At 40.8% G+C, this 135,468-nt stretch overlaps 9 protein-coding genes and 2 pseudogenes across 13 annotated transcripts; 3 read left to right on the top strand and 8 right to left on the bottom strand.

Annotated features, from left to right (window-relative positions):
• Window positions 1-2,822: 2,822 nt before the first annotated feature.
• LOC146707432 (perforin-1-like) lies at window positions 2,823-13,320 on the bottom strand. The gene is made up of 10 exons (XM_085458775.1): window positions 13,084-13,320; window positions 10,257-10,543; window positions 10,091-10,170; window positions 9,708-9,753; window positions 9,213-9,337; window positions 8,039-8,177; window positions 7,861-7,941; window positions 4,281-4,777; window positions 4,089-4,182; window positions 2,823-3,468 (listed from the first exon to the last, which is right to left on the bottom strand). The coding sequence occupies exons 2-10, from the start codon at window positions 10,524-10,526 to the stop codon at window positions 3,256-3,258; spliced, it is 1,545 nt and encodes a 514-aa protein (XP_085314901.1). The 5' UTR covers window positions 10,527-10,543; window positions 13,084-13,320; the 3' UTR covers window positions 2,823-3,255.
• A 26,484-nt stretch (window positions 13,321-39,804) lies between these two features.
• LOC146707431 (uncharacterized) lies at window positions 39,805-42,634 on the top strand (annotated as a pseudogene).
• On the top strand, window positions 42,451-60,971 carry LOC146707429 (perforin-1-like). Its single transcript, XM_085458774.1, has 10 exons — window positions 42,451-42,510; window positions 44,634-44,908; window positions 45,003-45,082; window positions 45,277-45,322; window positions 50,676-50,812; window positions 50,897-51,035; window positions 54,170-54,250; window positions 54,348-54,844; window positions 59,826-59,919; window positions 60,230-60,971. Exons 2-10 carry the CDS (start codon window positions 44,636-44,638, stop codon window positions 60,443-60,445), a joined length of 1,563 nt encoding a protein of 520 aa, XP_085314900.1. The 5' UTR covers window positions 42,451-42,510; window positions 44,634-44,635; the 3' UTR covers window positions 60,446-60,971.
• On the bottom strand, window positions 47,688-50,719 carry LOC146707430 (uncharacterized; annotated as a pseudogene). The gene is made up of 3 exons (XR_014920833.1): window positions 49,049-50,719; window positions 48,645-48,919; window positions 47,688-48,511 (listed from the first exon to the last, which is right to left on the bottom strand). The product of XR_014920833.1 is annotated as an uncharacterized LOC146707430 (transcript).
• A 1,552-nt stretch (window positions 60,972-62,523) lies between the features above and the next one.
• On the bottom strand, window positions 62,524-67,876 carry LOC146707428 (uncharacterized). Of its 2 annotated transcripts, XM_085458773.1 has the most exons (4): window positions 66,046-67,876; window positions 65,507-65,789; window positions 64,957-65,331; window positions 62,524-64,845 (listed from the first exon to the last, which is right to left on the bottom strand). In XM_085458773.1, the coding sequence occupies exons 1-4, from the start codon at window positions 66,252-66,254 to the stop codon at window positions 64,789-64,791; spliced, it is 924 nt and encodes a 307-aa protein (XP_085314899.1). In that variant the 5' UTR covers window positions 66,255-67,876; the 3' UTR covers window positions 62,524-64,788. The 2 variants fall into 2 exon arrangements, with proteins under 2 accessions (XP_085314899.1, XP_085314898.1); XM_085458772.1 differs by having other exon boundaries at window positions 62,524-65,331.
• A 69-nt stretch (window positions 67,877-67,945) lies between these two features.
• On the bottom strand, window positions 67,946-75,644 carry LOC146707427 (perforin-1-like). The gene is made up of 9 exons (XM_085458771.1): window positions 75,586-75,644; window positions 74,054-74,332; window positions 73,885-73,964; window positions 73,576-73,588; window positions 73,091-73,248; window positions 72,874-73,012; window positions 72,703-72,783; window positions 71,535-72,028; window positions 67,946-68,119 (listed from the first exon to the last, which is right to left on the bottom strand). Exons 2-9 carry the CDS (start codon window positions 74,315-74,317, stop codon window positions 68,008-68,010), a joined length of 1,341 nt encoding a protein of 446 aa, XP_085314897.1. The 5' UTR covers window positions 74,318-74,332; window positions 75,586-75,644; the 3' UTR covers window positions 67,946-68,007.
• Window positions 75,645-81,494: 5,850 nt separating this feature from the next.
• On the bottom strand, window positions 81,495-85,415 carry LOC146707426 (peptidyl-prolyl cis-trans isomerase NIMA-interacting 1-like). Its single transcript, XM_085458769.1, has 4 exons — window positions 85,309-85,415; window positions 84,424-84,527; window positions 84,238-84,348; window positions 81,495-82,277 (listed from the first exon to the last, which is right to left on the bottom strand). Exons 1-4 carry the CDS (start codon window positions 85,359-85,361, stop codon window positions 82,168-82,170), a joined length of 378 nt encoding a protein of 125 aa, XP_085314895.1. The 5' UTR covers window positions 85,362-85,415; the 3' UTR covers window positions 81,495-82,167.
• A 4,923-nt stretch (window positions 85,416-90,338) lies between these two features.
• Window positions 90,339-93,149, bottom strand: LOC146707425 (uncharacterized). Its single transcript, XM_085460759.1, has 2 exons — window positions 92,035-93,149; window positions 90,339-90,377 (listed from the first exon to the last, which is right to left on the bottom strand). Exons 1-2 carry the CDS (start codon window positions 93,109-93,111, stop codon window positions 90,339-90,341), a joined length of 1,116 nt encoding a protein of 371 aa, XP_085316885.1. The 5' UTR covers window positions 93,112-93,149.
• Window positions 93,150-103,354: 10,205 nt separating this feature from the next.
• Window positions 103,355-111,044, bottom strand: pin1 (peptidylprolyl cis/trans isomerase, NIMA-interacting 1). The gene is made up of 5 exons (XM_085458767.1): window positions 110,904-111,044; window positions 107,172-107,254; window positions 106,283-106,391; window positions 106,097-106,207; window positions 103,355-104,139 (listed from the first exon to the last, which is right to left on the bottom strand). The coding sequence occupies exons 1-5, from the start codon at window positions 110,959-110,961 to the stop codon at window positions 104,030-104,032; spliced, it is 471 nt and encodes a 156-aa protein (XP_085314893.1). The 5' UTR covers window positions 110,962-111,044; the 3' UTR covers window positions 103,355-104,029.
• Window positions 111,045-111,187: 143 nt separating this feature from the next.
• On the top strand, window positions 111,188-113,316 carry ubl5 (ubiquitin like protein 5). The gene is made up of 5 exons (XM_085458768.1): window positions 111,188-111,273; window positions 111,573-111,636; window positions 112,581-112,664; window positions 112,749-112,786; window positions 113,040-113,316. The coding sequence occupies exons 2-5, from the start codon at window positions 111,581-111,583 to the stop codon at window positions 113,081-113,083; spliced, it is 222 nt and encodes a 73-aa protein (XP_085314894.1). The 5' UTR covers window positions 111,188-111,273; window positions 111,573-111,580; the 3' UTR covers window positions 113,084-113,316.
• Window positions 113,317-115,828: 2,512 nt separating this feature from the next.
• Window positions 115,829-135,118, bottom strand: vav1 (vav guanine nucleotide exchange factor 1). 3 transcript variants are annotated; one of them, XM_085458765.1, is made up of 29 exons: window positions 134,907-135,118; window positions 134,557-134,652; window positions 134,346-134,462; window positions 130,792-130,908; window positions 128,656-128,714; window positions 126,967-127,032; window positions 126,410-126,518; window positions 125,698-125,790; window positions 125,226-125,294; window positions 124,983-125,086; window positions 124,787-124,886; window positions 124,576-124,671; window positions 124,407-124,475; window positions 124,231-124,317; window positions 124,051-124,136; window positions 123,828-123,963; window positions 123,616-123,725; window positions 122,975-123,076; window positions 122,751-122,845; window positions 122,641-122,663; window positions 122,441-122,477; window positions 120,242-120,378; window positions 119,379-119,465; window positions 119,109-119,140; window positions 117,826-117,936; window positions 117,004-117,091; window positions 116,691-116,820; window positions 116,143-116,294; window positions 115,829-116,056 (listed from the first exon to the last, which is right to left on the bottom strand). In XM_085458765.1, exons 2-29 carry the CDS (start codon window positions 134,641-134,643, stop codon window positions 116,003-116,005), a joined length of 2,553 nt encoding a protein of 850 aa, XP_085314891.1. In that variant the 5' UTR covers window positions 134,644-134,652; window positions 134,907-135,118; the 3' UTR covers window positions 115,829-116,002. The 3 variants fall into 3 exon arrangements, with proteins under 3 accessions (XP_085314891.1, XP_085314890.1, XP_085314892.1); XM_085458764.1 differs by having other exon boundaries at window positions 125,698-125,793; window positions 134,907-135,117; XM_085458766.1 differs by having other exon boundaries at window positions 119,400-119,465; window positions 125,698-125,793; window positions 134,907-135,115.
• Between the last annotated feature and the right edge of the window lie 350 nt (window positions 135,119-135,468).

The raw sequence follows: 135,468 nt of genomic DNA, 5'->3' as shown, positions 1-135,468 counted from the left end.
GTGTCAATAATTAATTAATTAAATGTGTCAATAATTAATTAAAATGTGAAATACATAAATAATTAATTAAATGTGTCAATAATTAATTAATTACATGTGTCATAACTATTTATTTAATTAATTAATTCCAATTTTAATTAATTATTGCCACATTTAATTAATTATTTAATGGTGTATTTAATTAATTCATTATGGCAGTCCTGGCGTTCCATAGTTTGTGTGTGTTTAACAACTCCACAACATTAATAGATGATTCCTTTGCTCTAAACTGAAGATTAGTTTATTTTGGGTTTTGCACATTTTGTTTCTGAATAATTGTTTGATTTGTAAATTCTTATTTCTGTGTTATGTAGAGAAATGACACTATACATATTTGAAATCACAGACTTTGACCATCTGCATCCACTGAGGAAACACAGCACTACAAACACAAAAGTAGATTTGGTGGAAATTTCAAACAGGACTGCCTCATAGTGTGTATGGTTGCCGCCCGGCACACAATGCACCTGACCCCTATGGCGCCTCCTGTGGGTGGTGAGCCTGCGGGAGGATGGGCCCATGTCTCCTATTCGGGCTGTCCCCGGCCGGGCCCCATGGACTAAGGCCCGGCCACCACCTTTGTTTCCTGATTATTTTTATAGCCTCTACAGAGACACATTTCTCACAATCTTCTGTTCCTGTGTATTACAGTGCATGGTGTGTGCATGTTATTGCAGGTGATTGTTTCTTATTTTGAATTGTGTATTAAAGCAAGCATGGGGTTGATCTTCCTCAATAAAGTTGAGGGTGAAAACATGTATGTATGATGTTTGTAGGGCTCTACTGTAGTTGCCTGGTAATTTCGCTTCTTTTTGTTCTTTTAAATATTGTCCTTACAATGTTCAGTCATGGGATACTCTTTTAAACATGGAGCTAGAAATGGTTACAGGACTACATCAACAGTTTGCAGTGATAATAATATGATTTGCATGTTTCACTCAACATGTTTCCTACCTTCCAGTCGATGCTGTTCTGGTTGGTGTATGCTTCAACCAGTGAGCTGTAGAGAAATTATTTTGTTTAATTCCCCAAAATATTCCAATAGGAATTAAATGCATTTTCAATTTCTTGATGCATGCTCAATCATCCAGGTAAGTAAATCCCCAAAGTTCGATTCTGTTCATCTGGGCCTAGCGTTGTCAGAGGGAGAAACGTTTCGTCACTCATCCAACTTCTTCAGTCTCAGCTGACTGCAGGTTTCCCCAATTTTATAAACAGTACATTTGTATAATGACTGAAACTAGCACCACTAAAGGAACAATTGGCTGGGAGGTCAGTTCCTTGAATATGCAAATTTTCATGACCATTGATCAATGACCACTGATCAAAACTCATTGTACCGTAAACCTACACATATGGATGAGTATTTAAGGTTTGACTCTCATCATCCACTGGAGCATAAACTGGGTGTCATCAGGACGCTACAACAGAGAGCGAACGCCATTCCCACAGACACAGTGGCCAGGGAAGCAGAAGAATATCACATCAAGAAGGCCCGGAGTAAATGTGGTTATCCCAGCTGGACATTTGTCAAAGCTGGGAAGGCGCCTATAGAAAGCTCCAGCCGTTCCAGGAGAGAAGGACAACCATGGATTGTTGATCAACCACTGACAATTTGCATATTAATGATCAAGGAACTCCCCTATTTTTCAGACCATAATGTGCATCGGATTATAAGGCGCATTAAGTGAGTGAAACAAAAGAGTCAGATAAGTCAAAGTTTACTCAACTCATTCTTCCTGCTTCCTCCACTTCCGTACCGTTGATTCATTACTGTTGAATTGTCTGGCAGCTGCTCTATTCCCATGTTTTTGCAGTATATTAATGACTAACCTCGTATTGTGGATGGATTGTCTCAGTTGTTCTTCTGACGGAAGTTTGGTGCGTTTACAGCATCCTGCCATGCGATTGCATTTGTCTCTAACCATTGGGAACCCTGGCGTTAACTTTTATAAAGTGGAAATAAGTTAGCGTTCATGCTCCAGCTTATGTTATGCTAACATAGCTGTGTCACTAGTGATCACGTAGCACATCATTATATACCAGCTCGTCCAACTTCAGTAGCCCTACAAAAGTCACTGCTGTTTCGTTTTCTGTCTTCGTTTATGTTGGAAGTGATAGCAGAGCTGTACGTTTTAATTTTTTCAGAAATCTCTCAGTCAGAACATGGCATATCATGTGTAGGTGGAAACTAGCGAGCTAACTTCCTGTTAACTTCTAACTCCGTTAAATTTAATAAATTCTGTTTTCATGGATGCCTGGATGTTAAACTTAATAGTTACACCTGGTAAAGCAGCAACGCTGATCATTTTATTAAAGATGAAAGAATTTGGACAGTTTTTAACTCTCAGTGATGTAGCAGTGTTTGTTTGACTTTGGGACCTGAAGCTGATGGACTTTGACCCTTATTACTCCGCAAGGCTACTGACTATATTAGCCGTAATGCTTCGACAATCCATCGAACGGTGCCGCTTCGAAGCTTACCAAAGTTATTCTAAAACTTTTTTTGACAGATTTTTGAGAGCCGTGTAACACATAAAATTGGTAAGCACAACCACAATTCATATGTAAGGCACACCGGATGTAAGGAACAAGGAACAAGGAAAATTAAAGAATTTTACGTGTGCATTATAGTGCGGTAAATACTGTCTGTAAGTCATAAATAGTTACAATTGTTGACTTTCTGGCCCTGTCACATCCCAGTAAGACATGATGATCTGAAAAAATGAATTGCATTATTTATTTTGTATTTTTATTACATTTATTGCATATAATACACACAGTTAAACATTTGAACACACTAATCCATTTAATTAATGAATTAATTAGAGGTCTTATGTGAATTACAGTCCTTTAGAGGTTTCACATACATTTTTACATTACTGAAACTAGACTCACAAATTAGTAGGAATACAAACCAGCTGATGTAATGGGTTTGGATTTATAAGTCTATATTTATCATTTTAATCTGTTGAAACCAAAACAAAAAAGATTTTTTAATTTTTTTTAAATTAAGCAATATTAGGGTATAGTAAACCAAATTCATATGAATAAAAAAAGGGTGACTAAACTCTAACAAATATAAAAGAACAAGTGGAATATTGTTATGTCTTAGTAGTAGAAAAATAAATGCATAAACTGACAAGTATCACATTAATCTTTACAGTTCATTAGAGCAACAGAACTATTATGAAGATAACATACAAAATATATTTCTTATTTTGCAGATGGTTTGTAACGATTACACCGATCTCCAGCCAGATGAGGGTCACATGCCAGAGTGTACCGGACCTCAAAACCACCTCTTTTAGCTGGACAGGTAAATGTGTGTGTCCCCTGCTGAAGATACTTGAAACATGATCCCAGACGGTCATCATGCCATACATCCTTGTCCCAAACTTCAACCTTCAAACCCAAGTGTGTGTCCACCTTCATGAGAAAATTAATCAAACAAGATTTAATATAGTTTTATCCTACCAATGTTAATTTTAGCACTAGTGAAAAATAAACACAAACGAGAACAATGAAATAGGACAAATCCATAAACCATTTGTACATGCTTAATAAGAGCAGCATTTAAAACTGGGCCATAGGAGTCATTAACTGTGTGAAAGACACAGCGGTGGATTCGAGGGAGATTGATTATTGGAATCAATTTAAAGAATGGCTCTTTGAATATGAATATGCATATATGTTTATGTATATGTTTGCTAAACCACTACCTAGCTAACATTACTTCTTCCAAGTCAACTAACATACATGGTATTTGTCATTACAACGGTTCTAAAGCTCAACTTAAAAACAGAAGTTTAGTAGTTTAGTAGTAGAGTCTGATTATTTGGATTGATGATGAGGTAATGCTTTTGCATTTTTTTTTAGGTATTAGCTAAACTATGGCTTTGTGTGATATATTGTGTCGAAAAAACAAACAAGAACAAGAAAAAAACCCGTAGTAAACTGTTGATAGGCTTCAGGTTTGAAAAGTAAATCAACTCTGCTGACTGTGAGGCCAAACAATTTATCATGATCTATAATGAGGGTTTACTGACCTTGCCTAAATCATAATTCGCGTTCCACCAGGGATTGTTTGACCGAATCCAACGAGTCTTCCGATAGAAGGAACCAAACCACATTTTAGCATAGCTGTGATCAGAAGAAAAGAAAGAAGAGCAGCAGAAGAATTATTAAGTCTGCTTGATATACCACACCAGCCAGATCTTAATAGACAAGAGTCTATTCACCCCTCAGTTTTTCCAACTGGATCTCCTTTCAAATTCCAGGCTCGCACAATGGTAACCCTTAGCGTCCCCCTCCAGGCTTGCAGAGGACAGCAGTTGGAAGCCAGATTAGGAATGTGCCACCCACAGTTTGGCTCATTGGGTGACTTTCTCACAGCGTTATCTTCCAAGTACTCCTCTATGGCAGCTTTCATCCCTGCCTTTTGTGTGCCATTTGTCATCAGGCTATAGATTGGCCGAAGGGAGTAGGAAACAACATCTGGGTGATCTTTCAGGGTGCTCAGCCAAGTTAGAAAGCCGAGGGAGTCATTCTGGGTGAGTGCAAACTCTCCCAACCAACCATTGCCTCCTACCACCTCTGTGTAGTGTTGGTGGAGTCCAGTGCTGTACATAAACGAGAGACCCTGGTTTTGTAGGACCTTGTTGCAAGACTGTCTGTTACTGGATAATTTCAATTTTCCCAAGCCGACAGAGAAACCCAGTGATAAACAGGAGTGGACCTGCAGGACAGGAAGGGAAACAAAATGTCAGTGTCTATCAAGGGCATTTTCTCTGCATTTCTAGCTGTACTATAAATATATACAGTGGTGTGAAAAATTGTTTGTCCCTTCCTGATTTCCTTTTTTTTGTTTTTTGCATGTTTGTCACACTTAAATATTTCAGATCATGACAGAAATTTAAATATTAGATAGAGATAACAAAATAAACACAAAATACACTTTCTAAATGAAGGTTTTTATTATTAAGGGGAAAGAACTTGCATGAACCTGTATGAGAAAGTGATTTTCCCCTAAACCTAATGACTGGTTGGGCCATCCCTAGCAGCAAAAACTGCAATCAAGGGTTTGCGATAACTGCCAATGATTCTTTTACAGCGCTGTGGATTAATTTTGGCCCACTCAGAATTGTTGTATTTCAGCCACAAACTCAGCCATTCAGGGTTTTTGAAATTTTTTTAAATTCATCCCACATCATTTCAATCAGATTCAGGTCAGGACTTTGACTGGGCCACTCCAGTCTTCAGTTTGTTTTTGTTTTAAGCCATTCAGAGGTGGACTTGCTGGAGTATTTTGGATCATTGTCCTGCTGCAGAAGTCCGCTTCAGATTGAAGTCACAAACAGATGACCGGACTGTCTCCTTCAGCATGTTTTGGTAGACGGCAGAATTCATGGTTCCAAATACCACAGCAAGTCTTCCAGGGCCTAAGGCAGCAACATAGTCCCATACTATCACAAAACCACCACAATGTTTTACTGCTGGTGTGATGTTCTTTTCATGAAATGCTGTGTTAGTTTTATATCAGATGTAACAGGACTCAAGCCTTCCAAAAAGTTCAGCTTTTGCCTCATTAGTCACAGAGTATTGGGGATCATGAAGATGTTTTTTGGCAAATGTGAGACGAGCCTTTATGTTCTGTTTGTTCAGATGTGGTTTTCTCCTTGAACTTTCCCATGGATGCCATTTTTGCCCAGTCTCTTTCTTATTGTTGAATCATGAACACTGACCTTAACTGAGACATACGAAGCCTACAGTTAATGTTGTTCTGGGGTCTTTTGTGACCTCCTGGATGAATTGTCAATGTGGTCTTGGAGTATTTTTGGTCGGCCGGTCACTCCTGGGAAGCCTCACCACTGTTCCAGGTTTTCAGTTGATGTATGATTGCTCTTATTGTGGTTCACTGAAGTCCCAAAGCCTTAGAAATAGCTTTGTAACTCTTTCTTGACTGATAGATGGCAGTGACTTTTGTGTTTCTCAAGTACTTATTTAGATTGTGGCATGATGTCTGGCTTGTTGAGATGCTTTTACCTTGCTTCACTTTGTCAGACAGGTTCTATTTACGTGATTTCTTGATTCAACAGGTCTGCCAGTAATCATGCCTGAGTGTGTTTAGTTAACCTGAACTCAGCTTTTCAAATAGTGTGGTTTATCACAGTAACGCATGATTTAACAAGAGGAGACAATCACAATTTTCACACAGGACTAGATAGGTTTGGATAACTTTGCTCCCTTAATCAATAAGATCATCATTTAAAAACTGCATTTTGTATTTACACACACACACACACACACACACACACACACACACACACACACACACACACAAAAAAAAACACAAACACAGTTTGTGAAGATTTTGCGGGGCTGTCTGATCACGTCAGTTTCATAAACATGTCAAAGCTGTTGTATTAAAACCAACTTAAATCATGCATATGCTCTTCTCTTAACAAAGCACACAAGCAGTCTTGTGGAGAGAGAAGATGATGACATTATAAATGAAGATGATAGAGTGTATGAAGGACTGTCAAACCAATTTTGAAAGATGAGAGAAAATAGGTGTTTACATCCAGACTCAGATTTAAAAAAAAATCCAGTTCATCAAGATGTGTGCCACATGTATGTCAATTTTAACTCTAAAGACTGTTCTACTTACTTCTCTGTTTTCTATTGTCTTGTGTAAAGTCAACCATTTGAGCATTAATCTAAATTTTGGCAGCATTATGTAATGTTATGTCTCAAAAATTGGGTTAATTAGCCCTGCGTTAGGCTGACAACCTATGACCCTATGATAGCTGTGACTCTTATAAGGATAAGTGGAAGAGAACGGAAGGATGGATGGACAGAAAATTATGGTGACGAAATATGTAGGCTACAAATTATGTCACTAAGATATTAATCATAGCTTTATTGATCGAATACTTAATTACAGGATCAGTAAGAGTCTGGACTAAAGAAAAACTGAAGTTTCTAATAACTAAGATAATATTGGACTATAGAAGTTTATGTAAAACAAAGCAAAAACAACAACAAAAAATCATTGGCATTATTGTTCAGTATGGCACAACTTTAACAGAGTTAACTTTGGCCTTTCATGACAGAGGTACTGCCCTGTATGTATAGAAATATGTAGTCTGGTAACTGCAGGCACATGAGCCAACATACTATACAGAGCACGTGTCTCGCTATGCAAAACCCACACACACGGTTTTAGATGCAAAATTCAACTTTAAGTCTAATTTACTAAGCCCAAAATTAACCCAGGCAGTCTAGAGGCACTACAGCGGGCCAACGAACTCAGCTCGGAGTCTAACCGGCGAAAGAACTTAGCCCCACTGTCAGGCAGACTGTCAACTGTAACAGTTGACAATCTCAGCTCAGAATCGAGCCAGCAAAAGAACTTGGGCCCACTCCCATACAGGCTGTCACCTGTGGTGAATTTAACTACTCAATTTCAATCGAGATGCAACCTCTCGCACTTTCACATACACACGCACAGCCTAGAGGCGCTGCCCCCTTCGCACAGAATCTAGCCGGCGGAGAAAATTGGGCGGCCCCCTTTCATGTAAGCCTTTCAACTGTGGCAGGGATCCCACACCCTGTCTGGTTCTTTAGGATGTCCTCAGTTCCCAGGTTACCACCCCAGTCCTCCCTTCCCATGGGTCTCGCCCTCGCGTCCGCGAGCGAGTGGGGCAGCCAAGCCCAGAACAATTAGTCTTACTCTTACATTTTCAGTCGCTATTTTTGAGATAAAATTATTTGAAGTGCCTCAGTAATGCTATGCTTTTAATAAGTGTTATAAAGTACCTCATTTGAGGACAGTCCATTCAGTGAGGACAGACAGGTTCGTGCAGCTGTGACTCGCCTCAGTCGACCACCAAGGTGAATCTGCAATGTGGTGCAAAGTCGGTGTTATAAATCATTTTTTTGAAGAAATATAATAATAATAAGGAATAATAAGAAAATTCACAGCATGTGCTTTAACCTGGCGGATGTAGTGTGTGCCGTAGGTGTGTATAAGCTCACTGTACTGAGCTCTGGTGGAGCTGTTGTAGAAATGTGGTAGCTTGGTTAAATCCTTACTGAACTCAGAGCTGAGAGACGGACTGTTTGATACTCGGTAACTGGACACAAAGAGACAGATTAGTAAATGATCTCAACAGAAGCTTTTCAAACAAAGATTGATTGATTGATTGATTGAATCTTTATTTTGAACATGTTGAAAAAGTATTAAAAAAATAGAATTAAAAGAGACAAATGAACAAAGCAAACAAAAGGAAAACGAGCAACCACAACTCCAAATAACGTCCATGTTCAAAAAGGAGCAGGAAGAAGCATAAGCTTATTTAATCCCACCCCTTTTCCACTATCTAGTATCAATAGACTACAGAAATACCTCCTTGCAATTACATTATATGTTATGTGTAATTTTTTTTTAAAAATATATACACATATATGTTTCTATCTATCCATACATACGTATATACACACATATACACATTTTCAATAACCCCATTAACACCTCAAGGATACACAGCCTACAATTATATATATATATATATATATATATATATATATATATATATATATATATATATATATATATATATATATATATATATATATATATATATATATATATATATATATATATATATATATATATATATATATATATATATATATATATATATATATATATATATACACATATATACACACACACACATGAAAATATTCGACAAGAACACCCTATCAAATCTCTACCTTTTCCCTGTACCCTGTAAAAACCATATCCTTAAACCGCTTTTTAAACTGCGCCATGCTTGGACATTGCTTCATATCTTTACTTAGTCTGTTCCACAGCTTCACTCCACACACAGAGATGCAAAAACTTTTTAATGTTGTACGGATACGAGGATGTTTTAAATTTAATTCCCCCCTCAAATTGTATCCCCGTTCCCTTTTAGAAAACATTTTTAGAATATTGTCAGGAAGCAGGTTATTTATTGCTTTATATATAATTTGTGCTGTGAGAAAATGAACCAGATCTGTGAATTTTAGAATTTTTGATTTTAAGAATAGTGGATTTGTATGATCTCTGTAACCAGCAACATAACCCAAATTTATATGACTATTCTGAGTTATTCACAGCCTACCTGTAATGGTTGCAGGTGACCCTGTGTGTGCTGAAGATGTGGCGGTCCTCTGCGGCCCTTTTTGATGCAAAGTTATACACAGCAGATTGCTTTCCTCCCACAAATATCCCTAAATCTAGGCCAGTCTGTTATGAAAGATAAGAAAAAGAATAAATAAATTAGTGTGTTCAACTGATTGATTTTTTTTTTTGCCAGCCAATAATGAGACATTATTTGATCTATCTGTCCCAAATTACAGATCTCGATTTATGTTCAAACATGGCCTCAGTTTCAAAGTGCAAAACACATGTTGGTGGTGGGACCATTATTCAAAAATCTGAAAAAGTATTTAAAATATGAGGTTAAAACTTCCTAATAAGACTTAAGACCATATACTTTAAAAAAAAAAAAATCTATCTATATTGACATGTTTATCATTATTGTAACATTGACATTATTTGATAATACCAAAATATGTTAATTTTATGTAAATAACTGTTGTGAAATGTGCCCTACCTTCCAGTCAGTACTGTCCTGGGAGGTGTAGGTGTCAACCAGAGAGCTGTGAATACAATTCACAGTAAAGAATCACAGATAAATTTCAGTTTGATTTCAAAAATGATTTCCATTATTTTAAACAGTTAGTATTTACAGATGAGGACCTGTTTTTGTAATTAGATTAGCTCTGAATAATATGATGAAGAGAATAAAGATAATTTATACATCAGAAAAGGTGTCTAGCAGTAAAAATCCTTGAATTTCATCACTGCCAGAGACTGAACTAATCAGATATAGATTTTTAGATAGCGACTCAACTGTCACACAACATTTAACCTTCTCTCAGTAAGACACTAACTGTGAAGCAATCATAATAATATAACATAATAATAAGGCTATACCTAACAGAGGTGTGGATGCTGCTGTAAATATCGGCACTGCATCGGCTGAATGCACGCCAGTCCACTGCAGAGACTGGCAGCTGAAAATGAAGACAGATCATGAACATGTACACATAAAGTGTGTGCTACTGTTCAAATGGCTCTTTGTTGTTGCATCTTTATTTACTTTCTGCAGCATGTTGCCTTGAAGCGGGTTGGAGCAGAGAGTACATGTTTCACTTGGTGTGAGGTAGGTATTCACATCAATCACGTAGGCTCCCTTTCGTCGCAGAGTGACCACATCAAATCCCTCCCCCACCAGGTTGTGACCTGGTATAAAAGGAGCAGCCTTACACTGGCTGTAGTTTCCAGTCTGACAGGAAAGAACAGCGGAGTTGCAGGACAGAAAGAGAAGGAGGCTCAGGTAGAGAGGAGGTGGGGTTAAATAAGACAGCATAGCTGCAGTGAAAAAGACTGATATTTTGGAGAGAGAGAGAGAGAGAGAGAGAGAGAGAGAGAGAGAGAGAGAGAGAGAGAGAGAGAGAGAGAGAGAGAGAGAGAGAGAGAGAGAGAGAGAGAGAGAGAGAGAGAGAGAGAGAGAGAGAGAGATAAGTGATCGTCATTAAAGTTCTCAGTAAAGTAAAGAACACCAAATTTTTGCAAACATGCAGCCTCACCTGACTGCAGGGTTCCCCAACCTTATAAACAGTACAGGACACAACAGTGTGTGTATTAGTGATTTGCATAATATTATAAGCTTGAGTAAACCTGCAGTCAGCTGAGGCTCGATGGGTGAGGAAATGTTTTTCCCACTTAAAATTCTGTGACTGGATGAACAGAATCAACTCTCTGTGATTCCTTACCTGTATTTAAAAACATTCATTAAGATAGTGTGCTTTAAAAAATAAAATAAAATCTGGATACCTCTTTCGCAGTTTTTCCATGGCAGAGATTTCTGAAATTTGTTTTAATCATCACTGATCAAAAATGTAATTTTCCTTTTTATTAAAATGCTGTGCTTGTAATATGGTTTCAATATCATATACTGTAGTATCTTGTGTGAGAAGCTGTAATCAATAAAGTATTGTTAGTTGACTCAAGTCAACATTTTTCATATTGACTTGACTCACATGTAAAATGATCTTGACTTAAAAGAAGATAAGAAAAAAAATCACTAAATTGAAATGCAAGCACACATACATAAACAAATAAAAGGAGAGGCTTTCTTTAAACACTGTATCTCTGTCTGTCTTATTAAAATAAAGTTAACAATAACTTTGTGTACCATTAAAAAATGTTTCTACCTTTTCCAAATACTGTTGAAGTTGCTGTTCCTCTGTCAGTGATGCAATTCAGACAAAAGCAGGACAATGAGCCATTGACTTGTTCAAAAACAGACAGAGAAGCACAGCTTATAAAGAATAAGATGGGTACACGTGCTACAAATCAACAAAGATAAGGATCGTTAAACAAACCAACAATGGCTTTTTGGACCCTGGATTAAGGAAGTGTCCTTGGAATAACTTCCTTGTCAATGCTGAGAAGCTGTTTGAGATTATGTGCCCTCTTAACAATAGATGTAACTGTATATGTGTAAGAGAAAGCGGGCTGTCAGCCCCCAAACCACAAAATTCCAACAACAGAGATGCCACACATGCACATTTGGTTCAAATATCAAAAATGATTTGGACCATGTATATTTTTATCTTCATTGCCAAATCTATTTATTAAAATGTTTTTTTAAATAACTAACACAATTAACAATATAATTAAATAATAAACAGACTGGCGACCTGTGCCCCAACTGTACCCATATGGCACCTTGGATACGCTCCATCCCTCAGCCCTGCAACCGTGATAAAGATAAGCAGAAGAGAATGGATGAATGGATGCCAAATTTAATAATAAATGTTTAGGTAACAGAGGCGTTATCAGTGTTGTACTGCTGGCTCTGTAGTCACTAGATATAAAGTCTGTCTTCATTCTGGGTAAATGTGTCACGTTTATTATTGCGGCTCTGATTGTTTTCCCTGTTTCACTCCTTTCTTCAGTTGTTTTTCTTACACCCACAGGTGCCCTTGGACTTTAATTGCTCCTAGTGTCACTCACGTGTTTGGCATTACCTGAAGCAGCTTTGTGTGTAAACATACCTGAAATCTTTTACTAGTTGTTTTCAGCAGTGAAATGAATACATTACCTATAAATCAACTTCCTTTTGCACATTTGTATTTTTCATTTGTAAACTTGTTATGTTATTCACTATAAAACATGTTCCATCACTACCTAGGCTTACAATTTCAATTAATATCCAGACCTTTAAGTAGTCGGGCTATTCATTTTCAAACTGTAAAAACATTGCACACAGACAAAGTCTCACAAAGAGACTCTCAAAAGAGACTTAGTGTTGTGTTTGAAGTAGTATACCTTGCCTGTAGAGGTAAACACAAAAATCATTAAGCATGCATGTTATTAAAGTATCTTCCCCCCTTTCAGCTGCTCAATGGATTCATACCATGGATAATCCTCTATTTTAAGGTACAGTATGGCCAAGATTTTTTTTAACAGTTTTTACAGAATTAAATTTCATCTCTGTAATATTCTGAATATTTATAATTGAGCTATTTGTATATAGTAGAGCTATTTCCCAATTTTGTGAACTTTGTAATATATTGTATTATTTAATTTAATTCAGTCTGTTACTGTTCTTATTGTCTTGGAGCAACTGTAACCACATAATTTCCTCAGAGTTTAATAAAGCATTCTGAATCTGCTGAATCTGCTGATGAGACAGCTTTGAGCTGATAGGAAGGTGACAATAACTCGCATAACCACTCATTAAAACCAGGATGCTGTCAGGGTTCCTGGGCCGTTGACCCGGTATTTTCAGTTTGTGTTCATTGTTCATTCTCTGCATGTTCTACTTCCTGTTTTATTGTGTTAGCCTTACTCTGTGCATTATGTTCTAGTTCTCTTCCCATTTATCATTAGTTCATTATGTTCAGCTGTTCACTCACCTGTCTCTAATCACTCATCATTCCGCCTGTGTATTTATGTTCCCCAGTTCCACCAGTCCAGTGCCGTGTCATTGATGTTGATGTTGCCATTATTGTCGTTCCCGTCTGTATTCAGTTATCCAGCCAGCCATTCAGTCAGTCAGTTAGTCTTGCCGTTCCTGCTTTGTTCATTCACCCGCTCCAATAAATCCTCGTCATTCTGCACCGTGAGTCCAGCGTTTGGGTCATCTCTTCCTCGCCTCCACACACCACAACCCCTGACAGGTACACAGAAGAGCATCTCTGAGCAAACAACATGCTGAACTTGCGGATGAGCACACCAGTCATGCACTACTGCAAGCTAACCCGCTATGCCAAATGAGTACTACTGAATACCTGAGTATCGTTGCCGCCCATGTCTATCTGTTTTTGATCCCAGTGTACCCATCTTATGAAGGCTGCCTCCACAATAATGTGTTGTCTCACAAAATTCAATTCATCTCAAGCTGGTTTCTTGCACATGATAATGATTTAGCTTTACTCAAATGGTCTCCACAGTCACCAGATCTCAATCCACTAGAGCCTGATGGGATGTGGTGGAACAGGAGATTCACATCATTGATGTGCTGCAACTTTGTGATGCTGTCATGTCAGTATGAACCAAAAACCTCTGAGGAACATTTCCAGCACCCTGTTTAACCAATAAGAGCCAAGACCCATTTTTACTGTCAGGAAAACTGGGAGAGTCAATTTTGAAACTTCAACAGAACCTTTCCTCAATGTGTACAGGGGCATGGGTTCTTATGGGCAAATCTATGCCATGAATGATTAAGGTAGTTCTGGGATCCAGGCTATTATTAGCAAAGTGTACCTAATAAAGTGAGTATAAACAATGGAAATGAGTGTCTTCGTTAAATCCAATCCAGCTGTGTGTGCTAAAAGTACATTTTAGCATGATAATCTAATCTGATACCTGCTAAATATTAACTTATTACTAATGCCTTTACTATGCTAACTCACTTTACCTTTCTTTACTTTGCATGATTTATTCCAGACATGTCTCACAAATCTATTCTGGGCTTCAGACCAGATTTTATAACAATATCACCACTAATTGGTTGGGTTATTGGAGCAGCTCATGGTCTCCTTTTCTTCATTTTGGATTAATTTAGACTTGTTATGTTTTTACTTGAACTGTGATTGTCAGTAAGTGACTTTAATTGAGAGCAGCTACAAAGCTTGCTACCATAGAGAGTATAAAAGCTTGACTATTGTGATGTCACATCCACAAATGTGCCTTTGTGACATTAATTAGTGCCCTCACTGACACACAAATCAAAACGACTACACAACAGAACAACTACACAAGACAACACAACACACTAAGTATACACTCCACACTAAACGTCACAAATCTCCCACATCTAAAAACTCTCTCTCTCTCTCTCTCACTCGCTTGCTCTGTCTGTCTGCCATTACCGTCACTCCCAAAACTTTTCCCTCTTCCTAAACAATCAAATCCCACGTGTTGACTTTTTTTTAAAAATTGGTCGACATGGTACATTTTTCCACCAACAGGAAAGCGGTGGCTTTTTCCCTTTCTTTACTGTTTTCACGCTGTCCTTAGAAAATGCTTAAAACACACACACACAAAAACGTGACGACAGTGTTTAGAAAGAAGTATGACTTATATCTATTATCATAACTCTGGATTTACTGGCCTGTAATTAAAATTTAAAAACATTGAAGTCTGAACTTTCAATGTGGGCTGAAATAGAGACTCAGTGTGGTTGCAGCTTGTTGCTATGTCAGCTTACATCAGTCATGTGATTTGGAGGTGGAGCGTGTCCGTGGACCACGGAGGGTTAACATCCAACCACCTGTGTAAAATCCGAAATTCCCATGGTGTTGTTCAAAATGTGCTTTGGCACAATCATAAGCATCGCTTGTTACTGAAAACAAGAAAAAAGCCGGTCCTGCTATGGGCTGAACCATTTGTTACTGGTGCAGGGGGGAACACTATGCAATATATTCAGTTTTAGCATTTATATTCACTGTTGACTGTAACTACGCTCAAACTGTTAATGCTACCTTATTTTAATAAATAACACTGTCATATGCAAAACTGGGGTGGCACTTGGGGTGGCAAGGGAGCATTTTAGGGTGGCACTTGCCACCCCATGCCACCCTTCTAGATCCGCCCCTGGATCTAAGGGGAAAGGAGTCCAGGTCGGCATCAGCTTTCAAGCTCTGCAAAGCAGCCTGTACAGGAGCACAAGGGGATGCACAAACTGTGCGTGAACAGGGAAATGATTTGTTCTCCGTGTTATACGGAAGAGGCGCTGAGGTGGACACCGCGTCAGCCTCCCTTCCTTTCTCTCTTTCATTAACATGCACTTCTCTAGGCAATTCTTTCAAAGCTGCTTTCGTTTCCCTCCTTTCTGCTTCTATCATCCACATTTTCAAACATTCTTTCTCCTTGCTTACCCTACACAAATCTACCGTCTTAACTTTCCCTTTCTTTAACAGCTTTTCTTCCTCTTCCCGCAACTGTTCCTCTACTTTCTTTAACTGGTTAAAACTCAGCGTGTCACGGTTCTGGGTCCGTTGGACCCAGTATTTTGAGTTCATTATGTTTTGGTACTTTTGCATCATGGATTTTCCTTTATGTTTCTCTGGTACTTGGTGTTTCAGTTATCTTGGTGTTTTTCTATATTATGATTTATGATCTGATACTGTTGTGATTATGATTATCATTTAGTAGCCTTTGGTCAGTGTCAAGTCTGTCTCTGTCTAGTCTGTGTCTTAGTAAAGTGTGTTTTGTTTCCTGTTTTACTTTGAGGGTTCTTGTTCCTGTCTGATGTTAGTGTGTGCAGCTTTGTTCCCCCTGTCTCGTTAGCCCTGATCTCTCCCAGCTGTGTCTCCCTCCTGTTGCCGATTCCCCCGTTACTACCCTGTGTATATAAGCCCTGTGTTTTCCCATGCTCGGTGTCGCGTCGTACCATCAGATTATGCCTGTGTGTCCTTGGTCTCAGTGTTCCGTCATCACTTCATGTTTGTTTTCCTGCCAGCAATAAAGCTGAGGTTTTTGAGTTTCAATTCTGTGTTCGAGTCCTGCATTTGGATCCTCATCTCTGCCTGCCCGCACACAGAGCCCTGACACAGCGATTCTTTTTCAGGAAACCCGTTTTCTTTTTGCCACTTAACAACATATTTCATACACCCAAACCCACATTTCTAAACCATACTGTCAAGTATTAAGTTTTGTCCCTGGCCGCCCGGTGGAATGTCTGCCGCCTTACTGGATCTAGATCCCATATTTACATTCAGAGCGTCCCCTCCAATGGGCTTCTTCCCTTCCCAGCAGAAAAGTAATAAAAAACCATCACTTCACGCACTGTAGTATGCAGAAATAATTATCAACAGTGGACTCAAACCACTGTCCCCTGTGATGGACCAGAACCAAACACAGGCCTGGGGACTTGAACCCCAGGATTTTCCCTTCGGAGACTCGAACTCTGGAGTCAGCAGCTGCTTCCCCCTCGGCCAGGCACAAAACTCTCGTGACTTGTATATAGGGTAGATACAGCTCACTGTTCTGCAGGAGTTTCCCCTCAATTTGTCAAGATGATCTTGGTGGTCTCTGAAACACGGCCCTGCAACTCCGCCTTTTTCTTTGCTTTAACCAGCCGGCAGGACCGAAGCGTTTAGCTATCTTGGGGTGATCAGCCGTCCCAGAGCCGTCCTTCAGTGAGAACACTGGACCATCCTGTTCGTGATGTCACTGAACTGTTGTGGAAGTTCACTAACAAAGCCTCCAGACATGATGAGCCATTAAAAAAAACAACACCTTTATTTCCCATGCATGAGGAGAGACTTCAGTCAGGGGGCACTGAGAGTCGTCTCAGTCAATGAACAGTTCAAGTACTCTTTTAAAACCGTTGCAGTACAAAAGCTTTCACAGTTCTCTTTCACACCTTGAGTCTAACATTTATTTTGTTTCTCACAATAAATCAGTTTATAAAGTAAAACATACAGAGAAAAGAATGCAGTGTTTACTGTAATAACCACACGGGTTAATAGCTTTTTGGGGGGCACAGTCTGATTTGTTTTTTGCTTACAGCCCTGACACTTTGTGTGTGTTTGGTTGACTTTTAAGATTTCTGGCAGTTTTTGTCAGGAGGTTTGTTCCACACACTATCTAGCAAAGTTAGAAACTATAACAGTTCATTTCATCTTTGAATGATCCTCTGCTGAGCAGCCTCTGAACCATGAAAAAACTTTCCCTGAACTTTATCTTGTAGCACTGAAATTTTGTTTTACTCTGACTGTACAGATTGGTGTTTGTCAATTCAATGCTGGGCTGTGCTAAAATAGTTATCCTCGGTCAGAAGGAGAGGCTGACATCCAGGGAGAAGATTGTAAGAGGTGTGGTTTATTTACATTCAGATTGATGGTACAAGGAGGTATGGCATAGTGTAGAAGGATGTGATGGGGTGGTGTGGTTTCTGTGATCAAGAACAGGAAACACTTAGATTGTGAATAAAGATTTAAGGCTATATCGCTAGCATGGAATTCCTTCACTACAAACCTGCTAAGGAATTGCATCAATCTACAGTTTTTCTGAAATGATAAAACACTAAATCCCATTGTAAAAACTAAACTGTAAACTACCAAAACTCGTTCATCAAATCAATCCCACAGTTGTTAAAATTTTAAACACTATTCATCTGGTTAGGACACAATTTGCAAATCTGAATCTCCCATTTACCAAAACTCTAAACACATTCTCAAACACAAAACACATTTAGCAGTGTGGTGCACTTGTACCCAGAATGGTGCACACAGGCTACAGAAGTTTAACACAACTAACACACTGTTTTCATCATTTACACACTACCACTCAAAATTGAAAACACGTGTCCAATCAGTGAACTCAATTAGTAAACAGTATATAAGCCTAGTAAAATGCAAATTCAACTGTCAGAGATCATGTTCTGGTGCATGGTATGACTATAAGGGAGGCAGGGCAACGTATGCAACCAAACCTAAGCAGGTTCTCCGTGGCTACTATAATCTGGACCTTCAGAGAAGAAAACAGGTAAAAAGTATACTTGTCTCAGTAAGGGGACAATGAAAAATAATTTCTCCATGGTACTGCTGGAAAACATTTACTGAAAACATAGGTGTGTGTGTGTGTACTTATAACTAAATAATGCAATTCGACTGCGTGAATTTCAAGCTTAACCGGCCTCTGTGCTGCTGTAGCTGAAAGAGCAACCAGCCATATGATGTTGATTAACCTTCTGTCCACAAGGTGTCACTGTTAGGCTTCCCAACATGGATGGTAATGGACAGATTCAAGGTTTTCGATGGTTACAGCCTCGTGCAATAAGAAGGATGCTCTGGATTGAATATGAATTCTGACTGTATGGAAATTTATCAGAAAATGACCACTTGAAATAGTGACAACAGTAAGTAAGGAAACTTACTGTTGTTGATGTGTTTATGGTCTCAAATACTAGTTTCAAGTGTCCATCAGTAGAATATAATGCTTTTTTTTAAATGTTGTCTCTAATGTTAGGTGTCATAGTATTTTCGTGTGTGTGTGTGTGTGTGTGTGTGTGTGTGTGTGTGTGTGTGTGTGTGTGTGTGTGTGTGTGTGTGTGTGGTACATGTACTGATGGTTCTGCAGTAAATATTGAATATAAATTCAAATTAAACAGGCTTGACCTCTTTCACAAGCTGTTTTCTCCCTTGAAAATAACAAATTATAACTGTTCCCTTTACATATTTAAGCATGCATTACAACATGTAATCTTCTTTACTACTTTTAACTAGCATAGGCCTAAAATTTAAAATGAGGTCCAAAGATAGTATTTTTTTTTCTAACTGATCAGGCCATTGAAAACCATTACATACAGAGGCTTAGAGGCTGAAATGGTTTGTTGTATCAGACTGTATATAAAAGATATAAAAGATAGAATTAAAGCACACATTTCAGATCTGAAACACGAAACCACTGAAAATGTCTTAAATCTGCATTTTGCTTCCTACAAGGGCGTCCTCTGGATGTAGGTGGAGGATTTACATTATTCCTACACATTTCCTTGCGGTTAGAACTCAGCAGCCCCAAGCACAAAGAAGCTATCGCATGCATTGCTGCTGTTTCATGTTCTCACAGGTAGCTCTCTGCACTCGGAGAGAAATCCTGCTTGCAGAATCAACTCACTTTTGACTGTCTGGAGCAGTCATTGGTCTGGAGGCGGAGCCCAATAAAGGACGGAGTCCTAATGTGATTGGTCAGTTTGATGGCAACTTCAGGTTAATGCGTACTGAGAGTTACACTGTGGCAGTGACAGCTGCTTTAAACCATATTTGTTCACAATTTGAAAAATAAAGTTTGTCGAATTAATTATAAACAGTTATTGTTTGCTGTACAGCAATGGAAGTACTAACAGTTTAGGTTGCTGCTATCATGCAGTGTAAATCTAAAAGAGTCTTATAACTATATTGCCCACCATGCTTGTAGCTGCAGTGTGCTGAGTGTGCTAAGTTTTTATGCTTTGTGGTTCCTCTGTGCAGCTAACTAGTGGATTAACTTTTGTTATGTCTGTTGTTGATCCATCACTCAGCTCTCCAGCCCCGAACCTGCAGACCACAGGGAAAAAACACACATCTACTGTATCTGCTGTCTGTTGTCAATGTTTTCTTGAAATTCTTTTACTTTTTTGTTTGATAAGTTTATTATTCATTTATTTACAAATCTTAATAGTGCTCATAAAGTAGGGTGACCATATTTTGATTTCCAAAAAAGAGGACACTTGGTCCAGTCATGAAGAACTTTAATAATACTGTTTACTTAAAGAAAACTTTACCATATTTAAACAATGCCTTCTCTGTGCACTTCATGAATTCATTCATTCATTCATGAATGGTGAAATAAAAAATGTCATATAGGCTTTTACAAGTCAACAAGTGCAAAAAAAGAGGACGGTTGGTCACCCTATCATAAACAGACTAGTTGATTTATATTGTATATTAATCTACAGAGGATTAGAGTTCATAAGAGTTCATAATAAAATGTTTTCATTTGGAAATAATGAAATATTTCCATTTGTATAGTTATTTTTTATGAAGAAATTTTAAAAAGTCAGTATGAAAGAGTTGATCTATGCTACACATCAATCTTGAGGATGTGTTGACTTTTTGAAAATGCAGTTTACCAGTTTACCTACAGCTTTTATTTCTTCTCTGCACTGGTGGGTGTACTGATTTATGACTGGCTTGACTTTAAATTAAAATAACTACAGAGCATTTTCAGTTGACCATTTCAAACTCAAAAACTTTTAGAACAGAAATTGTAAAAATTTTTACACAATTACAACAACTGCAAAACTCCATAAGCGGTGAATTGGAGGCCTAAATACAGGTTCAAAGCTGGAAACAAAACATAGTGGTGTCAATAGGTGTATTGACCACCCTAAAAAAATTCTGTTTAAAATAGTGCATAAAAATGGCTGTAATTCATCAACACTTATTAAAATATACAGCCTGTCAAATTACAGCTGCACCTCAGCTACTCTACGAGCTAAAATTATGAAAACTGAGTCATTGTCCAAACTTTTCTCAGCTGTATGAGTAGTAAAGTAGTAGTAACATACCCTGCACAGTATGTACCACCGGCAGATAGAGGAAGTGGCTGACATCCAGAAATCCTACCAGTGGCTGGACAAAGCTGGACTGAAAGACAGCACAGACGCACTAATCATGGCAGCACAGGAACAAGCTCTGAGCACAAGATCACATTCATAACCTCGCACCTCCTTACCTTTCTGACCTGTTAAGCACTACCTTTTCTGCCCACCCACTTTGATCTTCTTCTTCTATCCAGCTTTCTGGGAATTTATTATTATCATTATTATTATTATCCATAGAAGCTGGGGTCCTTCCCACTAGGCAAGACCCGAGGTGCAGGCTGTGTAAAGATGCCCCTGAGACAATCTAGCTCATAACAGTCGGGTGCAAGATGCTAGCAGGCAGGGCATACATGGAACGCCATAACCAAGTGGCCGACATAGTATTCAGAAACATCTGTGCCGAGTATGGCCTGGAAGTCCCGAGGTACAAACAGGAGACGCCCCCAAGGGTTGTCGAGAATGACCGAGCTAAGATCCTGTGCGACTTCCAGATACAGATGGACAAAATGGTGGTGGCTAACCAACCGGACATAGCAGTGGTAGACAAGAAGAGGACGATAACCGTAGTGATAGACGTAGCGATGCCGAATGACAGCAACATCAGGAAGAAGGAACACAAGAAGCTGGAGAAGTACCAAAGGCTCAGAGAAGATCCTGAGAAGATGTGGAGGGTGAAGGTAACAGTGGTCCCAGTGGTAATGCGAGCACTCGGTGCAGTGACTCCCAAGATAGCCGAGTGGCTCCAGCAGATCCCAGGAACAATATCCGAGATTTCTGTCCAGAAGAGCAAGACCGCACTCCTAGGAACAGCTAAGATACTGCGCAGGACCCTCAAGCGCCCAGGCCTCTGCTGGAGGACCCAAGCTTGAAGGATAGACAGCCTGCAGTTCCTGGTCAAAATTGACCGGTCTGTTTTAACAGCTCTTAAATTAGCATAACAAACATTTTTCACAACCAAATTCAGTTCAGTGGGTCGTTCAGTGGTCTTTCAGTGGGCCATTCAGTGTGTCGTTCAGTAGGTGGTAAAGTGGGTCTTTCATTTGGTCATTCAAATTACCAAATGAAAGATGTCATTTTGGCGACATTTGGGCAATCATGGCTCAAGAGTTGGGTGCTCGTCTTGTAATCGGAAGGTTGCCGGTTCGAGCCTCGGCTCGGACAGTCTCAGTTGTTGTGTCCTTGGGCAAGACACTTCACCTACCGCCTACTGATGTTGGCCAGAGGGGCCGATGGCGCGATATGGCAGCCTCGCCTCTGTCAGTCTGCCCCAGGGCAGCTGTGGCTACAACTGTAGCTGCCTCCACCAGTGTATGAATGTGAGAGTGAATGAATAGTGGTATTGTAAAGTGCTTTGAGGGGTCCCGAAAAGCGCTATATAAATGCAATCCATTATTATTATTATTATTATTATTCAGGGGGTCAGAGGCCAAAGGGTGGTATGGGGGGGTGGATTCCCATTCATTTCCTATGGTGGTCACTTTTGACCGAGAACACCACAGGGTACACACAACACAAGGTTGACTAAAACACTCAAAATTGAATGAAAACAAGTGCTCATCACTTTTGTATGTTCAAGTGCATAGTGTGGAGGATGTCCTAAGGCCTTGGGGCAATCGGATGTAAAACACAATATTTATGAGTGTTTTAAGTTGTAAATCGGACAGATTTGCCCTGGGCAGGGATCACACCAGCAACCCTCAGATTAGTAGATTACCTGTTCTACCTCCTGAACTACAGCCATCCCATCTGCAATTGTCTTGTACAAATGCAATAACTTCTGGAAGGAATAACTCAGTGCATTATTAATCTGAAAATTCAGGGATTCAAACAAGAACTTGTTATGTATGTATGTAGTGTACTGTAAACTGTACTGTGCGTAAAACATTTTCACTTTCTTTTTTTCATGCAGACACACCTGTCTCAATGGTTAGATAAGGTTTAACTTGCCAGTCAAGAATCTTAGTAACTCCTTTGTTATTTAATTCAAAAGAGAATTAACAATAGAATACAAGGGCGTAGATTTGGTTTTGACATTGGTGGGGACGGATGATTCAACCAACGAACCCTGCCCTGCTTCTTATTTTTTTTCCCCTTTTGTCTTTGCTGCTTGATTAAAAAAAGGAGAAATATACTTGCCTACATATGCTATTAAATTACTATTAAACAAATGACTGACTAAGTATTTTAGACCAGCGGTCCCCAACCCCCGGGCCTCGGACCAGTACCAGTCCCTGAGTTGTTTGATACCGGGCTGCGAGACTTGAGGCTCAGGTGTGTTATGAATAAATCTTCTTTTTTTCGGTACCGGTACTAGTTTTATTTTGTTGTATTTATCCGCGACACATTAAAGGCCGGTCTGTGAAAATATTGTCGGGCATAAACCGGTCCGTGGCGCAAAAAAGGTTGGAGACCGCTGTTTTAGACTTTAGTTTACTTCAGCCATATTCCATATAAAAAGTGAGACATGTCAATTCAGATTCTTTGTCAAATTACATCAGAAGCCCAACAGTTGTCATGATAATAAATACTAGTTAATCAATAGTACCAAATCATGAGTCAGTCACCTGTGACCTTGCCTCTTCACCTCTGTCCGAGCTACAACATGGCAGAGCTTACTTGGCTTTAAGTGACTTGCAGGTTTCTTTGAAAAATACTTTCTTATATCCCGGTTCTTCCTTTGTGCTGCCATCCTCCAGCGCAGGCTTGCCGCTGCTAAAACTAAACAGAACTCCCTGAAAGGCTCAGCCAATCACATTGGCCATATTTGTCACATGAGGTAGGACTCCAGTAGAGAACTTATTTATCTCTTTCTGCACCGCTGGGTGAATGAGACGTTGAAAGATAGTTTTTTTTTCTCTCTATCGGGTTTGTTTTTCTTTACTCGAAGAGACCAAATTATTGGTGGGGACAATTCAATAATCGCTGGATATTGGTGGGGACATGTCCCTTCTGTCCATGCTAAATCTATGCCTTTGATAGAATACATAGAAATCATTTCTTTAACCAGGCTACTACAACCCTAAAACTAATTTAGCTTTGCTAAAGTAACATTAAGACAACTAATGTCTGTAAGCATGGAACAGAAGCTCATTAACCACAGGTCCTAACAGACTGACTGGATGGGTCACTTTATAACAGGTACATTCATTTGTAGAATTCCTCATTCAACAGTCATTTTGAGGAGACCAGCTCCTACAAATATTACACACATTATAACAACATGAGTGTGCTCAGTCATACGTTACATCTTTGCTTAAATGGGACCTAGGCTCTTTTCACTGTTAACCTGACAATCCGTTAAATTCTGTTAATTCTATGTACTGTCTTACTCAACTCGTAAACACAACTTTTTGTCAAAGGAGGCTTGCAGCCTGCAGTGCACATATAGGATATTCCTCTTAGCCTACAGTAATATCACCAACCTGAGATAAACACTCTAACGCAAAAGTTAGCACAGGCTTTTACAGTGTTTCTCTAAAAAATATGATTGGAACAGCAAAATATTTGCCATTCTTGCAATGGACAACATTTCACGCATCATATACAAAAACTAAGAGCACACTGAAGAAGTATTTGTCAAATAGATATAGTTGATTTTGAAATGTCATGTAAACAAAAAACAATTCTATTTTTTCACTGAAAGTATCACAGGGCGGTCATCATGTGAGCCCTTTTCATGGAATGACATTTATGTCATAACAAACATCCTCTGTGATACAAATGTACCCTAGGATTCCACAGCTTTTAAGATGGTTTTCAGTATCTCCATTTTGGATTTTCACAGGATGTCAAAGCATTTTAGTTGCCAGCCACTGAGCAGTCCCACATTATATTTATTATATATTTCTGAAAAGTGAAAGTCATGAGGCCACCCAAACTAGCTGAAAGCTAATAAATGTCAAACAAAGATCTAACTAAGATTTTATATTATATAAAAGTTTTCAAAAAATGGCTATAGATACATGTGTGTTTATGTTTTAGGTCAGATGTAGAAGCCTTTTGAAGACGCCCTTCTTTGCTCTCAAAGTGGGAGAGATGAGTGGTCCTGTCTTTACTGACTCTGGAGTCCACATCATCTTGACAGGAAGACTTCACATGCTGTAATTTTCTATTTCATCATCAAGCGCACACAAAGAAAGTCCTTTATTCCATTTACATTATTGGTGTCCACCACCCTAATAAACAAAGCTTCAAGCCTGCATTGCATTATTATTTTATAAATTGACACTTAAATTGAAAAAGTATTCCATATTATTCTTTAAGACCATAAGCTCTTATTAACCGTTGAAGCAATCGTGCCAATGAAACAGTTTCATATGACTGAGGTTTAATTTAAAAAAAAAATCTTGTTGGTATGTGCATCTCTTCAAAAGGACTACTATCTTTAAGTTTTCCTATAAGATTTTCTGTTTATATTATTTGTGTGCCAAAGCATAATGTTATTGTATTGGAGAACAGATTAAATGATTCTTCTTAAGATAGCAGCGCTCAACAGATAGAGAAAGCTCAGTGGTGCCAAATTTTTTAAAACATGTTTTATTTCATAATTGTAACAACTTAATTGTTTTTTTTCCATAATTTAGTAAGTTTTAAAAGATGAGTCAGAGTTATCACACCTTCACAGTCTTACAGCTTGAAGGTTAATCATTAGAAGCTCTTAAGCAATTACAAGCAGTAACTGTCTTATCTATTTAAACCCCTGACTTCTGCAATCACTTCTATGGTTAAAAACATAGCTTCACAAATTAAGTCAAGAACCCTGTCAAGGAAATGGGACTATCATTGTTAAGGTCTACAATCAAAATAATTATTCATAAATTTGACTGGAAAGTGCAAACCACTGGTTCCACTGAAGAACAAGAAGGCCAAATTAGAATTTGCCAGAAACATCTGAAAGAGTCTGCGCTGTTCTGGAAATCTTTTTTGGACAGATTAAGCTAAAATTAGAATGATGGGAAGAGGCAATTATGGAAAAAGTGACAAACAGCTCATGATCTGAAGCATACCACATCAACTGTTAGATGTGGTGGAGGCAATGATATAGCATGAGCATGTATGGCTGCCAGTAAACCTGTGTCTGGTTGCTTGTTGATGGTGTGGCGGCAGGGTGTACAGGGCTATACTCTCTGCTCAGATTCAGCCAAATGCTGCAAAACTGATTGGACTGGGCTTCACAGTGCAAATGGATAATGCCATAAAGCAAACTGCAAAAGCAACCCAAGAGTATCTCAAGGGAAAGATGTGGCCAACAGAAGAGAGGAGCGTCATAACAGTTAAACAAACCTGAAGAATATATCATAGCTAGCATGAAGATTACAAACAGAATACTGAACTGTACAACTGCAAGCCCACGGTGTAGTGACTTGTATGTTGAGTAGCACTGGTTCACTGATTCTACGACAACATGAAGCATCTTGTTGAACAGGTTAAAGATTTAATGACATTCTAATTGACCTGCAGGCTTATGCACAAAAGAGAGAAAAAGAAAGTGAAACTGTGTGACTCAATTTGTCTTATATAATTACTCTTTGAGACAAAACAATGTACGCTTTGTCAGGATGACAGTTTCCAGTGTATCTTTTTAGTTTTAGCAGGAACAGTTTTGTTAGTTGAACAGTTTCAATTGGGAAGAAGACTAATCTAGGTGTGCTGGATAACCTCACTTCTCACACTGTGTTAAAACTCACCCTGCAGTGTGCTTAATTTAACTATCACTGCTTTACTAATTTTAATCATAGTAGCTGATGTGTCATCTACTGCCCCTTTTAAGCTGGAACAAAGCTTTCATCCAAGTAAAATTACCTGCAAATATCCACTTCTTGCTTTTTCAACTACAGTTTAAACACATATCCAAGCAATATATTTGGTGGTATTACTGTTGTTAATAGCTACAATGTCAAATAAAGATCTGCACACCAAGCTTTATGCTTTTAATTCTTTTGCCAATAAATTGTGAAAGTCGGATGTGAGACATTTACAAAATGAAAGAAATATATATATTACTGTGAAAAACTCACATTTGGGACCATTGCTGTTTTGACATATGTCAGGTTTAAGTGTTTTAGCATAATTGTCAATACATTTAAAATTAATTTAAACTTTAATAAGTCAGACATGCTGACAAGCACTGCCTGATTTGTGCAAAAATAAAACCACACTGTCATAGTCCCAGATTTGTTGTGATTATTTTGAGTTTTGATTGTGTTTTCTTGTCTTCCCTGTGACTCCCTGCCGTTGCCTTTCTTTGTCATCAGTGTGTTTGTTGAGTCCTCTTCCTGGTTTTTATTTGTAGTTGCTTTCCCTGGCCATTTCTGCCTGTTTCTCAACTTCTCATTTTATTTTCCCTACTTTGTTATCGCCTTTGTGCCACTGTCACTTGTATGTGTGTCAGTTATTGTCAATTTAACAAATGCAATAATAATAATAAACTGACATAACATTGGCATGTATGGCTGCCAGTGAACCTGGGACTGGTGGAATTTCAAAAGCAACCCAAAAGTTTCTCAAGGGAAAGTCGTGGCCAACAGAGCAGCATCATAACAGTTAAACAAACATGAAGAAAATATCATAGCCAGCATGAAGATTACTAACAGAATACTCAACAGTGCAACTGCAAGCCCACAGTGTATTAACCTGTATATTGAGTGGGACAGTTTCACTGATTCTACAACAACGTGAAGCATCTTGTTGGACAGGTTGAAGATTTAATGAGTTGAACAGACCTACAGGCACACAAGAGTGAAAAAGAAAGTGAAACTGTGTGACCCAAATTCCTTATATAATTACTCTGTGTGACAAAACAGCTTACACCTTTTCAGCATGACAGTTTCAGTGTATCTTCATAGAAGCAGTTTTAGTAGGAACATTTTTGTTAGTTCAGTTTTATTAGTTCAATAATAAAAAATAAAAACAAAATTAGGGGAAAAATACATTCAATAGAAATTTAACAAAGTTTCAGGTACCTACTTACATTAGCGTTCTTATAAAGTTCTTTTGAAGTGATACAGGTCACATCTGCATGTAAAGGATAAAGGTCTCTCTTTCGAGGATGCCAATGTTCACATTTTGGACAGAGAAGACATATGTTTTGAAAGAGGAGTGAAAGAAGCCATTTATGTCCACACTGAACAACCATCCTTGAAACGAGGGGGTAGCATACAACACCAACTGTCCACCACCTAGAATCCAGTTTTGAGATCCCTTCCCAGATGCCTCAACGCCCACTCAGACCATGTGTCAGCTCATCTCAATAAGTCACATGACAGAGTGAGGCAAGGTCTTGTAGGCTTCAGCTGAAGCTGTTGCGGTACTGGGTCTGTGACCCAGTGTTTTGCTTGTTGATTAATTTATATTCTTTGATTTAATGTTATTCATGGTTTTGGCTCTCCTTATTGTTATCCATGTGTTATATTCTTAGTGCCTAGTCTTTAGGTTTCTGTTACTATGTTTAGTCACGCTTGTCTCCATATTCCCTCTTTCTCTTGGTCTCTTGGTTCCTGTTTTACTTTGAAAGTCTCGTGTCCCATGCACAGTGTTTTCAGTTTTGCTTCCTCCCTGTGTCGTTTTGTCTTATTAGTCCCAGCTGTGGTTCCCTCCTTTTTCCCCATCCCCTCGTTGCTCCCTTTTGTATTTAAGCCCTGTGTTTTCCTCTGTCCGTTGTCGCTTTGTATTATCCCATGTTGCTGTGTGTTCAGGTGTTAGTGTTACTGTTATCAAATCAAATCAAATCAAATCACTTTTATTGTCACATCACATGTGCAGGTACATTGGTACAGCACATGTGAGTGAAATTCTTGTGTGCGAGCTTCACAAGCAACAGAGTTGTGCAAAATACAATAATGTAAACAAGCAAAATACAAGAATATATGTACAATATATAATAGTATATGCATTTCTGGATGTGTATACTAAATATTTTTCTACGTGTGTGTGTGTGTGTGTGTGTGTACACATATTTTACAAATTAAATAGAGTAAACAATAAGTAGAATATTTAAAATAAATAAAATAAAATATACAGAGTGAGACATGTGCAAAACAGTGGCATTACTGTACAGTATGGAGTGCATAATGTTGAAGTTCCAGTAGTGGAGGTGAGGTGTCTATGAAGTGTTCAGCAGTCTGATGGCCTGATGGAAAAAGCTGTCTCTCAGTCTGCTGGTACGGGACCGGATGCTGCAGAACCTCCTTCCTGATGGAAGCAGTCTGAACAGTTTATGGCTGGGGTGACTGGAGTCCTTGATGATCCTCCCCGCTTTCCTCAGGCAGCGCTTCCTGTAGATGTCTTGGAGGGAGGGAAGCTCACCTCCAATTATCCGTTCAGAGCACCGCACTACTCGCTGGAGAGCTTTGCAGTTGTAGGCGGTGCTGTTGCCGTACCAGGTGGTGATGCATCCAGTGAGGATGCTCTCAATGGCACAGTGATAGAAGGTCCTGAGGATGCGGGGGCTCATGCCGAATCTTTTCAGTCTCCTGAGAAAGAAGAGGCGCTGCTGCGCCTTCTTCACTGTTTTGTTTGTGTGTACTGACCACGTAAGATCCTCAGCCAGATGTACTCCAAGGAACCGGAAGCTGCTCACTCTCTCCACAGCAGCGCCGCTGATGGTGATGGGGGTGTGTACTTCTCTGCACCTCCGGAAGTCCACTATCAACTCCTTTGTCTTTGCGACGTTGAGGGTGAGATGGTTGTCTTGACACCAGTGGGTCAGGGCGCTGACCTCCTCCCTGTAAGCTGTCTCATCACCATTGGTGATAAGACCCACCACTGTAGTGTCGTCCGCAAACTTCACAATGATGTTGGAGTTGTTAGTGGCTGTGCAGTCGTAGGTGTAGAGTGAGTATAGGAGAGGGCTCAGTACACACCCCTGTGGAGCACCAGTGTTCAGTGTGATGGGGGATGAGGTGATGCTGCCCAGTCTGACCACTTGGCGTCTGTCAGACAGGAAGCTAAGGATCCAGCTGCAGAGGGAGTTGTTCAGTCCTAGATCCTGCAGTTTCCTATCCAGCTTCGAGGGAACGATGGTATTGAATGCTGAGCTGTAATCTACAAACAGCATTCTCACATACGTGTCTCTCTTCTCCAGGTGTGACAGGGCAGTGTGTAGTGTCAGGGCTATGGCATCATCAGTGGACCTGTTGTGGCGGTATGCGAACTGTAGAGGGTCCAGTGAGTCGGGTAGTGCAGAGCAGATGAAGTCCCTGACCAGCTTCTCGAAGCATTTGCTTACGATGGGGGTCAGGGCTACAGGTCGCCAGTCGTTCAATGAGGAGATGGTGGAGGATTTGGGTACAGGGACGATGGTGGCCATTTTGAAGCAGGCTGGGACTACAGACAGAGAGAGGGAAAGGTTGAAGATGTGCGTGAACACTCCAGCCAGCTGAGCCGCGCATGACTTGAGGACGCGGCCGGGAATCCCGTCCGGACCAGTAGCTTTGCGTGCGTTCACCTTCCTGAAGCACCTCCGCACTAGGGCTGGGTATCGTCACTGATTTCTAGAATCGATTCGATCCACGATTCGATTTAATTCGATTTAATTTGATTTAATTCGATTCGATTCGATTTAAATCTGGGAAATTTTGACAGTCAGAAATATTATAATTCAGATCAGTACATTTACATATTTTTGTATCAATAAAAAGGAAGCTGACACTCGCAAGACTTTATCAAAGGTGTGAGCATCACAGCAGATGCTTTTGTGTCAAAGTAGCTGAAGATAAAACACAGAAAAACATGAAGGTGATTTTCCTGGCCTGGGATTTTATAAAAATATTCTGCAGTACATCAAAAACGAAAGAAAACCATTAATCAACATATGAACATTACCTCTGAAGTTACAGCGGTTTTATTAGAGACATGGTTAAGCGTTTTGCATTTTGAATAATTTTAAAAAGTTTAAATTTATTCAGTATTGAACGGCAGAAATGAGGTTTTCTTTTCGGAAGAATGTAAAAGGGAAAAAAACAGCGGCTGACAGCGCTGTAAACAACAGTAGACTTGTGTAACAAGCAAGCGAATAATGAAGAAAGGGAAACTGTTCTTGAAGTACAGAGAGAGAGAGAGAGAGAGAGAGGGAGAGAGAGAGAGCTGTGCATCGCGGTGGAAGCAAAACAGTAAAAGTCAGAGTGAATTCATGACGATGTTTATGTGAAGCGTTTGGATCTTCTTCTGCTGCTGGTTCGGTCAATATTGTTTGGAGAGAGATCAAACTAACAGCTTTAGAATCGGCTCATAAAGGGCGTGAACACAAAGCACGGACCCGCCGAAACATCAGAATCAGCGAGCTGTTGGCTTTCAGCCCCGACCGTGAGAAAGGCGACATCTCACTGATTCTGATCCGCGGGTCGCGCTGTGTGTTTAAGTCTATGTGCAGAATCCGTGTACCTGCTCTCATTTACTGTCTTAACTGTTTGGTGGTTCTTGAAATTTTGTGAGATGTCACCAGAGATTCTGGCATTTCGGGCAAAATAAATTTATATTAAAAAAATCGATTCAGGATTTTAATGAATCGATTTTACGTTATCCAAGCCAGAATCGATTTTAATCGATGAATCGATTATAAAAACCCACCCCTACTCCGCACATCCTCCTCAGACACAGTGTGCACACTGACGTCATCCGCGGTGCGCACACTGTCCGGTCTCATGGTGTTCGCTGTGTCGAATCTAGTGTAGAATACGTTTAGATCCTCACACAGAGAGGCCGTGGTCTGCGGTGTGCTGGTTTCCCCTCTAAAGTCTGTGATCGTGTTTAGTCCCTGCCACATACTCCGAGGGTTGTCAAACTGTTGCTCCACCCTGTCCCTGTACTCACGTTTGGCTGCTTTGATCGTCTTCCGGAGTTGGTAATGTGCGTGTTTGTAGTCCGATGTGTTCGCGGAGGCAAAGGCGGTGCTCCGTGCCGCCAGTGCCGCGCGAACATCTCCGTTAATCCAGGGTTTTTGATTTGGGAAGGATTTAACTGTTCTGGATGGGACGACATCTTCCACGCATTTCCTGATAAATCCGCAGACTGAGTCTGTGTATTCATCAATGTCCCTAGCAGCCACGTGAAACATTTCCCAGTCCGCGTGATCAAAACAGTCCCGCAGCGCAGACTCCGATTGGTCCGTCCAACAGTGCACCGCCCTCCGGGTTGGAGCTGAGCTTCCTGTTTCAGCTTCTGCCTGGAGCAGGATGGAGCGGTGATCTGATTGGCCGAATGGGGCGCGGGGGAGGGCTTTGTACGCATCCCGGAAAGAGGTGTAGCAGTGGTCGAGTAGCCGATCTCCACGAGTGTTAAAGTGGATGTGTTGGTGGAGTTTGGGTGAGACTTTCTTCAGGTTTCCCTTATTAAAGTCTGTGATAAACGCCGCCTCTGGGTGTGCGGTTTCCTCGCTGCTGATCGCGCTGTACAGTTCCCTGAGTGCTCGGTCAGTGTCGGCTTGTGGGGGAATGTAAACAGCCGTAATAATCACTGCTGTAAATTCCCTCAGTAGCCAGAATGGCCGGCACTTAATCATCAGGTACTCCAGGTCCGGTGAGCAGAAGGATTTGACCGGGTGCACGTTCGCATAATCACACCAGCTGTTGTTGATCATGAAACACACACCACCGCCTCTGCTTTTCCCAGTAAGATCCTGTGACCTGTCCGCGCGATGCACGGAGAACCCCGGTAGTTGTATTGCGGAGTCCGGTACCTTGTCCGATAGCCAGGTTTCTGTGAGGCAGATCACGCAGCAGTCCCGCATCTCTCGCTGGAATGAGATCCGTGCCCAAAGCTCGCACAGCTTGTTCTCCAGAGACTGCACATTAGCCAGTAATAAACTGGGTAACGGTGGTCTGTTAGTGCGCTGTCTCAGTCGAACCAGAACGCCAGATCTTCTCCCTCTGCGTCTGCGTCGGCGTTTGCGGCCTCCAGGGCCAGAGAACAAAGGCGTCTCAGGTGAGATGAATGGGGGGTCTGCAAACGGAGCGTCCGTGTTGCAAAACTTGAACTCTGGAAAGTTATAAGAAAGACCGTCTTTTATGTCCAGTAAGGTTTGTCGGTCGTACACAAGGAGACATGTGCTACTCGCGAAAAAATGAAGGAAAAGTAAAATTAAACACAGAAAAAAGCTGTTGCTTGGGGGAGCTCGCGACAAGGCTGCCATACTCGGCGCCATCTTGAATCTCTGAGCTATCTCTGAGCTTCTCGTTTCCCTCTCACTATTCCTACCTCCTAGTGTCTTGTTTTGGTCCCAGTCTCTAGTTTTCAGTATGTAGTGTTTAGTGGTTGGTTCTTGCATGTACAGCAATAAAGCTGCCTCCTTGAGTTTACTTTTCCATTTACGAGTCATGCAATTTAGGTCCTTCATTCTGCCTGCTGTATCACTGACCTTGACAGAAACCTCTGCTGATAATAACCCACACCCATTTTCACACCTTGGCTCGTGTGATTAGGCACCCAATCAACAGTGGGTCAACGACCCTCTTAAGGGACCGCTCCCAACAGGGCTTAAAATCTGTGACTCTTCTCCCACTTGGTCATAAGATACAAAAAGTTTCTCGGATGCACTGCAAAAAAAAAAAGGATTTTCAAGAAAAAAACAACAACAACAACAAAACAAAACAACCACACACAAACAAACAAAACCCTTGTTTCTTGTCTGAAAAGAAAACACAGGCAGAGGCATGGCAAATCAATTTCATAAAAAAAAGTTTATTAAAATAACTACAAATAATATAGAGCTGAAGAAAAGAAAATTAGGGGGCAGGACTTGCAGTACATAACCTTTAATTAAAACACTTTAGTAACAAACATTGCTTAAAAGAATGAGATTCACTGCCACTATGTTGCTCTAGTTAAAAAGAAAAAAGAGAAAAAAAGCACTTCAATAAAATAGTTAAGCAATATGGCTACGGAAGGAATGAGTGCCAAATGCCAGGAGTCACTGAGTAGGCCACAGCTGCTCCTTAGAACCAGCTTCTGATTAGACAGCTAAGGGAAGAGTAAATGTTCATGCTGCGTTCACAGACACCATGCATGAACAGAACATCTCCTACAAAATCTAATCCACTATACAAGTTGTGACATCATGACCAGAGCCTGAAACGATGCAGGGGCGTTAGTGAGTCCAAATGGCATGACCAGGTACTCAAAATATCTGAGGTGAGTGTTAAAGTCCATTTTCCATTCCCCTTCCTTATCCTGACTAGATGTTATGAGTTCTGTAAATCAAGTTTGAGTTACTACAAGGACCCACGGTGTTCACCAAAGGCTGAAGACAACAGCAGCAGGGGCTACTTGTTTTTAACAGTGATCTTGTTTAGCCCTTGAAAGTCAATACAGAGATTGAGAGGCTTGTCTTTCTTCTCTATATGGAAGCCAACACTGAGTGGGAAGTGGAAATTATCCAAGCAGCCAGGGAGTCTGTAATGCAACATTTCATAATCTCCCTCTCTGGCTCTTTTTCATCTGCTGGCTCGCTTCCTCCTGGACTCCGTTCCCTTGAAGTGGCTCGAACGCTCGATGAGAATCCCCCACTAGGCTGCTGTTAGCCGTAGTTTGGTTTGCCATATTCATGCATGTGGTCATCCATTCTAATGCACATGGACATTAGAGAACTAGGTAAATTCTTGACAGTTAACTCACGACTTAAGACGTGAGTTAGGCTATGAAGTAAAAGCCCCCCAAAGGGCTTTCTCCTCCTTCCCTGTCTCCCAATCTAATCCAAAAACCAATGGAGAAGTCAGATATGCGCCTCTTACCTTGCTTGAGAGTAAACATCTTGTGTGCTGCTGCGTGGGGTTACAAGCTTTATCAAGAACAGTGGAATTTTGTTAGAAAATCATCATATGACTAGTCAGGGTGAGCTTTTAATACCGCTTGTGCTCATTTTATTGGCATCCAGTCAGTAGCTCCACCATGAAGGAAATCTTTTCACTGTCGGATGAATAGTGCTTGCTGTGCTGGTGAAAAACAAGTGGAAATTGGGTAAGAAATCCTCCACTTGTATCTAACTCAGCGGTCCCCAACCTTTTTTGCGCCACGGACCGGTTTATGCCCGACATTATTTTTACGGTGTCGCGGATAAATACAACAAAATAAAACTAGTACCGGTACCAAAAAAAAGAAGATTTATTCACATGAAAAGACCCAGGAAAACCGAGTTAACAATAAAAACGATAACAAAATAACGCCGAAAACCGATAAAAACCCTGAAAACCATACATTTCACACCTGAGCCTCAACTCTCGCGGCCCGGTACCAAACGACTCACGGACCGGTACCAGTCCGAGGCCCGGGGGTTGGGGACCGCTGATCTAACTCACCTGCAAACTTCTCTGGGGTAGGTGGCAATGGAGGAAGACGGCTGGCGGCAACGACGGCACTAAGAGACAGAGGAGCTGGATAGTGTAGTGGTAAGACTATACACCTTTGGAACCGGATTCGCAAGTTTGATTCCCACTCGGTGTCCAGTAAGGGTCCTGCCCATATGGAAAAGAAATAGTAAAAACTTATATGTGATTACTCATGAAAGTGGCCACTTTCATGAGTAAATCATATAAGGCTTATATGATTTACTCATGAAAGTGGCCACTTTCTCATTACTTTCATACATTCTTTTAGTAAGTATCCAAAACATACAAGTTTCATCATATAATTTTTCATGGGATCTTATGTCTGTTTTCACTCTTATATGCTTATCATACAAGTTTCACACAAGACAGATACAAACTTTATAAGATTGATAATTATCTTTTCCATATGGGTGGCTAGATGCTAAAAAAAACAAAAAACAACAACACAACAAGCCCAATGCGGTTACATCTACTGCCTGTCCGCAGCTCAGACACAGGCACTCACACTTTCACTACATGTTGTACTCTGTGTATGTGACAAATAAAGGTTGTTGTTGTTAAGGGTGTGCGGGCCTGTAACATACCTTTCATTTCCATGAAGCAGCAAGCTCTGTTCCTTGGAAATGTGCTGGAGCATTCCTTTGTGGCGCTCTAGTTGGTCCCCCTGCAGCGACAGAAGGCACTGAACAGGGCTAGGGCTGGGTCTGTATCTGGCTGGATTGTTTGGTCAGGTTTACAGGAAAACAGGACCTGAACACAGGACGTCCTGAGGTCCAAAGAGGTTTCTTCTGTGGCGATTTCCCAACTTGTGTAAACTGTTGTGTGTGTTGTAACTGTGTTTTCAATAAAAGGCAACGAGCGGAGGCCTAAGTCGGGGTCATTTTGTGATAGGATTCGAAGTGGGGCCTCCCTTGTGCAAGTACAAACAATCGATCACTGATTGTCTTGCTTTCTTCATGAGGAATAAGTTTCTAAACTAGCGGGGCCTGTGGAAGCGCAGACCCAACACTTGGTAAGCTGCTAGCATATGAGTTCAGTCATGTGGCCTCATCCAAAAGCACACAATGTTCTGGTTATCTGCATTATTTTGTTCATTGTCTTGTAATTCAAACAATAAAGGGATAACTAGACAACTAGAAAGATTCTTGACTGACATGTAAACTCGTTTTCTTTCTGAATGGTCTAGTAGCAGTACAGTGCGTATTGTTGTGTAAGGATGTCATTCATCACCTTTTACAGTAACTTCCTGTTTTCTTCAAACTCCCAACATCTTGAATGCCTGAGATTTCAGATAAATGAAGCACTGTTCTTGCCTGTCCAGATTCCATTTGCATTTATCATGTGACTTTCAGTCCTAATGATACTGTTTTGGTATATTCAGAGAGAGGGTTTTAACCACAGCACAAAGTTTATTAATTTAAGAGGATTGCTTCGTAGCTATCTGTTCTCTGGAGTTATTATCAGTTTTCTACAGAACTTATGTTGTGATTTGCATAAATATATAGTTGCATTGTAGCTTTCAACAAAAAGTAATGGATTAATGTATACTTTATTGATCCCCGTGGGGGAATTTCCCCTCTCCATTCACTCAGTGAAGCAGTGGGCAGCCGATTGAGATACTATAAATTCTTTTTCCACTCTCAGTTTCCCAAAGAACAAATGTTGAGCCCCTAGCTAGTGTATTGAAGGCTAAAGCTTAATCTAATCTAGATCTAAAGCATAGTAAGTTCAAAGGCTTGCCTCTCTATCACTGCTTATGACAAAATCTTAGTATAAACTTTGCCATTGCTTTATTTTATCATAATTTTCAGAGGGCAATGTATTTGGACTCCACACCAAAAAATGTATTTTGTAATTGTCTTTTCATGCCTTCATCTACAGTTAGGGTCATAATTTGTTGGACAAAAACAGTTTCTCTTGTTTTGCCTGCAGTGCAGACTTTCAGCTTTAATTCAAAGGATTTTTAAAAAAGTATTACATTAAAAGTTCAGTAATTACGGCCATTTGTATACGTACTCCTCAATTTTCAGACTCAACATTATGTGGATAAGTGGACAGTAAAACAGGTTCATGGACAGGTGGGGCTTGTTCCCTTGTTACTCAATGATAAATGACAGTTTTATACCTTTTTACTGTAATTTTAAATATGAGGCCCAAAGAGACATCAGTGTGTGACCATGTTTGACATTGGCTCTACCATGGACATATATGGCTGCCAGTGTAATGAGATTTTACTGCTGATATAAGTACCAGGATGGCTCTGAAGCATGCAGAGCCATACTGTCAGCTGAGATTCAGCCAAATACAGCAAAACTGAAGCAAGGTTCATCTTTAAGGCTAAACTTCCAGTGGTTCATCAGACAACCAATAATATGCCTGACAATAAGATGACTGTAAAATGGCAGAAAAGATTGACAACTTCTCTTCTGTCACACATCACTGTGAACCTGCTCTTGATGATGGACACCTTGAAATGTAAATAATAGGTTGATGTGCGCTCGAGAAAAAAATGCGTCAATGCAAGTTTGTTCCCTGCCTAAAACAACTTTCGTTTTCTGTTTTGCTGTTGGTTTCTGCTTTTGAATGTATTGTAAATCTTTTCATGCTAAATAAGAAGAAAACATGGAGTATACACCTGCCCACACACATACTGTTTTTATTATTATTCAGCAGATGCATTTATTAAAACAAAGAGACTGATATATATTCAGTATTACATTATTCTTATTATTATTTGTGTATGTATTATTTTAATGGTTTAAGCTGAAATAATTTAAAGTATTAAAGTAGTATTTAGGCTAAAGTTGATCATCCATCCATCCATTTTCTTCTGCTTATCTGGAGCAGGGACAGCAGCCTAAGCAGAGAAGCCCAGACCTCTCAGTCCCTGGTCACCTCCTCCAGCTTGTCCAGGGGAACACCCAGGCATTCTGAGACCAACCGAGAGATATGATCTCTCCAGTCCTGGGTCTTCCCCGGGGCCTCCTCCCGGTGGGACATGCCCAGAAGACCTCACCCAGGAGGCGCCCAGGAGGCATCTTTGTCAGATGCCCGAACCACCTCAACTGGCTTCTTTAGATGTGGAGGAGCAGCGGCTCTACTCTGAGCCCATCCTGGATGGCCAAACTCCTCACCCTATCTCTAAGGGAAAGTCAATCTCCCACTCACCTCACTCGTGAGCAAGACCCTGAGATACCAAGGTATCTGAGGTTTGACTAACAGACAGACTCTCCTTTCCAGCATGCTGGCATAGACTTTCCCGGGGAGGCTGAAGAGTGTAATTCCCCCATAGTTATAACATCCCCCTCCTCAAATATGGGAACCATCACCCTGGTCTGCCAATCCAAAGGTACCGTTTCTGATCTCCTCACAACATTGCAGAGGCGTGTCAACCAATACAGCATTACAACATCCAGCATTACAACATCCAGAGCACTCTGATGTAATTATTCAATCAGTAAGAAACTAAAGTTTCTATTAATTCCAAATTAAAATCAAACCCAACACTCTCCAAACTCCGACCATATCAGAGTTTTTGCTTTAGCCTTTGCCCAAGCTGCGTTCCACTTGACCTGTTGGTAATTATTGGCTGCCTCCGAAGTCCCACAGGCTAACCAAGCCCGATAGGACTCTTTCTTCAGCTTGAAGGTTCCCTTAAAATCTGGTGTCCAACATCTGGTTCGGGTATTACCACCATGGCAGGCACCAACCACCTTGCAGCCGCAGCTCAATCCAGCAGCTTTAGCAATGGAGGTGCTGAACATGGTCTATTCAGACTTAATATCCCCCAGTCTCCCTTGGAATGCTGCCAAAGCTTTACCGGAGGTGGGAGTATGCTGCAATAGGCATAGGCTACTGGGGGACTCCCATGATGCATTGAGTTTTTCCTTTCCAGTCACCTATCTCACTCACTATGTGCTAATACACCTCTCTGCATTGAATCGTACCTGATATTAATCTCTGTCTCTCTTCCACAGCATGTCTTTATCCTGTTTTCCTTCTCTCACCCTAACCAGTCGCCACCTCTCCTTGAGCCTGGTTCTGCCGGAGGTCTCTTCCCGTTAAAGGCGAGTTTTTCCTTCCCACTGTCGCCACGATCTTGATCGTGGCTCAAGAGTTGGCAGTTCGTCTTACAATTGGAAGGTTGCTGGTTCAAGCCCCGGCTCCAACAGTCGTTGTGTCCTTGGGCAAGACACTTCACCCGTTGCCTACTGGTCGCGCCAGTGTCCGGCAGCCTCGTCTCTGTCAGTGCGCTCCAGGGCAGCTGTGGCTACAATGTAGCTTGCCATCACCAGTGTGTGGATGACTGAATGTAGTGTAAAGTGCTTTGGGGTCCTTAGGGATTAAGTAAAGCGCTATACAAATACAGGCCATTTACCATGCCAAAGTGCTTGCTCATAGGAGGTCATATGATTGTTGGGTTTTTCCTCTGTATCTATTATTGTAGGATCTACTGTACAATATAAAGCACCTTGAGGCGACTATTGTTGTGATTTGGTGCTATATAAATAAAATTGAATTGAATTGAATTGAATTGAATTGAATTGAATTAGAGATCTAGCCCATACCTCTCAACCTCACACACCAAGTCAGGCTCCTTCCCCACCAGATAGGTGACATTCCAATTCGCTAGTCTTGGTAGCCGGGGATTGGTATGCCAGGGTCTCCACCCCTGGCCACCGCCCAAAACACATTGCACCTGGCCCCTACAGTTTCCCCTGTGTATGGTGGGCCTAGAGGAGTATGGGCCCATGCCCCCTTTTCAGGCTGTGCCCGGCCAGACCCAATGGACTAAGGCCTGGCCACCAGATGCTTGCCCTCAGGCACCCTTTGTGGGCTCCAGGGTGGGGCCCCAGTAACCCTGGATTACCCTGGCAGGGGTAGCTGTTCCCTAGTTCTTGCACACACAGGGGTTTTTGAATCTCTCTGTCTGGTCCTACATCCAGGGCCAATTTACCATGGGAGACCATATTAGGGGATAAAAAGCCCCAAAATACATAGCCCCTGGGATCCCTGGGACACTCAAACCCCTTCACCATGATAAGGTGAATGCAATAAAATTAATTACCTCTCAATTTTGTAGCTATGATAATGTGGAAAAAAAAGAGAGAGCGAGAGAGATGCCAGAAGGTCAACAAGCGTAATGGTGGTCTAAGGAGCTTGGAAAGAAAAGCGTCTATACTTCTTTAAGTTTCTTGAAGACGTTTCACCTCTCATCCAAGAAGTTTCTTCAGTTCTAGGGTCAAATGGAGAAGAGTCCCAGATTTAAGCCCTGTGGGAGTATTCCCCCAACGAGGGACAATGGACCCCCTAATGATCCTCTACCTAATCACATGTTAACTTTGACAACACTAACATCTAATTTAAAAACAGTAACAAAGTATTTGTATGTCTACTTCAGGTTTAGTGAAATTCCGGTCTGAAAAGTTCTTCACCCATTTTTCCTGTCTGTCCTCAGGTGTGTGTTCTTCTCTGAGGAGTGAATGTTTTTGATAGCAAAGTGGCTGTGCCATGGGCTCCCCGGTGTCACCTATTGTAGCCAACCTTTACATGGAGGAAGTGGAAAGAAAGGCTCTTGGCTCTTTTAAAGGGAAAGTACCTAACGACTGGTACAGATATGTAGACAACGCCTGGGTCAAAATCAAAACAGAAGAAGTCAAATCCTTCACTGCTCACATTAACACTGTGGATAAAAACATCAAGTTCACCAGGGAAGACACAAAGGACAACTGGTTGCCTTTCCTGGACTGTTTTGTGTGCATTGAAGAGAGTGGAAACCTCAACAATGAAGTTTACCGGCAGCTCACACACATGGACCAGTACCTCCTCTTTGACTCCCACCACCTTCTGGAACACAAAATTGGAGTAATCAGGACCCTACAAAACCGGGCAGAAAATGTTTACTCTAAGCTGAAGGGAAAAGAAGGAACACACACATGTAAAGGAAGCACTTAAAACATCCTAATTGGGCTTTCAGCAAGTCAGCAAAGAGGCACAGAAATAAAGCTCAGACACCAGCTAGGGAGGATAAGAAAAACAAATGCAACAACATTGTCATCCCCTATGTAGCTGGTGTATCAGAAAAACTCAGGAGGGTTTTCTCCAAGCACGACATCCCAGTTTACTTCAGACCCAGCAACAGGCTCAGACAGAAACTGGTTCATCCCAAAGACAAAACTCCTAAACACAAACTTAATAATGTAGTGTATACTGTACAGTGTAGCGAGGAATGCCCAGACATCTACATTGGAGAGACCAAACAGCCACTTCATAAACGCATGGCACAACATAGAAGAGCCACCTCCACAGGACAAGACTCGGCTGTCCATCTGCATCTAAAGTACAAAGGTCACTCTTTCGAGAATGCCAATGTACACATTTTGGACAAAGAAGACAGATGGTTTGAAAGAGGGGTAAAAGAAGCCATTTATGTCGACTGTGAGCGACCATCTTTGAACAGAGGCGGTGGCTTACGACACCAACTGTCTGCCATCTATAATCCAGTTTTGAGATCCCTTCCCAGACGCCTTAACGCCCACTCACATCCTGGGCCATCTGACCTCAGGAAATCACATGATAGGGTGGTACCAGGTTTCACAATGAGCTCACCCGAAACCTTGGCTGATTGTGACCAACACCTGTTTTCACACCTTGGCTCAGGCGATTAGGTAGAGGATCATTAGGGGGTCCATTGTCCCTCATGGGGGGGGGGGGACACTCACACAGGGCTTAAATCTGGGACCATTTGACCCTAGAACGGAAGAAGCTTCTCAGATGAGAGGTGAAACATATTCAAGAAACTTAAAGAAGTCCAGACACTTTTCTTTCCAAGCTCCTTAGACTACGATGACCTGGATGACTGAGAACCTTCACAGACAAGAGTAATAGTGTTTAACCTGTTGGATTGTTTCATTTCCTGTAAGTCATTTGAATGCCAAGAATTTAGCTGATGTATTGCCTCGGGTGAATGTGAAATGTCATTTTCTTTTTCTTATATGAGAGAGTCTTTCCAGCTCCGTGACAATACAGTTCTTTCTTTTTTACTGTCACCATGTCTTGTGCACCTTCTGATTTTCACATAAAGATCACAAAAATATTTTTTAACAAAAATATAGTATTGGGAATCAAAACTCATATCATGTTATCATGTATTTATAATGTGTGATCAAAATGCTAATTTTCTTGTTTTTAAGTAATAAAGCATTATTTTTCAGAGCTCCAAAATCACAAATATGTTTGTGTTCATGGCATGCTGTTTCTCAGCATCCATGCTTTATGTGTTAAAAAACAAAACAAAAACTGTCGCGGGAAGGTCACATGACCTGGGACAAAGAATAAAAGTGCTGTTGCCTGAACAGTCACAGGACATCCTCAGATGATACCCTCACCATCTCCATCTCTTGACACATTCACTGCTGAGGTTTAAACAGGTAATCTGATGTTTTTTATTTAAAAAATATTTAACATATATTTTAAATCAAATCAAAGAATATCTTATATTATTTACAGTAAACTTATGAATGATCCTGCTGATTTTTTGCCACCTCAGGCTGAACAAATTAATTTAATAAATTTATCTAAATTACTGATTGTGTGTGAAGTATGCTAACATAACTAGCAGAAACACATTAAATGTTGGTACTACGCAACCAATGCCAAACATCATTTTGATTTGTTAGCACAGGTAAATAAATATAAATATAAATAAATATCACAAATGTAGCTTTTTGAGCTGTTGATCTAATGAAACAAGCCTTTCAATGGAATGATGGACCCTTTCAACATGGAATGCAGTATTCTGAGTATATATAAGATAAGATAAGATAAGATAAGATAAAACTTTATTAATCCCTCGGGTGGGTTCCTCTGTGAAATTCGGTTTCCAATTGCACAGCACCGACAGAAGTTACAGAACGTGAGCAGAATATTATATACATACACATATATCAATACAGAGACATATATAAATAAAATATATAAAAGGGATAAATAGAATAAATAGAAATAAGAATACAAGGGAATTGCACATTTCAAGTATTGAAGTCTATTGCACCGTTGACTATTAACAAAACGTATTGCACAGTGAAGTGAAGAGGCACTTGTTCCCCCCTCCTTTGTCCCCCTGTTTCCCCTCCCTCTCCCCTCCAGAGAGGAGTTAAACAGTCTGATGGCGTGTGGGACAAAGGAGATTTTAAGTCTGTTCGTTCTTGTCTTTGGGAAAAGCAACCTGTCACTGAACAGACTCCTCTGGTTGTTTATGGCCGTGTGCAGAGGATGCCCAGCATTGTCCATAATGTCCAGCAGTTTTTTTAGTGTCCTTTTCTCTGCCACTGTCACCAGAGTGTCCAGCTTCATGCCGACCACAGAGCTAGCCCTCCTGATCAGTTTCTCCAGCCTGCATGAGTCCTTCTTTGCTGTGCTGCTCCCCCAGCACACCACAGCATAGAAAAGTACTCCAGCAACCACTGACTGGTAAAACATCCTCAGGAGCTTCCTGCAGATGTTAAAAGACCTCAGCCTCCTGAGGAAGTACAGTCAGCTTTGGGCTTTTTTATACAGGTGCTCTGTGTTGCATGACCAGTGCAGTTTGTTGTCCACCCACAGCCCGAGGTACTTGTACTTGTTGACCACCTCCACCTCCTCCCCCTCTATCTGAACCGGCAGTGGACCTTCTCTGGACCTCCCTAAGTCCACAACCAGTTCCTTGGTCTTTGAGGTGTTGAGTTGCAGGTGGTTTGTGTGACTCCATGTGACGAAGTTCCTCACCAGACTTCTGTACTCCTCTTCCTGATTATCCCAGATACACCCCATGATGGCTGTGTCATCTGCAAACTTCTGAATATGGCATAATTCAGAGATGTAGCAGAAGTCAGAGGTGTACAGGGTGAAGAGAAGAGGGGACAGCACAGTTCCCGGTGGTGCTCCTGTGCTGCTGACCACAGTGTCAGACATGATGTCCTTCAGCCTGACGTACTGTGGTCTGTCAGTTGTTAGTGATTGTTAAAAAACAAACAAACAAAAAACCAGCGGCATATTAATTAATATTTAAAATAATCACTAGAAGCCATCCTATATATTATGACAATGTGAATAGCCTCTTCACCTCACTGTGCAATACCTTTGTGCAATACTTTTGTAAATAGTCAATGGTGCAAATAGACCTCAATACTTGAAATGTGCAATTCACTTGTATTTTTATTTTTATTCCTATTTATTCTATTTATCCCCTTCATATATTTTATTTATATTTGTCTCTGTATTTATATATGTGTGTGTGTGTGTGTGTGTGTGTGTGTGTGTGTGTGTATAACATTCTGTAACTGTAACTTCTGTCGGTGCTGTGCTTTTGGAAACCGAATTTCCCAGAGGAACCCACCCGAGGGATTAATAAAGTTCTATCTTATCTTATCTTATCTTAGCCGGGTCATATCTACTTAAGAGAGATGAATGATTAAAAAAACCCCAAATAAAACAAAAATAGTATTTCTTGCATTTTCTTTTTGATACATTATATTACAGCTTAAAATAAAGCAACTGTTCTCCCTTCTCCCAGCCATGCTCTCCTTTTCAACTCCCACCACTCTCTACCTGAGCCTCCTCCTCCTCTTTCTGTTGTGCCTCTCCCCTGCTCTTTCTTGTCAGACTGGGACTCAGAGCCAGTGTATGTCTGCTCCCTTTGTGCCTGGTTATGACCTGGCAGGGGAGGGCTTTGATGTTGTTACACTTAAGCGAAAAGGAGCTTATGTGATTGATGTGAAGACCTACCTCACTCCAAGAAAAACCTGTACACTCTGCACCAACCCTCATAAAGGCGGCCAACTGCAGAAAGTAACTAAATATTATAGTAATTAATAAAAAACATGTCAAAAATTACTTTGGCATACCATTAACATGCTAAACCTGTTATTAATTATATTTCCAGCTACCAGTCTCTACTTTGGACTGGCGTACATTCAACCGCTGCAGTTTTCGTCTCGAGGACAGTGAACACACCTCCATCAGGTATTCTAGGACTTAGAAACATAATCACTCATTGTGCCCTGACAGGTTTCATACATTACTTTACATATTCATAGATGTCATCCCACCCACATGGCATACATTAATTAATTTGATCAAACAATCATTTAATAATTGCAAATCATTTTTTCCTACTGGAATATTTTGGGGAATTAAGCAAAATAATTTCTCTACAGTTCACTGGTCAGCACATACACCGACCAGAGCAGCATCGACTGGAAGGTAGGAAACATTCATGTTGAGTGAAACATGTATATAATGTTACTATTACTGCAAACTGTTGATCTAGTCCTGTAATCATTCCTAGCTCCATGTTTTAAAAAGTCCTATGACTGAGCATTGTAAGGACATTATTTAAAGAAAAAAAGAGAAGAGAAATACAGTAACAAGGCATATAAACATCATACAGTGTGGAACCCCTCTGTTTATTGAGGAAAATCATCCCACTTTTGCTTTAATATGTAGCTCTAGGTAAGAAAGAATTGCCTGCAATAACATACACACACACCACGCACAGTAATACACAGTAACAGAAGGTTGTGAGAACAGTGTCTATGTATAACCTATAAAAGTAACGAGAAGGTGTTCTAACTTGTAGAAGGATCTTAAAAAAGAAACATTTCGTTTTCCCAAAAATCCCATTTCCTTGTCAGGTGTTTCTCAAGAGTCCTTAGAGTGAGACTAGTACTTCTCCTAGTTTTTTGTTTTTTTTATAACAATCAATAATTTAAATGCTATGACTATAATTCCCTCGAAGCAAGGCAGACGCAAGGGGTTTTCCGTCACTGGTTTATTTGAAGACTTCTCTCCAAAGTCACCGTGAAAACTACACACCATTAACAAAATAAAAACTCAATGTAAGACACAGCACCTAAAATAACACTGTACAACAAAACGAGATATATCAATAAATACCTCGTTGGCTGCATGCTGCAAAAAGGGAATTAGTCACCATTCTTCTGAAGTTTCCTTATAAGTGTGTATTTAAAGCCCATTCCACTTAGTGTGACTTTCACTAAAGAACGGCCTCATTCTTGCTCCGTGCTTACAGGTGGTTTTCTCCTTTTTTCTCCCAAAAAGGAAACAGCGCGACTTGTAAGCAAGCTTGACTTTCAAAATAAAAGCACAATAAGTTTAACTACATAAAATAGCATAGCATAAATAATGTAAAGCTTAAACAATTTACAACGATGACATGGACCTTGAGAAGATAAAGAAATAATTCAAATGATATAAACAATGTCATCATGCCAACAACAACATGACCATGCATTGTTTGGACATGGACAATAAGCTGGTCTAAGCTGGCACTACTTCCAAGAACTTTGCAACTTGTTCTCCAATGTGAGCCTTTCTCTTCTTTTTGTAAATATTCCTCTTGACTGTATATATTTCTCTTGTTTGTTATTTATTCCTGCTGTCTTATTACAGTGTTTCTCAAATGCTAAAACACATGTCACACAGCAAATTCAAAAGTGTTAAATGTGTTGGTGTTAATAGTCTTCTTGCAAAAGTAGAGTTAATTTTACTCTAAGCAGAGTCACATTCTTTTAATGTAACTCTGAGGTGTAAAATGATAGTAGTTAAAATCGCGTGTTAAAAATGAGTGTTTCTCTGTCAAATCTGGAGGTGTTACAATGGAAACATTAACTGTTGACCTCTTAACTCTGAACTCCTAGAGGGGCTATGACACCAATAGAGTAAATTCACAGACTCCGCCCCCAGCACGGCTCCAATCGAAGCTGAAGTGAAGCCGTTTCAGAACATTTTGCACTACATATTTGAGTTGTTTGCCATGCTTGGTAAGTCATTTTTTCAAAGATTGTTTCAATTATTATTATGAGCTTTTACTTCTGTGGCTCTTTGGAGTTGAGACAAAGCTGTGTGAAAGGCATTAGTCATGTTGCTCGGTGATAGCATAACATTCTGCTTTAGCTAGCTGAAAGGTATTGTTTGCAGGCAAATACCACAGCCTTGAAAAAAAGCTTGCATGTGAATTTTCAGTCAAACTTTTGGTCAAATACACCTAAAACAATGTGTAGAATGTGAAATGTTGGTATAATGGTGCTACTTGAAGCCTGAAAACGATCGCCCATAAAAAACAAAAAAACAAAAAAAACCCCAAACACGAGCAAACAGCAGTAGCAGGCGTCCTGACTGGGTTCTACGTTAGCATAGATCCCTCCAGAGTTTTGTGCACACGGTTTAAGTAAAAATTAAAAAGGTTGAGGTTTTACATTTAGTTCAGTATTACCTGTTGCCTGCGTCCTTGTCTTTTGGGAAAATACTTTACACAAGTAATGGCTCAAAAAGGATTCCTTTTCTTTTTACTGTGCTGCAATTGTTTACTGGATTATTTGTGCCATTAATTAGTGTCAACTAATTTTTATTCAATCTCCGCACAGGATATGCTTGTGAAGATGGAATATGGGGGAGAGCAGAAGTGCGTTGAAGTTCCACAAAGGGATGAATGAAGGACATACATATTGTATCGAAGAAATAAGTGATGAGAATGCTGTTATTTGCATTTACCATGTCAGACCTTTTGATAAACAAAATTCTAATGAAAGTGAGAACATGTATACTGTTACATCTTTCAGAAAATGTTTTGAAATTGTGGTGCACAATTCAGAATAAATGTTTTTCAAAAACCACTGCATCTTTTTAGTAAATGTTTATTTCCAAAAGAAATTTCTAGAAGTTCAGAACAGTAAAATTCCCGCTTTTTAGAATGACTTAGAAGATAACTCTTACGTAATTAAACTAAAATACTCTTTGAGAGTTAATATATAAACTCTTAACACCAAGTGTTAAATTATCAACTCGCAAATTGGGAAAAACGCCCTGGAATGGCGAATCCATCCCTGGAAGGCCTCCACTGGGATGTCAGCACAGGCCAGCTCCATTGCCCGTACGAGGTTCTCTCTTGTGTATGGCTGTCTGTCATACACCTTCCATCTCCATGATGAGAAGAACTCCTCTATAGGGTTCAGGAAAGGGGAGTAGGGTGGCAGACAGACGTTTAAAAAGTGGTCACTGTTGGTGGTGAACCACTCTCTGATTTGGTGTGTTTTGTGGAAGCGGACGTTGTCCCAAATGATCACATACATGTGATGTGCTAGCCTAGGATGGTGTTGTTGACGGTCCAGGAGGATGTCTTTTAGCTCATCTAGGAAGGTGAGGAGACGTTGTTTGTTGTAAGACCCAAGGACAGCATGCCGGTGGACAAGCCCCTCCGTACCCATAGCTGCACAAAGAGTAATATTACCCCCGTTGGCCAGGAACCTCAGTGATGGCTCTTTGGCCAATGATGTTACGGCCTCTTCGCCTTCGTTTCTGGAGGTTGAAGCCAGCCTCATCCAGGAAGAGGTACTCATGGGGTCTGGCCATCGCGTCCAACTGCATTATCCTCTGTGAACATGGAAAAGCATACAGGTGTTTAGAACGGTCAATCAGGTAGCACAGTATTGTCCAGAAGTAATGTAGGCCACTAAGCAACACAGTATGTCCACTAACTGTACTGTGGACATGGATGTATACGTACTTGCACATACTCGTAACGTTGTTCTATGTGTCGCGCAGAGTTGCGCTCAAAGGGAACCCTGTAGACCTGTTTCATCCTCATCTGTTGGCGCCGGAGAACTCGGTCTATTGTGGACAGCATCAATGTTCTCAAAGTTTACATTATCTGCAATGACTTTGTCTCTGATCTCTCGGAGTCTAATGCAGTTGTTCTCACGGACCATATCTGCAATGAGGGTTTCTTGTGCCGCTGTGAATATGGCAACCCTCCCACCTCTATGTGGCATTCTTTCAGCTCTAAAGAAAGAAACATGTGTTGTCAATTGACTGATTTATATGTAAAACTACTGTACATGTAAAGTAACAGACCACTTTCACAGGCCTGTAAAACTGTAGTGTGACAAAGAAAGCAATAGCGTACTATACCTGTTGTGTTGTCTAAATGCCTTGATAATGGTGGCCACAGTGAACCTACTCAGATTTGGATGTACTCTTCGTCCCGCTTCAGCCATTGTCATGCCATGGACAATGACATGATCAATTACTGTTGCTCGCATATCATCTGTTATGATGGTGCGAGGTTGTCTTCTTCTCCCACCTGGACCTTCTCCTCTCTCTTGTTGGCCTCCTTCTCTTCCTCCTCTACTCCGAACTCCTCTTCTTCTTAGGCCTTCACCTCTTCCTCCTCTGATCTCAACCCCTCTTCCTCTTTGGCCTGCAGCTCTTCTCCTTCCGCACGCTCGAATGCCTTCATCCATTGTGATTGTTTGGCATCTTCACCAAACTATGCTTTTATAGGTGGGGTCACATCATTAGCAACAGGTGTCTTCAATTTTGAGTCGTTGTGTGTAGTGACTGACGCCAGGTGTGTTCCCTGTGTTCAAAGATTGGTGACTGTGGCAAGCATTTTGCATCACATGGGCTTTCATTTGTGAATATGAGCAGAGTTGTTTTGCAACATGTGTTTTAGCAAGGACAAATGTGTTTAGATTTATGAGTACAGAGGGTTGTGTTTTGTGAATTGTGTCTTCATGTGACATGTGTTTATGGTACTGGAATATGGTGGCTACATTTAGTAAATGTGTTTAGACTACTGGTCATTTGGGTTACAGGATTGGCTTTTGTGTTTTAACATTTGAGAAAAACTGTATTTATATTTTATTTGTGCACAGTTGGTGTGGAGCACACACAATTTCATTGTACATTCTACAATGACAATAAAGGACTACACACCCATTGCTCAACAACTTGTTAATTACAAGTCAGTCACTGAGTGTCTGGTTTACAATCAGCACACTTCAAAATGAGACTTCATAAACCAACATATGACATCACAATAGCTACATGCATCTTTTATACTCTCTATGGTAACAAGCTTTTTAGCTGCTTTCAATTAAAGGTACTTTTAAGGCCTATTGCAAATAAAAGTTGAACAACAGGTGAGTTGTCATCTTAATTCAATGTGGTCCTATAATTCACTCACTAACAATCACACTTCAATCAAAATATAAATACGGAATTATTTCTGACATGTCTCACAAATCACATAATATTAGCTGCGCCAAATGACTGTTCTGGGGTTCAGACCATATTTTATAACAATATATCCAAAAACTGTCAAGATATTTCAGTCCTCAATAAATCTACTCACAGCAAAGTCTGTGGGTAATTTTCACACAAACTAGTGAGTTTTAAAAAATTAAATGCGGTTGATCGTTATTGTATATCAGTGAAATATTGAATTAATGATATCACCATTAATATGTTGGGGGGTTAGGGTTAGGGTTAGTTAATATTGCAAATTAGAAAAAGTATAGTATAGTATGCTAGTTCCAATTAAAAACAGTTGTTTACAAAGGCAACAGAAATCAGTTAATATTTAGCAAGTATAATATATTTACCATGACCACACCTTACATTATCATGCTAAAATGTGCTTTAGCATTCAATATAAAAGTACAGCTGACAGCCATTTTAATGTTTTGGCTGCTAGTTTCAAGGAAATATCTATTATGCTGGGAAATCACGTAGCTCATGCCTTCATTTCTCTTAGGTTGGACTGGATATTGAGAAGCTTGGCAACCTGGAGTTTGGAGGAACAAGATCTACAGCATACAACTTTGCTGTAACCAAGAAGAGAGAGGACCGCTACACCTTCAGCACACATATAATCACCTGTAAACATTATAGGTAGAGTTTAAAGACTACTACAACATCTAATTTTTTAAATTTAAGTTTGATGTCTATTAATCTGTATTTTTTTTGTGTGTTTAGTTACCGTGTGTCCAACAGCCCTCCTCTCAGTGCTGAGTTCAGTAAAGATGTGGCCAGACTCCCAGCTACCTACAGCAATGCAACCAAAGCCCAGTACAGACACTTCATAGACACATACGGCACACATTATATTCGCCAGGTGATAAAATTAATATACACATCCCTTTAATTTTTTTTATACCATTCAGAAGTCATTAAACCCATCCATCCATCCATCCATCCATCCATCCATCCATCCATCCATCCATCCATCTTCATCCGCTTTATCCGGGGCAGCAGCCTAAGCAAAGAGGCCCAGACCTCCCTCTCCCCAGCCACCTCCTCCAGCTTATCCGGGGGAATACCAAGGCGTTCCCAGGCCAGCCGAGAGATATAATCTCTCCAGCGTATCCTGGGTCTGCCCCGGGGCCTCCTCCCGGTGGGACATGCCTGGAACACCTCACCCAGGAGGCGCCCAGGGGGCATCCTTGTCAGATGCCCGAACCACCTCAGCTGGCTCCTTTCGATGTGGAGCAGCAGCTGCTCTACTCTGAGCCCCTCCCGGATGGCCGAACTTCTCACCCTATCTCTAAGGGAGAGGCTAGCCACCCTTCGGAGGAAGCTCATTTCTGCCACTTGTATCCGCGATCTCGTTCTTTCGGTCACTACCCACAGCTCGTGGCCATAGGTGAGGGTAGGGACGTAGATCGACCGGTAAATTGAGAGCTTCGCTTTTACACTCAGCTCCCTCTTCACCACGATGGACCGGTGCAGCGTCTGCATTACTGCAGCTGCAGCCCCAATCCGTCTGTCGATCTCCGGCTCCCTTCTCCCATCACTCGTGAACAAGACCCCGAGATACTTGAACTCCTCCACTTGGGGCAGGAACTCATCCCCGACCCGGAGTGGGCACTCCACCCTTTTCCGGCTGAGAACCATGGCCTCAGATTTGGAGGTGCTGATCCTCATTCCCGCTGCTTCACACTCGGCTGCGAACCGTTACAGTGCGAGCTGGAGGCCCTCACCCGATGAAGCCAACAGAACCACATCATCTGCAAAAATCAGAGATGAGATTCTGAGGCCACCAAAGCGAAAGCCCTCCGCCACTTGGCTGCGCCTAGAAATCCTGTCCATAAAAATTATGAACAGAACCGGAGACAAAGGGCAGCCCTGGCGGAGCCCATCACCCATCGTGAACGAGTCCGACTTATTGCCGGCAATGCGAACCAAGCTCTTGCAACGGTTGTATAGGGATCGAATGGCCCGTAGCAATGGGCCAGACACCCCATACTCCCGCAACACCTCCCACAGGACACCCCGAGGGACACGGTCGAATGCCTTCTCCAAGTCCACAAAACACATGTAGACTGGTTGGGCAAATTCCCATGCACCCTCAAGTATCCTGGAGAGGATAAAGAGCTGGTCCAGGACGAAAACCGCATTGTTCCTCCTGTATCCGAGGTTCGACTAGCGGACGTGATCCCCCTGTAGTTGGAACACACCCTCCGGTCCCCTTTCTTAAAGATGGGGATCACCACCCCGGTCTGCCAGTCCACAGGTACTGCCCCTGATCTCCACGCAACATTGCAGAGGCGTGTCAACCAGGACAGCCCTACAACGTCCAGAGCCTTCAGGAACTCGGGGCGGACCTCATCAACACCAGGGGCTCTGCCACCAAGGAGTTGTTTAACTGCCTCAGTGACCTCGCCCCCGGAAATTGGCGGGTCATTCCCCTCATCCCCAGACTCTGCTTCCTCCTCGGAAGACGTGTCAGTGGGATTAAGGAGGTCCTCGAAGTATCCCTTCCACCGCCTGACAATCTTCTCAGTCAACGTCAGCAGCGCTCCGCCAGCACTATACACAGTGCAGGTAGAGCACCGCTTTCCCCTCCTGAGATGCCTCACGGTTTGCCAGAATCTCTTCGAGGCAGTCCGAAAGTCTTTTTCCATGGCCTCTCCGAACTCCTCCCACACCCGAGTTTTTGCTTCAGCCACTGCCCGAGCCGCATTCCGCTTGGCCTGTCGATACCTGTCAGCTGCCTCGGGAGTCCCACAGGCTAACCAAGCCCGATAGGACTCCTTCTTCAGCCTGGTGGCTCCCTTCACCTCTGGTGTCCACCATTTGGTTCGGGGATTACCACCACGGCAGGCACCAACCACCTTGTGGCCGCAGCTCAATGCAGCAGCTTCGGCAATGGAGACGCTGAACATGGTCCATTCGGACTCAATGTCCCCAGTCTCCCTCGGAATGCTGTTGAAGCTCTGCCGGAGGTGTGCGTTGAAGATCTCGCGGACTGGGTCCTCTGCTAGACGTTCCCAGCACACCCTCACTACGCGTTTAGGTGCACCAGGTCTGTCCAGCGTCCTCCTGCGCCACCTGATCCAACTCACCACCAGGTGGTGATCAGTTGACAGCTCAGCCCCTCTCTTTACCCGAGTGTCCAGAACATATGGTCGCAGGTCTGCTGATACGATTACAAAATCGATCATCGACCTACGGCCTAGAGCGTCCTGGTGCCACGTGCACTTATGGACACTCTTATGTTCGAACAGGGTGTTCGTTATGGCCAAACTGTGATTAGCACAGAAGTCCAATAACAAAGCACCGCTCGGGTTCAGATCAGGGAGGCCGTTCCTCCCCGTTCGAGGTCTCGCTGTCGTTACCCACGTGAGCATTGAAGTCTCCCAGCAGGATAACAGAGTCTCCAGGCGGAGCACCCTCCAGCACCCCCCCAGGGACTCTAAGAAGGCTGGGTACTCTGAACTGCCACTCGGTGCATAAGCGCATATGACAGTCAGGACCCGTTCCCCGACCCTAAGGCGCAGGGAACAAACCCTCTCGTCCACCGGGAAAAACCCCAACGTACCGGCAGCAAGCCGAGGGGATATTAGAATACCCACCCCAGCCCGCCGCCTCTCACCAGGGGCAACTCCAGACTGAGACAGAGTCCAGCCCCTCTCCAGGAGACCGGTTCCAGAGCCCAAGCCATGTGTAGAGGTGAGCCCGACTATATCTAGCCGGTACCTCTCAACCTCACGCACTAACTCAGGCTCCTTCCCCACCAGAGAGGTGACATTCCATGTCCCTATTGCCAGTCTTGGCAGCCGGGGGTCAGTCCGCCAGGGCCTCCGCTCCTGGCCGCCACCCGGCACACAATGCACCCGACCCCTATGGCGCCTCCTGCGGGTGGTGGGCCTGCGGGAGGATGGGCCCATGTCTCCTCTTCGAGCTGTGCCCGGCCGGGCCCCATGGACTAAACCCTTTTTTAAAAATGTTTAATAAATGTTTTTTCAGGTTGATCTTGGAGGGCAGTTCAGGCGAGTCACGTCTACACGTACCTGCTTGTCCAGTCTGAATCATCTTACTTCATCCCAGGTATGTGTAGCACATATATCTGGTTAAAGCAGTGAACATATGTACATACACTTTGTACCAACAAAAGCAATATCCAGTGTTACCTCCTTTCACACAGGTACACGACTGCTTGTCATTGGGTGTCAAGGTAGGCCTGGGGAATGTTAATCTGGGTCCTTCTTTTAACTTATGCGCCTCAGTCCTAAACAACCAAGGTGTCTCTGTTATGTACGCCTCTGGTCTTCACGGTCATTATTCAGAAGTGGTAGGAGGCAGAGGCTGGACTGGGGAGTTTTCACTCACCAGAAATGACTCACTGGGCTACCAGAATTGGCTAAAAACCCTCATAGATCAACCTGATGTGGTTTGCTACTCTCTAAGACCACTGTATGAACTGGTGCAAACGTCAGCACGGAATAAAGGACTAAAGGCTGCAATAGAGCAGTACTTAAAAGACAACAGCATCAGTCGATCAAACACACAGTCGTACTGTAGCAGCAGTGGTCCCAACCTGGATTCCAACTGTTGTCCTAAAGAGATTCAGAAAGGAACACTAAGGATAACAATGATCCAAGCCTCTGGTCTGAAAGGAGATTTTTGGGACAAGACTGACGGGTGAGTAGTGAACAAGATAAGCTTCAAAGGAAAGCCACTGTAAACATAACAGATGAATCATAGACATTAACACAAGGAGGGATATTATACCCCTTATGTCAAACAGAGTGATTTGTGGCCCCAATAAATGATTTGTGACCCTAGGAAGTAATAAAGGAAGTAATAAAACATATGGTACCCATAAAATTATTATATTCATGAAAATTATGATATTCATAAATTTGTGATATTCATCAAAATATGCTAGTTCATAGTTCATTAATTTTTCCCCAAAAATAAATGATTTGATTATTAAAAAAAAGTTTTTTATATCAAATAGCATCCTTTATTTTTAAGCATAAAAAGTTTTTACTTTTTATGCTCTTTGAGCGAGGGTTTATGTGGGTTAAAACGGCATGTAAAACCTTATTCACACTTGCCACCTGCTCCCCCTCCTCGCTTTCTTCCTGCTGGTAGTCGCGCTCATCATGTGATCTCTCACTCTGTCCCTCTTCACGCACAGCGGGGAGCCTTAGTGTTATTTGCTTGCTTTCATCTACTTTTTGTCTCTCTAGTATGAGATACTTTTGTAAAAGCATGTTATACTTTTTTTATTTTCTCATCGGGGTTTAGACCCTGAGTCTCCAATACACGTCTCATTTGACTGTCCAGTTCATCCTCGGCTTTGTATCTGATGCTTGGTCGAGAAGCATTTGCATGCGTTTCATGTAAGCATTTGATCTGCTCAGGCGAGATCAGATACATTTTCTGCATTTTTATTTGCGAATGGCGCCTATAGCTAAATCAGCTACGATGGGTAAGACTGTTGTGAGTAGTGGTAAGAGGAAGCCGCCTTTTTGAGTCATTACCTTCTTTTTCTTCCTGACACGTCACGTCTGTTGGCCATTTGTCTGATTTTCTCTTATGTCATTTCAACTTCTTATGTTGGCATTGTGTGATTGGAATATTTCCACACAGCTGTTCTGACGGTAGTATCCCGGATCTCAGTCTGAGTTGCTCTGGAGAGGTGGGGGTTAAACCTATCAATAAATATCCGTGTGGTTCTCTCGTGGCTTCTTCAAAACTCTCCAAGATGAAATGCAGACGTCCTGGACATATTTGTCTAGCTAGTGTATTAACTTGTAATTTATCGTGAGGTTTTTAAATAACACTGTTCAGACTGATCGTCCTGCTGTGTTTACCTTGTAGAAACACATTTTGGCTCAACATCATCACACTCATATTTTTATGGTGTCTGTACTGTGTGAAAATCCGGACCACTTTTGGATGATTTGCTGCTTGAAAAATAACATCATCCAGTACAATGAGATGACTCTGGTGTGAGGGAAACAAGCTCTCATCGTCAAAAGAATCAGGGAGACCTTCAATGAATTTAATGCTTTTATTTTTCTCTTGAAGCTCAGAATACAGAGGCTGAAAGGATGTATAAACCCACACAACATTGTCAACAAACTTGTTCGAAACGTACACAATTTTCCAATACAGATTTCACGAAAAAGGTCTTTCCCCTCTTGGTTGTTCATTTCAGCACAAGTGCGACAGAGAAGCTTGCCTGACTTTGTTTTATAGGGTAAAACGGGAAAATAGAGTCCTCTGGGTGGGTATACAACCGCTTTGATAAACCCAAAGTAGTTTTTAGGGTGCTGAAAATTTCGAAAAATTACTTGAGGATGGCCTAAGGGGTAACGACAGGTGCTATTTACAAACGGATACAACGAGGTGACATCCACATAACTAATTTTCTCACCAGGCGCTACACTGCAACGCAACTGTGCTGGGCTTGTACGGCCTCCGAAGAGGGCATGGCGAGGATTCAAAGGCTCTGGTGGATCATAACGTCTGAGGAAGTTGATTACACTCTCATCAGTACGTTTTAACTTGGTCCACTCATGCTGCCAGATTATAACAGGACACACATTATGTTCAGCTCTCAATCTAGCGAGCCTGTCTTGAGCGGCAATGTTACTGTCTGAAAAAGAGGCCCCTAACAGAGGGTTAACATCGGCCTGATTTGAAAAACACGTAACACACCCATGGAAGTAGCAACCCAAAAATTCCCACAGGTATGTTTTACCGTTAATCTGACCATACCCATCCACATAATAACTAGTGAGCTGTTTTTCCCCTTGATTGAGTGCATGTCTGATAAAAACACCTTGTGTGTAAGAGAGATATTCGAGCCATTGAATTGAGGATGAGGAAAATGATTTGACCTGATTATGGTAATATAGAGGGCACGGTATTGCTAAAGAATTCATTGGCATGAAGTTTGTTAAATAGGTTTTAGGCACGCGCTAGCAAGGGTGTTGCGGCTGAAAGGATCTACTCCTGTCTCTTCAATAAATCCGTTTCTGAACAATGTGCAACCCCGAGCTAGAATTTCAACATCGTTTTCACAGTATAAAAGGGCCTCTTTCATGAAATTGAAGGTGCGGGAGCTGACTGAATCATACCATTTGTAAAATTCTTTCCTGCCCTGTGTTGTCATACGCTCGAGACTATAGGCGGAGGGGGAGGATAAGTGATGTTTGTTTCGAACTGAAACAATGGGGGGAAAGCCTTTAATGCTGTCTGAAAACCCCATTCCTTTTGGGATACCTGACAACGGCATCGGAAGGAAACAGCACGAGTCCATATAGCGCTGGTTTAAGTCTGTGTCTGTAAAGCTGATCAATTTCGAGCCTTGACTGATTAACTTTGGTTTTAAGCTTTGCTTAACCATAGCCCTGAGAATAATGTAAGCATCAAAACTCTTGGCATTATGAGCGATAAAGATAGATAGATAAAGATTTCTGCCAAGGCTGCTAAAGCCTGATTAAGCGCTATAAACGGATCGGATGAGGAAATGTTTTGTGTCAGACTCAGTTGAGAATGAGCCACGTCTGACTCTGTTTGGATCTCACCATGCTCAACACTCAAACATTGAGAGCTATTTTGCGAGACACTTTCACTAGGCGCTAATCGGGCTAGAGCTAAATTAAGCATTTCTAAAGGGTCATTATTATTATTATTGATCACATCAGGTTGCTCACCGCTTTGTGGAGGTGTATTCTGTGAATGAACAGTATTTTGATTTAACCTAGCTAACGCTAGAAGCAAGAAATGGGTCTGTAATATCATGTTCCTGGTTATCCATTTTTATTGAGTGACAAGAATATCTAAAAGCACAGTTGTTGAAAAAGTAAAGAAAAAAAAACAGCTTTTTATATGATGAGCGAATTAATTCAGCAATGAGACATACTGCTCGAAGAGCGATAGAAGCGAGCTGGTGTCGTCTGCGCTTTGTCCTTGTGCTCCTTATCCTTCTGGTCCTGCTGCTTGTTCTGTTGCTCCTGAGATGTTTAAGTAGACCTAATAATTTGAGGATAACCCCCCCCCCCAAAAAAAAAAAAACCAGTGAGTTATGTTAAATACAAAAGGATAGTTTTTATAAAATTAGAAAAAAAGTGAGAACATAGAGAGACTGACCGTGTTTAGCTCGCAAAAGCAGGCGCCGTGAATTTCGTCTGCCTGATGGGGGAGAAGAAGCGTTGGTGGGGATGGTGCTCCGGGAGCCAGGAGCGTGAGGACCGACCGCGGAGAGCAAATCTTGGCGGACAGACGAATATTTTTCCCCGAGGGTCGCGGGAGAGAAGAAGCGCCGGTGGGGATGGAGCTGTGGCCGGCAGAAGCGGGACGACCTAGCGCTAAGAACAGATCTCTCCCGATTGGACAGACGGATATTTTTCCCTCAGCGAGAGATCATAAAAATCGGACCTGTATGCGATTGGCTAACAGGGGTGCAAGGGGAGCCGCTCTTTTGTTATGTCATTGGCAGCGGGGCGAAGTTAGGCACGTCTCGGAGGCGGAGTTGGTCTCCAGCGCAAATTTCGAACGGAGAGCCCGAAATCATTAATAAGGAGAAGATATAGCGAGAGTAACAAGGGAAAAAATTGTGCGCTGGCTGCGGCTCAGTGCGAGGTAGAACTTAGGCTGTGCGCTGAATTTGAGATGGAGCTAGTAAGAGGGCTGGTTTGAAGAAAAAAGACTAAGGATTTTTTCAGGAGTTTTTACCCTGTTATCGAATATAAGTTTTGGGAATAGAGGGTTCCCCCTAACAAGTTATTCCTGGGGGGGTTTTTTGCGCGTGTTTTCGATAAAAATACGGAGGGTTTTTTCTGGAGGTTTCCTGCTTGTTTGCCTAAGGGTTGGGTGGGAGCCGCGGTGAGCTTATGCTTGGGGGGGATAGCGAGAGTTTTATCGAGTTATTCTAGGGGGGGGGGTTTGCTGTTGTTGTGCGTTTTTGGAGAAAGACGGAGGGTTTTTCAGGAGGTTTTTGCTGGGAGCCGCGGTGCGCTTATGCTTGGGGTGGTTTTTTGGGGGGGATCTCCAGCATTTGTGAATCGGACTTGGATTCTCATTTTCCTTGTTCAGATTAAACATATGCAAATAAATTGAAATAAAGTTTTCCAATGAGGGATGCAGCCTGTATCTCCCGCCATACTGAACGTTACAAAAACACAAGTTTAACTAAGCACTTTTACTCTGGTTTAACACACACACACAGACGAGCACGGGCCCAGACACAGGCACGCGCACAAGCGCGCACAGACACACTCGCACGGGGGGCGCGCGTGTGCGCACACACGCACTGACCCACCACCAGATGGCAGTTTTTAAGCATAAAGAGTAAAAAAAAAATTTAATGGCTTAAAAATGAAGAATGCTATTTGATATAAAAAAAAATCAAATCATTTATTTTTGGGGAAAAAATTAATGAGCTATGAACTAGCATATTTTGATGAATATCACAAATTTATGAATATCATAAATTTTATGAATATAATAATTTTATGGCTACCATATGTTTTATTACTTCCTTTATTACTTCCTAGGGTCACAAATCATTTATTGGGGCCACAAATCACTCTGTTTGACATAAGGGGTATAATATCCCTCCTAATACAGTAATGTTCTTTTTCCACATTTTGCCATTTCACAGATATGTTAAGATCCAGTTTCAATCGCAAAAATTCCAGACCAGTGTGATCGAATCTAACTCCCCCTCCTGGACCACCAATTACACTCTGGAAAATGTCAGTACAAAGCACTTCTATCTCACTTTTATCCACTACAACAAGTAAAACCAAGGACATTTTAAAAAGCTCTTTTTTTTCAAGATTTTGCATAATTATCTTCTCAGATAAAGAAAAGAATCACACTGTTATATCTTTATATTAAAGACAAATAATAATGAAGCACTGGTGAAATGCTATTTTTTCCTTCTGGAGTTTTTTTTTCTTTTAAATTATTATTGTAATAAAATGAAACATTACTTTAAATGGGCACAACATACATAATTTTATTTCACTTTGGTTTAACTTTGTCTGACTTTTTTTTAAAAAGGTGGAAACAAGCTTGCCTCTGATGATTGAAGTCTGGGACGAGGATGTGTTCTTTGATGACCACCTGGGATCGTGTATGAAGTACCTGACTCAAGGTACAAACACAATCAGATGCTCACTTCAAAAAGGCGGCACTGTTGAGGTCCAGTATACTCTGACATGTGACAGACACCTGACTGGATCCACCTGTAACCAATACCAACCATCTTCACAATGAAAACGCATTCTGGCTGGCACACACTATGGAAATGCTGGTAGCTTATCTTTAATCAAGTATCATGTCAGGTTGGGTGATAACATTCTTTATGTGCAATATATAAAGAATAATAATTGGGCACAAAATTAACACATACCATGCACTTAGAGTTACAGCTAATTTGATGTGTCATATAGTCTGAGGCAGACAGTCATCTTGTTTAATCCTCATTTGATTTTGGTGGTGGGTCCACATTCAAATCACTTTGTGTATTCATTAAAGACACTTGTGATTATTTTCTGAATTATGTGTAAAAATGGTCAGGCCTCTTCATAAGTATGATTACAAATGCATTCTTGTGTGTCATTCTTGCAAAAGCCTTCATAACATGCAAATATTTTATGTATATTTTTCAGTTCTTTGATTTGTAACAAGTATATAAAACATTAAGTTTAGCAATGCTTGCATGGGTCATATTTAGGGACTTAATGTATCATTTATAATAATGCTGATTATAAAGAAATAAATGTGAGTTCTGATTAATTGATATTTGGCTCATTAAACCTTTGGTGGTGTTTGAATGGCCGTAAATAACTTTTTTCTTTCTTTTTTTTGTAGACACCAAGACTAGAATAAATAAAAAGGCACCCCCAGGTGCCTTTGGCGGTGCAAAACGTTTCGTCGACATTGTGTTTGTTACAAACATACAGTACAGCACTTCAGAGTCATACTGCTAGCGATCAAAGATTTATGGAAATTTGACAAGCTGGAAGCATTCTGTACTGTACAGGAGACACGGCACGAGATTGATTGACATTGGTCTACAGCCAATCAGGACGCAGTGCACTGTGTCCTGAAATAAAATCCACAAAACAGCGAGGCCGCGAAAGGTGAACCGCGTTATAGCAAGGGACAACTGTAGTTTCAAATCGTATAAATAGCCAAAGCTCTGTTGAAAAGGGTTACTTTTTAGGGTTTAAACCATGATTGTAAAAATGAATATGCTGTACTGAAAAACACTGAATCTGGGAAGTGAGAGAAAAAAACTTATCCAAAAGGTTTACTGAGGTCATCAAGTGAGCAGAAGAATCCCTTCCTCACTGACTTTACAGTTTTTCTGAATTGCTAAAACACTAAATCCCATTGTGAAAACTAAACTGTCAACTATGAAAACTCATTCATCAAATCAATCTCACAGTTGCCAAAATCTTAAACATTATTCATCTGGTTAGGACACCATTTGTAACTCTGAATCTCCCATTTACCAAAACTCTAAACACATTCTCAAACACAAAACACATTTAGCAGTGTGGTGCACTTGTACCCAGAACGGTGCACACAGGCTACAGAAGTTAAACACAACTAACACACTGTTTTCATCATTTACACACTACCACTCAAAATTGAAAACCCATGTTGCAACCTCTTCTTCTGCTATTTGCTAGATTGAATACAGCTTCATCCACGAAGCTGTATTCATGAGGCCTAACCATTGAATCAAGCTCAAAGATTCTCTTTATACAACAAACTAATTTTAGTTCTGTAAATGAAATAGTATGATGTATATATGTGCTATCTATACAAGTATACTTACAGTTTTTTCTGAATGCTTAAACCCTAACTGTGATTCCTGTAGCACAATCTCTAAAACTATTCAGACTTATAGCAAAACCACTCACTGAGTTTGCAAAACTAAAAGCACAAAAACTGCTTTGCACTCAGTTTGCAATTTTGTAACACACACTTTGCAAAACTGTAGGCACAATTCACTGCACAACACTCAATTACCAAATTTCCAACACACTCCTAGCAAAAGTATACACATGTATGGCTATCATTAACACTAATTTGCCAACTGTCTGGCACACTTTCACATGTGAAAACTTTTTTAGATAATTAGTTCACTTTGCAATCAGCCTAAGCACTATAATACAGGTAAGCTGTGTGTGCGGAGTACAATGGAGGGAGCAGAAAGAGTGAGAGGTAGAGGAGGCCGAGGAAGAGGACGTGGAGGTGAAGAAGTAGGATGAAGAGGACGACAAGGACAAGGAGGAGCAAGAGGAAGACAAGGAGGGGGGAGAGGAAGATGAGGAGGGGGGAGAGGAAGGGTAGGAAGAGTAAGAAATAGAATTGCTGATGACATCAGAGCTACAATAGTGGACCATGTAATCAACCGTGGAATGACCCTGAGGGTAGCTGGCCAACAGGTCCAGCCTAACTCGAGCCGCTACACTGTAGCAAGTACCATAAGGACATCTTGAAATGAGAATCGTTGAGTACAGTCACTTCGCACAAAGATTTGTAGCACTGCCATATGCCAATGAGAAACACACCAATACCATTGATGTAAAAATACTGAAATTGTTACTTTACAGAATTGCTAGATGACCAGATGCTGGGGGCAGAGGAAGCATGTTCACTGCAGACCAAGTAACCCATATAGTCATTATGGCTGTTTGATACGGAAACACCATTTTTACGAAGGTGTGAAGAGTTAATCTAGCTGTGTTTGCTTTTGCAAGAGAACTACAATGTTTTGATTATTGGGTGACAGGTTTTCTTATTTGTGTGAAGAGTTTTGCAAAATTAGCCAATAGTTACAAAAAATGTGCTTAAGCAATCAGAAAAAACTGTAAGACTCAAAAGCTCACTTCACACTGAACACAGGAAGAGTGACTGTCAAAAAAAAACAGGAGTCTGTTGGTTGAGAAAAAGACATTTCACAGATTCTGATGTGTCGCGTCCAAGCTTTGTGTTTACATCTTTGTGCAGAATCCGTTTACCTGGGCCCTATTTCAGGAAGCCGGTTTAGAAAACAGAGTGAAAAACGATACTCAGGGTTGAGTAACCCCGAACTGTCCAACTCGGAATATTCGGTTTCAGAAAGGCTGATAACAATTAGTTCAATCAACGCGGAGTTGCTTTAACCCCAAGTTAAGCGCACGCACGAGGATACATAAAGCCCTGATTAGTGGAGCACAGATTAAGCGAGTCACCATGGAGACGGAGGGAAAGAAGGCGCGGTCAATGTATTTTACAGCGCTTGAGGCCGAAATTCTGATGGCAGTATAGGGCTTTGGACCGTGATGTCACGGGGGTGGGCGATAACATGCAAATTTTGCGGAAAAAAAGTAACACAGCCTCAGCTGCAAAAGAAAGGGAGCATGCATGGCAAAACATGGCCGACAGAGTCAATGCATGAGTGTTAATTTAAACATTGATCTAGGGATTTCCACCCATTTAACACGTTATTTTATTATATTTTATTTTATTTTTTATTTCATACATTTTATTTTGTGATGTGATGTGAGTGCAGGTGCAACCCAACAGGCCCCAAACGTTCCTGGCAGCAAGTAAAAATGAAATATAAAAATATAGTCCAAACAGGTAAGGTGTAATTGTATTATGAGCCATAGTGCTTGGTCTGTTTGTCCTATATAAATCAATTGCAGTTAGAGGCTACATTAATTTTCTTTCTGTAAGCACTTATTGAAATTATCTGAGCACATTACAAGTACATATTTGCTTACTCTGTATGCTCAAATGTGACCCGTTATAGCCAACAGAAAAAAAGCGGAGGCCTGAAAAACAGGTGGGGGTCCTCCACCACCACCACTCACAGAGGCTGAGCAGTTGGCTTCCACATTTGTGATAATGTTGGCAGCATCACATATGATCTTCACAGTGCAGAGAACACAAATTAGCATCCATTACTATAATGAAATAATTTGTTAGTTTGAAATGCTACAGGGAACTATGTACCTGTACATTACAGTTTTTGCCCGTTGCCTGAACACATTTTGCAAAACTTTGCTCATTGTGCCAAAACCCTAAACACAAGTAAACATGACACAACACTGGGAAATATACCATTCACATCTGCACCAAATTGAAACTCTACTCTCAAAACCTAAACTCTGCTATCAAAACCTAACATTCCTTTGTCAAAATGTAACTCTGTTGACAAAATGACACATACTTGCATCATATGCAAACACTTACAGAGCAGGGGGAACACACTAGTCTACTTTATATAAAGCACTGCAGTCTTTGATTTCCATTGTTCATTCAGAAGGCATATTTTCAGGAGACACATTTGCAAACAACCAAAAAAGCAAATAGACCTACTCAATATTGTACATTGCAGTACCATGAATTCAGATAAAGCAAAAAAAACCAAAACAAAAAAACCCCCATAATACAGTAATAGAAAAAACACTATACTGTAAACAAAAAATCATGACAATTGTGCATACGTGGGCTCATGGATCCCGCCGTCTGTTGGGGTCTGGCCACAGGACCTCATCAACATCGCAAGCAATGTCTTCTCCCGCTGGGCACCGGGGAAAATATCTTCTTCCATGTCAAAACCATCCATGGATTGCTGTCACCTGAATGTCGCCGCAGGCCTGTTCCATTGCCTGCAGAAGAGGCATGCAGGCATGTAGTTGGCGGTCATATACACGCCATCTCCAAGCCGAAAAAAATTCCTCTATAGGGTTTAAAAATGGTGAGTAAGGGGGCAAGCATACCACTTCAAGTTGACTTTGGTTGGAGAACCAGGCCTGGACCAGAGCAGCCCGATGGAAACTGACATTATCCCATATCACCACAAACCTGGGCTGATCTGGTCTGTTCTGTACAACTATATCATGGAGAGCATCTAGAAATGTGAGTATGTGTTGGCTATTGTATGGACCTAGTATTGCATGATGGTGCAGAAGCCCTCGAAGGCATATGGCGGCACATAATGTGATGTTTCCCCCGCGCTGCCCTGGGACGTGCACAATTGCCCTTTGGCCAATTACATTACGACCCCGTCGTCTTGTTTTGCTCAGGTCGAATCCAGCTTCATCAATGAAAATGTATTCATGAGGCTGTGCAGCTCCATCCATGGCCAAGATTCTCTGAAAAAAAGGGGAACATATCACTGTACTACAGTGCTACACATACAGAACCCCATCACACAGGTACCTGTGTAGCTCTCAGAATGGATCCATGTGGTACTGATATGGTACATATTCAGCTGCTACTGGACTTCACCAATACTCTATTGTAAATGTAAGGGACAGTTACACGTACCCGTACATATTCAGCTCGAAGTCCTTTGACCCTGTCACTGTTCCTCTCGAATGGGACTCTGTAGAGCTGCTTCATGGTGATGCTGTGTTTACCCAAGATGCGTCTGATGGTGGTGATGCTCACATGGTCTATGTTGCTGAACACTCGCCTGTCTGCAAGTATTTTCCGTCGTAGCTGGTGGAGACGGATGGCATTGTCTGCCCTCACTAGGTCCACAACAGCAAGTTCCTGCCGTTGTGTGAACAGGCGTTGGTGTCCTCCCCCAGAAGGTCTTCGAGTCATTCTAGAGAAATACAACCACATATTGTCATCGGTTTGCTTATTTTTCTTACAGTACTTCACTGTATATACTGTATCATCCACTGTACAACACTGTACTTCAATATAAGTAATCATGCTATGTTTCACAGAAACTACCACTTTGGCTGCAAAAGGAGCATTAGCACCCTGCAATACCCTGTACACTTGATATGGTAACTGTAGAACAGTACTATGAAAACCATCTGAGTAGAGTAGAAGGCAGTGAGATGAAGACAGACCTGTTTTCTAGTCGGAATTTTCTTATTACAGATGCCACTGTGAAGCGGCTTAGATGTGGGTGGACTCTCTGCCCAGCTTCCCTCATAGTCAGGCCGTGGTTGATGACATGGTCCACCAAAGTTGCTCTTATATCATCAGAAATATGGGTCCGTGCATGGCCTCTTTGACCTCCTCCTCCTCTTCCTCCTCTTGCTCTCCCTCCATCCATGCTTGCAAAGTTCTTGAATTGGCTAAACTGAGGGCTTTTTGTGGTTGGCTAATTGGTGTTCAGTTTTGCAAGTAAGTGCCTTCAGGTGTGTATTTGAGTGGTTGCAATTACCCGATGTGTTTTGTATTTTGGATACATGTGTTTTCCAAATGGCACCCTGAAATTTCATTTTTGAACGAAGTGTCTTATGTATGAAATAGAGTGTAGTATGCAGGACCATGTGTGTTGCATAAAGGAGTAAGTGTGTTGCATAATTGCAACCAGAGTGCAAAGCAGCACTTTTGTTTAAGGTATGGGTACATGTGTTTGGGGTATGGTAACGAAAGCTTCAAGTTGTGTTACTTTAGTCTAAGCATGGGTTTATAGTGTTCAAGCAACGAGCAAAAACTGTAATGCTGTGGAAAGACTTCCTGTTCACATAGTCTCCTTCATTTACTGAAGGAGCAATGATTGGAATGTGAGTGCCATCTATACAGCCAATCACGCCTGGGAACCGTGGGAATAAATGTAAAATTTAAGTAGTAGTTCAAGTATCACCACATCATGAATTAAGTTTTGTTCATCCTGATACCTGCAATTTTGTGGCATCCCTCTTTGATAAATCTTGTGGGTCTATGACCGGGGAACACCACAAACGAGTACAGGAGACGTTTCAGTGCAACTGTAACATTCCTGACTGCCCGACAGACGGTAGCCTTGGAAACGTGCTCAGCGTCACCAATATTATACAGAAAGCTCCCGTTTGCAAAAAACCGAAGTGCAATACAAATAATATGTACAGAACTGAGACAATGTCCGCGATGTGTCACATGAGCAATATTAGGCCTGAGGATGTTATTCAAATAAATTATAGATTGTGCTGAAAAACGGTAACGTTCACACAGGAAATCATCAGGAAATGATAAAATGTCCAAACGCGCTCTAATCACTCTCTCCCGGCGGAGAGCTCTGCGGAGAATTTGGGCTTCAACATCTACTGGCTCTTCAAGGAAGAGACACGCCATGTCTGACGCTTCCTACAGTCAGGTTTCCGACAAAGAGGCGGAGAAAGTTAGGGTTAGTTGAAGTAAACCTGCTAGGGGGCAGGTTAGCTTCACGGAGTGTGTTGTCATAGTAACTCGCTCAGAATTAATCTAAACTCGCTTTGTGAAACCGAAAACCCAGAGTTTTCGTTAACTCAGGGTATACTCACTCAGATTTTGCTCTAAACCGGCTTCCTGAAATAGGGCCCTGCTCTCACTGTTTTAGCTGTTTGGTGGTTGTTGAAATAGTTTTGTGAGTTTTAACCTGAGATTCTGGCATTTCTGGCAAAATACATTTAGATTTAAAAATTGATTCAGGATTTAATGAATATTGTGTTATTTAAGCTAAAAATTGATTTTAATTGGAAAATCCCAAACTGAGAGTGAGAAAGTGAGAGACCTGAACACACACACAGAGGAAGACGTAAAGACAGATGACATGACAGACTCTCATGAGAGACAAAGACACAAAAGGGGCCTAGTTGACAAGAACAAAATAAACCAGAATATGAATATAAACTTGGAGACACAACAAGAAGTAAACTCAAGACTAAAATGTATAAAACTTAAATCATTAAAACCCAAAGAACGAATCAAATAGAAAATAAGCTAAAATATCTGGGTCATAGACCCAGACATCTGACAATAAGATATTTTTGACAATTAAATATACAGAAAGAAATAATTATAGGATAAAAAGACACAAATATGAAAAACAGGTTTAATCTTCCTTAAAAAAGTTTACTGACCGTGCCGTGCAAATAGTCACCAGTCCAAGTAGGGTAGTTTGACTTGATCATTTCAGTCCTGCCTCTGACGGAATCAATCTTTAATACAACATAGCTGTGAAGAAGTAAAGAAACAAAGAGGACAAGTTGATTAAATATTACTGCTTGAAGGAAATGCTTTTAGCATTGTGAAGCATCCTGTGCAAGAAGTTCACAGGCATGAAGAGGGCAGTGTAGAACAGGCGATAAAGAAAAGAGAAAGCTAACAAACCATTTGGGTTAAAAAAAATTTAAATCTGCCAAAGCAATCAAGAAGCAGCTAAGCAGCAAGGTAACAAGGTACAGTTAGATCCATAAATATTTAGAAAAAGACAGCTTTTTTCCATTTTTGGTTCTGTACATTACCACAATAAACTTTAAATGAAACAACTGAGATGCAGTATCTGAATAAAAAGATTGCAGAAAATGTGAGAAACTAAAGCATGTTGTTAACACAATCCCTTCATTTCAGGGGCTCAAAAGTAAGTGGACAAATTAAATAACTCAAGATAAAATATTTGTTTCTAATACTTGGTTGACATCACCAGATACAGGATTTCCTTCTTTTTAATGCTCTTCCAGGCCTTTACAGCAGCAGATTTCAGTTGCTGTTTGTTTGTTGGTCTTTGTGTCCAAAGTTTAGTCTGTCTGAAGTGAAATGCTCACTTAGGTTGAGATTACTTGACCGACTTAGCCGTTCAAGAATATTCCACTTTTTCGCTTTAATAAACTGCTGGGTTGCTTTGGCTGTAGGGTTTGAGCCATTATTCATCTGCATTATGACACGTAGAATAGGGTGAACAAGTGGGGCTTTAACTTAGCTTTGAAAAAAGAAAAAGCATGGTCCCAACAGTTTTTCTCCTGGCTTTAGGAAACTTTAGAAGGCCAGAGTATTGAGATTGGAGAGCATGGGAAGGAACATAGAGGTGCCAAGTTCAGAGAGATATGAGGGTGCCAAACCATTTAAACCCTTGTAGGTGAGCAACAGCACCTTAAAATCTTCTTAAACCTGACAAGGCACCCAGTAAGAGATTTCAGTACCGGAGTAATGTGCTCATATTTCCCAGTTTTGGTTAAAATGTGAGCAGCTGCATTTTGTACCATCTGTAAACGTCAAAAACTTTTCTTTGGTAGCCCAGAAAGGACAGCGTTACAATAATTAATGCGTGAAGACACAAATGCACGGACAAGAACCTCTGGAGTGTCAAGTTATGAAACTCGTATGATTTTAGCGATGCTTCTTAGGTGATAAAAGGCAGTCCTTGAATACCCGTCCATCTGAAACATGTTTTGGACACCACTGTAAAAATGGTTAACTTTGTGAAAGCCAGGCTCCAATGCAACAAATAAGCAGGGAACATGAGACTTTATTACTGCACAGAGAGGTTCACTGGCTATCAAGAAAGTGCTGACCCATTTCTTTGAGCTGAGGGATGAACTTAAAGTTTTCTTCTGTAACTATCCCTCTGAGCTGCCTGAACATTTGCATAATGAAGAGTACCTTACGTGCCTGGCTTATCTGTGGCTTACACATTTTCTTGTCTGAACAAGCTCCGTCTCGGATTACAAGGTGTTTCTGCAACCATATTCAATGTTCAGAATAAAGTTGAGGCCCTGATAAAGGAGTTAAACCTTTGGAAGAACTCCATGGACACAAACAACACAGAAGTCTTTCCCGTGCTGCATGATTTTCTGTGCTTAAATTATCTCACACTCACACAGTGTGAAGCACAACTGTAACATGCACCTTGAGGAGCTGGTGGCGCAGTTATGCCAATACTTTCCAGAAACGGAAGGGTCAAATGACTGGATGTGTCACGTATTCAAGGCCATGCCTACTTTATTATCAGTGGCTGACCAGGATAGCCTGATTGAGATCGCCTGAGATAGGTTTCTAAAAGTTGAATGTGCTCAAAAGACCCTGGCAGATTTCTGGATAGTACTGTGCACTGAAAACCCTGCGTTGGCTAAGCGTGCTGTCAAGACTGATGCCTTTGGCCACCACATACTTATGCAAAAGTGGATTTTCTGCTTTAACAAACATGAAAACAAAATACAGAAGAAGACTTTCTGTGGAAAACAATTTAAGACCTTTCCCAAATTGAGCCAAACATTTAAGAGCTGTGTGCCTGTGCTCAAGAACATCCATCACATTAAATAAAGTTCTGTATAATGAAAGTTCACATCTTGTCTGTATGCTCTCGATTCTAATAAATCTTTTGATACACAGCTAGTATTAAGTAGGAAAGTCATTATCTTTAGGTGGGCGATAGAACACTGTAATTAGAATCACATCATATAAGGCTTATGTGATTTACTCATGAAAGTGGCCACTTTCATATATTGTTCTAGTAAGTATACAAGTTTCATTTATATGATTTTTTTAAGGGATCTTATGTCTGTTTTCACTCTTGTATGCTTTTCATACAAGTTTCACACAAGACAGATATAAACTTTAGAAGATTTATATACATCTTTTCCATGTGGGTTTGCATGTGGCGATAGAAGCTTTGGTGCAGACAATGATGAGTGGGTAAGATGACCAAATCAATACCTAAGACTGAATCACCTTGAATGGGGAACCTCAACATCACTGGGTAAAATGCCATTTTGATGCACCAACAGAAAACGTATAGTTCAGGTAACCTGCATGCCTTTGCACTTTAAAGACACTGGCGTACTTGAAGGACACATGAACACATACAGCGATCCACAGCTAAGACTTCTGCACAGAAATCTGCAGTGACTGTACATGTAAACATTTTTAATTGCTTCATTCAACAACCTGACTTTACATGAACGGCTGACAAAATGAAAGTTATCTCTTTCCAGACTGGAAGAGGAAAGTGGTAGCACACAGTGTGCATTGACTTTCCTTGTGCAGGTACATGACAAACAGCAACAGTCACCTACTTTCTTAAATCCACTCACTCTCACAAGCTCAGTAATAGTGGCTCTGTTGCTTACTAATCACTGTCTAACCACTGTAAATTCACTGTAACTGCCATCTCCTCATAAAATGTTTGTTAAACTGACCAAGCTTACATAGACTGGATATAACTACCAATTCAAGCTGTGTAGATCATTTATGTATTTTAGCCCCAAATGTTCCTAACAAACAGTACAGGATTGTCCCTGGTGACTATAGTTACACAAATGTAATCTATAATCTCAGTACATATATATATTACAGATGATTTTAACAATGATTCAAGTAGCTGAATTCTTGAAACTGAACCAAAATGATGCTCCTTGTACTTTCCTATATTTATTAGGGCATATTATTAGGGCAAAGCATCGTGCCAAAGCAGTGGGTAGCACATGAGATGTGAGCCCACTGAGGTGGGATACAGGCCAGTCCTTCTGCAGGGACACAAACTGTGAATTTAATTATCCTGGTTTTGGATAAGGAAACAACTCAAGATGTCCTGGTATTCTGAGAATTTAAAAACATTCTATCAACTTTCAGGTCCTGACCTCAGCTTACTCACCTGTCAGACGGACTCCAAGCGTCTCCCGACAGATCCCAGGCTTGAATTTTGTTCACAAACAGTACTCCCCTCTTATGCTTTATAGGACAGCACTTTGTATCCAGGTTATCAAGGTCCTGACAAGTTGGGTTTTTTTCTAAGGAAAGCGCGATGTTATCAAATAAGTACTCATTCAAGGCAGTCTTTACCCCTTCCTTTTTTGCCTCAGTTGGCATCAGCTCATACAGTGCCAGAAGGGAGTACGAAAGAGTATCTGGGAGATTCTTCAAGCTGTTCAGCCAGTTTCTGAAGCCCACGGAGTCATCAACATTGAGGGCAAAATCCCCTGACCAATCATTGCCTCCTATCACCTCAGTGTGGTGTTGATGGAGACCAGCACCATACCTAGTAGTGTAATCCTGGTTTTGTAGGACCTTCATACAAGACTGTTCAACACTATATAATTTTTCCTTCCCCAAGCCAACCGAAAATCCCTTCGATAAACAGGCGTGAACCTGAAAGAGAGAAACACAAATGCCATGTATATTTAATAGCTATATTTCGGTATTTTATTGCTGCTTTTCCTAAAATAATGGTTTTCTCCACCACTTATCATTGGCAGCTAGAAGAAGATTTTTGGTAAAATAGTAGATATTTAACTATAGACATAATAAAATTTTACAATTCTTCAGTCAGGAAGCAATGCAGAAAATTAAAGACATTTATGTTTTGATCTGATCCAGTTTATCTTGTTTTATAGCAGAAGATGTTTTTTCCTTCATCATACTCAGCATGTTATATGACAGAATACATTAGATTTTGTCTGGAAAAGATCATCTAACTGAAGGTCTAACTGATCTGCGTATACTTTATTTAGAATAAGATTTTTTAATAAGGTTACTGAGGGCAAAGAACAATTACATACAGAACTAAAATCATTATTGAGCTTGCATTGTTTTCAATGTGCACCACTATTCATAGTTGGATTTGTTGGATGTGAAATTCCACAATGATTGAATGTAATTTAAACAATTTAGTTTAATCATCGACTAGACACAGACTAGACACAGACGACTGCCATCACTGTAAATCTGTGCGCACCGGGTCTTTCATGGCAGTGGTAACGTAATGTGTGTAAGTGGAGTGTGTGCAGTCTGTGGACAGGCACATCTGCTTCATGTACATGTACCTCATGTGAGTTGAACTTGTTCAGGGTGGACAAACAGGTTCGTGCAGCTGTGATTCTTCTTAGTTGGCCCCCAAGGAAAACCTGCAATTTGGTATATTGTTATCTTTTAAAAAAAGTGTGTGTGTGTGTGTGTGTGCGTGCGTGCGTGCGCACGTGCGTGTGTGTCTTAACCTTGTGGATGTAGTGCGTGCCATAGGTTTTTATCAGTCTGTCATACTGATCACTGGTGGAGGAATTGTAGTGACTTGGCAGATTGTCCACATCCCTCTTGAACTCTGGGCTTAAAGGTGGTCTGCTTGCTACACGGAAACTAGACACAAAGAGACTAATTAGGTAATTATCTTAACTGAAACAAACTAACTGACAGGAACTTATTTTCAGAGCCTACCTATAATATTTGCAGGTGATGCCATGTACACTGAAGGTGTACCGATCCTCTTCAGCCCTGGCTACAGCAAATTTAAATGCTTCGGAACGTGTTCCTCCCACAAACACGCGATCACCCAGAACTATATTCAAATTTAGGCCATCGTGATCAAGCACAGCCTGCATTACATACATTATAAGTTACATCAATTAGGGGAACGTAACATAATCACTTCTTTTTTTTCTAGGTTCCTTTGTTCAGATGCTGTATCTCATTTGTCATGGATTCCTGATCACATTATTAAAAGAAAATTATATTTTTCATTTAACAACAGATACGTTTTAGCATTGGGTGAAATTAAATATGTTGAGATATGAATTATTTAAGATTTCATGTTTTCTTTAGTGCCATGCTGGAGATTAAAAAAAATCAGCAAGCAGTGTTTTATTGTTTAATTGACTAAAGTATTAATTGTATGTCAATAATAGGTGTAATATGTTTCATACCGTCATCAGTGAGCTGTGGATACAATGCAAAGGAAGGGATCTCTGTTAAATTTCACTACTGATTTCTTCAAACAGTTTATCAAATTTTCTGTTCATAAATCAACAGAGGATCTTAATGGGACATTTAGCTTTTACACTTTATTAAAGATATTAAAGACAAATTAGGATCCAGAAGAATATTGTTACATTATTTTATTTGTCCATGGCAAATTTGATGCTAGCTTTTATGGTGAGGCACAAGTCTGTGTTACATCAAAGACATGAAGGCTGTTAGTCTTTTAGTAATTATAACATGTTATAATACTATACCCAACATTGTCGTGTACACTGCTGTCAACCGGAGTGCTGCACTGGCTGAATGCACGCCAGTCCACTGCAGAGACTGGCACCTGAAAATAGAAGACAGAATACCATGATTAATAAGTACAAGCTATGTGTAAGCCATGTTTAACTCACTGCACAGAATTATTTATTTTACTTTCTGCAGCCTGTTGCCTTGAAGGGGGTTGGTACAGAGAGTACAGTGGCCGTTTGGAGTCATGTAGGTCCTCACATCAACCACATAGGCTGATGTTCGCCTCAGGGTGACCAAGTCGAATCCCTCCCCCACCAGGTTGTGACCTGGTACAAAGGGAGCAGACTCGCACTCGCTGTTGTTCCCAGTTTGACAGGAGAGAACAGGGGAGATGTATGACAGAAGGAGGATCAGGCAGAGAGGAGGTGGGGTTGAAAAGAAGAGCATGGCTTCAGTCACAGACTGAAAGGTGGGAGAGAGAAGGATTTTCATTTAGCTCCATATTTTCTTTTAGACAGCAACACATATTTCGTAACTTTAGTTTTGTACCCAAAAATGCATATCTATGAAATATACTAAAGTTGAAATTTGTGGGATTATTTTTCTGATAAAACATCTTTGGGTTGAATTAGAGCAGATACTGCAAGTCAGTGTCTGACAAATGCATTTCCGGAAGATTGGATATAAATTACCATAAAAGCATTCCGAACCTGGTGGAAAGTCTTCCTAGAAGAGTTGAAGCTGTTATAGATGAAAAAGGGTGTGCTGAAACCAAACTAAGCTTAAGCTCAATTTAAACATATTATCCTGTATATGAAAAAATCTTTTAATCTTTTCACTGTATTTGTAACAATAGTTCAAATTCATTTCCAAAACAGCTGGGAAGCTGTGTACAATTTAATGAAAGCAGAGTGAATACCATTTAAACTCTATGCTTAACTGAAAATAGTAAATGTACCATATTTAAAAGACTGAGACATGTTTTATGTAAAAAAATATAAAATTTACTTTCATGCCAGAAACACGTGTTAAAAAATTATGGACAGCACATGCAGCATGTGTTGCATCACCTCATCTTTCAATAGCACTCTTTGTTTTTGGGTTTTGAAATCCAAATATTTTTTGTTCACTAGTTGGTTTTGTCATATTTTCTGAAAGGGTTTCTGCTGCCAGATAGTTTGGCATCTCCTCAGCCATTTTTTGCATTGCTTTGGGTGATAAGTCTGGACTCCTGGCAGGTCCATTTGAAACCCTGAGTCTTTCACTAAGAGTCACGCTGTTGTAATCGGTTCAGACTGTTCTCAGCTAAAGCTACAGATAACAAAATTTTATCTGTTGTGAGCCTAACATTGCGTGCCAGAACAAAAACACTTGGCCCAAAGACATGGAGCCAGGTCAGGCCAAGTTGGCATATGATTGGCTGAGAGGTAAATTTGCAATTTGCAGTGCTGGCCGACAGATCAAGTGTAGTAGACTCGGCTGAGTGTGGAGCGAAGGATTTGCCTGAGGAGTGATCCACTGGACTACTGGCAGTGGCTCCAACAACCCACCACCAAACCTGAAACGCACCCAAATTCCAGATCCAGCTCGTTAGCAGTTCTACTGGAAGGCAAAATCCCTTTATTTTGTTAATATCCTTCCACTTGCCAGAGAACCACTCAGAATGAGGTTATGTGTGCTAATAGATAACTTAAATAAATGTAATTAGTACTCACGTTCTCATGAACTGGCAAGCTGTTATGAAGAACGTATCCAAATGCAAAGTGAAATTCTGTTCGTGAACTGCAGCAGCGGCAGAATTTAAAGTCTGCCACAGGTGTTAAAGTCCAACAGCAGCATTCAAATTAACGCTTGCGTCACTCAGGATATTTACATTCATTGAATTTTTTTAAAGTGATTTTTGCTGTCTCAAAGTTGTTTCCTCTCAGATACTTCAATTTAAAGAAAAAGTGAATTGCAGGTCAATGAACAGTGAACATCTTAAGACTAAAAAAGTCCTTGCACTGTGTGTGTGTGTGTGTGTGTGTGTGTGTGTGTGTGTGTGTGTGTGTGTGTGTGTGTGTGTGTGTGTGCGCGCGTGTCACACTGGCTCTTTCATTTGCACTAGTTAATTGGTCTTTCATTTAAGTTTTCTTTTCAAAATGGCCACCAGTAATCATAATAATGATTTTTTTTAATGTGAATAAACTTGTAATGTGAAAAAACATATTAATTAACTAAAATAAAAATAAGAACTAGACTAGACTTTTGACATTTCTGAAAATGTAATTAACTGAAACAATTTTGTAAGATTGGAGAACTAAAAAAGCAAAATAAAATAAAAAATAAATATAGGGAATATTCTTAGTTTTACCATCTGTTAGTTTGGTAAGGATTTAATCACAACTTGCCTAATGAGGCTTTAAATGTGTTCATTGAGACTTTAGCTAAAAGACTGCAGTCAACTGTTTTCAAGACGTAATGGCTGTACTGAACTCTTCATCCAATAATAAAACTAATAATAAATAATAAATGATAAAGAACAAAATAAACACAGAAACTAATAAACTAATAAAGTAAAACAAAAACATTTCAAACAATAAAAACTAAACTGAAACAAGAAAATCCACTTTGGAAACAACCTAAAACTAAACTGACTTAAAGCAGAGTTAAGTCAGAATGACGTTTTACACAATCTAATTAGTAAATACAAAACTTTTTAACTCTGTATTTAACATTTCCAAGGAATTCCGTTACAATAGTTGATACAATATTTTGCATTATTGATACAATTTATAATCCTATTTACCTTTTAATACCCACCCAGTCTCTGACAACATATTTAGGGTAGAGTGACCGTATTGTATCAATTTATTATCACGCATGAACCATTGTGTGATCCAGTTTATATTACAGTGCTATGAATCAAAAGTAAGGAGAAATGACTCAACTTTCATCAGCTGTGATGTAACAGTTGATAGTTGCTAAACTGAGATGCTTGTGACTTTTTCAGTGTAAAAACCAGGATGAGTTTCACAGCACTGGTTTATTTATTGACCTGTTTCCCTAACATCACTGTGATGATGGTACTGGAGAAAATAGTCTCAGCCTGCTGAAGACCACAGGTGAAACATCTGTGCAATTCACAGACATGCCAAATCTGAAAGTGGATGACTGGACCATTTACATGCATTTACATCCCCCTCTATTTATATTTATATTCTAACTCTGTAACATGGAACTTCTCTCGATATTCTGCAACTGGAAACTGAATTTCCTGGAGGAACCCATCCGAGGGATTAATAAAGTTCTATAGAATCTAATCTAATCTAATCTAATCTAATCTAATCTAATCTAATCTAATCTAATCTAATCTAATCTAATCTAGAGGCCTTAATTCCCCCTTGATAGCAATACCTACACATTAAGGATCACTTTCTTTGATTTCTCAAGTGTATTTAACACAATTCAATTCAATTCAATTTTATTTATATAGCGCCAAATCACAACAGCAGTCACCTCAAGGCGGTTTATATTGTGCAGTAGATCGTACAATATTAGATACAGAGAAAAACCCAACGATCATATGACCCCCTATGAGCAAGAAATTCAGCTTCTGCTTGTCAGAGAGAAGCTACAGGAAACGTGTAGGAAAAATGTAAACCCTCCACCTACATGCAGAGGACAAAAACAAAAAAAATGCAGATTTAGGACATTTTCAGTGGTTTCATGTTTCAGACCTGAAATCCATGTCCATCTTTTATATACAGTCTGATAAAACAAACCAAATCAGCCTCTAAACTGTTTCGCCTGTATAGAATAGTTTTTGATGGCCAAATTAGTTAGAAAAATACTATCTTTGGACCTTACCTTGGATTTTATGCTATGCTAATTAAAAGTAGTAAAGAAGATAACACTTTGTAATGCATACTTAACCCTGGAGAACCCATGGGGTCAAATTTGACCCCATGGTTTCCCTAGTAAACCAGTGGGGTCGGCTCTGACCCCATGGGTTCTCCAGGGTTAAGTATGTAAAAGAAACAGTTATATTTTGTTATTTTCACTGCAGGAAACAGCTCGTGAAAGAGGTCAAGCCTGTTCACAAACAGCTGATTCTGAGAATGGGAAACATATAAAGGCAACTGGGAGGAATCCAAGTACACTGCGTACGAGAAGTGACAGGAGATGGGGTGAAACAAGGGGAAACAAACAGGGCAAAGATAGCAATGGTAAAAACATCTGCCTTTGGAGAACACAGACTTTAGATTAAATATTTACAAACTGCCGAACCAACAGTAAATATTTGTGGGTAAATAAACACACACACACACATTTGAAGAGTCAACCCACAGGTAACATTTAAATCTTTCTGGAGTTTGAGTAGAGAATACTATGAGACCTAACATGACAGACAAAATATAAAAAACAAACATTATATTGTACTGAAGGAGACTTTAAACTAGTAATTGAGACACATCAACAATAAGGTTCCTTACCGTGGTCACTATTCTAAGTCACTATACTAGGTCACTAGGTCACTATACTAAGTGCAATAATCCTTTCTGTCATCGTTTTATTTTTACTCAGTTGTATATAGTATTTGTATTTGTATTCTATTTTTATCTTATTGTATATTTATTTTATTTTATTCTACTGTATATAGTATTTTATTTTATTCTATTCTGTACAGTTGTGTACTGTATTTATTCTTATTGTATTCTAATTTTTGCCTCATAACTTTTGCACTGTCCACTTCCTGCTGTGACAAAACAAATTTCCCACGTGTGGGACTAACAAAGGTTATCTTATCTTATCTTATTCAAGTGGTCATTTTCTCATAGATTTCCATAAAGTCAGGATTCATATTTAATCTAGAGCATCCTCTTTATAGCACGAGGCTGTGACCACTGAAAGCCTTTCATCTGTCCTTTACCATCCATTTCATTTTGTACAATCCACTCTTCCAAGTTTGTGTGGTTTATCCATCTGACCAGGTGAATCTTCGTGCACAATCTTTTTAATTTATCACCACACTGTGTTTATGTGCTGAAAGAGAAATTATTTCCTTATTAAAACCGATTCTGAAATACGATTTCACTAATAACTGTGGCAGTTTGTCTTGAAAGAACAAGTGTAATCTCCACATTTTGACTTTTATGTCAAAATTTTGAGTCTATTTTCAAAATGGTCAATAATATTTTTTTTCTTAAATTGTACCCTGAGCTGAATTTGTGGTTATATTAACAAAATTTCTGGGTGGTGTAGAGGTTTGTGCTTTATTTTGGGGAAATACTTATATTGTTATACATCTTAGTGTCATATTAGTCTAATCTTTAGCACTAAATAGCTTTTATGTGTGCCTGTTGCACTGACACCGTTTATGAAGACAGCTTGTGAATCAAGGTAACTAGAATGAGCTGCTAAATTAGCACTCCATCATGTTGTCCAAGTATGTAAACTTCTGGCTCCAAAACACTAACATGACCAAAACGACACAAGCTTATGCTTCAAACTGCATAGCATGAATCAAATTAGTGTTTTGTTGGAACTGATTTCTTTTACTCTATTTGTGCATTGTGCAGGGTGTGCAGCAGAATACACACTCGTGTGCAGACTGGAGTCAGGATGCCCTGGAAAAGTACTGGAGGCTGTAAATTCTGGTGTGTGTGTGTAGGGAGGAGTTTTCTCTCCATCTCTCCACAGGGAGATGCCCACTGCTGGAGATGTATGATGAGCGAGAGCCAGACCAAATCCCAAATAAGGGAAAAGCCAAGTATAAACCACAGCTACTCCCCAACTTTTTAACCAATCATATTAATATTCTGTTTGTGTGACTCATGATAAAAGTGTTTACTGCTTGGATGCAGTGACCTTTGTCCGTTTGGCTCACTAAACAGAGGAAGAGGCACAGCAGCCATCTTAATTTGAACCTTTACCCGCCTAATAAATTTCGAAAACTTATACTTTGACTTTACTCATCTTCTCTCAAAATAAAAGGACCCCACAGTTTTCTCTGTGGTTACTTACATATATTCTTTTATAATGTGATCTACAGGAGTTTTTCTCTGCTGGCCTTTAGAAAGAACACGGCAGTCGATAGTATCAATACCAATGCAGGTATTGGTATCAGATCAATAATAGCAACGTACGATCAATACTTTATTTCTATCCTCCAAGTTCAGTCTGTAGCCCACTGAATGAAAACACACTATGAAAACTGTCTGAACCTTTTTGTGTTGACTGTCACATGTTAATAGTCTTTTGCACATTTAAACAACAGAAATGGGTCAATTTCTGACTTTCAGGCATATTTACACGCCAGATCTCCAAAAAGGTGTTTTTTGTCGTGTTAACTAATTTAAGTGCAATGTAAAAATCCCAGTGAGTTAGGGATCATTAAAATATGTTCAGAATAATGATGATTAATAAGTCATGACACACTCCATAATCTCCCCAACAAAGCTGCCCTTCTTATGTTAAAAGTATGTGTATATGTGCACATGTGTATTGGCATCAGCAGTCCTGGGACTGTATTTGATATCAGATCAATACCAAAACTTGCTGTATCTCACAGCACTATAATGCATATGGTTTGAGGAACTTCCACACAGCCTTTATAACATTTTCTATAAGAGAAACGTTTTTTGTCCAGATGTGATGGTGTCAAATGGCCCAATCATGATTAGCATGATTATTTATAAAAATTCAGATTAAAGATTTAGACGTTAATTTTATGTACATGCCTCGTAGTGAAGTTGACACGCATGCTTAAGCAATAATTGACCAATAAAAACTTGTGATTTGTTATTTTCACTGCAGAAAACAGCTTGTGAAAGAGGTCAGGTGTGTTTACAAACAGCTGATTCTGAGAATGGGAAACACATAAAAGCATTGGGAGGAATCCAAGACAACTTACGTATGAAAAGTGAAAGGAGATAGTGGTGAAATGTTGAAAACATTTGCCAAGGGAGAACCAGGGCTTTACAGTCAAGACGTCTAGAGACTACAGAACCACCAGTACATGTCTGTGGGTACATTAAAAAGATACATTTAAAGATATGACTAAATTGCAACACTAAGGTTTATGTAGAACAGACTTGGGCACTGAATGAGGTCAAACATATGTGTGGTGTTAACCACTACACCAATCAATGGTTGACACCAGTTTTTCATTTCTATAAATCAACTTGAAAACAAACCTAACATCCCAGAAATTAATGTCTATTATTGTGCTTTATGACAGCCTAAATATGAGTATTTGACAGCAGCTTTTACAGATTTTAATTACATCAGTTTTATGCGGTTTGTTTCCATTTGTCCTTTAATATTTTTCACTTGGAACCTTTTTTCCCCTATAGGTGTCCTTTGTTGGGATGAGAAGCAAGAAGTAGTTTTCCTTTAATGCGCTGCATTGCTCACATGTTTGAAAGGTCTTTATTTTTATAGGCTATGAAAAAGAAAAGCCTCGCATACAAAAACTAAGGATCTATACACACCTGTTTTGAAGACCCAACACATAACACCAGATCAGAGGTTTAAAACCGATATACAATCTACACTTTAGTCACTTCCTGTCTCTTCCTAAAGAGTTTCTAAACTGGAAACGCTTGAAGGTGGTTAAATCATGGAAATAACAAAAACCAGACTTACAAAAGGAGATTTTATTTTTGCCTCAATGACACAACAGTGTTAACAGTTCATCTGAACATTGATGGTTTTAAAAGCTGTGGAGATTATTGTTAAAACCTGCAAGCTTTCAGCGGTGCCATCAAGGCATATCCAAAGGCCAGAAATCATGCGTTTTCAGAGTGGATTGTGTAAAGAAATAATTCCATTTTTTGAATAATGGAAAACACAAAGATTAACTCTAGTAAACTCAGAGCAACAGTGCTTTCTCCATCTGCAGGGATGCTGCTAATATTAGAAAGTATTTGAACCTATTTTCCAAAACAGTTAAGGAACTGCTTTGGCACACATACAGTGGAAATGGGAAATCTTATAGGGAAACATACAGTAAGTGGTCCTTTAGAAGTCATGCACATACTAAGTAGACTTTAAATAATCCTCACTCATATGAAAGTTTCCATAGGGCGGTCACTTCAACAGGCACCGTCATCGTTAATAAAAGATCTTAAAGAATAATAGTTTAATGGTGCTTGGAACAAACGGATCCTGCCTCAAATGATGCAATGCAGGCTTTAAGCTTTGTTTACTGGGGTGCTATGTGCCATTAAAATAATCTGCAGGATTGACTGGGTTAGACTTTGTATGTGTGCTTGATGATGGAAGAGGAAAGTACAACGTGTGGAGTCTTCTTGTCAACTAGTGCGTAAGATGATGTGGACTCCAGAGTCAGTAAAAACAGGGCCGCTCATGTCTCCCACTTTGAGAGCAAAGGAGGCGTCTTCAAAAGGCTTCTGCATCTGACCTAAAGCAGAAACACACACTGAGCCATTATCCAAATAAAAACTCATACAACATGATGCACATCAGCACGTGCATCTATAGGTAATCATTCATTTGTATGACTATTTCATATTAATGACATATTAGCTAATTTACATGATTAATTACATTAATTTCTTTTATTCAGTTCTACAGAGTTTGTGCAGCTAGATAACAGGCTTGTACAGGCTAAGCCTACACTTGAAGCCACTTAGGTGTTCGATGGCGGGGGTGACGCGGTGCCACTCTTATGAATGAAACTTGAGAAAATCCAATAAATCCAGCTGTGCTTATCTTGCCCATTTAACACCTTTAATGCTTTCAATTGGTTGCATTTGTTGTTCAACAGTTCTCTTAGTTTCCAGCGTGTCACAAACCGTTTGCTCCTTCCGAACAACAACACCCTCTGATAATTACCTGTGCATACCTTAAGTAAGACACCATAAACATTCAAAAAGTGACCCCTAGTGGCACACAAAGGTAACAACACAAAAACAGCTCCTACAAGCCTAACGTACAGTTTCAGGTCAAACAAATGCTAGTAATAACTGCCAATAATCTTTTTCACTTCGCTGTGGACAAATTTGGGCCAACTCTTCTTTGCAAAATGTTTTAATTCAGCCACATTGGAGGGTTTTCAAGAACCAATGGCCAGATCAGCTCAACACAAAGCTACATTCAGAGGTGGACTTGCTGGTGTTTCAGATGATCATAATAAATGAGGTCATCACTTAAAATAACTGGCAGTCACCAGTGCTACCCCTAAAGCCTTAAAGCCTCGTGGCTGATGCTCCTATGGTATAAATTTGAAAATTGAGACTTCCTTCTTTATCGCATTCACAAGATTTTTCAGAAAACTTCACCTCTAATATTGACATTTAGGTAGGGCTGCTCAATTAATCGAATTTTAATCACGATTACGATCTGGGCTTTCAACGATCATTAAAAATGACTGAGCCGATTATTAGCCCCTCCCTCGTGCTTTACTCTCGCGCTGCTCCGTGTGGCAAATCGAGCGCACCTCTCTGCATTTCGAACACGCGTCACAACAATTAAGAGGACCCGAGGGAAGCTCGGAAAGCTAAGCAGAAGTTATTTGGAGAGGAGAGTGACTGCCGCTGGTTGAAAAGAGAGGTTAAAAACAAAACAAAACAAAAAACCATTATGGGTTCGCAGAGTCAGATGTGGATCAAGTAGACATAGTGTGTAAACTCTGCTACAGTGTGGTAGCTGCACCACAGGCCAACACAGCAAAGTTCACTAAACATAGATGTTTACATTTTTCATTTATTTTTTATATTGCAAACATTTGCACTGTTATCAGTATTTGCACACTATTTTATATTATTTTTTAAAGTCATTATTCAATACATTGTTATTGTTAAATAAATATCGTCAAATAATCGAGATCTCGATTTCAGTGAAAATAATCGTGATTATCATTTTTGCCATAATCGAGCAGCCCTACATTTAGGTTGAGGTTAATGAAATTTGAACTTGCCCAAGATTCTTAGGAGATACACCTATAGTGTGAACTTTGCTTTGAGTTATCGCATTCACAAACTTGTGCATTCATGCCACCCATGCATCAGGCGGAGTGACGACAATACCACATCGGCTTTTTACGGCCGAGGGGTAAAAACTGCAACTTCTGTATTTACTCTGGTTATCCTTGTCTCATATTGAAAATCAGAATCAGAATACTTTATTAATCCCGAGGGAAATTAGGGATTGATGTTTGAAACGTGTGACAAATATGGAATTAAACTGTGCTCACAAACTGCTGGTTTAACTTGTCACTACTATCAGTTATTCATGCACTGAATGTTTGATCACCTGATGGAGAGCTATGTGCAGGATTTCGTTTTATTCAGAAAGACAGATGAAGGAGATGCTGAATGAGAGACTGCACTGAACAGAGAATGACATCACGCCGTGCATACCTCTACCAAACAGTCCCAGATCTCCACCATTCTTAGCGGAGCTGCAGTCGCTAAACTGAGATGCCAGGGACTCAAACTTCTCCTGTCCAGACTTGATCTGTTCTATGTACTCTGCACAGAAGACAGAAGATATTAAATGCATTCATCAGACTTCGTAAAATCTCCTCTCCATGCTGCTTTACTTACTCTGAATCAAATCCAAGGCCTCATCTTTAGATCGTGTAATGTTTTGTTCCCTCCAGGAAGATGGACGACGCGACTGATTATGCTTCACCAAGAGAGCAGCGTACCTGAATTTTTAAAAATATATACATATACAAATATATCAGTATTTGTGTGTTAACACTCCAGATGTTGGAGTATCAGAACCACTTTACAATTTGGATGGCAGAATTTCAACTTTACAGCAAGTCATGCAGCCCTACAACTACATTTGACTGGTTCTTCCTTTGACCTTCCACCAGATGTCATGAACATACAAGAACACCAATCAACATTACATAAGTCGCAAGTGTAAAAGAAAAAAAAAAACAACAACTAAATTGCTTAGTCCTAGAATAATAAAATTAATTACTGTTTCAGTCCACCAGGTGGTGCTGTTGATGGTTTTTTCCCCCCTGTCTGCTTCATAACTAAGTATTGTGATAAGATAAGATACATACTGATCAGCAATGACGATAACCATTAGCTAAGTAAAAGCACACAGTTGTCCATCAGTCTTTATTAATAATCATGTGAAATATTAAATACTGTTAATGACTGGATTCCATTTCTCTGCACCGTTCCTCCTATCACTATTTAAATGCATACGTGTCATATTGCAGGCAGCTCCCTGATGTCTTACAGGAACATTTCAAATGTTATCCTGGAGAACGCTATCCCCCGGCCAAAATGATTTTTCACAATAGTTGTCGAATCATAAATAATTTGCAGGCATTACCAGTACCCTAGCTGGAATCTGAACATGCCGTGTAAAATGTGTTTCAGTACCTCTTTAGGGAAAGTAGCACTGACTCATCACGTGCATAAAAAAAACAAACAAAAAAAACTAAACTAAACATTACACACAACCTTATCTGGCTCGCCACGTCCGTCTCCCACTGGACGTTCCCACTGGCTGGCATTAGTGATGTGGTTGAAGTAGTACACTTTGCCTGTTGAAGTAATGACAGAGAACCAGTAAATTCATTAAGCTTTATTAAGATCTTTTTAAACACATGTAAACACAACACGGACTCTGCAGCTACCCATTCACCCAGTACAGGATACTGTGCTACAGCAACTGGCCTCACTTCACACGAAAATGTCTAAGACTTGAGTTTTACACAGGGATGGCCGACGCTGAACCTAACAAGTTATCCTGGAGTACACCTGAGAGTTAGGCTACGTTCACACTGCAGGTCTTAATGCTCAATTCCGATTTTTTGATCAAATCCAATTTTTTTGTCTGCGTGTTCACACTACAAATAAAATGCGACAGCAAACGCGCTCTAGTGTGAACGCTCAAAGCGGCCCGCATGCGCAAAAGAAGACGTCACACACAACGCGCTCTGTTTAGACCCAGAGCAAACAGTATTGTTTGACTGATGGCCCTTAATATAAAGACTTCGGACTTTATTTTGTTATTTACATAATAATGTAGATAACTTAATAATGATCCTTATTGCTGTTTTAGAGAGGAGCGGTGCTTCAAAGGATAGCTGCAGATTTCTGTCAGAATCTGCAGATTATACAGTACAAATAAAATAATCACGTTTCTCCAACGTTGTCTTCCCAACAGTTTCACTGACATCTACACGGGATGGCCAGGAAGCGTTCGCGATGTCTTATTGGGCGCTTCTCCGGCGCTGATAATTGGCGTCTGTCTTGTGTCGGTGACGTAAAAGACGGATTTAATGCGACATGACCATTCAAACAGCAGTCGCTTTCTAAAACATCAGATATGTATCAGATTCAGTACCACATACGAAAGTGACCCAGATCGGATTTGCGCCGTTCACACTGTCATAGCATGATCGGATATGGGTCGCACAGGGTCAGAAAAATCGGATTTGATGCACTTTCGCCTGCAGTGTGAACGTAGCCTTAGAGCCATCATTTAAGCTGCTAAATGTCCACCTTTCTTTGACAGCTGATCACTGATGATGTGTGTAAGCCACTGTTGTGAGCTGCTAAAAAGACCAGTAACCCATGGCAACGGACAGTTAACCCATAACAACGCATGTTAACGCATGGCAACGGACAGATAACCCATAACAACGCATGTAAACGCATGGCAACGGACAGTTAACCAATAACAACACATGTAAACGCATGGCAATGGACAGTTAACGCATGGCAACGGACAGTTAACCCATGGCAACGGTCAGGTAACCCATGGCAACGGACCGGTTACCATGGCAACGGACCGGTTACCATGGCAACGGACCGGTAACCCATGGCAACGGACCGGTTACCATGGCAACGGACCAGTAACCCATGGCAACGGACAGTTAACCCATAACAACGCATGTAAACGCATGGCAACGGACAGTTAACCCATAACAACGCATGTAAACGCATGGCAACGGACAGTTAACCCATAACAACGCATGTTAACCCATGGCAACGGACAGTTAACCCATAACAACGCATGTAAACGCATGGCAATGGACAGTTAACGCATGGCAACGGACAGTTAACCCATGGCAACGGTCATATAACCCATGGCAACGGACAGTTAACCCATAACAACGCATGTAAACGCATGGCAACGGACAGTTAACCCATAACAACACATGTAAACGCATGGCAACGGACAGTTAACGCATGGCAACGGACAGTTAACCCATGGCAACGGACCGGTTACCATGGCAACGGACCGGTTACCATGGCAACGGACCGGTAACCCATGGCAACGGACCGGTTACCATGGCAACGGACCAGTAACCCATGGCAACGGACAGTTAACCCATAACAACGCATGTAAACGCATGGCAACGGACAGTTAACCCATAACAACGCATGTAAACGCATGGCAACGGACAGTTAACCCATAACAACGCATGTAAACGCATGGCAACGGACAGATAACCCATGGCAATGGACAGTTAACCCATAACAACGCATGTAAACGCATGGCAACGGACAGTTAACGCATGGCAACGGACAGTTAACCCATGGCAACGGTCATATAACCCATGGCAACGAACAGTTAACCCATAACAACGCATGTAAACGCATGGCAACGGACAGTTAACCCATAACAACACATGTAAACGCATGGCAACGGACAGTTAACGCATGGCAACGGACAGTTAACCCATGGCAACGGACCGGTTACCATGGCAACGGACCGGTAACCCATGGCAACGGACCGGTTACCATGGCAACGGACCAGTAACCCATGACAACGGACAGTTAACCCATAACAACGCATGTAAACGCATGGCAACGGACAGTTAACCCATAACAACGCATGTAAACGCATGGCAACGGACAGTTAACCCATAACAACGCATGTAAACGCATGGCAACAGACAGATAACCCATGGCAACGGACAGTTAACCCAAAACAACGCATGTAAACGCATGGCAACGGACAGTTAACGCATGGCAACGGACAGTTAACCCATGGCAATGGACAGTTAACCCATAACAACGCATGTAAACGCATGGCAACGGACAGTTAACCCATAACAACGCATGTAAACGCATGGCAACGGACAGTTAACCCATAACAACGCATGTAAACGCATGGCAACGGACAGATAACCCATGGCAACGGACAGTTAACCCATAACAACGCATGTAAACGCATGGCAACGGACAGTTAACCCATATCAACGCATGTAAACGCATGGCAACGGACAGTTAACCCATAACAACGCATGTAAACGCATGGCAACGGACAGTTAACCCATAACAACGCATGTAAACGCATGGCAACGGACAGTTAACCCATAACAACGCATGTAAACGCATGGCAACGGACAGTTAACCCATAACAACGCATGTAAACGCATGGCAACGGACAGTTAACCCATAACAACGCATGTTAACCCATGGCAACGGACAGTTAACCCATAACAACGCATGTAAACGCATGGCAACGGACAGTTAACGCATGGCAACGAACAGTTAACCCATAACAACGCATGTAAACGCATGGCAACGGACAGTTAACCCATAACAACGCATGTAAACGCATGGCAACGGACAGTTAACCCATAACAACACATGTAAACGCATGGCAACGGACAGTTAACGCATGGCAACGGACAGTTAACCCATGGCAACAGACCGGTTACCATGGCAACGGACCGGTAACCCATGGCAACGGACCGGTTACCATGGCAACGGACCAGTAACCCATGGCAACGGACAGTTAACCCATAACAACGCATGTAAACGCATGGCAACGGACAGTTAACCCATAACAACACATGTAAACGCATGGCAACGGACAGTTAACCCATAACAACACATGTAAACGCATGGCAACGGACAGTTAACGCATGGCAACGGACAGTTAACCCATGGCAACGGACCGGTTACCATGGCAACGGACCGGTAACCCATGGCAACGGACCGGTTACCATGGCAACGGACCAGTAACCCATGGCAACGGACAGTTAACCCATAACAATGCATGTAAACGCATGGCAACGGACAGTTAACCCATAACAACGCATGTAAACGCATGGCAACGGACAGATAACCCATGGCAACGGACAGTTAACCCATAACAACGCATGTAAACGCATGGCAACGGACAGTTAACGCATGGCAACGGACAGTTAACCCATGGCAATGGACAGTTAACCCATAACAACGCATGTAAACGCATGGCAACGGACAGTTAACCCATAACAACGCATGTAAACGCATGGCAACGGACAGATAACCCATGGCAACGGACAGTTAACCCATAACAACGCATGTAAACGCATGACAACGGACAGTTAACGCATGGCAACGGACAGTTAACCCATGGCAATGGACAGTTAACCCATAACAACGCATGTAAACGCATGGCAACGGACAGTTAACGCATGGCAACGGACAGTTAACCCATGGCAACGGTCATATAACCCATGGCAACGAACAGTTAACCCATAACAACGCATGTAAACGCATGGCAACGGACAGTTAACCCATAACAACGCATGTAAACGCATGGCAACAGACAGTTAACCCATAACAACGCATGTAAACGCATGGCAACGGACAGTTAACCCATGGCAACGGACAGTTAACCCATAACAACGCATGTAAACGCATGGCAACGGACAGTTAACGCATGGCAACGGACAGTTAACCCATGGCAATGGACAGTTAACCCATAACAACACATGTAAACTCATGGCAACGGACAGTTAACCCATAACAACACATGTAAACGCATGGCAACGGACAGTTAACGCATGGCAACGGACAGTTAACCCATGGCAACGGTCAGGTAACCCATGGCAACGGACCGGTTACCATGGCAACGGACCGGTTACCATGGCAACGGACCGGTAACCCATGGCAACGGACCGGTTACCATGGCAACGGACCGGTAACCCATGGCAACGGACAGTTAACCCTTAACAACGCATGTAAACGCATGGCAACGGACAGTTAACCCATAACAACGCATGTAAACTGTCATGGCTCGGCTGTGTGGCAGGCAGGAGGAGGACCCAAAATGCAAAACTCATACACACGGGGATGAACTCAAAAGCAGCTTTATTGCTGACAAAAGATAATGGGAGATACAAAATTAAACTGGGAAAAACTAACGTAAAGCTCACCAGGAAACACGGGGGAATCACACACAGCATGAGGGAGAACACGACGCCGAACAGAGGGAGACTCAGACAGAAATACACAGAGGGTAAACGAGGAAAGTGGGCACACACGGGGAACACAGGTGACACTGATAATCATAACGAGAGAGGGCGGGGTGAACTGAACATGACATGTAGAGGCACAGAGGTTCCGACAGGAGGAGAGAGAGCACGGGGAAAACACAGACATAACGGGCTGGGGAAACATGAAACAACCACAAAGGGAGACGAGGGCTCATCAATACATAGAGGGCACACAGGGGGGAGAGAGCCATGAAGGGAAAACACTTAGGGAACGACACAGCAGGGCAACTCAGAAGACATGGCCTAAATAAGGAACGAAATACAGAAATACAAAGAACAAAGAATACTGGGCCCACATGGCCCGGGACCATGACATCACCCCCCCCCCCCAAAGGGCTGGCTCCCGACAGCCCAAACCCGAGAAACAAAAACAAAAACAGAAAACAACCCACCCAGGGCGGGAGGCGGGGGACCAGGACGGAGGGACCAGAACGGGAAACAAAATAAACAACAGAAAACACGGGAGCACACGACCATAGTCAAAATAAAGTTCAGGGGGCCGACCCAGAGCCCACAGGAACAAGAGTTCACGGGTCACACGGTCGGGGGGCCGACCAGGCGGGTGGCACAGGTGGCAGAGCTGGTCCGGAGGCCGGCCGCGCGGAAGGCAGCAGCGGCGGCGAAGGAGACGACGGAGCAGTTCAGGGGGCCGGCCGCGCGGAAGGCAGCGGCGGCGGCGAAGGAGACGACGGAGCAGTTCAGGGGGCCGGCCGCGCGGAAGGCAGCGGCGGCCCTCCAGTGTCAGGCGTGCTGGCCATGGCCCGGTGGGCACAGGACCAGACGAAGCACAGGCCGGAGCCGCGGCAGACGAGGCACAAGACTCGGAGGCTGGACCAGGCGAAGGCTCGGAGGCTGGACCAGGCGAAGGCTCGGAGGCTGCAGCTGACGAAGGCTCGGAGGCTGCAGCTGACGAAGGCTCTGAGGCTGCAGCTGACGAAGGCTCTGAGGCTGCAGCTGACGAAGGCTCTGAGGCTGCAGCTGACGAAGGCTCTGAGGCTGCAGCTGACGAAGCACAGGCTGGACCAGGCGTAGCAGAAGGTGGCTGGATGGGCTCCTCGGGCCCTCCAGCTGATGTGACATGGTGCTGAACGGGCTCCTCGGGCCCTCCAGCTGATGTGACATGGTGCTGAACGGGCCCCTCGGACCCTCCAGCGGAGACAGGAGGCTGAACGGGCCCCTCGGACCCTCCAGCGGAGACAGGAGGCTGAGCGGGCCCCTCGGACCCTCCAGCGGAGACAGGAGGCTGAACGGGCCCCTCGGACCCTCCAGCTGACGTGGCATGAGGCTGGTGCGGTTCTCCTGAACCCCCAGCTGACGAGGAAGGTTGCTGAACGGGCCCCTCGGACCCTCCAGCGGAGACAGGAGGCTGAACGGGCCCCTCGGACCCTCCAGCTGACGAGGCAGATGGCGGCGTGGGAGCCGCGGAGTCCTGAATGAGCTCATCCGAGCTCCCAGCAGGAGCTGATGCAGAGCCAGAGAGATTTGAGACCCCTGGCTGGATGTTAAGCTGACCAGCGGACCGTACTGCTATCGGGGACTGGGCTACAGGAGCTACTGGGGCCTGCGCTACAGGCGGCACTGGAGCTACTGGGGCCTGCGCTACAGGCGGCACTGGAGCTACTGGGGCCTGCGCTACAGGCGGCACTGGAGCTACTGGGGCCTGCGCTACAGGCGGCACTGGAGCTACTGGAGACTGAACTGAGGGTGGCTGCAAGGGAGCTAACTGAACTGAGGGTGGCTGCGAGGGAGCTAACTGAACTGAGGGTGGCTGCGAGGGAGCTAACTGAACTGAGGGTGGCTGCGAGGGAGCTAACTGAACTGAGGGTGGCTGCGAGGGAGCTAACTGAACTGACCTGGGAGGAGAAACACGAGCAGGAAAAGGAGCAGGCTCAGAAAAAACTGTCCGAGAAATGGCAGGCTCAGGGTGCCGGCGGCGAGAGTGCCGCTTCTTTCTATCCGTGGAAGCGGGCGGGGTGAGCGGTGGAAGTCCCTGGCAACTCCTGGGACCCCCAAGAGCCAGTCGAGTCCCCCGGAAAGAGCGCTCGTCATGATCAGGAGCGAGCCACGGCTCCCTCCCGAACTCTTCCACTAGCTGTGCGCCTGCGGCGTGCTGCTGCCCCTCGTGATCGACATCCAGGACCCCCACAGCGTCCGCGGGACGCTTCGTGGAGGGCGAGACAGGACGTAGCAGTGCGCGACGGCGGCGCTGACGCCGGTTCTTTCTGGAAGTGTGTACGATGGATGCTGGAGCCACCGAAGCAGAGGGTGGTGTGGCGGCGATCTCCTCGTCGTCCGCCCACATCCTTGCCAGAAAAGAGGCAGGCGAAGTAAAGTCTGAGCAGTGTGGGGAGGGCGAGCGGCTGGTCCGAGGCGGTGCAACAGGTGTGAGTTCCTCCTCTGAAATGAGCCAGGGCTTCCAACGAAGCTCGTCCTCCCGTAAAGCTAGCAATACCTGCTGTCGCTCATCGTCGTCGAAATCTGTGGCCTCCACCATCTCGGTGCGCTGGGCTATGTAGCTTGACAGTGGCGGAGACGAACTGTGAGTTGATGGCGGTGCAGCGGTGAGCCTCAGAGTCCCTACTCTGACTACCTCCGGCTCGCGAGGCAGCGGCAACGACAACCGTTTGCGGGTCGGAGTCGTAGGTGCGGAGGCGGCGTTTAACACCCTCTGGGCCAGCGTGCGGGCGCGAAGCTCCTCCTTCAGGGGGGCCAGAGAGTCGAACGCCTCAAAAAGCTGGGGAAACCGCCGGAGCTGTGGCGCTTGCTGAAGGATTGCGTCAATGGCCGCCAACCCGGTGGACACCACTCTGGGGTCCGTGCACCCACAGATGCGCGTCATGAGCCGGCAGAGCCGTTGCAGCTCCTCCCCAATCTCGTCCGAACTGTCCGCTGGGTCTGACATGGTCAGATCGTACTGGAGGTCCGCGGAGGGGTTGTGAACTGCTGGGTCCATATCGTGGTCGTGTTCTTCTGTCATGGCTCGGCTGTGTGGCAGGCAGGAGGAGGACCCAAAATGCAAAACTCACACACACGGGGATGAACTCAAAAGCAGCTTTATTGCTGACAAAAGATAATGGGAGATACAAAACTAAACTGGGAAAAACTAACGTAAAGCTCACCAGGAAACACGGGGGAATCACACACAGCATGAGGGAGAACACGACGCCGAACAGAGGGAGACTCAGACAGAAATACACAGAGGGTAAACGAGGAAAGTGGGCACACACGGGGAACACAGGTGACACTGATAATCATAACGAGAGAGGGCGGGGTGAACTGAACATGACATGTAGAGGCACAGAGGTTCCGACAGGAGGAGAGAGAGCACGGGGAAAACACAGACATAACGGGCTGGGGAAACATGAAACAACCACAAAGGGAGACGAGGGCTCATCAATACATAGAGGGCACACAGGGGGGAGAGAGCCATGAAGGGAAAACACTTAGGGAACGACACAGCAGGGCAACTCAGAAGACATGGCCTAAATAAGGAACGAAATACAGAAATACAAAGAACAAAGAATACTGGGCCCACATGGCCCGGGACCATGACATAAACGCATGGCAACGGACAGGTAACCCATGGCAACGGACCGGTTACCATGGCAACGGACCGGTAACCCATGGCATCCTCACCCCTTCCTGTTACGTGTTGCATGTTGTCCATTGTTTATTTACCTCTCACCAGTCGGCAGCGTCCGCCATGTTTGTCTGTGCTAAATGTCATCTGCGGTGTGCTCAACAGCTATTTGGTCAACAGGCTCTAGAAGAAAACAGAATCAAACTTATGTGAACACAGTCTGTATCCACACTTTTGTTTCCTCTGTGACAGCCATCCTGTTTGGTAATCTGCAAACTCAAGAGCTTGTTGACCACTGTATCGTAACCAGAGTGGTTACTTTGTAACGTCCTCATTGTTTAGTGTTACTGATTTGCCAAAATCACCGTCTCAAAGCCTTGAATTTCTCCGTTTTGAAGCACAACTTCTAGCAGTTGAAATACAAGGCTATGGGAATGTGGCATTCCTGCCACATTTGCTAATTTTGTAGCTCTTATGGACAATTTCAGCTTTAACCCAAAGTTTTAACTGCACAAGTGTTTCCAGATTTTCTGGATTTGAAAATTATAACAATAAACACTCAGTTGTCAGTTTATTAGGGAGCTCAAACTAATGCAGACTAACAACAGTCCTGCAATAAAGGCAACTTTTCATAGTTTCATCTTCATTGTAAAAAAGAGGAAGTGTTTGTGGTGCTGTTTTCATGTACTGCATTATACAGTAAGGTGTTCCTATTTGCTTTTCTTTTTTTAGCTTAACCTCATTTACAGAAATGAGGGAACAACTGATATAAATTAGGTGTACCTAATAAAGTGAGAACTGAGTGTACATCCTCTGCTCTTCTTGCTTAAAAACACTCTTAAGAAATTGAGATGTAAACAGAAGCAAATGTCCAGATTGACCTCTTGGTCGTCTAACATGTGTGTCCCCCTGTCTCTCACCCCCCCTCTCCATGCCTACTCACAGATCTCCGAAACCAGCCTTTCCTGCGAGCGGACGCGTTGATCCGGAGCGGTTGGAAGAGACCCTAAACCACTTATTCGTCACTTATCCCTCCCTATTGTAACCCTTCCCTTTGTCCCAGTGGCGCATCTCAACCCTGAGGCTGCAGATCACAAAGACTGAAAAGCGAGGACAGGACAAAGCCCTTGTTTTAGCCCGGTAATTTATTTATTTATGGATGCCCTTTTACAACCACTTTAAATGAGCAGGCATGATTACAGAAGCACAACGCGCTACTACTCCTTCGTCACCGCGAGCAGAAGGCTTTCCCTGCTCTGTCGGCACTGACCTTTGGGAGGATGACCAGAGCACAGGTGAGGCCATCTGAGGACTGGAGGAGGAATTGTGCTTTCACTAACAAGTGCCTGCTAGCATGTGGATCTTAATGTGGACATTCCTAAAACCCATTAATATCCGAAGGTTACGCAGTCATAGCAGGATTTAAACTGGGAGGCAGCCAAGATAAATTGCCAACTCTTCTGCTGCTGCTGGGACGCCTGCCTTTAAGACACCTGCAAAAGCCTCCTGCAAATAACAGAGGAGGTGCGATGTTATAACAGACATTCGTGGACTGTTTCGCAGCGTTACGCCAAGTCTTCGAGACGCCTTCAATCAGACTTAATATTGTTTATTTTGATTGTATCTGGGAGCAAAGACCATCACTGTACTGGTTGTTCTTGTCAAGCTAGACAAACCAAATTACTCCAAAGTTTGATGTTCCGCTTAAGAAGTGCCTTTTTGTGTTATTTCTCGTCAGTCAGCCATAATTTGTTTATTTTACATCTTTCATTTGGTAAAGATTGTATTTTTTACCGCCTTGTAATATAACATTAGCCTTATAATCCTGACAACAATATGCAAGTTGAAGGCACAAAAAAAGCTTAAAGGTATGTTAGTTCCTTTTTACCTCTAGTACATCAGAACAGCTGACACGAGAGTCCCCAGAGTTTTGTGCCTTGACCAAGTGGTGGTTAAAAACAGAATATTACGTGCCTTGATAACACTTCCTGTCACACCGTGCGTGACAGTTAGGAGGTGACAGACGCATGAAGGAGACTCCAGGTGGACTACTGTTTCAAAGGCACACTTGCTGTTTGGTTAGCCTGCTCTAAATGTATTAACAGATGAAGGATGAAGTGCATTTAAAGCTTCTTTTTCTTATCCGTTTTAATACAGATTATTCCTCCTAACAGCTTTAGAGACTTGCATGACATTGGCACAAAGGGAGCAATACATCTTAACACTACTTAAATTTGGCTCAAGATTGTATAAAACACTATTCTTGTGTGTACTGAAATCAAAAGAAACATACTTTTTTTTTTTAAGAAAAAGCTATTCTTGGGATTGTCTGTTGACTGAAAGACAACACTTCCTGTTTAATAAATATGATGATTTATGTAACAAGACCAAAGACTTTCATTACAATTCAGAAGCCTTTCCAGATTAAGCAACATCCAAACAAGTGCTTTCTACATGTTTGTGTTTTATTTCTTCATTCTTTAATGATAAGTGAGGCTATTTCCTAATGTACTGAAGTATGAAGTAGACTGCTTCTCCTCTCCATCTTTCCAAATGACAGACACGGCCATCGTACATTTCTACTATAAAAATCCATTTAATTCCTTATATCAAAAAGAAATCGAATTATAACAAAACAATCAGAACCACAAACGTGGGTTTTTGCCAGTTAAAGAAATTCTCCAAATGAAATATGATTGTTCCAACTTACATGGCGATTTAACAGAGCAGGATGTTAAAAGCAAATAAGCAAGAAAAAAAAACAGAATTTAAAGAAAAAATGTGATGAATACTGTTAACATTTGAGGACTAAAGCCAGAGTTTCCTCTTGGTTAAGTGTGTCTGTGTGTGTGTGAGCACCATGCAGTGATATGGTAGGTATGGCTGACAAGCTGAGGTGATTAAAAGCAATACGGTGAGCAGTGAGACATAGAGCCACACTTCCCAGACTAAAAATCCGGATGGTTAGCAGCAAAGCAAAGGAATGGAGAAAGGAATGCTTATCAGGAAGCCGATCAGTCTCCTTCCTGAGAATGCACTTAACAATGAGCATTAACCTAAATTACATGTCCATGTAATTACATACAGTGAAGGAAAGAAAAAAAAATCCAACCTCCCACAGAAGTACGTACCATCAGACGGTCTCCCTGGCCTTTCCTGAAAGTATGTTTACAATCAAAAGACGAGGAACAAAAGTTGAAAGCAACCGTTCTCGGCTAATTACTGGTCGCAGGTTCTTTTTTTTTTTTAGAGGATGACCGGAAATTCACAGAAGCTTGTCTCTACTCCAGAAGAGTTTCAGAACAAAGCCCCAGCTCCTGTCCAGGGTGTCCTGCAGTAGGCTAATCCAAGGCCACGGATATCATCCCAGGCTTTTTCATCCTGGAATGTGGACTTAATTACAATCATCTTCATCCAGCGCACACTAACACACTGCCATGATTCATTCATCGGTGACACAAAGTATGTCAATTATACAATGACTTAAAAAAACAAAAGAAAAACATTAAAAAGTACAGACTGCTATTTGTTACTGATGTTTGTATTCCTGGGTATATTTTCAAGACACTTTGTTAATAGGTTCATATATATGGAAATATATATATTTATAATATATATATATATATGTAACTTTAGTCTGTGCAAGGAGGTAAAAGACAATCACTTGAATGTAGCTCTTTGCAACAACAGATCAGATGCCGAGTCTCTTGTGCATACACGTGCAGTTAAACATCACGTCGCCTTTCCCTCTAAGACCTCCAGTAGCAAACATACATATACACAAAATGTGAACCAGCATCCAGGAAGCATTCGTGGTGAGCACTGACGCATCTCCTCTCTTTCATGAACAACGAAGACTTGGCAACATTTTCTAGGATGGAACAAAAATGTTTTTTTTCTCTTTTCCCCTACACAATTTATACAAAAATAAAAAAATTAAAATTGTTCCACTGCCATTTGTATCTTTTACATTTGCACAGAGGTAGTGGCTGAATGCGTGAGAAAGGTGTGTGTGTGTGTGTGTGTGTGTGTGTGTGTGTGTGTGTGTGTGTGTGTGTGTGTGTGTGTGTGTGTGTGTGTGTGCGCGCGTGTCACACTGGCTCTTTCATTTGCACTAGTTAATTGGTCTTTCATTTAAGTTTTCTTTTCAAAATTGCCACCAGTAATCATAATAATGATTTTTTTTAATGTGAATAAACTTGTAATGTGAAAAAACATATTAATTAACTAAAATAAAAATAAGAACTAGACTAGACTTTTGACATTTCTGAAAATGTAATTAACTGAAACAATTTTGTAAGATTGGAGAACTAAAAAAGCAAAATAAAATAAAAAATAAATATAGGGAATATTCTTAGTTTTACCATCTGTTAGTTTGGTAAGGATTTAATCACAACTTGCCTAATGAGGCTTTAAATGTGTTCATTGAGACTTTAGCTAAAAGACTGCAGTCAACTGTTTTCAAGACGTAATGGCTGTACTGAACTCTTCATCCAATAATAAAACTAATAATAAATAATAAATGATAAAGAACAAAATAAACACAGAAACTAATAAACTAATAAAGTAAAACAAAAACATTTCAAACAATAAAAACTAAACTGAAACAAGAAAATCCACTTTGGAAACAACCTAAAACTAAACTGACTTAAAGCAGAGTTAAGTCAGAATGACGTTTTACACAATCTAATTAGTAAATACAAAACTTTTTAACTCTGTATTTAACATTTCCAAGGAATTCCGTTACAATAGTTGATACAATATTTTGCATTATTGATACAATTTATAATCCTATTTACCTTTTAATACCCACCCAGTCTCTGACAACATATTTAGGGTAGAGTGACCGTATTGTATCAATTTATTATCACGCATGAACCATTGTGTGATCCAGTTTATATTACAGTGCTATGAATCAAAAGTAAGGAGAAATGACTCAACTTTCATCAGCTGTGATGTAACAGTTGATAGTTGCTAAACTGAGATGCTTGTGACTTTTTCAGTGTAAAAACCAGGATGAGTTTCACAGCACTGGTTTATTTATTGACCTGTTTCCCTAACATCACTGTGATGATGGTACTGGAGAAAATAGTCTCAGCCTGCTGAAGACCACAGGTGAAACATCTGTGCAATTCACAGACATGCCAAATCTGAAAGTGGATGACTGGACCATTTACATGCATTTACATCCCCCTCTATTTATATTTATATTCTAACTCTGTAACATGGAACTTCTCTCGATATTCTGCAACTGGAAACTGAATTTCCTGGAGGAACCCATCCGAGGGATTAATAAAGTTCTATAGAATCTAATCTAATCTAATCTAATCTAATCTAATCTAATCTAATCTAATCTAATCTAGAGGCCTTAATTCCCCCTTGATAGCAATACCTACACATTAAGGATCACTTTCTTTGATTTCTCAAGTGTATTTAACACAATTCAATTCAATTCAATTTTATTTATATAGCGCCAAATCACAACAGCAGTCACCTCAAGGCGGTTTATATTGTGCAGTAGATCGTACAATAATAGATACAGAGAAAAACCCAACGATCATATGACCCCCTATGAGCAAGAAATTCAGCTTCTGCTTGTCAGAGAGAAGCTACAGGAAACGTGTAGGAAAAATGTAAACCCTCCACCTACATGCAGAGGACAAAAACAAAAAAATGCAGATTTAGGACATTTTCAGTGGTTTCATGTTTCAGACCTGAAATCCATGTCCATCTTTTATATACAGTCTGATAAAACAAACCAAATCAGCCTCTAAACTGTTTCGCCTGTATAGAATAGTTTTTGATGGCCAAATTAGTTAGAAAAATACTATCTTTGGACCTTACCTTGGATTTTATGCTATGCTAATTAAAAGTAGTAAAGAAGATAACACTTTGTAATGCATACTTAACCCTGGAGAACCCATGGGGTCAAATTTGACCCCATGGTTTCCCTAGTAAACCAGTGGGGTCGGCTCTGACCCCATGGGTTCTCCAGGGTTAAACATGTAAAAGAAACAGTTATATTTTGTTATTTTCACTGCAGGAAACAGCTCGTGAAAGAGGTCAGGCCTGTTCACAAACAGCTGATTCTGAGAATGGGAAACATATAAAGGCAACTGGGAGGAATCCAAGTACACTGCGTACGAGAAGTGACAGGAGATGGGGTGAAACAAGGGGAAACAAACAGGGCAAAGATAGCAATGGTAAAAACATCTGCCTTTGGAGAACACAGACTTTAGATTAAATATTTACAAACTGCAGAACCAACAGTAAATATTTGTGGGTAAATAAACACACACACACACATTTGAAGAGTCAACCCACAGGTAACATTTAAATCTTTCTGGAGTTTGAGTAGAGAATACTATGAGACCTAACATGACAGACAAAATATAAAAAACAAACATTATATTGTACTGAAGGAGACTTTAAACTAGTAATTGAGACACATCAACAATAAGGTTCCTTACCGTGGTCACTATTCTAAGTCACTATACTAGGTCACTAGGTCACTATACTAAGTGCAATAATCCTTTCTGTCATCGTTGTATTTTTACTCAGTTGTATATAGTATTTGTATTTTATTTTTATCTTATTGTATATTTATTTTATTTTATTCTACTGTATATAGTATTTTATTTTATTCTATTCTGTACAGTTGTGTACTGTATTTATTCTTATTGTATTCTAATTTTTGCCTCATAACTTTTGCACTGTCCACTTCCTGCTGTGACAAAACAAATTTCCCACGTGTGGGACTAACAAAGGTTATCTTATCTTATCTTATCTTATCTTATCTTATCTTATTCAAGTGGTCATTTTCTCATAGATTTCCATAAAGTCAGGATTCATATTTAATCTAGAGCATCCTCTTTATAGCACGAGGCTGTGACCACTGAAAGCCTTTCATCTGTCCTTTACCATCCATTTCATTTTGTACAATCCACTCTTCCAAGTTTGTGTGGTTTATCCATCTGACCAGGTGAATCTTCGTGCACAATCTTTTTAATTTATCACCACACCGTGTTTATGTGCTGAAAGAGAAATTATTTCCTTATTAAAACCGATTCTGAAATACGATTTCACTAATAACTGTGGCAGTTTGTCTTGAAAGAACAAGTGTAATCTCCACATTTTGACTTTTATGTCAAAATTTTGAGTCTATTTTCAAAATGGTCAATAATATTTTTTTTCTTAAATTGTACCCTGAGCTGAATTTGTGGTTATATTAACAAAATTTCTGGGTGGTGTAGAGGTTTGTGCTTTATTTTGGGGAAATACTTATATTGTTATACATCTTAGTGTCATATTAGTCTAATCTTTAGCACTAAATAGCTTTTATGTGTGCCTGTTGCACCGACACCGTTTATGAAGACAGCTTGTGAATCAAGGTAACTAGAATGAGCTGCTAAATTAGCACTCCATCATGTTGTCCAAGTATGCAAACTTCTGGCTCCAAAACACTAACATGACCAAAACGACACAAGCTTATGCTTCAAACTGCATAGCATGAATCAAATCAGTGTTTTGTTGGAATTGATTTCTTTTACTCTATTTGTGCATTGTGCAGGGTGTGCAGCAGAATACACACTCGTGTGCAGACTGGAGTCAGGGTGCCCTGGAAAAGTACTGGAGGCTGTAAATTCTGGTGTGTGTGTGTAGGGAGGAGTTTTCTCTCCATCTCTCCACAGGGAGATGCCCACTGCAGGAGATGTATGATGAGCGAGAGCCAGACCAAATCCCAAATAAGGGAAAAGCCAAGTATAAACCACAGCTACACCCCAACTTTTTAACCAATCATATTAATATTCTGTTTGTGTGACTCATGATAAAAGTGTTTACTGCTTGGATGCAGTGACCTTTGTCCGTTTGGCTCACTAAACAGAGGAAGAGGCACAGCAGCCATCTTAATTTGAACCTTTACCCGCCTAATAAATTTCGAAAACTTATACTTTGACTTTACTCATCTTCTCTCAAAATAAAAGGACCCCACAGTTTTCTCTGTGGTTACTTACATATATTCTTTTATAATGTGATCTACAGGAGTTTTTCTCTGCTGGCCTTTAGAAAGAACACAGCAGTCTATAGTATCAATACCAATGCAGGTATTGGTATCAGATCAATAATAGCAACGTACGATCAATACTTTATTTCTATCCTCCAAGTTCAGTCTGTAGCCCACTGAATGAAAACACACTATGAAAACTGTCTGAACCTTTTTGTGTTGACTGTCACATGTTAATAGTCTTTTGCACATTTAAACAACAGAAATGGGTCAATTTCTGACTTTCAGGCATATTTACACGCCAGATCTCCAAAAAGGTGTTTTTTGTCGTGTTAACTAATTTAAGTGCAATGTAAAAATCCCAGTGAGTTAGGGATCATTAAAATATGTTCAGAATAATGATGATTAATAAGTCATGACACACTCCATAATCTCCCCAACAAAGCTGCCCTTCTTATGTTAAAAGTATGTGTATATGTGCACATGTGTATTGGCATCAGCAGTCCTGGGACTGTATTTGATATCAGATCAATACCAAAACTTGCTGTATCTCACAGCACTATAATGCATATGGTTTGAGGAACTTCCACACAGCCTTTATAACATTTTCTATAAGAGAAACGTTTTTTGTCCAGATGTGATGGTGTCAAATGGCCCAATCATGATTAGCATGATTATTTATAAAAATTCAGATTAAAGATTTAGACGTTAATTTTATGTACATGCCTCGTAGTGAAGTTGACACGCATGCTTAAGCAATAATTGACCAATAAAAACTTGTGATTTGTTATTTTCACTGCAGAAAACAGCTTGTGAAAGAGGTCAGGTGTGTTTACAAACAGAGCTGATTCTGAGAATGGGAAACACATAAAAGCATTGGGAGGAATCCAAGACAACTTACGTATGAAAAGTGAAAGGAGATAGTGGTGAAATGTTGAAAACATTTGCCAAGGGAGAACCAGGGCTTTACAGTCAAGACGTCTAGAGACTACAGAACCACCAGTACATGGCTGTGGGTACATTAAAAAGATACATTTAAAGATATGACTAAATTGCAACACTAAGGTTTATGTAGAACAGACTTGGGCACTGAACGAGGTCAAACATATGTGTGGTGTTAACCACTACACCAATCAATGGTTGACACCAAACAGTTTTTCATTTCTATAAATCAACTTGAAAACAAACCTAACATCCCAGAAATTAATGTCTATTATTGTGCTTTATGACAGCCTAAATATGAGTATTTGACAGCAGCTTTTACAGATTTTAATTACATCAGTTTTATGCGGTTTGTTTTTTCCATTTGTCCTTTAATATTTTTCATTTGGAACCTTTTTTCCCCTATAGATGTCCTTTGTTGGGATGAGAAGCAAGAAGTAGTTTTCCTTTAATGCGCTGCATTGCTCACACGTTTGAAAGGTCTTTATTTTTATAGGCTATGAAAAAGAAAAGCCTCGCATACAAAAACTAAGGATCTATACACACCTGTTTTGAAGACCCAACACATAACACCAGATCAGAGGTTTAAAACCGATATACAATCTACACTTTAGTCACTTCCTGTCTCTTCCTAAAGAGTTTCTAAACTGGAAACGCTTGAAGGTGGTTAAATCATGGAAATAACAAAAACCAGACTTACAAAAGGAGATTTTATTTTTGCCTCAATGACACAACAGTGTTAACAGTTCATCTGAACATTGATGGTTTTAAAAGCTGTGGAGATTATTGTTAAAACCTGCAAGCTTTCAGCGGTGCCATCAAGGCATATCCAAAGGCCAGAAATCATGCGTTTTCAGAGTGGATTGTGTAAAGAAATAATTCCATTTTTTGAATAATGGAAAACACAAAGATTAACTCTAGTAAACTCAGAACAACAGTGCTTTCTCCATCTGCAGGGATGCTGCTAATATTAGAAAGTATTTGAACCTATTTTCCAAAACAGTTAAGGAACTGCTTTGGCACACATACAGTGGAAATGGGAAATCTTATAGGGAAACATACAGTAAGTGGTCCTTTAGAAGTCATGCACATACTAAGTAGACTTTAAATAATCCTCACTCATATGAAAGTTTCCATAGGGCAGTCACTTCAACAGGCACTGTCATCGTTAATAAAAGATCTTAAAGAATAATCGTTTAATGGTGCTTGGAACAAACGGATCCTGCCTCAAATGATGCGATGCAGGCTTTAAGCTTTGTTTACTGGGGTGCTATGTGCCATTAAAATAATCTGCAGGATTGACTGGGTTAGACTTTGTATGTGTGCTTGATGATGGAAGAGGAAAGTACAACGTGTGGAGTCTTCTTGTCAACCAGTGCGTAAGATGATGTGGACTCCAGAGTCAGTAAAAACAGGGCCGCTCATGTCTCCCACTTTGAGAGCAAAGGAGGCGTCTTCAAAAGGCTTCTGCATCTGACCTAAAGCAGAAACACACACTGAGCCATTATCCAAATAAAAACTCATACAACATGATGCACATCAGCACGTGCATCTATAGGTAATCATTCATTTGTATGACTATTTCATATTAATGACATATTAGCTAATTTACATGATTAATTACATTAATTTCTTTTATTCAGTTCTACAGAGTTTGTGCAGCTAGATAACAGGCTTGTACAGGCTAAGCCTACACTTGAAGCCACTTAGGTGTTCGATGGCGGGGGTGACGCGGTGCCACTCTTATGAATGAAACTTGAGAAAATCCAATAAATCCAGCTGTGCTTATCTTGCCCATTTAACACCTTTAATGCTTTCAATTGGTTGCATTTGTTGTTCAACAGTTCTCTTAGTTTCCAGCGTGTCACAAACCGTTTGCTCCTTCCGAACAACAACACCCTCTGATAATTACCTGTGCATACCTTAAGTAAGACACCATAAACATTCAAAAAGTGACCCCTAGTGGCACACATAGGTAACAACACAAAAACAGCTCCTACAAGCCTAACGTACAGTTTCAGGTCAAACAAATACTAATAAATGCCAATAATCTTTTTCACTTCGCTGTGGACAAATTTGGGCCAACTCTTCTTTGCAAAATGTTTTAATTCAGCCACATTGGAGGGTTTTCAAGAACCAATGGCCAGATCAGCTCAACACAAAGCTACATTCAGAGGTGGACTTGCTGGTGTTTCAGATGATCATAATAAATGAGGTCATCACTTAAAATAACTGGCAGTCACCAGTGCTACCCCTAAAGCCTTAAAGCCTCGTGGCTGATGCTCCTATGGTATAAATTTGAAAATTGAGACTTCCTTCTTTATCGCATTCACAAGATTTTTCAGAAAACTTCACCTCTAATATTGACATTTAGGTAGGGCTGCTCAATTAATCGAATTTTAATCACGATTACGATCTGGGCTTTCAACGATCATTAAAAATGACTGAGCCGATTATTAGCCCCTCCCTCGTGCTTTACTCTCGCGCTGCTCCGTGTGGCAAATCGAGCGCACCTCTCTGCATTTCGAACACGCGTCACAACAATTAAGAGGACCCGAGGGAAGCTCGGAAAGCTAAGCAGAAGTTATTTGGAGAGGAGAGTGACTGCCGCTGGTTGAAAAGAGAGGTTAAAAACAAAACAAAACAAAAAACCATTATGGGTTCGCAGAGTCAGACGTGGCTCAAGTAGACATAGTGTGTAAACTCTGCTACAGTGTGGTAGCTGCACCACAGAGCAACACTGCAAAGTTCACTAAACATAGATGTTTACATTTTTCATTTATTTTTTATATTGCAAACATTTGCACTGTTATCAGTATTTGCACACTATTTTATATTATTTTTTAAAGTCATTATTCAATACATTGTTATTGTTAAATAAATATCGTCAAATAATCGAGATCTCGATTTCAGTGAAAATAATCGTGATTATCATTTTTGCCATAATCGAGCAGCCCTACATTTAGGTTGAGGTTAATGAAATTTGAACTTGCCCAAGATTCTTAGGAGATACACCTATAGTGTGAACTTTGCTTTGAGTTATCGCATTCACAAACTTGTGCATTCATGCCACCCATGCATCAGGCGGAGTGACGACAATACCACATCGGCTTTTTACGGCCGAGGGGTAAAAACTGCAACTTCTGTATTTACTCTGGTTATCCTTGTCTCATATTGAAAATCAGAATCAGAATACTTTATTAATCCCGAGGGAAATTAGGGATTGATGTTTGAAACGTGTGACAAATATGGAATTAAACTGTGCTCACAAACTGCTGGTTTAGCTTGTCACTACTATCAGTTATTCATGCACTGAATGTTTGATCACTTGATGGAGAGCTATGTGCAGGATTTTGTTTTATTCAGAAAGACAGATGAAGGAGATGCTGAATGAGAGACTGCACTGAACAGAGAATGACATCACGCCGTGCATACCTCTACCAAACAGTCCCAGATCTCCACCATTCTTAGCGGAGCTGCAGTCGCTAAACTGAGATGCCAGGGACTCAAACTTCTCCTGTCCAGACTTGATCTGTTCTATGTACTCTGCACAGAAGACAGAAGATATTAAATGCATTCATCAGACTTCGTAAAATCTCCTCTCCATGCTGCCTTACTTACTCTGAATCAAATCCAAGGCCTCATCTTTAGATCGTGTAATGTTTTGTTCCCTCCAGGAAGATGGACGACGCGACTGATTATGCTTCACCAAGAGATGAGAGCAGCGTACCTGAATTTTAAAAAATATATACATATACAAATATATCAGTATTTGTGTGTTAACACTCCAGATGTTGGAGTATCAGAACCACTTTACAATTTGGATGGCAGAATTTCAACTTTACAGCAAGTCATGCAGCCCTACAACTACATTTGACTGGTTCTTCCTTTGACCTTCCACCAGATGTCATGAACATACAAGAACACCAATCAACATTACATAAGTCACAAGTGTAAAAGAAAAAAAAAAAACAACTAAATTGCTTAGTCCTAGAATAATAAAATTAATTACTGTTTCAGTCCACCAGGTGGTGCTGTTGATGGTTTTTTTCCCCCCTGTCTGCTTCATAACTAAGTATTGTGATAAGATAAGATACATACTGATCAGCAATGACGATAACCATTAGCTAAGTAAAAGCACACAGTTGTCCATGAGTCTTTATTAATAATCATGTGAAATATTAAATACTGTTAATGACTGGATTCCATTTCTCTGCACCGTTCCTCCTATCACTATTTAAATGCATACGTGTCATATTGCAGGCAGCTCCCTGATGTCTTACAGGAACATTTCAAATGTTATCCTGGAGAACGCTATCCCCGGGCCAAAATGATTTTTCACAATAGTTGTCGAATCATAAATAATTTGCAGGCATTACCAGTACCCTAGCTGGAATCTGAACATGCCGTGTAAAACGTGTTTCAGTACCTCTTTAGGGAAAGTAGCACTGACTCATCACGTGCATAAAAAAAACAAACAAAAAAAACTAAACTAAACATTACACACAACCTTATCTGGCTCGCCACGTCCGTCTCCCACTGGACGTTCCCACTGGCTGGCATTAGTGATGTGGTTGAAGTAGTACACTTTGCCTGTTGAAGTAATGACAGAGAACCAGTAAATTCATTAAGCTTTATTAAGATCTTTTTAAACACATGTAAACACAACACGGACTCTGCAGCTACCCATTCACCCAGTACAGGATACTGTGCTACAGCAACTGGCCTCACTTCACACGAAAATGTCTAAGACTTGAGTTTTACACAGGGATGGCCGACGCTGAACCTAACAAGTTATCCTGGAGTACACCTGAGAGTTAGGCTACGTTCACACTGCAGGTCTTAATGCTCAATTCCGATTTTTTGATCAAATCCAATTTTTTTGTCTGCGTGTTCACACTACAAATAAAATGCGACAGCAAACGCGCTCTAGTGTGAACGCTCAAAGCGGCCCGCATGCGCAAAAGAAGACGTCACACACAACGCGCTCTGTTTAGACCCAGAGCAAACAGTATTGTTTGACTGATGGCCCTTAATATAAAGACTTCGGACTTTATTTTGTTATTTACATAATAATGTAGATAACTTAATAATGATCCTTATTGCTGTTTTAGAGAGGAGCGGTGCTTCAAAGGATAGCTGCAGATTTCTGTCAGAATCTGCAGATTATACAGTACAAATAAAATAATCACGTTTCTCCAACGTTGTCTTCCCAACAGTTTCACTGACATCTACACGGGATGGCCAGGAAGCGTTCGCGATGTCTTATTGGGCGCTTCTCCGGCGCTGATAATTGGCGTCTGTCTTGTGTCGGTGACGTAAAAGACGGATTTAATGCGACATGACCATTCAAACAGCAGTCGCTTTCTAAAACATCAGATATGTATCAGATTCAGTACCACATACGAAAGTGACCCAGATCGGATTTGCGCCGTTCACACTGTCATAGCATGATCGGATATGGGTCGCACAGGGTCAGAAAAATCGGATTTGATGCGCTTTCGCCTGCAGTGTGAACGTAGCCTTAGAGCCATCATTTAAGCTGCTAAATGTCCACCTTTCTTTGACAGCTGATCACTGATGATGTGTGTAAGCCACTGTTGTGAGCTGCTAAAAAGAAAAAAAAAACAAAAAAAAAACAACCAAACTGCTTCCTGCCATGACTGTAAATAAAGGTAATGAGAGAAAAGCATCAGAGATGCTATCAAAAAGCCACAATAACCAAACTGACTAAAAAAAGCTTATTGTGTGAGTTTACAACTATGAGCAAAGCCTTTTATATTAGACATTAAAGGCCATCTGCACAGGAGAAAATAAATATCGCAGGATGTCTTCATAGAAGAACCACCTTTGAATCCTTCACGGCCTTTCAGCAAAAAGGTGTAAAAGGAAAAAAAATGCTGCTGAGGCCGTACACTTTTAAAAGAAGCACCTTTCTCTAGTTTAGGATTCGATTGTACTTAACAAACACTGAGTCAACTATACAGTTTCTTCTGTTTTAAAAGTAATTCTTATTTTAAGACTGTTTTCACGGACCACTGATTCATTTATTAGGCCAAATGTGACCTTAAAGCTGCAGTCCAACATCATGAAACCCGACTGTTTTTATCTTTGCAAATAAAGACTTCCAGGTAAACTGCTAAATGGTATACGCTCTGACACACAACCCTGCTACCGCTAATGTTCACTGATCGGCTCTTTTGCAATGCTAACATTTTCATGTGTGGTTTCATAAGACCAAGATGGTGAAAGCCCAACTGCCACACTGCAAGTTTCAAAGCTGGTGCCCACAAACCACGGGGTGACATTAAAGTGGCTCTGCCCAGCTTTTATATGCTTTGGGTGCTTTCCATGACTCAAGCATGCCTCCTTTCTTCCTCTGGTCAGGCTCAATCTTCATATAAAGCAATTAGCTTGTTGTCCAGTACTAGTTGGCAACTAGTTGCTAGCACTGTCACTAGGAGACGGCTCTTCCTAGCCATCTCAGAGAGATGTGAAGGAGGTACGTGTCGATGGAGGAGCTGCTGTTGCTAAATGAGAACTTTGTGGTTTTATCGTCAGTGTAGAGTGAGTCACGGTGCACAGCTGGGCCACCTGTCCAACTCACAGACTCCCACACAAGCCCTCACTTAAGAACGATTTCAAAGCTTAAAGCAGCTTCTCCTTCACAGTCTGAAAGTCATTCAAATCTCTAACAGGCCAATTTAAAAAAAAAAAAAAAAAAAAAAAAAATCTCTCGAGCCATCTTTAGATATGCTAAAAAAAACAAAAACAAAATATTAGTATTTTTTATTTTATATCTTCCAAATATTTACCTTTGATTTATTTACTTGCGTTATTGCTACTTCCTTACTTATCTTTATTAGTCGTTGATATAACAGGCTACAAGGTAACAAGACAGGCAGCACTGTAACATATCACTGTACTAATTTCAGCAACTGCATTACATCATTTCACTATTTGCATTGAAAAGGTTCTTCAATTATCTCAGCAATGGGCAGATTGAACGAAAAGAGAGGAAAAAAAATCAAACCAGCAGTTTTCTTCCTGTGCTGCTGTCAGCTGAGTTCAGATTTTTGCAGGGAGGAGGAAAATGGTGGAGCAGTTTACAACATTTGAGAAGTGGTGATGTTGCCATTTCATTGAATGAAAGGATGAGATCACGAAGCGCAAACTGCATCCAGAGCAGAAACTGCTGCAGTATACTGTTAATGCAACATCTTTTTACAAACATCTTCACGGTGAAGAACCCAGAGTCGGTGTATCCTGACCCTTAGTCAGCAGCCAGAGCCCAACAGGTAATAAAGGAAGTGATGAGCCATCAGGCTCAGCCTCCATTTCTACCTGTACATGTTTCAACAGTAGAATCAGTGTGTGTCTGAAGGCTCCTTGAGTTGGTTTTCAACTTTGCCACGTGTTATCACTACAAAAAAAAAAAAAAAAAAAAAAAAAATCTTACAGCCTCCGTTATGATAGGGGTTTTTGTCACTGTGTGGGATGTAGCCTAAGGCTTATAATGCATCACAACATGCTGTCAGTCATGTTGCGGTGGAGCAGCGCAAAGTATAACGAGAAATTACTTTCTCCAAGGAGTAACTAGGTAATGCAAAATTAAACAAAAACAAATTAAATAAAAGTGTTTTAAGACTTTGAGCAACGACCCCAGCAATTTTCACCTCACAGTAACTGTTTTGTTTTTTCTTTTTTAAGTAATTAGCTTCCTTGAGGGATGCTAAAATATTTAGGTTAACTGTATATTAAATATTACAGTGTTTCTCCGTGTAACTGTGCTGTATTAGAATTTACTGGTCCTTACAAAACACCACAGCACGAGAGCTATGACGATAAACTGTGTCACGTGAGGAGGGAGGATGCATAAGTTTAGCATTCTGAAAAGCGTCCTACTGCTGGGACTCGTTCAGTCTGCAGGTGAGGTGCTGGGGCGGGCTGACGTCATGCAGGGCCCTGCCGCAGCCAGGTTGAATGAATCAGCTTTGGCGCGATAATGAAGCTAAAGTGCCTAAAACAAGCTGAGAAAACGCCACAATTAAATAAAGACAATGACAGCAGCGACTAACCCCTCGCTGCTTTTAGACTGCAATGATTAAACACGTCACTCCAACCTCGTTTCAGCACTAATGCACGATGCTGAGGTTGCTAGCTACTGAGCTAAGTTCACTATACACTGCAGTTTAGCTCACTATTTAGGACACTTAGCTTCTTTTGGCTCGTGTTTTATCACCTGAACTGCGGCTCATTCTTTTCTCCCATCCGGGCGGTAGGTTCTCCTCGTCTGCCATGTTGCTTTCTGCAGCAGCGTTTTCAAATTTGATTTCAATCTAGAAGCCGTGTGACGAACCAAGCTGCAGCTAGGCAGATTACGACAGTTGGCCTGACGTTTATGGTAAAAGTTGTTTCCAGTATTAGGTCCGCCATTGGTGGGGGTTTTTGTTCTCTGATAGGTCTAGTGAGAGCGCCAATCATCGTAGTCCTCATTTGATTGGTAGGAAGGCGAATTCGCAACTAAACCAGCTTTACGGTAAGCAGGACTGAGAGGTTTCCAGAAAATATCAGCGAAGGAAATAATTGTTTTTTCTGCTGCACGTTTCAAGGTAAGGATGACAGCTTCAACGTGCGGTTTTTATACGGTATCATAATGTTTCGAATTTTGAACACATAAAGCTGCCCATGAGTGTATTTAAATATAAGTCCCGTTTGTTACATTAACGTGGTGTTGTGAGCAACAGCTAACGTTAGCTAAACAAAACAACCTGGCTGATTTCAGTAGATTTCTGTGCCTGTGACTTCCAGCGCGTCTTCTATAAAACAAACTCACTATGGTTATCACCTACTTTATCATCTAATACCTTCATTTGTCTAACGTTGTCTCATCTCTTCCTTTTTTCTGCAGACGTAAAGATGATCGAAGTGGTTTGCAACGACCGTCTAGGCAAGAAAGTCCGGGTCAAGTGCAAGTATCCTTTGCTGAAACTCTGAAAATGATGCTGAATATTGTCTCTCAACATACACGTCAAAATAATGTTTTAGGTGCAGACATCTGGGATGTCTTGAGATGAGTTAACATAAGTCAGGATTTTTAACAGTACAGCATTCATCTGCATCTGCTTTCAACGCACCCCTGCTCTGAAAGTATGGACTTACTTTTAAGACGCAAGCAAAGCTCATTTATATTATAGAATGGTGTGGAGAACAGTTTTACAATGAATCTATTAACATATGAGTTTCTAGAGTATGTTATAAGACTAAAATTCAGTGTCACTGTTTATCTTGGCATTTCTTATGACTTATTTCATTCCGTTAATACAGAATCCCACAATTGCAAGTCTGTGGGTGATTATAATAGTCATATTTGAGATTTCAGCTTGTAAGTGAACTTTATTTAAAACGTCAGTGTCTTACATTTTGGTCTTTCATGTTCTTTTACCTTTTAATATATGACGCTATTTATGTTTATTATCATCAAATGATGCTTAAAAATGGTGCTTGCCCCCACTTGCCAACTCTTGACAGCAGATATAATACCACTTGAATGAACGCCACTTGACAATCAGCTAAAAGTCTGATGATTTTCAGTAACTTCTAGGTGTCGCAGCTTGAAGGGATCTTGTTTGATCAAGTGTTAGATGTGTTTTGCCTATAATGGGTTCAGGAGCAGTCTGGTCTGTCACGGGGCTACAGAGAGAGTTGGACCAGTTTAGCTAGAACACTTTAGCCATCCTGCATGTGTTTTGATTGAGGAAAGCAGAGCGTCCAAAGCTGCTGCGCCGTCCATCTGCAGATCAAAAGAAACAAAATGATATTAGCAGACAACGCTCAGATTTTTTTAACCACGCATTTGTTAACACTCTGGATGTTTTCCAAGCTGTTACACTGCCCTTCCTTAACTTTGGTGTTTCAGCTCTGAGGATACCATCGGAGATCTGAAGAAGCTCATAGCTGCCCAGACAGGAACACGGCATGATAAGATCGTGTTAAAGAAATGGTGAGCTGCTCAAATGGGATTTGATGTGCTTGATGACAAAAGCTCATCTATTTGGACCTAAATGTTGTCCTTTGTTTTCCACAGGTACACCATATTCAAGGACCACGTGTCTCTGGGTGACTGTATCCTTTAAAGGTTTTTTTTCCTGTAGTTATACTTATGTGGTTTTAGTTAGATTACCTTTAATTTAATAATGATAATGACCATGACATTATTACACCCTCACAGAACAACTGCAGTTCTTTTTATTGCACTCACAATGATCCATAACATAAATGTATCCATAAATTGTTTAAATCGGTTAAAAAAAATATTTTTTTTTCTTGATTTAAAGATCAAGATTATTTTTGTTGTACTTAACCAAAAACTCTCCAGATGAAATCCACGATGGGATGAACCTTGAGCTGTACTACCAGTAAGCAAGAGGGGAACTACGAGTCAGATGTACAGATGTAAAGATGTTTCTTGCTACAAACACAAACACACATGCGCCGCTGGAATTGAAGGTCTCACACAACATGATGGAGCGAGAGCGACTCTCACACAGCAACAAGTTTTAATTTTTCCTCTCAAATTACTTTGTGAAAGAGACGTTGAGGTTTTTTTTGTTTTGTTTTTTGATATTTTGGAAATAAAACTGATATTTACCTGACTGTGAGAGTGAGTGCTGGTCTTTGTTGTCCATTAATTATTTTCTCATACTGGGTGAGACTGGGAAACCTTATGTATCGCTAACTCTTCTCCAAATTACTCTTTGCTTTCCAGCTTGCTGGATGAAGGTAAAGTGTTGGGCAAAAGCATGTAAAAAAACATGGAGTTAGTTGCTTTTGATGTTGGTGGTAGAAAGTAGAAGGGATTAATTGGTGCCAATGGGACTTACAAACTTCTCAGTGGATCTTGGCAATGATATTTGCCTATGGCTGTGCATCCAACACCATTCACGTGGGGATGTATATGAATAATTTCAGTGGAGGCAAATAGAGACCATCAGGTTTTCTAGGGGCCTTCTGCTCCAACTCCTCCACAAACTTTTAATTAGTCGTAGCTTTACCTCTGTACATAAGACCAGTATAGCTAATGAGTTTATCGCATATATGCGTTGCAGAAGCTCGATTTACACAAATGCTGTTTTCAACAAAAAAAAAAGTCCTTTGACTTAAAAAAGTGATACTAACTGATTAATCAGCTTTGGCAGCAGTTCTCAGATTGTGAGCTGGGGTTGGCAACCAGGGGGAATTGGTATGAGCGCTAAAACTCCCTGTACACTATATGTTTAACCTCGATATGTTAAACCATTCTTTACCACATTACTCTGGTACTGGACCACATTTCAGAGGAAATTATAAGACCTTTGTGCATCTAACATGTACTTTTATTTTAGAAACCTTTCTGTAGTGTACTGATCAGATAAGACAGCTATAGTACAAAAACCACCTGCTTGTATTCACTGCATCAGCGTGAATTCATAAAAGGTCTATTGTGTAAACTATTTTTGCAGTTCTACATGTCAGGAAGCCCGTGGCATTGATACTTTGACCTTTGTTGCAGTTAAATAAATGCTGCTACTACAAAGAAGTGCCATGGCCTGCAACTCTGTTTTAGATTTTAGATTTAGCATTACAACACAGATGTGGGCACAAAACCAGGCCCATAATCAAACATTTTCCTAGTTTGGTGTGTAAGAACATGTCTGCACTGAACAAAGCCATCCAACATGTTTGAAGTGGAAGCAGCACTTTTGGCAAAGTGAGAGCGAAGTCCTGCTGCCATGGAGACCTAAATCACTTACTTATAGACTCAGTCTTATTGGACATGGATAATATTGTCTGTCCCAACACTTCAGAGCTTTAGCCAACAGTCATTCTAGGTTAACTGACATTTCTGGCAATTGATGTAAACCTTTTACTAAAACTGCATCAAAGAAGGAAAAGAATGAGAGGACAGTCGTGCACAGCTGTGGAAAGACAAACAACAACTGCTGAATAAGGGAAGACGTCAAATGTGATAATTAGAATCCCTATATACTAGTATCATTTCCAAATTGTTGCCAATACAAGAATTTGAATCATTTTTAAAAATAAAAGGCAAGTTTTACCTTATTTGACGTTGAAGAAGAGATCAAAGTAACGTCCAAAGTAATGTGATAATTAGAATCCCCATTTATCATTCTCCATATGCTGTCAATACAAACAATAGCAGTAAGAAGGTTTACAATAGCTCTTCATAGTATTATTATCACTTTGACCTTCACATGTATCTATTGAAGTTGAGGGAGAGGTCAGACGTGACACAATATTCTAAATCTTTATGCATTACTTTCTAACAATACACACTATATACAGCAAACCAAGCCTAAAATACTCTGTTGTAATACTATTACTACTAATACTACTACTAATAATTAATAATAACACAGCAGTTAGTTACATGCATGCACTGTAAAGAAAGAGTAAGGGCACTTGTTCACACATACTGTTCTTCACCTTTTCCCTACAATGGCAGAAACAAATCATCATGTACTCGTTTCTCTTGTAGTGGTTTTAGTGTCAGTCCTCCACACTGGCTAAACCTTTTAACCACTAAACACCTACTTTGCAACCCCCAACCTCCCACTATGTTTCTCTGTGTTTGGTGGTCTACTGATGTTCTTGGTCTCCTGGTTTCTTACGGGTTGCAGACTGCAGTCCAAATAAAGAAAACTGTCTTGTTCACGGCCTCTTTTTAAAACCTTTTTATTTGTTGTTGTTGCTCCCTGAGCCTGGTTCTGCTGGAGGTTTCTTCCTGTTAAAAATGAGTTTTGCCTTCTCACTGTCTCACTGTTATTTTTGGGTCTTTGCTTTGCATTATACAGCGCCTCGAGGCAAATGTTGGAACTTTATAAATAAAATCGAGCTGAACTGAATTGTCAGTTAGCTTTAGGTTTAGCTTTAACTTTAAGACTGCACCACATGAAGTCACATTTGCTGCTTTGGTAATCGGAAATCCGCTGCATACACGATGTACATTAAACACCCTTTTTTCAGTTTTTAATTTAATTTCACATGAGATCACACAAACACTTAAACGTGAGCTTAAAAACAACACAGAGGTGGTGTTGTAAACTGTAAATTTCGAGTAGATATAATGATATGGTTAAAATCCATACATGAACCAGACATCATCAAGCTGGCTGAACAGAGATTTTATTCACATCACTAGACACTCATCACATAATCACAAGTAGCTACTGGCATTCTCGTTCATACACACAGCCACACTCCTGCATGTTGGTTAATGCAGTCCCTCACACAGACCCCTACACATCGAGAACGAGTGTACATATCACATCCATAGGAACATCAGCAGTAGTCAGAGTAATCCTCCTCCACATAGTTGGCTGGAAAGAACCCCACCTGGAAACACAGGAGCAGTGCAGGTCAGACAAGAAAACAGCAAATAAAAAAAAAAATTTTTTTTTACATTTTTTCCGTGCTCTCACCCGGCCGTACACCTCTCCTTTCCACCAGCCACTGTGACCCTTCTTGGAAAGGATCTTGATGGTGTCTCCTTCCCGCAGCGAGAGCTCGGAGCGGTCCCTGGCCGAGAAGTCATACCTGGCCCTTGCGACGCCAAAGCTCCTCATGCTGCCCCCTGTGAGACAGAGCCCACATTGCAGCATGGAACAGCTTAAAGGAATAGTTTTGGGGAAACAGTCTTACCCCATTCCTCGCAGAGGAGTTTTCATGAGCGTTATCATCACCACTCATGTTAAACAGAGTTAAAGCAGATTTTAACTTACAATAAAGACTGGAGATGGCAAAAAGAACTCATGCGGCTATCATAAAGTCATTTCTAGACTCTTGCTTTTGTTCAAAATAAAGAAACGTGATAAAAATGAATATGAGAGCTCCATGATCTGTAGTGATCTGCACTTCCAAAACTAGGAGGTGGGTTGCTCTGTCATTTTGCACAGACATTTGCAAGTCACAGAGGACGACTTTGGTGATCACAGTGAGGACTGTAGGAGGTGATGGAGATCTTCTGTACCTGGTGTGAAATTGGGCATGTTGTCAGACAGGTTGCTTTGCTCCGGTTGTTTGAAAGGTATACAAAGTGTGGTGTCCAGGTCCTTAAAGTACTCCTTCAATGAGGTCTGCTGGTAATACTGAATCATCTCCTAATATGGGAGGGGGGCGGGAGGAGAAAAGAAGCGTGAGAAACGTAAGAGAGATGTTAGTTGTGGTTAGAGAGGAGGAGCTGAGGTCAGCAGCAATCCAGCACTAAAGATAATGTTCAGCGGTAGGTTTGGTTTCTCTTGCTCTGAGGCAGTGCTTCAGCTTTATGACTGTGTATGACTTACTACTAGCTCCTTGAAGGCCTTCTTGTCGTTGATGCGGTAGAGGCCTTCACTAGAGGTGATCTTAATGTGTCTGATGTCCATGTTGAACCTGAGGGAGGAGAGAGGTGAATATTAAAAGCCACAGTCTGGGAACTCAGTCCACGTGGAGGCTGAACGGCAAACATAGCGATGGCTCTCCAACGACAGAATCGAGAATTTTTCACTTCTGCAAAGATGAATGGATTTTGTTGGCTCATGAATTATAAACAGATCATGCATTAAATGCTTTGTCAGTCTGGATTGTTTCCCTTGGTTTTGAGAGGAAGTGATACTTCGTTTACTGCACATTTACGCATTACACGTGTTTGGTGAAACATCTCCAAATTTCCAAACCGTTTTTTGGATGGGGAACTTTTTAAAGAGGAGGTTTATTTTACAAGAGGATGACAATGCAGTATATTTCCTGATGACGTTTTGTATGATTTTATTAAGTTAAATGCTCCTTTGATGCAAAAAGATGTTCATCCTTCCATCCATTTTCTTCCGCTTATCCGGGGGCCAGGTCGCGGGGGCAGCAGCCAAAGCAGAGCAGCCCAGACCTCCCTCTCCCCAGCCACCTCCTCTAGCTTGGCCAGTCGAGATATATAATCTCTCCAGCGTGTGCAAAAAAAAAGTGCTCTTTCTTATTGTTTTAGGGCAGATATGCAGCTTATCCTTTAACAATTAAGGTTTGAAATGCAATCGGACCAATAATAGAATATTTAAAAAAATTGCTTGTAATTTGGCCATCTTCAAATCAACAGATAGATAATCAAACAGTACTTTAACTGATATATGTCTTACTTAATGCTGATAGCATACTCTCCTCCATCTTTCTGCCGCACGAGGAAGGTACCATCAGAGCGGGACATTAATAGGTTTTTGGCGGCCGTGCGGTCCATGTTTCCCGCAAACCTTCAATCACACAGAGAGAACGAGAGCGTCAGTTTTTATTTTGAGTGAATACTGTAGCCTCTGCAACATTAATTCACACAGTTATTTTTTGACAACAGTCACAAGACCAATCAAGTTACACTGCTATCAAACACACACTTTGTCACTACAGCATTACTTGGCCTTCTTTGACAGTTATAGACGTGAGAGCAGACAATGATTCAAATATGAGTGTCATTACAAAGAAACAATCATTTCACAAACAGCACCAAAGTGTTAAAAATTTAGGATCCAGACAAATGTGAAAAATGGTCAGTATGGCAAGCTTTGAGCCAAATTTGAAGAAATCCCCTGAAGACATTTGTGAGATATTTCATTAAAGTGGGTAGCCCTAAAACAAAACACCTCTGGCTTCGCTCTTCGCTGACAGCTAGTGAAAGAAGCTTTGCCTTTAGGGGTTTTTACCAGAAAGACTGTATAAAGAAAAATAGTAGGCTACACTTAGTCCAATGCTTTAGTTGAAAGCCCATCAGTTCACACCTTAACCACATCTTAAAAAGCTATCAAATTAAATGTATCGGTTGCATTTCCCTGCACAAGCGTACATAATTCTGAAAAATACTTTCAAACGAGCTTTAAGCCGATGTTGTTCTCTACAAACTCTGATCCATTATTTTGATAATGGAAAGCTCTGTTTATAAGAAAAATTATGTTGTCTGACTGTACATGATCAGTCGTGTTCACTTTCCTGTCCTTAATGTCATACTTTTCATTACCACCAGGTGTCGCCAAACTGACACATTTTCTAACACGCTGTCCTTCAGGAGGGCAATGGTGTGATTAAAAAGCTGTTTATAATCACTACTTTAAGGGCTCAGAATGCCGTCGTCGTCGTCATCAACACGAGCCTGGGGGTGAATCACATATCACCACAGTGTACGGTACATCCCATCAGTTTGAGCGTTACAGAGTGTTCCAAACGCTGCCATTAAAACGCCTGTAATTTTCAGTATCGGGTTCTGCTTTTGCGTCTGTTAACTAGTACTACTCTATGTGTCGGCTCAGTGGTGTTTCCCACTGAGTTTTGCAAACACTGCAGCACTGTAAAAAAAAAAAAAATCAGACCATGGTTAACCAAGGTAAGCAGAAGCTCGGCGAGCGAGCAATTGTGCCCCGTTCCTGTCAATACTCACCAGTTGAAGCCAGATAGGTCTTGGGGTGGCCTCTGGAAAGTAGTGAGATCACAGAAAAGTCACATATAAAAAGGCTGATAACAAGTTTTCATTTCCTTCTGCTTAATGTTTGTTTTCTTTACAGGAATATGCAAGCTGACAAAAACCACTTGGCTGTGCTAAATTTAGTCAGTTATTTGTTTGCTGTTCTGAGCTTATGCCTTTCTGGGAAATTAAATCTATTTGAAAATGTTGTTTTGTTTTCAAAATGGAAAAAGGTAGGGTGCTTACTGGCTGCTGGATTGTACTCACAGTGAGGTAGGGCTGAACCTTTTGGCAAGGGAACCATCCCATTAGACCACTGGTTAGATTTCTTCCCTATGTCACATAATAGAAAATAACATGATCAGACTGAGTCAACCGATCAGTCACTGAAGGGTAAATCAAGCAATCGACCCCAATTGTAAAAATATTTACTCATATACAAAAGATAGCAATCTGAGGTAAGTCACACATCAAAAATCTGTAAGCAGAGGTTTAATGAGGAAGTACTGTGAAGCATGAAAGAGCTGGCTGACACCTGATTTGTGAATCAATTTTTTTTGGTTAACTATTAACAAAATGTTAAAAACTATTTCACTACGACATGTTTTAAAGTCCTGATGGATAAAATCACAGACACTGTGTTGAGCCCATTTATGCAGCGCTGACAGTGAGATGGTTCAAACGCATGAAGGTTTTTCACTCTTCTCAGCGCATGCTTTCTTTCTCATGAATGAAACTTTCAGTAAACTGTGCCACAGTGAGCCAGCGGGAACAAAAAGCACGGCCGCGAAACCTGAGCGGCTCTGTGGATTTCTGCCGTCAGATTACGCTTATTTTCCAAATCAAAACTGTCACACAGCATCGCGACTGCATGCAGATACAAGTGCAGGTTTGGCACGAGGGAGGAAGTGGAAGACTGAGACGCAGAGAGGAAAATGTCAAAAGAGACTGAAAAAAGACAAAAGCCTCTCACACCTACACGGTAACCACAGGAAACGAGCCTTGAAAAGTCTAAAAAATAATGCATGACCCCCCCTCACCCCTCCCCTTCTTCAGTTTACTGAATGCAGAATGGAGTGCATGTATATGGCTATGTTTTTTAGGCCTACCTCCCACCAGGGCAGCTCTGCGTCAGCGCGGGTCAGCTCAATGACGTCCCCTCTGGAGAGATGAAGCGCTTGGCCGAAGCCCACAGGAGGCGGCGGCATGCCATAATACTCCTGATTTACCTCCATCTTAGGATATCCTGACAGCAGAAAGAGGAAAAAGGAGAGGTTGTGATATTTGGAAGAGCTGCAATAAGGCAAGTACTCCTGGAAAAACGAATCAAACTGGATCAAACTATTCTCTGCATATTTTTTAAAAACTTTTAATTTCAGATAGACAAAGTTTACCAAAAACATCCCCTATCCCCGCCTACCATGATGCTCCGTTTAGATAAATTAAACTGGGCTACCATTAACCACACACGAGTGGGGTTCCCATCAACATGCATAAATTGGTTGAAAATAGTCCACAAACTAGTTAATGGTTGTCGCTCTGATATTTTCTACCTTAAAAGAGGGCTCAGAAAAGAAGACTGTGAGAACATCTCATTCGCTGCAAGTACTGAACTCACGGCTCAATCGGTAAGAATAAAAAAACGAAGGGAATGAGGGGAAAGCACTTTCATTCAGACGTAAGCGAACCATCCTCATTTATTTACCAGCCCTGTTATGCAACTTGAATAAATCGGGTTGGGGGTATAGTACACTGATATGTTTGACAGGTGAAGCTAAATCACTTGCTGTGATGTTTCTGGGCAGAACTGGAGGGAGATAAACCAAGATATTGACCTCAGGACTCTGATTGACAAAACAAAAAGAGTAAGAATGAAAATATTTACAAGAGTGTTGCTTTTATTCCAGTCATTACAACCAGTGAGTCACAGTTCAGTCATGACTTTTGAAATATTACATAAAATGAAACCTAAAAATCCGTTGGTCACTCCGTGGGCTTTCGTAAATTCCTAAAGTTGAGACATCGCATTACAAACAAATCTCTTTGAGGTTGCATCAGAAAGAAAAAATCTTCAGAATCAAAAAGGTGGAGCTATCTGCCATGCTTATGCCTTCTTAGTAAGGGAAATAATCTTCTTCTGGTCAAGAGGCAAAAAGATAAGGTATTAAAACGTGCATCTAGCGATAAGATTATCAGCGTCAAAGAAAATGAATCAGACAGGCTACAAAGTTTAGTTCCGTCGCATTTCCAGAAGACCAGCTGATTTCTATGCCAGCTCACAACAACAGATGACTCAGCAGGCAAACCTCATAAAGTGGGGTTATTTAATCCTGCAGCTGCAGCAAGCCACTCTGCAACCCACCTCCACCCCACTCTTTTTCATTCGTTGTCTGACGATCTCTACTCTGTTCTGTGCTGAGCTTTTGTTGCTGTTCTTCCTGCTTTATGCTTTACTCTTATGCACATGTAAGAACAGAGACAGCCATACCCTCTAATATAAATCAGTGCTGATGTAAACAATAAGACCCCGTGCACACAGACACACTACAGTAAAAAAATACCTTCTTTTGACGAGGAAAAAAATCAGGTTGCTCGGTCAACAGCCGCAAGCAGTTGGGGAGACCAGAGATTAAGTGTGCAACACTCTCAATCTTAACTGAGTTAACCAGCCACCTGATTGCTCTCAAAAAAGTCACAGTCAAACTTATACTGACTGCAATCAGTCAGACAGATTAGTTACAGATTGTTAACACGCTGCGATCTATTTTAGTCAGCATGGTTGCCAAGCGCCTATGTCACTTTGCACTTAGTGTCTTATAGAAAATAGATCACCGTTAAACACATCACAATAAAATACAACCATACAGGCAGGAAAAGCAGACTGGGAATACTTGCTGATAATGTGATATATAACTATCTGAATTATTTATGGTGAACTCTGCTGCTAATAGAGGAGAAAATGATAATTGCCCTGCTGAAGTTCTAGCTGTCCGACATAATAGGGTATGGGTCTTTATCAGAGAAGATCACAGAGAGATTAAAGCTGATGGCAGAGAGGCTTTTAAAAATGGTCACTATATATAGATTTGGTTATAACTTTACAAACAAAGAAAGCACTTTTATGATAACACAACTCACAAGATATATGAATTGTATGTAGGTTATAACTAGGGAAGACACATCGCTACAGCTTTATATTTGAGTGTTGAACAAAAACATAACCTCAGAACCTGAAAGTCTTGTGCTGTATGCTTTCAACATGCTGGTAGAAGTAGGCTTTATAAGCTGATATATCATGAATTGCTTACCAATGCTGGAATGACCAGAGGACCTTTGAGCTTTATTCTGCAGGAGCAAAAGAAAGAAACGGTGAAGCAAAGTTTTGCGCAAGTCCCAAAGAACATCCATCCATTAAAACTGGCACGTACAATAGTGGGAATAAAGCCCAAAGAGGCTTTATCCACCAGCTGAGCTGGAAGTTTACAGTATGAAATATATGTAGACATACCTTTTTTGCAGAAACAGAATGATCTGTAATTTTAAAAGCAGAATTGATCATTAGACTAATTAGTAGCGGTGTTTAAACACATACATATGCATGTGTGCACGTATACAGACCTGAGTTTCGTCCACAGGCGGGTACTCTGCCTAAACATTCTTTATGTGCTGCCATCTTACAGCGAGTGCAGCGATAGCCCTGAAAAAATATCCCCCTGCAGACACATTGAGAAATTTTACCTTTAGAGGAGATTCCTTTTCTTTTTTTTTGTTAACTTGTTAATACAGTTCCACAGGAGCTAACTTGTTAACTAGTTGGAGGAATAATAGAATAACAGAAGTACCTTAACAACATTGAGCAAGCTTTACAGGAGGTGGTTTCCTCAAAGCAGTGCATCTGGAAGTCATGGTTATTTGCTGTGGAGTTCTCAGGACTCATATTTGACCTGTAAGCACAAAGCGAAACTGTTTTGACCTCAGCTGGGGGGAAGTAGGCATTCAAACAGCTGCTTTTCAGTGCCAGATACTTTGGTACTTTCACTCTGGTAAAAGTACAAATCATAAGGTATCCGTTTAGAGAGACTGGCGATGAAAAAGCAGTCAAAGCCAGTGCAGTGAGACTGCAAATAATGTAACAAATAGCAGGTTGATGCGTTAAATCAACAACAGAAATCCATAAAACTAAACGTTTCCATGTCCAACCTTTTTCAGATCCGCTTCTTATTTTGTATGTTCAACAACACAAAAGTCCGTCATTACATAAATGTAATATTTTGGAGGAAAAAACAATTAACAACCTAAAACCTGCAGTAACTTATCCCAGCTCTGGTTTGCTGACATATTGAGGTGTTTTGAAAGAGCTCACTGTTTTTTTTTAGTCTATAAGTCTGAGTATAGTTTCTGGAACTTTAGCTGCTAAATATTCTTCATAGTTCTCTGATTGCTGTTTTTAGTGCTCAGCTGTACGTCCACATTTAATACTCACAGAGCCATCTCAAACTGTTCCAGCCATTTTTTCTTCAGTTCTCTGGTTTTGAAGAATAAATCATAGCCAGACCTTCCGTAGCAATCCAGCAAGAGGAACAAATAGGACCACTGTTCACATACAAAAACACACACACACAGTCAGTCCTATTGAGATGCCTTATGCCGATCTTGTTTTGTGTGTAACAGGTGTCTCAGTGCAGATTTGGAGACCTTTTTATTGTCCTTCTCTCCTGTGGTTTCATCTCGTATCTGGTAGCTGTGTAGTTCAATGATCTCTTTCAGCTCAAAAGTTTCTCCACTCTTTTTCTTACAAATAAACACGGCTTTATCAAAGAGGAACGCGTACCTGACAAACAGCAGAGCGCACACAAACGCAACGTCAAACAACAGCTTGTAACATATCAGATGAGACGTGTGTCAGCCACACACGCACCTGTCCTGTTTCGATCTTTTCTCTGAGCTGCAAATCTTTAGTTCTCCATCGATTTTGGGACGACCGTAGAGAGCTAGAGACTGAGTCTGAGGAAGGAGGACGAGAGGGAGGATGAGCAGAAAGGAAATACAAACAACAACCAAAGAGAGACTCATTAAAAATGAAATAGTGTAACCGCACCATGTTTTCTATGGAAAGCTGAAATGTGGTGATTTGCTTGATGATCTCATTGTCTCGTTTCACCTCATTAACACTCTGCGCCAGATCCTGGAAACACACACACATGCATGCACGAGGATTAAGTATCATACTTTCAGGTTACATACAAGTAGAAATACACAAATACACACACTTACTCTCATGGCATCTAGAGCTGTTCGCAGGTTCTCCTTCTCTGTTGAGTCAGTGGTGTGTTTTACCAGCTCCTGCAGACACAAGCAAGCCACGGCAAATTAAAGCTGCTGGATAAAACCAACTGGAAACTGAAGATACAGTAAGTACCATGTATGAAGTATAAACACATGCCTGTAATAGCAGGTGGTATTTGAGGACTCTCTGCATGGGGACCATGAGTAAATCTCGTAGAGAAAAACGTCCACTGTTTGCTCTCTTTGAACACTCCTGAGAGAGAGACAGACAGAGCGAACTAGTATTAAACAACAAGAAATGATGATCAAATAAATTTGCATGAAGTTATTTAAATATGTCTAAAATGGAGCGTGTGTTTCCTCCTCACCTCCAGTTTCATCCTGATATCCTCCCTCGCATTTGAAAGCTTGTCAAGGTGTTTTGTTGCCGCCTCCACCTGACTGCAGTAACGACCGTACAGTAACAGCCTGGCGAGAGATGGGATACATAAACATATTTTTCATACATTTGTTTGTAAGATAAACAAGTGGATCTGTGTGTGTGTCTCTGCACGAGCGATATACCTCTCCTTGTAGTTCACAAACACCTGGAACAGATTCCTGGCTCCATTATTTAGGATAGAGTTCTGAACTTCTTCTAGCAATTCAGAATGGGTCTTATTCAAATCCTACACACACACACACACACACACACACACACACACACACACACACACACCCACACACACACCCACACACACTATGTAAACAAAGGTTTTCCATGAAGTGGGTATATCATGCAGGTGTAGAGGTAAACACCTTCTTTACCTGTACGTTGATGAAGATACTTTCAATGTCTTGTGGCTGGAGAAACCTTTGAAGAGGCTTCATAAAGTGCTGCACAGAAGAGCGAGTATGAGTGTTATTTTTAATTTTTTTTGTGCACGAGTTCTCTATACTTGTGTGCTTGTGATGTATGATGAAGGATTGAAAGAGGTGTGGAACAGGTGTATAAAAAGTGATGTTGTTACTTACGTAAAAATGTTTTTTGCAAATTTGTGATTTTAATTTCACAGAAATTCAGATTTCTTTTTTTTTTTTAAATGTGTGAGCTTTGAATTTCAGAAATATTAAAACATTTTTGTGTTAAGTTTAAAAGATCTCAGAAATTCACATTTTTTCTCCCCCAGCTCCTTTATGTTTTTTAAGATGGGCTCTGTCATCGTCATTATGAGCCGTTTTTTATATTGCCATATGAATGCACCGATCTTCTTTGATCAGACTGTGGGTGTGTGCACACCTGTAGTATAGATTGCAGTGTTTCTGAGTATTTCTCTTCCGTCTGTCTGATCTCCTGCAGGCAGCACTCTCTCTTGTCCACACCAGTTTTCTGCTGCTAAAGGGCACAAAAAAAAGTCAAATGAGGGGTTTTTTGCTTTTGTTTGTACTTGCCTTATACAAAAGAAATGGGTTATGGTGTTTAAGTAGCAGTAGTTATTTAAACATTAACAGAGAAGTTTAAACAACCCCTATCAAAGTCAAACAGAAAACTTTGGCACATAGGCTCTGAGGCACTGCGGTTCCTTGACCCACAAAGACTTTCAAAAACCAAAGGAGGTTTTAAGAACATTAATAAGATTGGAAAGACAAAGAAAAATTATTATTCCTGCTACACAAAATTGTATTTAATATTTCAAACTGTCCTTCTTGCTCTTTTCTTACTGAATAATTCTGACTAAAAGGTTTCTAAAAAATCTAAAATAACATGCTTCGGGTGAAGGTGTATATATTAGACATCTGCAAGTAAAACTCTAATCTGATTAAGAGTCTTTGATATGCGGACTACTCTGCCTACCGAGTCATAGCCTCACATGAGGTGATAAGAAACACAGTGAAACCCAGATTTTAGTGCAGAAGTACTTTGTTGGAAGACCTGCAAAGTTTGCAGGTTGCAAGTGAAGGCTACACCCTCCTTTTTGTTGCAGGTTACAGGTCACATGGGAACCACTCACAGTTTCAGGCGGTTCATCTGTCCTCATCAAGTCTTCATAGATCTCATCTCCTTCGTTCTCCTCATCCTCCACAAAGTCGTACAAGTCATCATCTTCATCCACTGTATCACTAATACACAAAACACATGCAAAGTACTTACTGTTATCACCTTTGGCTTTTTTTCTTAAATATATCTGTGCTGTATACGGAGCGTCACTAACCTGTACACCACCTGTATAGCTGGTGGAATATAACATTTCTCCACTTGCAATAAACCATCACATCTCCCAGTTTGATTCAATTAAAATTCAAAATGTCCTGACAAGACTCTTAAATTGAATTCTTAAAAGTAAAATAATGCAGAATTTTTGCTGGTAGTTTTCTGTTTGAGTATTTTGAACTTTTCTACAGGTCAAAATGTGGCATTATGAAAGCATTTCCTTGTGAAGATGTTAAAGTTTTATAGGAAAATCCTCAAATCATACAGCCACACAACAAAACGAGAGAGCGAAAAATTGGCAGCTATTTAAAACAATCTCTCTCCCTCCATTTAGACATTATAGAGAAAAAGGCTTACTCTATCTGGTCAGACAGGCCGCTGTAGATCTCCTCATCAAGAGTGCATCCCTCTAAAGGAAAAGGCCTGTTGAAGGGAAGGTGAGTGTGTTAAAGCAACAAAAAAGAGAGTGAAAATTACAACTGAATAAAGGTTAATATAATATTAGTAATTAAGCATGAATTTAGGTTCCAGGCTGAAGGACAAAACCCCATTACTGTGGTGCTGACTTCCTGATGAGCCGGCGTATTTAATGGTAATGGAAAGGATTTAAATTTTTAAGTGCCCAGAAATCTAACAAAAACCTGTTGTGCTCAAAATATAAAGATTAAATGCCACTTAAATTAATGAGTTACAAAACTTGAAACTTTCGGGAACATTCTGTCAAGTTAAGAAACAACAGTCTTATCTGGCACTGAGGAAGTGCTGTTATCTGCTACACCAACTTTCAGCCTAAGAAAAAAAAACAGCCACAAGTCTCTGGTCCATATAACCAATTTCAGTTGTATAAATATTATATTCTCGCTTTTAGGATGGCATGGCCACAGACCAACAAAAAAGTAATCCCAAGTAAGCACTTTCACATCCACGTGGTAGGATAAGGGTATAATTTCATGTTGTGCAATAAACCATTTGAGACTAGTTATTTAAAACTCCATAATTTCCACATTTCTACAGAAAACAGTTATGATTAGGACATTTATTATAAAAAAAAAAAGTTGACCATCTTAAACAAGTTACTTCTCCCTTCTCTGCCAACGCATCTGTTTTCTTTCTGCCAGCAACGAAATCGTCTGTGTGATTTCTGTAAACCCCAAATATTTCAAGGAAGCAAACAGACAAATAATAAATGCTTCACACTAACAGATAACACACACATCAGATAATTAATAAAATACTACAAATTTAAAAATGCAGATAAAGCTTTTTACAATTGCATTTAAAGGCATTTGTTGCTACGTTTGGCTCTGGATGATGTCAGTGAGATCGCATTAAAGGTAGGTCGATCCAGATATCGGCACCAACAATAGTATTGGTATCAAATCGATAGTAGCATGATAGAGCATAGAAACAATGTATCGATTCTAAGTCCAGTATGTAATCGACTGCTTTAAATTAATTCTTTTTTTGGGAAATGAGAGAATATACCTCAGACGTGCACCATGAAAAATGTCTGAAACTTTTTGTGTTGACTGTCACATCTATTTTATTTATAGCTTATAGCCCATTTACACAACAGAAGATGACTCAAAGTGCTTTGGAGACTGGCACATTTAAATACCCCAAAAGCTGAAAGTTGTGTTTTGTTGTGTTAACCCATTATTGTGGAAAGTAAAACTCACGGTGATTTGGTGGTCATTAAAATGTGTTCAGAATTTGCGAACTGATGATGATTCATCTAAAAATTCATGACACACTGCTCTCCCATACATGAGCTGCCTTTATAAGTTACGGGTATTGCTACTGGTATTGGCAGTACTGGCCCTGTATTTATTTGGCATGAGATCAAGACCAAAATTTCCAGTATTGCACAACACTGGATCAGATATCCTGAATATGATTAGGATATGAGGGCTTATCATAAGAAAGTCGCCTTAAAAGGAGAGCTGGATGGAAGGTGATAGTCTAAGAATACAAGCATGGACTTAGCAGTTAGCACAAGTGGTCCCTTTAAACTTCAATTTTAGTTACAGGCAGGAATGTACTTACTGAAATCCTCTTTGGACAGCAATGGACGAATGAGACAGGGTGGACAACGTATCTATGACCTTACACAGACAGAAACACACAAAGAAGTATAGTACACAATTAACAATCTTGTACAGAGTGTGGGAACACACACTGGCAGAGAAACTGTAAAACTGTTTAACACTTTAAATGTGAACACTAAATAATGGCCTAGTTTCACTCTCGCTCTGTTTGACAGTTCAATTAAAAAGAGCATAATCACGGTGGGTGTTGAAATTTCATGTGAAATGTGATCAGAAACATACAAAAACAGTGGTTAAAATGAAAGTGAACGCTCTTTGTTTAAAGGAAAGCATGTATTAGCGAGTTTAAATGTTGGTTTATAACTTACTAACCAAGTAAGTAAGGGGCAGTTTGTTTTTGTCACACATTTTGAGCTTCTTTGACACGCTTTTTCACTTTTCAGCATGTTTTCTTTCTGTGTGATGCCACTTGACTTGTTTCAGCTGAAACTTGTCTTCCAACACTTCTGGTTAAGTAAAAAAAAAAAGGACTAAGGAATACATTTCTCAGTCAGCATTTTTCGGTCTAATTTCTGCTTTCATTCAAGACAGAAAAAAAGAGTAAAGATGTAACAAGAAGTGAAAATCTGTGGTTCTGAGAAGTCCTGTGGAAAAGAAATCAGTGAACTAATTCAAACTGCTATCTTAGTAGCAGAGAATTCAATAGAAAACACTAATTAGCTTTCTGATGAAGTGGTGGTTAAAAAAGATCCAAACAGCTGTGTGAGAGAACAGATGTTTCCCATACTAAAATGTTTTATGCTTAGCTAAGCCCATCGTCTGCTGTCTGCTTGCTTTCTGTTTAAATGCATCAACCCCTTCTTTCATCCTTATATCCACCATAGGTTATCAGAAGTTCCACTTAAGAGAAATGTCTATGTTAAATCTTGAGATGATGGCTAGAAACCACTGAACTAAGCTGTATCAAAAGCAATTTGTGATGCAAGCTCTGCTATAACAGCAAAGTAGAGCTCACACACCGACGGGTAAGCGTTAGCAGTTTAATAAAGCAATAGATTATAATAAGATATCTCTCGGAGCAGGTTTTGTGCCGATGGACTTTATTTACTTGTGTACAGGATCTACCACACCCATGTTTTCTACATTAAATTGTTATGGGTGACTGAGTGGAAGCTGCAAAGTGAAACGAGAAGCTTAGTGACAGTAACACACTGTAAAGTTGATGAAATGACCCCCCCCCCCCCCCCCCCCCTCCAAAAATAAAATGTCCTGATGACTCATTTTGAGGACATGGCTTCATCTTAGCTTGCACAGACAAAAAAAAAGTGCTCATTTCAAATCCACTCTTGGTTGCTTTAAATCGCTGCACTGCATAGAAAGTGAAAGAGAACTGTTGAGTACTGCATTCATGCCTTTGCTCTGACACTTCACATTAGAAAATCACCAAGCTACTTCCTGTTAGGGCTTTGTGGGTGTCTGCAAGCTGCAGTAAGGCGTTAGGACTTCATGCTTCACTTTAGACGTCTGCCGTAATGACTGAGCTACGAGTGCATCATGAGTTCCCCTTTCAGGTACAATTTTGGGTTCTTCAGATCTTTAAATTTTTATTCATCGTGTAACCATCAGGAAGAGATTTCATCCGTGCAAGATACAGCAAATAAACGACCGTAAAAAGACGATGACACAAAGTAATAAACACTTATCCTCTGGGACAAGAGAAGCAAGGAGTGCCACAAATGATGGCCTGGACCTGATCTCAAACTCAGTCAAACAGAGTCAGCCTGAGGCAGCATGATGGGACACTGAGGCAAGCTAAATCTACAGGAGAACTGTAGTGCGATTCTCCAAAGTGCAAGAGTGCCTGGAGAATTTGTTTCAAAAGCAAACGTAAAATGTGGTCACAACATGAATGTAGTTTTTCCTGTTTACTACATTTAGTGTAAAGCTAAAAGCTTTGGAGCTTTTAGCGTTCATCGTGATAGCGCAGTGGAGAGAAGAAAGGAAGGGTGAGGAGAGAGAAGACACGTGCTGGATGGTTCGGGGCAGATTCAAACCCAACTTTGTTTAAAGTTAATCAGTAATTAAAATTAACTCAGGGAATATGTCCGAAAGATAGATTTTTGCATGGTCATACCTTTCCAAAGTCCCGAACATCAAACAGATCAAAGGCTTCAAATAGTTCATTCTTCTTCAGATGAAACTTGTCTTGACAAACTCCCAGGAATGTCCGGATATTCTTTAAACACAGGAACTACAAAAAAACCAGAAACACAATCATCACTTTTTTTATAAGTTATATTATTCAATTCAGTTCAGCTGATCTATAAACCAAATAACCATAAATATACATGTGCAATTTTTACATGATAACAAATATGGGCATTGGGCCATACCTCTTGTATCTAGGCTTTAATATGTAGTAGTGCAATATTTAAACTCATACTTAGTTGTTTTTGTTTTAGATGCATTCTGCTTGTGCAGTGTGGATCAGAGTGAAGCTGCATTTCGATCGCGTGGATGTCCCGCACATATTGCACAACTGACAATAAAGTTGACTTTGACTTGAACATTTATGAAAGCATGGGTTGTTCTAAAGAGCTCGCTGAATGTGTTGGTATCGTAATAATTTGTGAGTTTTCTTCCCTCCTACATGCTGCAACTCGGCTACAAAGATTCGGTGCACATAAGGTTACAGAGCGAGGTCACAGAGTGCTGAGAGACACACGGATACATGGTGCACTAAAATTTCCAACACTCTGCTGACTCAATAACTGCAGCGCTCCAAACCACCTCTGGCATTAACATCAACACAAAAACTGTACGCTGGGAGCTTCATGTAATGGGTTTAAATGGCCGAGCAGCTCCTGTGGTCCAGTACATTTGTCCATACAGTGTATTCTAGCCTTACTCTGGATCCTGAGTAATCTGTTTTTCAATCAGTCAAGTTAAATAAATGTGTATAATTCAACAGACTTATTTCTCACTGATTTAAATATGTAGGTAAACACAGGTGTTGGTAATCACATTAATTAAGGCTCTGTACTTAATCTGAGAAGAACTCTTGATTAATATTATTAGTAAGATCTGAAAAGCTCCATACTTTGTGTCCGAATGGCAGCCATGAAACAGGTCTACTGGGTTTTTCCTGGTCTTCAGCGGTGTTGACTGTATTTCTTATCTTACTTATCAGAAATCTATATTTTCCTGTTTTATGTTTGACCAAACTTCCCCCAAAAACACTGTTATAGTGATTTTTCACTGGAAGGCCATCAAAACCTCCAATCTTTGTTAAACACAGACGGTTTAAGTTACGAAATGTCTCGTGTTTTTTAGAAGTGACAATCAAATGAAACGAGCAACTGATGATGCCACAATGGGCTCTGGGAACGTGTGATCAGCCTTTATGACTGTGCTCAAATACTTAGTATATATTTAGTGTAATATTTAGTAGTTCAAAATATTAACAGAAATGTTAATGAACAGATCCATGAAAACAGGAACTATATTAACAAGTTAAAAAAAAAAAAAGATTTCTCTCAATAGTTAAAAATAATTTAGAAGCAAATCAAAAGCAGTCGAAAAGAAAACACGTCTTTTTTAGCTACAATTGTAACAAATCAATAAAAACTTGACAAGTTTAGAAAATTGAAAGATTACAAATTAATAATAAATATCTTCAAAGCCAACGAGCCTGTTTGAGAAGGAACAAGCTGCTGTCTTTCTTTCAACACTTAGATTCCACATACGCTTTGTTACAGCCCTGACCAGACTGTAAATACTCATCAGCAGCACGGACCACGTAACCATCAAGCACAATGAGCTAAAATGTGTGCCACTAAAAAGAAGCAGTTCGAAGGACATCTAAAATATGACTGCAGAAGAAACCACACGGAGCAGAGTGTGCAGTGCAACTGACATGGTGGTCAGACATATGCCGCTTTACATAACTTCCTGCTCTCTCTCTGTGTGTGTGTGTGTGTGTGTGTGTGTCTCTCTCTGTGTCTCTTCAGCAGTGGGAAATGCGGAACTCTAATTTGAGAAAAGGGGAAACGTTTAGTTCTGACTGATACTGCTGCACACATCATGTCGCCCTGCCAGGAGATCACATTAACATGCAATCAAGTATTTGTTTTTACACTACTAAAATAATCCTTATTGCAAGAGCACAGACAAGATTGTCTAATTGTGTAATTGTGTCAACAGGTGTGTGTGTGTGTGTGTGTGTGTGTGTGTGTGTGTGTGTGTGTGTGTGTGTGTGTATGCACATTTGTATACGCCTGTGAGTCTACGTCACAGTGTACACGTCCGGCCTTCTGTTAATCAGCGGATGTTTCTTAACCACTTTTGACCTCATAGGATTTCCCAGAGTTTCCCATGCATATGTCAAAGGCCATTAACTCCTGCACTGTTTGCAGATCTCCAGTAAGGAGGGCCTTCTTAAGATTTCAGCTTAAAAAGGCCCAACATGCTCTACTTTAGGTTATGATATTCTACCATCCTGTCTTTCAAATGTTTTTAACTCATATTTGCCACCCTTTTAATTATCTCATGCCGTTCAACCCTTTTGTTTTTTGTTTTGTTTTTTTAGCTAATGTGTTTTTTAGCTTGCATGCACTGTCAAAAACAATTTTTTGGACAAAGTTGAAAAGACGAGGAAATGTAGGCAGGAATCAACAGGACTTTTTGAGAGTTATATTTAAAAAATGCATAGCTTAAGTATGTATTAAAAATGAATATATTAGCAATATATAAGAAATCACGCCCTTATGTCTGTGTTGTAAATGTACTGGAGCTAACACCTGGCTAATGTAGTGTAGCAGAAAATGTAAGAAGATAGGAAAGTATTCTGCCTGCTACAATCCAGAAAAAAAAGGTTCACCTAACCACATGCCATACCTCAAAAACGTTGCTTGTAGTTTGTGAAATCTCTGCAAAAACTGAAGTCAGCTGTTTCTGCTCCCATTTCACACAAACAGCCTGTTTCTTATCTTTATGCTAAGCTAAGCTAACCATAGAATGGTATCAGTTTTCTCATTTGACTGTCTATAACAAAGGTATACACAAAATATTAGGCATATTCAAAGTGAGGAGAAACGATAAGAGGTGAAAGTATTTTTATCATATCCCTTGTGGAGTATACTCTGTAGAAATATGATCAAATTAAAGCACTTTCCAGCTGCCAGTGCGATTACGGTGCTTCGAAGTCGTTCATATGAGTCCAAAAGTTTCTAATTGTCAAATAAGAAAATAGTTGACATATCACAAAGAGTCTTGCTTCGAGCACAAATCCTGAATTTTCCTGAGCTGTGACTATTCTGGATTACAATGCAGCAATTTGGTATCATCAAATCCTATAAAAGTGAAGAATAAATTTTTAAATTGGAAAATGTTGACAAAACCCCTGTGTATAAAGAGATAATTAAATAACAAAAATTTTAGAGTTTTTTTTAAACATTTATTTATTATTTCTCTTTGTCTTCTAGTTGTCTCCTTTTGTTCTCCTTCATTATCATTATCCTGATCACTACATGCTCCCGGATGTACCGATAATGACTGAAGCATTTTCCTATCATGCAGCATCAGGGCCTCAGTAAGCCATGGTGGTAACAATAGCAATGTCCTATGGAAATGCATCAGGAAAAAGTCTGGGTGTGTGCGTATGTGTGTGTCTCTGGCATTGTGTCTTACCTGCGACATCTGTGGGCGTAGGTTGATCTCTCTCAGGTTGACAGCCTGAGGCAGCAGGTTGTTGAGCAACTGGCAGAGCAGCACGCCATCTCTCAGAGCCTGAGCCAGGTCGCACACCTGTCATAGCGCACACACAGAATTAATTTGAGGAACTGAAACGAGTTTGTGTATTCACACACAGGTGAATATGAATGTGTCGCTGCTTATTTACCTGTGCACCCTCCAGAGTGACCCTGTGGTTCTCTGGAAGAACTCGGCAGTCGATCAACCACATCGCGCACTGCCGCCACAGCTCCATCTTGGTTTTCTGAATGAAAAATAGAAAAAAGGGCAAACACACAGACAGAACTTAGACATGCGGCGTTCAATCAAATGGAGAGCAAAATGAATGTTCAATCAGAAAGGCGCACAGCAGACACTCAGCAATCCCTATCACGCCGTCATTCAGTGAAACACCTTTGTTGAAACTCAATGCAACAAAAAAAAAAGTTGCCGCTGTCTCAGTAAACCTGATCGTACGAGTCCAAATCAACACAGGACCATTTAACCATCGGTCCTTACCTTCACTGGTTCCTCCCGGCACTTCTATGTGTTCTTTCTGATGTTAACCTCCCTGTCTTCCTTTCATTATCTCATTTTCAGACTTCGGCGCTCTTGTTCTGTCGTTCTTCCGTGGTGGGTGTTCTGCAGAGCTGCACTGTGTTGAAGGCTTTTAACTTTTTTCCCGCAACTTCCTTTTTCCTCTGACGCACCCTCTCTCTCTCTCTCTCACTCACACACACACACACACACACACACACACACACACATACACACTCAAAAAGCTGCTGCTGCTGCTGTTGTGACAACTGGCACAAGCTGATAAAAAAAGAGTGAGACTTGATGAAAATGTATGTGAGACATGAGACAGAAAAGCAGCAAGTAAGCCGCTGGACTGTCAACAAAGAAACATTACTTGTCTAGTCATCTACGCACTGATATTTCGCCTCAATAAGGATTTTTTATCCACTTTTGTGGCAGTAAAACGCTGCAGGAACCAAACACACATCAATAAATCTGTGAAATTCAAAATTACACTGCAGAGTTCATATTTAATCTGTCCTAAAGCTCAACAGCAGAGAGA

The sequence above is a fragment of the Copadichromis virginalis genome, linkage group LG6 (genome assembly GCF_057382275.1).
Source record: "Copadichromis virginalis isolate Kocher_CV1m ecotype Utaka linkage group LG6, C_Virginalis_male_GT1.1, whole genome shotgun sequence".
Taxonomy (NCBI): Eukaryota; Metazoa; Chordata; class Actinopteri; order Cichliformes; family Cichlidae; genus Copadichromis; species Copadichromis virginalis.
This window is presented reverse-complemented; position numbering and strand designations above follow the sequence as displayed.

Bases quoted from the DNA above. Each gene is read 5' to 3' on its own strand.
- LOC146707432 (XM_085458775.1), bottom strand. From the start codon at position 10,526: ATGCTGTCTTATTTAACCCCACCTCCTCTCTACCTGAGCCTCCTTCTC. The intron at 7,942-8,038 runs GTTAAAGCACAT...ACCACATTGCAG, and splicing joins GCACACACTACATCCGCCAG to ATTCACCTTGGTGGTCGACT. The intron at 4,778-7,860 runs GTACTTTATAAC...CCTGTCCTGCAG, and splicing joins ATGGACTGTCCTCAAATGAG to GTCCACTCCTGTTTATCACT.
- LOC146707429 (XM_085458774.1), top strand. From the start codon at position 44,636: ATGCTCTCCTTTTCAACTCCCACCACTCTCTACCTGAGCCTCCTCCTC. The intron at 45,083-45,276 runs GTATTCTAGGAC...ATTTCTCTACAG, and splicing joins AGTGAACACACCTCCATCAG to TTCACTGGTCAGCACATACA. The intron at 50,813-50,896 runs GTAGAGTTTAAA...TTGTGTGTTTAG, and splicing joins ATCACCTGTAAACATTATAG to TTACCGTGTGTCCAACAGCC.
- LOC146707428 (XM_085458772.1), bottom strand. From the start codon at position 66,254: ATGGATGGAGGGAGAGCAAGAGGAGGAAGAGGAGGAGGAGGTCAAAGA. The intron at 65,790-66,045 runs GTCTGTCTTCAT...GTATTTCTCTAG, and splicing joins AAATTCCGACTAGAAAACAG to AATGACTCGAAGACCTTCTG. The intron at 65,332-65,506 runs GTACGTGTAACT...CCTTTTTTTCAG, and splicing joins TTCGAGCTGAATATGTACGG to AGAATCTTGGCCATGGATGG.
- LOC146707427 (XM_085458771.1), bottom strand. From the start codon at position 74,317: ATGCTCTTCTTTTCAACCCCACCTCCTCTCTGCCTGATCCTCCTTCTG. The intron at 72,784-72,873 runs GTTAAGACACAC...ACCAAATTGCAG, and splicing joins GCACGCACTACATCCACAAG to GTTTTCCTTGGGGGCCAACT. The intron at 68,120-71,534 runs GTGAGTAAGCTG...ACTTCTTCACAG, and splicing joins GCTTGGAGTCCGTCTGACAG to CTATGTTGTATTAAAGATTG.
- LOC146707426 (XM_085458769.1), bottom strand. From the start codon at position 85,361: ATGCCAGCCAGTGGGAACGTCCAGTGGGAGACGGACGTGGCGAGCCAG. The intron at 84,528-85,308 runs GTTGTGTGTAAT...TTAAAAATTCAG, and splicing joins GACGTGGCGAGCCAGATAAG to GTACGCTGCTCTCTTGGTGA. The intron at 82,278-84,237 runs GTATGCACGGCG...TTTCTGCTTTAG, and splicing joins TCTGGGACTGTTTGGTAGAG to GTCAGATGCAGAAGCCTTTT.
- LOC146707425 (XM_085460759.1), bottom strand. From the start codon at position 93,111: ATGACAGAAGAACACGACCACGATATGGACCCAGCAGTTCACAACCCC. The intron at 90,378-92,034 runs GTTTTTTCTGAG...TTCCTTATTTAG, and splicing joins AGCCTGCCATTTCTCGGACA to GCCATGTCTTCTGAGTTGCC.
- pin1 (XM_085458767.1), bottom strand. From the start codon at position 110,961: ATGGCAGACGAGGAGAACCTACCGCCCGGATGGGAGAAAAGAATGAGC. The intron at 106,392-107,171 runs GTTGTGTGTAAT...TTTAAAATTCAG, and splicing joins GACGTGGCGAGCCAGATAAG to GTACGCTGCTCTCATCTCTT. The intron at 104,140-106,096 runs GTATGCACGGCG...TTTCTGCTTTAG, and splicing joins TCTGGGACTGTTTGGTAGAG to GTCAGATGCAGAAGCCTTTT.
- ubl5 (XM_085458768.1), top strand. From the start codon at position 111,581: ATGATCGAAGTGGTTTGCAACGACCGTCTAGGCAAGAAAGTCCGGGTC. The intron at 112,665-112,748 runs GTGAGCTGCTCA...TGTTTTCCACAG, and splicing joins AAGATCGTGTTAAAGAAATG to GTACACCATATTCAAGGACC. The intron at 112,787-113,039 runs GTATCCTTTAAA...AAAACTCTCCAG, and splicing joins CCACGTGTCTCTGGGTGACT to ATGAAATCCACGATGGGATG.
- vav1 (XM_085458764.1), bottom strand. From the start codon at position 134,643: ATGGAGCTGTGGCGGCAGTGCGCGATGTGGTTGATCGACTGCCGAGTT. The intron at 130,909-134,345 runs GTAAGACACAAT...GTTTTTTTGTAG, and splicing joins TACGCCCACAGATGTCGCAG to TTCCTGTGTTTAAAGAATAT. The intron at 126,519-126,966 runs GTAAGCCTTTTT...TTTGTGTATTAG, and splicing joins GGCCTGTCTGACCAGATAGA to TGATACAGTGGATGAAGATG.